The 144,179-nt window shown below is 34.2% G+C and overlaps 9 protein-coding genes across 9 annotated transcripts; 3 read left to right on the plus strand and 6 right to left on the minus strand.

Annotated features, from left to right (window-relative positions):
* Positions 1-17,161: 17,161 nt before the first annotated feature.
* LOC149910119 (uncharacterized) lies at positions 17,162-19,066 on the minus strand. Its single transcript, XM_090109032.1, has one exon. It carries the CDS (start codon positions 19,064-19,066, stop codon positions 17,162-17,164), a length of 1,905 nt encoding a protein of 634 aa, XP_089965158.1.
* A 23,868-nt stretch (positions 19,067-42,934) lies between these two features.
* On the plus strand, positions 42,935-96,124 carry chinmo (Chronologically inappropriate morphogenesis). Its single transcript, XM_090110631.1, has 7 exons — positions 42,935-43,033; positions 65,847-65,992; positions 87,348-87,571; positions 89,890-90,212; positions 90,576-90,781; positions 91,106-91,297; positions 91,798-96,124. The coding sequence occupies exons 2-7, from the start codon at positions 65,872-65,874 to the stop codon at positions 92,016-92,018; spliced, it is 1,287 nt and encodes a 428-aa protein (XP_089966757.1). The 5' UTR covers positions 42,935-43,033; positions 65,847-65,871; the 3' UTR covers positions 92,019-96,124.
* A 6,966-nt stretch (positions 96,125-103,090) lies between these two features.
* On the plus strand, positions 103,091-104,541 carry LOC149910121 (uncharacterized). Its single transcript, XM_090107259.1, has 2 exons — positions 103,091-103,489; positions 103,647-104,541. The coding sequence occupies exons 1-2, from the start codon at positions 103,222-103,224 to the stop codon at positions 104,039-104,041; spliced, it is 663 nt and encodes a 220-aa protein (XP_089963385.1). The 5' UTR covers positions 103,091-103,221; the 3' UTR covers positions 104,042-104,541.
* Positions 104,542-109,397: 4,856 nt separating this feature from the next.
* Positions 109,398-110,418, plus strand: LOC149910122 (uncharacterized). Its single transcript, XM_090107269.1, has 2 exons — positions 109,398-109,783; positions 109,973-110,418. The coding sequence occupies exons 1-2, from the start codon at positions 109,516-109,518 to the stop codon at positions 110,365-110,367; spliced, it is 663 nt and encodes a 220-aa protein (XP_089963395.1). The 5' UTR covers positions 109,398-109,515; the 3' UTR covers positions 110,368-110,418.
* A 1,097-nt stretch (positions 110,419-111,515) lies between these two features.
* On the minus strand, positions 111,516-112,579 carry LOC149910123 (uncharacterized). The gene is made up of 2 exons (XM_090107278.1): positions 112,539-112,579; positions 111,516-112,163 (listed from the first exon to the last, which is right to left on the minus strand). Exons 1-2 carry the CDS (start codon positions 112,548-112,550, stop codon positions 111,573-111,575), a joined length of 603 nt encoding a protein of 200 aa, XP_089963404.1. The 5' UTR covers positions 112,551-112,579; the 3' UTR covers positions 111,516-111,572.
* Positions 112,580-116,007: 3,428 nt separating this feature from the next.
* On the minus strand, positions 116,008-117,028 carry LOC149910124 (larval cuticle protein A2B-like). The gene is made up of 2 exons (XM_090107290.1): positions 116,999-117,028; positions 116,008-116,640 (listed from the first exon to the last, which is right to left on the minus strand). The coding sequence occupies exons 1-2, from the start codon at positions 117,008-117,010 to the stop codon at positions 116,095-116,097; spliced, it is 558 nt and encodes a 185-aa protein (XP_089963416.1). The 5' UTR covers positions 117,011-117,028; the 3' UTR covers positions 116,008-116,094.
* Positions 117,029-119,910: 2,882 nt separating this feature from the next.
* Positions 119,911-120,801, minus strand: LOC149910125 (uncharacterized). The gene is made up of 2 exons (XM_090107300.1): positions 120,776-120,801; positions 119,911-120,582 (listed from the first exon to the last, which is right to left on the minus strand). The coding sequence occupies exons 1-2, from the start codon at positions 120,785-120,787 to the stop codon at positions 119,995-119,997; spliced, it is 600 nt and encodes a 199-aa protein (XP_089963426.1). The 5' UTR covers positions 120,788-120,801; the 3' UTR covers positions 119,911-119,994.
* Positions 120,802-126,273: 5,472 nt separating this feature from the next.
* On the minus strand, positions 126,274-127,434 carry LOC149910126 (uncharacterized). The gene is made up of 2 exons (XM_090110644.1): positions 127,325-127,434; positions 126,274-127,163 (listed from the first exon to the last, which is right to left on the minus strand). Exons 1-2 carry the CDS (start codon positions 127,334-127,336, stop codon positions 126,378-126,380), a joined length of 798 nt encoding a protein of 265 aa, XP_089966770.1. The 5' UTR covers positions 127,337-127,434; the 3' UTR covers positions 126,274-126,377.
* A 4,312-nt stretch (positions 127,435-131,746) lies between these two features.
* On the minus strand, positions 131,747-132,723 carry LOC149910127 (uncharacterized). Its single transcript, XM_090110654.1, has 2 exons — positions 132,647-132,723; positions 131,747-132,476 (listed from the first exon to the last, which is right to left on the minus strand). The coding sequence occupies exons 1-2, from the start codon at positions 132,656-132,658 to the stop codon at positions 131,919-131,921; spliced, it is 570 nt and encodes a 189-aa protein (XP_089966780.1). The 5' UTR covers positions 132,659-132,723; the 3' UTR covers positions 131,747-131,918.
* Between the last annotated feature and the right edge of the window lie 11,456 nt (positions 132,724-144,179).

A 144,179-nucleotide genomic window follows, 5' to 3' on the forward strand; every position in this document is an offset into this window, starting at 1 on the left:
GACTAATAGCTATTAGACATTAGTCCATGGTGTAGATTAGTGTAGAAAAATATTATAATCATTGTGCGTGCTTGCACACATCCACTTTGTTATTATCACGCATGTGTGCTATTATGGTTATTATCAACATTAAATCACGCGCGTCCCAACAGATGGCGCTAGTAGTCGTCGATCGTAGCTGCGTGCGTTTCTAAGATGCGTTTTAGAAGCGAATATTACTGTATAGATAATAGGCGATGCGCGCGGGGCGCTCTTGGGAGGGACGGCCCAATTTAAAACGTTGCTGCTGCTTTGCCCATTACACAATGAATTTATTGCCGCATACGGCTGACACTGCATGCCCAAGGCCTGGAATATTTGTGTTATTAATTGCTGTTCAAGGTACTTCGGTACATGATTTTTAAGTAGGTAGGTAGTTATAATTTGTAAGAAATTATACATTTACAAAATATTTCAAATTACTTAAAAGTTAAAACATTATAATTTCAACAAAGACGCAAGCGTTCACCATAAATAAATTAGTAGATCGCTATCGACATTACCTGCAATTTATATGAAAACTTATTTTTGGAATATATTTTTTTTAACAAATAGGTATCTTTGCAAGAGACACGTGGTGTTCAAGGCTAAGGAAGAATTTTCTTTGTTAACGGGTGTAAAATAATAACATTCTACATAATATAAGAGCCCGTTGTTTGACTTCTAGTGATCTAGTCCATTGTTTTTGGGTCAGGGCTATGTTGCTTTATGCGCTGGGACTTGGGAGGCCTGAGACACCCACATCAGGGACACTTAATTAAAAATGCCTCTGTTTCATATTCACGTTATTTAATTAACTGAACAAACTTGAACATAGATTATATTTTAGTGCAGACAGCGTTTCGTAAATAGGAAGTTGTTATACAATCACAAAAAATGCATAATATAATTTTAAAGAATTCCCGTTGGATTTTCACTTGGACTGTTTCCAAATTGAATGGTGATTTTGTGTAATTTGGCAAAGGTTTCCGCTTCACCGCCACCTGTCGTCATCAGGTTGTCTGCAAAGTTCAATAGTATTCACGTGGTTGATTATTTTTAAACAAATTTTACAAGAAACGTATATATGGATACAAAACTGTTTTGTAACATATTCTATAATATCTATAATATATCTGTGATCACTCATCACCTCTTTGATTTTCGAATTAGCGTGTTGTTAAACCCAGAAATTTTGGACTCGATGTTGTAAAAGTGCAATCACCTTAGGTATCACCCTAATGACTAAAGGAAATCTAATGCATCTGACAATTCCATATTATTATGAGTAAAAAATTCATCCAATGTTTTATTAACAATCAAAAGATAAAAGCCTGACACTATATTTTCTGAAAGTATCTAGTAAAATGCCCTATTTTATATTAAAATGAACCAAATAAACGCAACTATTAAGAATTCATTGGTATTTTGTTCTTTTATTTAAGCAAAAACAGGTCGCAGCTGATAATAACTCACTGGGAGGGTAGTAAAGAAAGGAATGCTCGTTTTAAATAGCAATGGCCCTTTTGTGCGACTTTTTTCTATGAATATGGCTCAATTAATGGAACGATGTGCCCTTCGATGCAAATACTTTATGATGTCTTGCCTTGGAAAGTCAATGTTATATTTAGATCACCACAATGTTAAAATTAACTGAGAACTTTATTTATATATCAGTAGTTATTGATTTAATTGTAGTTAAAATAATGTTAGAATGTAATAAGAAGCCGTACGATGTTCCTTTTTTTGCAAATTAAATGTTACAGGGATATTTGCAAGTTTCCAACGACTCATTGTTTATATGGACGCTTCATTCGTCACTGAAATCATGATTTTTTTCATACTACATAGAAAATTATAGGTAGATTGTTGTCTGGAAAATAAATAATCTGGGTATAATGAAGCTTCACATTTAACAGTAGGTACCATAAATATAATAGTAAGTGAAGTCCCATGTCCCCTAGTGGGGTAAGGGGCAGATGCATTATACATCTGTTTCACTGATCGATTTTCTCTGGGACAAGTAGGTGATCAACCTTCTGTGTCCTACCAGACCGAGACATTTTTTTTCTTTGTCTCCACCGGGAATCGAACCCAGGACCCCTCGGTGCTACGCTCACGCGTCAACCACTGTACCAAGGAGGCGGTCAAAAAAAAAATATAATAGGATTATACATAATTCAAAAACTAGAATTAAACATAATAATTCTGAATGTCACTGCAATGTACATTATACATTTATTCTTCATTTATTAAATTCTTATATGCGGATTTTATATAAATACTTTTTATATGCATAAATTATGTGTGAGAAAAACTTAAGGTAACATGCGGAAGCCCTGTGTACTTTCCAAGGACAAATAACGAGTTTTATCCATCGTAACACTACGCTTGTGCGTCCAAAATATATTTAAATTTTATAAAATATCTTACGCGGTAAGATTTTCTTTGTAGAAGATTGAAATGTTTCTAAAACTGTGGTTAAAACTCTAAACTTTTAAAGGCTTGCAAAAATTCTAATACTAGACTTTTGCTAGGTTTGGATATTTGTAAATCTCTTATATATAAAAATGAATCGCAAAATGTGTTGGTAAGCGCATAACTCGAGAACGGCTGAACCGATTTCGATAATTCTTTTTTTATTATATTCCTTGAAGTACGAGGATGGTTCTTATGTAGAGAAAACGTAAATATGTACCACGGGCGAAGCCGGGGCGGACCGCTATAAAATTAGGGACTTCAGTTTATATGTTTTTGCACTCTTTAAATTTAAATAAATGATTTTATATAATTTACACTCGGGTACTTCTTTAATTACATTTGAATATATTATATAATGTATATTATAATGTAGGTAAGTTGTTTACGAAACCATGAAATAATTTTTAACATCTCAACAAAGAGGATGCTAGTTAACATTAAAATGGTTTAAGTCGATGATAAATATATTTAATAAATAAATTAATGTTGTTTCAAATTATTTTTATTTACCTACCTAATCTTCGAAACTATCTTATAACAATGACATTCCTAATTGGATATTAACAAGCTCACTAAAGGGATAGTAACTATTGTATTGAGTAATATACCTACTTTCGTATCGTAATAAAGGATATTACATTTATTGATATATCACAATGCAATGAAAAAATCGTATAAACATAAAGGCCCTTTTACATTAATTGTCTGTGTAAATGGGTCAAGGTACCCTATGACTAAAGTTAGTTAGAAATACCTACTATTTAAAATGAGTACTCATCTTAACATATTAATATGGTGTTTTAAATTGATTTTATCTAAAAGTACTTTCATGTCTGTTAGTAATTTAATTTGAATAAGAATAAAATAATTTTAAGGGACTTTTACATTAATTGCATAATAATTAACAAGTAACAAGTTGATTGTAGTTTGTATTAAATCTAAATATAGTTTCAAGGATATGTCCAGTTTTTAATAATTGATCGATACGGTATAATTATAGTTATTAAATATAACTGTACGATAAAAAATCTACGTAAAAAACTTGGCATGGAACAGCTAATACTTAGCTTTATCAGCTGTATAAAAATTACGAATTTTTCTTTATATCAAATAATCAAATAAACTGCATATACAATTAAAAATATACACACAAAAATCGTATAAAATAGATTAAAATACCTACTAGGATTAAAATGGACTAGTTTAAAAAACGCCTTGGGCGACATTTCGGCTAATTAAAGAGTCAATGACATTGACACATCTGCCGTGCATATTTGAGCCTCTTACAAAATTAAAAGTTTTTAACTCATATGTATTTGATATTTAAATATTCTTCAATAGAGAAATCAATTCAATGTTTATTCACTTCCTTTATTTTATGTTATACTGCGCATTCGCATTTTTTAAACAAGGATTATACATTATAACAGAAATTAGTACTTAAATATTACAATATTTTATAGCAGATTTATTTAATTTAATATGGTATGGTATGGTATGTCCACATTTCACAGTGAAGAATGCTAAAAGCGGAAGGGTTTAGCAGTGAATATTTGTGCATTTAGTTCTCTTCAATATAACAATTAGAATAACATCTAAAGGAAAAAACTTACTTACTTCCAATATTTACTTAGAATATTGATAAACCAATTATTGTGTAATAAAACACCCTGTGTACGAACATAATATTATGTAAATGCTCTATTCAAGATTAAAAAAAACATGTAGAGAATTTATTAAATTCAATATAATTTATCAATAATTGATAACAAGTGTGCGAAATATTTGCACATGCAGTTTCGTAGCACTGCTACATTCGTAGATGTTGTAGCTGCATTTGCTACGGTGCATGTGCAACGTAACAACTCGTAGCTCCGATGCGTTTGTTCCTTGACGCGTAGCACTGTAGAAGTAATTTGTATTCGGTTGTTATTATTGAAAATAAATAATAATGCAGTAATTATAATTATTTTTAGAATAGATAGAAGAAAATAAGCATCCTTTTAAAGTTATAGTATTAAGTATTCTGTGCTTATAGCATACGTCGCCACAAGCATAATGTTATCATTGAAGAAATGGTGCAAACTTAAATTATATTTAAATCAAAATACGATTATAGGCTAGAATTTCACTTAAAGTTAAATTCTTTAATTTTATTTATTAGTGAGTCAAAATAAATGATAACAAAATAATGGTTGAGGTATCGCCAGTAACGACAAAGACTTTATTTATAAATAACGACACCTCAATATAGAATCCATTATTCAAAACACATAATATAACATATTACATCTTAAACTCGTGAGGAAGATCAAAAATACAACTCCCGGGTAACGAACTTACAGTCAGTGTTTATTTTCATTTCTGTGTTTTAGCCAGCATAGAATTAGAAATGAATATCAAATGCAATATGCTAGTGCGAGTGTTATAATTTAGCTTTTTTAATATAACAAAATCACTTTTCGCATCTATCCGTCCATACGATTTTGATGTGTTTTTTTTTTTAATAGATAGAGTGGATCAAGAGGAAGGTATAATTTGTTAAATTTTAGACAACGCGGGTGAAAACGCCGAAAATTACTAGGAAATAATTTCCTGGAAATTCATTACATAAATTAGATACCTATAAAAATCAATACTTTATTTAGTAATTTTATACTTTAAGGGTGCACTCACACACATCAGTCACCGTCAAGTCACCGATGACTGATCGGTGACGGTTTGTGTACGTATCCACAAACACCAGTCACCGTCATGTTGTCCGTCAGTCACGTCGCCGGTTTGACTGAATCATTGAACACATACATCAGGTTAGTCAGTGATTAGACGTGTGTCACGCTAGAGAACATGTAGCAATTATTGACGGTAGCACGACGCTGACTGAACTGAGACGTGACGGCACCGGGTGAGTGGGGATAAAAGTATGATACATGTATGGAAAGATTATTTGACGTGCCTGACCGGTGACGTCACTGATAGATTTCGTGCCGGCGACTGTCGTGTGGGAACAGAGTCATACTAGAACTATTGATACATATTTTTTTTTAATCCTGTCCGGTGACGTGCCGTGACGGTGACTGATGTGTGTGAGTGCACCCTTAATAGTGTTTTTAAGTACTGTAATATTCGTCGCAATTCTTCATTAAAAATTAAAAAAATAATGTTGTGTCGGCTTGAAATAAGATTTGGCAGATGCCTAAAACATGTACACATAATTAATAAATTAAGTATGTTTGTTTAATTCCATGCGAATTAATATTTTTGAGTATCTACCCAACTATTTTTAAACTTGCAAATTGACTTTAAATTTGAATAAAAATAATCATTAAGATTACGAACAAGTCAAACATCATTTATACGCATATTCTTAAAATATTTATTTATTTTTTCCCATTTAATTGATACAAGATACATAAAAATGTCATTCGAGTATTTAAATATTTTTTTTCTTGATAAGAAATTTTTTATCAGAGTATCATTTTTTTCGGCTTAACCATTTGATATATTTCTGCACGTGTATTTACATTATCGTTAAAAAAGAGTTCTCCAATATCGAGACGATTGACCGACCATCGTATAGTTTTTTTGTATGTAGTAGTGAGATCATTGAATCATAGACCAGAAATAATGGACAAAGAATGCAATGTATATTCTGAATACGCTTGCCTTTGTTTGTTTTGACGTGTTTTAAATTATAGTTGTATGAATGCTCGAATAGAAATGACGCTGAGATAATTCGTGAAGGTAAACAACTAACAAGGGAGCATTACTTATATCATAACAGCTTTCCGCCCGCGCCTTTACCCGCTTTGTCTAAAACCTAATTAATTATATACTAAAACCTTCCGCGCAATCTATTAAAAAAGGCGCATCAAAATCCGCTGCGTAGTTTTAAAGATTTAAGCATACATGGACATTGGACATAGGGACAGAAAAGCGACCTTGTTTTTTTACTATGTAGTGATTATGTTGTTGAATAATGTTGTTGCTGTTGTTAATAATAATTAATCAATCAAATGTGAAAATGTAGCCATCTAGATTCTAGATCAGTAGAATTTATTTAAATGGTATATGTGGGATTGGTAGGATAGAGATAGGGTTGTTGAACCCCAAATTCGAATACGATAAACTGAAAATTTACTACTGTTATAGGTATTTGTATATTAATTTGAGAACGCATGTTGATAATATGAGTGTGTGAATGTTCAAGTCTATATATTAGATACGGACAGATATTTCAGCATATTTTGTTCACTTCTTTTATAAGTTAGCTGTCAATTACGGTAATAAAGTATTTTATAGTAGTATTTTCAATAAAATAATTCGACTATCAAGAAACATTTAAAATTTAAAACATTAATTATTACATAATGCATCATAGAAAAAGGGCCTCTCACTTATCGCTTCTTGATTAGAACATTTATGTATCAAAACATTGCAAATTAAGTCAATTTAACAAAACAATAACGATTGAAGATAATGCGTCGGTAGGTAATTGTTTATGTTGATAATAATATAATAAAGCCAGAAGCGGTTTATTATTCGATTTAGGTGGCTTGGCTATATTATATCATGCAAAAATTTAGATGTGGTTTTTTCTATTCGTTCAAGACTAGATATATGTTCTGTTCTTATGTATAGCTATCTAGACTTCCAAATAATGCTTTATTAAATTAGTATGAACTGTGAAAAAATCAACCGTTTGAAAAATAATGTATTTTCTACTGAATTACTGAACTAAAAACACTTATTTCAGTCAGTTTTTATGAGTTATTTATATTTTAATATTTTTATCTTAACAATAGCTGAGGGCTATCATAGAGGCGGATTGAGTTTTATCTACTTTTATAGCCTTGATAAATATATTTACGTTGCTAAGAAGTAATAGAAGATAGTTTAACATTACTATTTATAATTTATTCCACGTTTTATGCAGGGGCCGTATTATGACCTCTTCTCTAAACTACTGCCCCAGGACGTATTCGGGGCTCTAGATCTTCTATTTCAATAAAGTCTTCGATTTCACATAATTTTCTGTTGAATAAGCATACGTTTACAGTAGTAATACCTACTATAAAAATTAAAATCGTACGCACCGCTGCTGCATGTGTGAGTGATACCTTTATCTTACTCACCACTCGTGTCGACGACGCGGACACGACGCGCTTTGATTTTCTATGTGTGCGTAATAGAGGAATGTCAGCAAATTGTTGATCATTCGACCCCTTAAGAAATTTAGAATCTAGGATTTGTTTCAATAGGAAATGTCATTCTATCCTATCTGAGGCTCTACAGCCGCGAGTGGGCCCTGGCCTGGTCCAGTACTTTCATCCAGACCCCGCGATCCCTTGCCTGGGATCTCCAATTCTTTACACCGATCGCTTCCAAGTCCTGTTCCACACCATCTAGCCAACGGAGCTTTGGTCTTCCTCGATTTCTACGTCCATCTGGTTTTCCATCGAGCAGACGCAGAGGAGCCCTGTTGTCGTCCATACGTGCAACGTGTCCGGCCCAGCGTAAACGGCCGAGTTTTATGGTCTTTATGACATTCGGCTCCTCGTACATTCCATAAAGCTCATGATTATACCTTGTTCTCCAACGTCCATTTTCCAGCACAGCACCGAATATTCGTCTGAGGATTTTTCGTTCGAAGACCAGCAGGCAATCCTCATCTTTTTTGCTCAAGACCCAGCTTTCGGACCCATATGTTAGTACCGGTCTTAGTAGGGTCTTGTATAGCAGTACCTTTATGTTTCGGGATAGCAGTTTCGATCGAAAATATCTCAGAAGGCCGAAGTAGCACTTGTTCGCAGCCATGATTCGTTTGCATATTTCTGCAGATATTTCGTTCTGGTCTGTTATTAATGATCCCAGGTACACAAAGTCATGTACAACCGCGAATGTCTTGTCGCCGATGACAATATCCTGCCGAGTTTCGCTCGGGGTCCTAGTAGCTTTCAGGTATTTTGTTTTGGAAATGTCATTGCAATCACAATATTATAAGGGTCATATTAGCATGTTTCTAGTACTGGATTTTGCAAAATTAGCTCCGTTTAGAAAATTTTGAATTTCTCACTTCTCAGTTCCTACTTCGAGTATGGAATGCTTAACGGAAATTGGAATCGTTACCTGATTATATCCCGCCCCGTTATTATATGTGAATAAATGATAACTGGGTAAAGGTTGGTAAGGGAACCTGCAAACGCTTATTTGGTTTATTTTTGCAAAATTTAATAACAAAATGTATTCGCATTGTATTTTTTTATTTAGTAAATAATAAATAGTAAATAAGTCTTACTTAAAAACTTGTCCGATGCGAGATAAAGAGAACTTCTGAAGCTTAAAATTGATTAGTAATTGAAATTAAACATTGCAACGATTAATAGAAAGTTCATCAATGAATCGCGATTTCAAAAATGACGTGTTCTATGCTAATTTACTCCGGAAATATAAAAAAGACTAGCATTACATTTCTATTCTCGTATAACAAGTTAATTCAAAGAAATAGGCATACTAAGAAATTCTTAGTAGCATTTTAAAACTGAAAATTGATCGCCGCAAATTTGAATCGAACTGGGCTTTCGAGTTTCGACTTTCTATAAGTTATTTGATCTGTAGTCATATCATATGGCCGTGTTAAGGTAGTGTATACAATATTGGTGAATTTATTTATTTACATTACTTAAGATATTTTTGGTGTATTTATTTATTTAAATAAAGATAATTTTTAATTAATATTCCTTTGTTAGAGCCTTAGAGCTGTTGTAAATAAATTAGTCCTGAAATACAAACAGATATTTTTTTGACCCAGATGTAAATTTTGGAGCTAAAAAAATTTTGTAGACCTATATTACTGTTTTTTTTTTCTTCCTCTATGTTTATGTTTTTGTTTTGTTGAGCCTGTTATATCATGATTGCATTTTTTTCTGCTATAAAGTGATTGTGTTTAGAAAGTTTAAGAGTAAGTGTTGATTAAAACTTAAAAGGTCGAGTAAAATAATTTATTTATTTGTTTAATTTTTTTTAATAATATAACAACTCAATTCTGGTATATAATATGCAAATTGCCATCATAATCTAATTCATAATTGCCCACTATAACGGATTCCTTCACAAAAACAACATAAATGATAACGATAGTCTTAACAAAAAACACTTACCAACAATGTACGCATAATTAAATTATATACCAGCATTATTTAAGTGATATTAGACATGTATTAGAGAAATAAAAAGGCTACCATCGTGTGTACTCAGCTTAACCCAAACGCACTTTGTTGCTAGGCGGCAAACGCACATTTTGGCCTCCGCTCGGTCGCAATCTTACGTCACCGCATGCTATCGGAATGTAGACATTAACATCGAATTCAATGAACCCTAGGGCCTCTATTTATTGATAAGAATTGTATAAATTTAAAAATAGAATGTGCGTGTGTAACTGGCCTTTGTTTCAAATTTCTATCTAACATAGATTTAATTTGATATAGACAGAACAATTCATCGGATTTTATAGTGTTTTATAATTTAATTTATATTGATATATTTTTCGAGCCAAATTATACAAGTGCTCTTAAAATCAGGAGCTCCTTTATAAACAAACTTATCGGAGTATAATTTTCCCTGTTACACGTGTAGGTATTTACTGAACAGATTATTAATTTCCAATTATAGTATAATTGTATTGCGGTTAGAAAACCCATTATTCATATTTGCAAAATTTCGTACCTATATATGAAAATACTTTAGGTAGGTACTTATTTCCCACAGAGATTAGTTAGTCAACAGATACTACAATTTTTTTTATACTAGAACTATACTATTAAACCACACATTACTAAATAGTTACTGAACATTCCATTACATAACTAGTACCTCAACCCGGTACCGTCCTAGTTCAGTGGGTTAGAAACTAATTAAAACATAGCCTATTGTAGCTTTCTACTAGTGAAAGGATTTTCAAAATCGGTCCAGTAGTTCCACATTATAAGCATTTCAAACTTCATTATTGACATTGAGTTATAATAATACTAGCTTTCCACTCGCGGCATCGCCCGCTCAGTCAAAGAAAAACCCGCATAGTTCCCGTTCCCGTGGGATTTCCGGAAAAAACCTATCCTATGTCCCGGCGTAAAAAGTAGCCTATGTCCTTTCTCGTGTATCAAAATATCTCTATATACCAAATTTCATGCAGCAAATTGGTTCAGTAGTAAAGGCGTGATTGAGTAACAGACAGACAGACAGAGTTACTTTCGCATTTATAATATTAGTATGGATCATAGATATTTTTATCCTAATGTAAGTAATATAATATGTAACTAGCTGCGCCCCACGATTTCAGCCGCGTGGCTCCGCTCTTGTTGATCTTAGCGTGATGATATACGCCTTATAGCCTTCCTCGATAAATGGGCTCTAGCCTCTAACACCGAAATAATTTTTCAAATCGGACCAGTAGGTAGTTCCTGAGGTTAGCGCGATCAAACAAACAAACAAGCTTTATAATATTAGTATAGATTAATATTAAATAAATCAATATTACAATTTACATGATATAGTTCATTTTCCGCTTCAGAATAATAATATTTAGTGGAATAAATTAACATAAAATACAATATTAGTGCATTGACGATTCAGGGGTTAAAAACCTACTTCAGTTAAAGGCCAAGGCTTCTAACGCAATTTAATATTAAATGTTTCAATTCATTTGCACACTATTCACATATCTGATTCAGTCTTTGATATTAAATATCGACATATTATTTATGTAGTTAAGTACTTTTTAGTATTTATGTGTGATATTTTTATTATGACAGCCACGCATCTGCCCTACGCAAGCTTTTGAATTGAATCTTCCTTATTTAAAAAAAAAAACTAGCGTATAAGATAATAAAACTATATGAAAAAAAAGCATATCAATTAATTCACTGTGCCTATAAATCACGCATTCCTTTGTTTTATTGTTTTCCAATGTCTGTATCTTGTAAGTAAACAAATAAAGCGATTTAATAATTGTGCCCATTATTACTTGATCTGAGGTTTATAGATATTGTACTCTATAAAGAAATATCTTTAATTTAGTACCAAATAACTACATTCGATCGTAAAAACATAAATACGCAATTTTTTATTATGCGTCAGCAACACTGTCAGGTGATTCTCATCAAACTTTTTTTTTATAATTATAGTGTATTGCCTTAGTCAAAAGCAGGTGTAAGCTGTTATTGATGTTCAAACATATATTATATAAGTACAAACTGTTACTAAGCACATTTATTAAAAATAGCCGTATCGTAATAATATCTCTTTTAATAACAGTAAATATTAAGTAAACTGAAATGGTTTATTGAGTCTCCTAACTATTAAATCTAACACAGGTTTTATTTATCGATATCCAATCCGAGTGCGAACTCGAAAATCATACAGCAATTTAATTAGATTTCTAATTGACAGCTAACGGGAGATGTCCTCAATATTATGGCCGGGTATCGAAGGTCCCAACGGAGATGCTTCGGCTGGATTAGGCCAGCTCCCGACTTACCTTGGAGAGTAATTATAATGATCGGCGCCGGAACCCAAGTCTGGGAGTTCTTCCTATAGAGGCGTGCCAAGGGTGGCGCAACGGTCCGCCCACACGCGTTCCCTCCTTCTCCAACCTTCGATAAAAGCCCTCAGAGATATATTGCTCGCAGCTCGCACGGCCCGTCTCGTCACCCGCGCCTCCACACACCGTAATAACCCAATTTGTAAGAACCCCCCTTTTTCAAGGACGGCCGTCGGTCTTTATGGCGGCGACGGCGTTGATTCCCCGACCTTGTTTATTTCAGTTTCTTTTTGTTTAGGAACTGACTAAACTTATTTCAATACCGCCAGGTTGCTTGTTTGCGTCTTGATGAAGTTTTGCGGAGTCGATCGAAGTAGCTCGCTTCTTTGTTAATAGTTGGCGATCGCGGCCTTATTTGCGATCGTATTTGGGAAAAGTTCACTAGCTTACGTCTGATTAATTTTGTGTAATGATTATGCCCTATGTTGTGGTTAATTGCTTATAGGAACTGGGAAGTTTTAGGCATTTGTTTAAGAAGTTGTAAGTTCAAGGACGCGGACACCCTTATCAAATCCTCGTGGATCGTCTAGACGGTTCACACCTTCAACCCTTTAAGGGTCCAGTTCAATTACTATTTGTGTATTTTGTATAAAAGCGCGAGTCACTTTCCGCGGCTCGGTTTCTCAAACTTTTTAAAGGTCGTCCTACTTCGATACGATCCTGAAAAGTTTTTAATTAGTAATGTTTTGTATAGGTGCGGCTGGCAGTTTATGGAAGACTTGGTATATCTCCTATCGATTAGAGTGTAAAATTCAATTCATATCTAAATTTTCTTGAATTTTACACTCTAATATTCAAGAAAATTTAGATATAAAAAACCGGTAGGTTGAGAATTCGAGATAGGAAGAATCAGAATCATCTCGCTTCGAAGTACCTCACCTGATAACACGCTATGGACCTGCAACTTTACGAGTTGTCGACCTTGGCGTATGAGTTTTAACAAAAAAATATTATTACCTGTATAAAATTTACATATAATAACGATATCAGCGTGAACGGGATTGAGGCCCTTTGTGACGCGGATTGGGGCCATCTTTTGTGTACCCTATGTGTATGTTTCGTTGTTTGAAATAGGTTGGAAGGGTCGTATTTAGACACATTTTTATTTCATCTCACCTGTGTCAGCGAGCTTTAACGTTAAATAAACATTACGCCTACATAATGCTAGGTGGGTAGGTAGGTATAGACAGCGTCGGGAATTTGAATTTCGAAATTCGTTATTAAATTCGAATAATTCAGCAAATTTTGTAGCAGTTAACGTGAAACGACCTTCAACTTGCCAGGGTACACGTGTTTTGGTGCTCAATGGCCAGACGCTCCCGCCGGGGCACCTCCCGGAGTCCGAGGGAGGCTTTCCCGAGTATTTCAATTTGGAACAATGAAGGCCTCAGGAAAAAAATGCCACCTATCCGTCTGGAAGTAAAAAGCGGACTAAACAGACATCTATCATTCAATTTGCTCAGTGAGAGCGATTTAGTCGTAGCTTTCTGGAATGCCGACAATAGTAATTGTAGTACCTATGAAAAGAATGATTTACCGATTCATTTATGATGGCCCTCAAACGGAGATGATTTGATAATAAGCATGATGTTGTTAAAAAATTGAAAGCTGTCGATTTACTACAGGTGTGAGTGTCTAATCATAAAATTAGAGATTATAGATTAATTAATAATTTAATTGATTTAATGAAATACGTGTTTTCAGTTCGTGAGAAGTAAAAATAGCACTTGAAGTTACGATGTAATTTTTATAATTTTACTGTCTGCGTTTTGTATGCAGGGCGGAATAGCTTATAGCCTCATAAGTCCTGGGAATCGAGGCCACCTAGTCTGATATGGAGAAAACTAGCGAGGGGCACGCACGAAAACACACGCAAGTCCAGTTTTCATATTAAAATATCGCCATTCTTATCGATTACTCCATCATAGATTGAACCACTAACTAACCCCTCTATAGTTTCAGCTATGAACACGCAGCAATGTAAGTCATTCAACTAAAATCTGTCGCTGAAGGTGGGTTCCACTGCATGCAATCGTGTGTAATCTATCATAGAACTTTTGTGCATGCGATTTTTGCTTTTATCTTAAAGATCATAAGGACTATTTTAACTTATGGATAGGAAATTTTCGTAGTTATTTGTAGGGCTTCCCAGGGATATTGTAAAGGTTTCATTGTCACCTAGATATGGCCTAGAAGCATTGTCTGCACGCAAACGAATGTTATTAACAATATAATATGTATGTATAATTTTTCAAAAAACTTATATGTATTAAATATTAATAAAGGTGAAGGTAAAATGTTATTGTTTAGTTTTTCTAATAGCCTATTGATTCCTGTTATCTATATATATAAAACTCAAAGGTGACTGATATAGTGATCTATCAGCGCACAGCCCAAACCACTGGACGTATCGGGCTGAAATTTGGCATGCAGGTAGATGTCATAACGTAGGCGTCCCCTAAGAAAGGATTTTAGAAAATTCATCCCCTAAAGTGGTACCTAAAATAGGGGATGAAAACTTTTACCATGAAAATTTATCTTTTCCACGCGAGCGAAGCTGCGGGCAACAGCTAGTTATATATAAATTGTGAGCACGCGAATAATAATAATTTTAGAAAACGTGATTTAATTACTAAATCAGATATTTTTGATATAATATTAATTATCCAGATGATCAGATTTTTTTATTACAATAATTAATAAGCCCTCTAATTGCTACGAAATGATTTGTCTATTGTTCATTGTTAACATTTATTTGAATGAAAAATTCCACTATCCCTTTACATTTTCGTTGCTAGCCTTCGACATAAAAAAGTATTAAATTAATATTTAATATTACGAGAAGCTTTATAATATACTAGGTTTCCGCCCGCGGCTTCGCCCGCGCAGTCAAAGAAAAACCCGCATAGTTCCCGTTCCCGTTGGATATCCGGGATTACATCATTTTCCCGGGATAAAAAGTAGCCTATGTCCTTTCTCGGGTATCAAAATATCTCCATACCAAATTTCATGAAAATTGGTTCAGTAGTTTAGGCGTGATTGAGTAACAGACAGACAGACAGAGTTACTTTCGCATTTATAATATTAGTATGGATCTAAGGTATGGATTTATAAATCTATTATTCTCTATGGTTGTTAAGGTACGCTATCTTCGGATTATTTTGCTATTGTAAATATATATTTTGTTATTTGTGTTTTATGTTTTCCTTGTAATAAAAAAAACTGATCACCATCAAAATTGTATCAAAGTATTTGCATTCCCATTTAATTTATAGACAACTATACAAATTATTCTTTGTTTCATTTCCCCTAATTATCTACGTGTTTGTCATTTAAACTTCAGCTGCCAAATTAGTAGAGACGAAGACTTTTTCAAGGTCTTCTTACAAACCCGAAACTACAAGGTATTTTAAATGTTAAATGCAATCGATTTTTTTAATTACTGAAGTGATCATTTTCATCACATTTTTTAATTATTAATTATTTAAGTCGCAACATACTTGATATATTTATTTAAAAGTGTTAGTTTCCTATGTTCACTGTACATTTTCACAATTTAGAATACCTACACAATTGCTCTACGTTAATTTTTATTTACCGTGCCACATTGTTTGCGCATTAGCATTACGCAAAATAACATATTTATATTCAAACAAAGCGTCATATTCTACAAAAACTGAAGTGAGATAACCGACTAAATGCAGTCCGCGCAAATAATAATCAGCGGCCTTGAAAGCGCTGACACATGCTGTTGATTTCAGATATTATGGTCTTACAGCGATTGAAGCGCTCTATTCAAGCCTTTATTCGATGGATAGTTTTTAGGGACGAAAATAATCCTTAGAAGAATAATTTAGTATTAAAAGTTGAATATTTCGTTGAGCTTTCAGCCAAAATTTACTCGTATTAAAAATATTGTTGGGTATGTGTTTTGTAAAACAAAAAAAATAGTTCTCCAAGAAAATAGCGCGCACTTCATAATTAAAAGCGAACCGCTGAAATGGGTTAAAACATTAGCGCGGAAAACGTCGAAAATGTTGGCAACTGGCAACAGATAGCTTGCAAGTAGACGGGGGTAATGCCCTCCCCACTCCATTGCAAGGCCACCCAGGGCCGCATTTGGTCCGTAGCCATGGTAATTGCGTGGGTGCGTTGCGATAGCTACGCCACCCCACCCTCCTGACCCTGCAGTGTTGTCGCTTATTTTCAAGCTCTTTTCAATCCGTCCGTGATCGCAGCGACTAAGTCTTCAAAGCCTATAGGTAGTTTGTTTTGGTTTTATCCGTTTTTAGCTATGATTTTTTAACAAGGTTCTTACTCCGGCTCGGTACATATTTCAAAATCTCACTCACTTTCGATTATAAGTGTGTAATGTTAATCTAGTAATTTTTCCTCGATAAAAAGAGAAACGTGGTTCGTATTATCAACGACACAATTTAAAATATCTCGAATTTATCTCTTGAAAGTGACGTAGACAAATGTGTATTAAGATCCCATTTCTAGGAAATATATCGACATTTCGTCGTAACAATTCTAAGAGAATGAGATGACTTACGTATATAATATATACGTAGTATGTAGTTAGGATTACGCAAGGAAAATTCCGCTGTAATTATTGTTGTGACTACGTCGGATTTATATATACTTGTATATTTTATTGAAATCGCTCATTAAATTATTAATAACAGGATGCATTACAAACTTTTTAAAACATATTTATTGCAATACATAGTGTTGATGGTGAAGTAGAAAATAAAAGGCCAGTCGCGTCGATGAATAAAAATGGAGGCTTTAATGCAGATTTGGCTATATAAAGTACAGAGAGAAAACTTTAGTTACATACGTGCGCTCAGGAGAGAGGAGGCCGAAGAACTGGACGAGTCACTGCCGCAGCAGTGGCTCGCCGCAGCTTTCACAGATAATGTTAAATTACAAAACAATCGCACATATTAAAAACAATGATCTAACATAGACAATATTGACTAATGTACATTAAAATAATTATTAAAAAAAATTAATCTTTTTGAATGGCGCGTCGCCAACACTCCCCACCCCAGTGCTGACTCAGCACTCCAACATAGGAATGGGAGCGACGCGCGACGCACATCTGCGCCACGTCCCTGTGCTCGTTCGCACTTCAACCAGTCTCACTCGCCCATCCTGGCCAGGAAGGATTCGGGTTACGCGGCCTTTCGGCCACGAATTTCTTGAAGAGTTCGGATCGACAACCAAAACCATATCTCCCACCTGCAACGGTTTGTCGCCGTCCTCCCACCACTTGGTTCTGGGGATGAGTGTAGGAAGGATCTCCTTCACCCATCGCCGCCAGAACATGTCTGTGAGCCGTTGTGCTACGCGCCACTGCTTACGCGAGTAACCATCTGAAGCTTGAAACTCACCTATGATTGGTAGATTGGACGACGAACCTAATAGAAAGTGATTTGGAGTCAGGCTTTCTACATCCTCAGCGTCAGTAGCAACGTACTTCAGCGGTCGACTATTAACTATGTTTTCAACTTCAGCCAGCAGCGTACTTAAAACCTCCTCCCGTGGTGCACGTTCACGCAAGACCACCTTTAAGGCGGTCTTGACACTTCGTATCAGCCTCTCCCATGCCCCACCCCAATGGGGGCTACCGGGAGGTATAAACGACCATTCGAACCCGTTATTGATACCTTCATTTTTCAGAGCTTCCGTATCCATGGACTGTATAGATCGTTGCAGCTCGGCATCAGCACCTCGCAGGTTAGTACCATTATCAGAGTACAGGTAGCGCGGCCAACCGCGTCTAGCAGCCATTCGTCTTAAAGCCATGATTAGTGAATCTGCAGTGAGAGATGGAACTATCTCTAGATGAACAGCGCGCACCGTCATACAGGTAAATAAAACCCCATACCTTTTCTCCCTTCGACGTCCCACTGTCACCTCCATTGGACCGAACAAGTCCAGTCCGCAATGAGTAAAAGGGCGCTGGTGATGCGCCACACGCGCCTCTGGTAAATCTCCCATACGTGGTGTAGACGGCTTGCACCTCCTTATCCTACACAGCATACATCTTGATGCTACAGATTTAACTGTTGACCTGAGTTTGAGTAGCCAATACCGTTGCCTTAACTCGTTCACCACGGTCTCTTGATTACCATGAGCTGCCTTAACATGGTAATGCCGAACAATTAATTTTGATATGGGATGCCGCCCGTCCAAAATAATAGGTCTTTTAACACTATGACTTACGTTAATCGCAGCGTCGATCCGTCCGCTGGCACGTAACAAATCATGTTCGTCTAAGTACGGTGATAACGTTAAAAGTCGGCTTGAGCGGCTAAGTGGCTTACTATTATTTAATGCGGCTATGTCCTCACCGAAGGATTCCAGTTGTGCGTGTCTTAAAAGTAAACGCTCCGCTCGCTCCATAATACTGCAATTTATTTCCCCGGGCAGCCCCTTGCATTTATCAATAAACAATAATACCATTGCAGTAGCCCGCTTCAACCGCAACCATGAAGAAAATCTTGATGGGTCAGGTACCGGTAAATTAAGTTGATCCCGTTCTAAAACATTTACACAAACGGACATCACATCCGCTGTGCTCATGTTTGACCTAATAATATCTTTCGGCCAATCACATTTGTTATCATATAAAAATGATGGCCCCGTATACCATTCATATTGTAACGACGCGTCGAATGACTCACGAGTCGCCAAGTCCGCAATGTTCATCTTAGTAGGTATATAATTCCATTCACTGACCTGTGATAACTCGTCGATCTCGCCCAAGCGATTCGCTTCAAACGTTTTATAAGAACGTGTGTTATTGCGAATCCAGTGAAGCACCGTGGTCGAGTCGCACCAAAAATACCTGCGCACAGGTTTCATCCTATGCTCTTTTAAAATAGTATTTGCTAGCCGTGCACCTAGCAATGCCGCTTGCAGTTCGGCCCTGGGTATTGTTAAGGGCTTTACAGGCATAACCTTACACTTACTTGCAATAAATGCTACATGAATTGAATTATTATATTCCCATCGCCAATAACCTACCGTACACATCGCCTTCGAGCTAGCATCACAAAACACATGCAACTGTAGGTTGCTATAGCCCGTAGCGTATGCAGTATGCGCTACGTCGTCGTAGCAATCCGTAGTACATTGCGTAGACGCACGCGATACGCTACGTGTTGGAAGTGAAGGGGATTGTGACGTCACCCCGGCCGATGACGAGGTGTCTTGCATCTCGCTTGCACTCGTAGGCGCCCTGTCTTTGTCGCACGTAGCTCGTACGACTCGCTTGTAGCACCTAGGTATACGTATGTCTTTAATTACCTTAAGTAGATGAAGCCATTGTTTCCATCGATGATAAATATCGTCGGGAATATTATCATCCCATCCGATATTTAATCGCCACGTATCTTGCAATATAATTCGCCCTTGTATTGTAAAAGGCATTAAAAAACCTAAGACATCGAAAATAGACATAATTACCTTTAACATTAAACGCTTCGTAGGCCTTTCTACACCTGAGATAATATTCTCAGGAATGCGTTTTAATGATATATCAAACCCTAATACATCCTTTTCGGGATACCAAATTAAACCCAAAGTCCGCTCGGAATCGGCTCCATATGTTTCACCGATTTTGAACCTTACTGCCGAGGGACCCAAGGTTTCTTTTGGTATGCTGTTTAAAACCGCGACGCTGTTGCTTGTGAAGTTTCTTATCTCGAAACCGCCTGACTTATGTATTTGTGTAATATTTCTTACCATTTCGATGGCCGTCGCTTCATCCGATAAACTATCTATGTAGTCGTCCATGTAGTGAGAGTTTCGGATGGCGTCTACTGCTGCTGGATACGTGGAAGAATACCGCTCAGCATTTTTATTTTTAATAAATTGAGCGATAAACGGCGAGCAGTTAGCTCCAAAAATAAGTGATGTCATTACATACGTTTTAACCCTTAAAGCTTTTCTGTCACTTTTTTAGTACATGTACTTATTGCCGTATAAATCTTGAACGTTCCAAAAAATCTAGAAAATTGACTACGTTGGAGAAAGTACGATAACAATCCTTTATTTTTCTCCTACATGCCAATTATAGAGAACATTTGATTCGTGTGCTAGGTGACTGTTGAATTTAGGGATTCCCGAAATATGTGATGGTTTGTGTTTCTGGTCAATAATAGCTTTAATGAAATAGTTTCCATGTTTTATTTCTATTGATTTGACTTTCAGGTGAGATAAACTGTTGTTTTTGCTCTAAAGATTATGAAATATTCAAATAATTCTATGACAAAATATTCGAAATATAGCTGGTCCGTTTTTTGGGACAGTACCGTAGATACAGGTAACTAAGAACCCATTGGCATGTCCCAAGAAACGGACGTTGCCATGATTCGTGCTTTAATAAAATATCACTTTTATGGGATTTTCTTGCTTAAGAGTCTTTAATTATAATATGTAGAATTATTTTTAATTAAGTTCAAAATGACGAATACAATTAAGATCAGTTAAATCTGTTGGGTCTACAATAGAACCGGGAGTTCCTCGACCTCCACATGCATTTCGTCTAAATGTCCTAATCATCGGCCAAATATCACTTCACATTTTAGAAAAACCATTATTATTTGTATTAAATGTATCCAAAGGTTGCTTGACACGAAATAATAAATGTTATTTAACATTCCACACAACTAAATAGTGTGATTGAGCTCGAGAGGGCTCAATTATCATTTGTTAGGTATTTAGTTAAAATTGAAGAATTTTTTGTTATAATAGATAGTGAAAATACTGTGTTACAATAAAACAATAAAATGCTACTTGAAATTGTTTACAATTGTGTTATATTAAGTGAATTTTATTTTTTTTCATTCTTATTTTATAAGCTGTATGACAGCGTTGTCCGTTTTTTGAGACAGCAATGAAGACGGGGTTCTTGGCAAAGGCCGTTTTAACGGACATCCTGAAAAACCTACTTACATAAAATTTGTTTTATTTTTTTCTTTACTATAGTATTTTTTAATCAATAACTATCACTAAAACCAATTCAGGTCATATCTGGGTACATTATTTCAGGGCTTGCCGTGTTAAGGGTTAATTTCTTCAGTCGGGTCGTTTCTCCATAAAAACTTCAAAGCCTGCTGATCTTCCTGTTTAATTTTAATTCTTAAAAACATATCTTTAATGTCACCTGTTACTGCAATATTATTTTCCCTAAAGCGCAGCATAATACCAAATAGTGATGACAAAAGATCCGGTCCTGTTAATAAATAATCATTTAAACAATTACCATTTACCTTACTAGCAGCATCGAATACCAAACGAAGTTTCTTCTTGTTGGGGTTATCAACCCCGAAGTGAGACAAATACCATGACCTTGGGGACGGCTGAATGACATCTGTTAATTCTTTTGCATAAGAATTATCTAATAAATGATTAACCCTTTCCCTGTACCTTACCGCGAAACCCAAATCTTTACACATTTTCTTTTCAATACCTTTATATCTCACAAGCGCTCCAGCGTAGGAGTCAGGTAAGTTGGTGATGTCGCTGCGCCATGGAAGACTCACGTGCCACCGGCCGTCCACCAGCTCAGCTGATTCCTCGAGTAGGGCGACCGCGCGAGCCTCGTCCGCGTGCTGACGCGGCTTAGTCATCACACCTAAGGAATCTAAAATAAAAGACCGTCGAACCTCCTCGTGAATCTCCCTCAGCAGGTATGCATCTTCACCAGCGCAGCCAGCATCAGCAGCAACAGAAATATGCAAGCTGGTTTCGGCGCTGGATGGCAAGCAGTTACGGGCCCCATATGGCCCCCTAGGAATAGAAGATTTCCCATGGACGCACCAGCCTAGAGGGGTAAGTGTAGCAGACGGCTCATTCAAATTTCCTATCTTAACCGCTAAAGGTAATAACAAATGATGGTTATCTTGACCAATTAAAATTTCGGGTTTCGAATCTACATTATATAAATATTTTTTTATTTCACATAAATGCGAACAACTTAGATCGTTTATAATAGATAATGACTGTAACGGTAAACATAAATTACTAACGCACCTCATCTTTACATTATGCACCTTATCGTCTAAACCCTTAAGGTCTACGTTTACATGTGTGTATTTGCAAACAATTTCATTATTGAACGCGCCTCGCACGCGCATTGTTTCCCGCCGGCCGTGTAGCCCGACGCGGGCCGCTAGATTAGAGTCTATAAGTGACACCGACGAACCGTCGTCTAATAACGCCGTGGTTTGCACTATACCGTTGGGACCGTGTACAGTTATGGGGACCACTTTTAGGAAAACTTTTGGGGAATCACTTGCTTTTATGTGTGTTATACTTTCGGTAACAGGCCTTATCTCGGGCTCACGCGGCACTTGCCCGAGACTAATCACTTCACTTGCACTCGCGACACTGTTGAGCGGATAATGAAGTAAGCGGTGATGCTCCCGGCCGCACCCGTCCTCGTCGCACACCGGCGCTGGGCATGTGTTCCTCTCGTGCTTGGATATGAGACATTTGTAACAGAGCCCATTGTTCTTTACATGCTGCCATCTAACTTTTTTCAGCGCCTTTTGAAATAATCTGCACTCTGTTAATATATGCGTATTTTTCTTGCAAAAACGACATATTTTATTATGTTTGTCGGACTGTATTAAAACTGTATGCGTTCTACTGTGCGCTTCTTGGCTTTTGTTTCTATTGGAATAATTACTGTCATTACGATAATTCAATAAATTACTTGAGGTGGTTGTTGTCTTTAACGCTTCACAGTGTAAAAATTCTGACAATACAACTAACCTTGCCTCACGCCCTTCCTTGATGCGGTTGTAGCTGTAGTCCGTCCATTTTCCAATTAGAACGGAAGGGAGCTTTGAAAGGATGCTGGAGACGATACTGAAGCCCTGAAGATGCTCCTGTCGCCCCACTGCTCGTACAGCTTCGACATAATTTTGAATTTTGATTGAAAATGCGACGATATAATTATAATAATCGTTTGGCAACGGTTGTAACTTCTGTATATCTCGTTGAATTCTTAAAATAATAACATCTGGGTTACCAAACTGTAACTCTAAAGTGGCCATTATCTTCGACGGTGACGTGGCACTTATGAACAATGATGCCACCGACTCTTTGGCGGCACCACGTAGGCATTTTCGCAGCCTCCATATGTTTTCTTTATCGGTGAATTTACATAAATTTGTTGATTCCTGATAAGCCTGCTTGAACAACAACCATTCCATTGGGTCACCTGAGAATTCTGGAAGATCCCGAGGCGTGCTCATCCGGCTGAGTAGGTTGCTGTTCGCCATGTTGCTGCAGCTTGCGGTGGTGAGGTCCCTAATTGCAGAAGCCAACTGGTGAATCGAATCAGGTGCCGCGGCCGGCAATGGCGGCGGCGCGGCTTGTTGCAGTGGGCCCGTAGTTATACCTTCGTTGGGGGCTCCCTGCCCGTCAGGTGCTTCGATGTGCTGGCTTTCCACCCATTCCTCCACGTGGCTGCGAACAGGCTCCCTGTTGAGTGAACTGCAGTATACCCTTTGTTCCTCCTCTTCGTCACTAAGTGCGGCCAAATCTGCTTCCAACGTTTTATTTATTAAATCTATTTCAATTGCCGCTTTCTTTTTTGCGGCATCTAATAATAGTTGTTTGCGCCGAGCTGACTTCGATGTGCTCGAAGCTTGAGAACCCCGGCTACTTTTTGCCGCCATTGCCACGTGCGACTCGACTGGTATTTTCTTATCTAAATTTATTGCTGGTTCAGATTTTATGCTCCCCACATGTAACCGCAGCAGAGAAGATTTTGCGGCAACCACGTGCCCTTCTTGGCTTGCCGCACCACGTGCTCTCGAACTGCGTGTCCCCTTTGGTGTGCGGAACATGATCCGGCTCGAAGGACCACTAATGTTGATGGTGAAGTAGAAAATAAAAGGCCAGTCGCGTCGATGAATAAAAATGGAGGCTTTAATGCAGATTTGGCTATATAAAGTACAGAGAGAAAACTTTAGTTACATACGTGCGCTCAGGAGAGAGGAGGCCGAAGAACTGGACGAGTCACTGCCGCAGCAGTGGCTCGCCGCAGCTTTCACAGATAATGTTAAATTACAAAACAATCGCACAGATTAAAAACAATGATCTAACATAGACAATATTGACTAATGTACATTAAAATAATTATTAAAAAAATTAATCTTTTTGAATGGCGCGTCGCCAACACATAGTTTAAATTTATTTTCAATAATATTTATTGGCAGATATCAATTTATTTTTACGGATATTATATCTTATTAATAAATTAAATATTTCCACCAAATTAAAGTGCTATTAGTCATAAGCCATAACTATTACTGACAGTAGTTCATATTTAACATCAGAAATAAATAAAAGCACGGTATCAAAAAATTTACCAACATTGTAAAGGACGTTCTGATTCAATATCATAACCATCGAAAATTCATTACTTAAAAAATCTCACAATTTAAAACATTTTACATTTTACGTATTGATTATCACAATTTTATATATTTACAATTTAATAGACAACTATAATTTAAATGGATAATAATAAATTAGAAATTAATTTACACACAAAATATATTTTCAAATCCGGCCCTGGCCGGGTGGAAATGTAAACGCCAAGTCGCAGCCCGGTATTTGTGATCGCGGGCCTCCACCCCCCGGCCCTCCCTTCCCAACAACTATTCAATCTGCTCCGATAATTCATATATTCGACATTTCGCTACCTACTCTTTGATCAGAGTACCTCCTACGGGTAAATTTAGAAAATCTGGGGCTGGACGGTGAGTACAATGGGTCTGACCGTAACTAGACTGGGTTTGATTAATTTTGAAAATTGAAATGAAAAAAATGTATATGATATGCTGATCACACGACTGATCAGATCAGTCTAGATTCTTAGAAAATATTATGTACCTACTAAGTACAACTTCTGAAAAATCGAAAAGATTCGGAACTAACCCTAGATTCTTAGGAAGTAGTTATGTACTAAGTAGGTACAAAAAAAAACAAAAAGTGTAAAAATAAGAAATTCTTTTGTCCAATATCCAGCAAGATTCGGGACAAATAATATGTCATGTGTCATGATTAGGGTTGCCAGGCCATAAAATGCAAAGGCCGGACTGCGCACTATATAAGGCCGGACATTTTAGCCTAAAAGCCGAACATGTTTTTTTTATTGCCAAACATAATGTTTTTACAGCTGGGCTGTTGAAAAAAGTATTTATACGTGGTGAAAAGTGAGGATATTCGATATTTATTAAAAGATGGACATAATATTTATAATAAAAAAACTCGTTTACGAATTTGAAATGTTTATTAAGTTACACTATTACAGTTTTACTTACAAATGGATCATCAGTCTTTTGTAGATAATTAAATATTATTAAAACTAAAAAACAAATGAATATAGCTCTCTTTTGGCATTCTTAATACTATAAACTAAAAAATATAATAAAACAAATAAAAATAATCATTCTTCTGGAAAGTAACAAAAAGATAATATTAATTTTACGGCTAGGTAAGAATTTACTTTATAGTAGGTATTTATAGAACAATTTAAAATCTTTAAAAAATAACAAAATCTAGTTATACTTATATTTGGCACTTGCACCTACTTTGTCAAGAATTTCGTTTTCCTTAGAAATCATATCGTAATCGCGAATCGCGGGCCGGAAGATAGTTTGCTCTCCGCTCGCCCTTGTCCGTTCAGGTCGGGCGCTCGTCCGCCCATCGTCGTACGAATCGCCACTCTGACAAAAAGCCTGACAAAAGCCGGACAGGCCAAACACGTACATATTTGGCCGGACGCGACTGCAAAAAGCCTAACATGTCCGGCTAAAGCCGGACACCTGGCAAGCCTAGTCATGATATATTAATTTTCGATATTTTAATTTTCTGAAAACACCTGCTATAAAAGTTTTATGGAGTCAAAATGTTATTTTTAATATGGTATACCTGGTTATTAATTAAGTGTTATTTAGATTTAAGATTAAACATTTTGCAGCTTTACTTTCTGGCATGTTACCACGCTAAAAAAGTCATACTAAATTTTATTGGACTGGTTTTTTGAAAGAAATGGTTTAACCGTAAAAGTGTATAAAAGAATTTCTCATTTATCATATTATTAATGTGGATAATCCGAATTTTCCGTATGACTTCACTTCACTCAGTGTTTAATAAAAATACCTAAATAGATCTTAAAAGTTCCAACAAACAAAACACCACAAAGAGTCAAGAAAGCCCTCTAGCAATGTACTAAAAGTTTCTAAACTTGTAGATTATTGTTAGGTCCCTAATTTGGTAAAGCCCTTATATTATTTAGTACATTTTTTCGCGAAATGAATATTTTTTTCATACAAGGGTTTCACAGGTACAAATTACAGCCACTTGTAATTTTATATTGATTGGTAGTAAAATACGTACCTAGTTAATTGTGCTACAGGCAAAAACCTTATAATTATGCTGCCTTAAACCATTTATATCCTTTTTATGTTTTTATGTTTATGTATTATCTACTCGTTCTATATTCTTTTAGCAGTACCAGAAAGTATAAATACAGGGTGTCCCACTATTGGTATACTAAGCGCGAAGGGACTAGTAGTTTTGCATACACTGATAACGTAAAAAATACTTAACAAAATTACGTCAAAAATTTTTTGCTTAATTTTTCCTGAAACTCCATGTTTTCTTCTCTAGCTTCGCGCAGCCCGCATATACCACTTCGCTAATGTGAGCATTTTGTCTATGAAAACATAATCTTAAACGATAGCTCATGTGCTGGTGGCAAAGTTGGGCGGGTTGCTTGTTAGGGGTGTACAGTGTACACATAGAGTTTTAAGAATTCATCTATTTGAAAAAAATGCCTCTGGAATTTTGTAAGTATTTTTTACAAACTCAGCGTATGCAAAACTATAACTTGCTATGCGCTTATTATACCAACAGTGGGACACCCTGTATTTATACTTTCTGGTACTGCTAAAATAATATAGAAGACGACTTAATTAATATGTTTGCTTATATCAACTGAGCATCTGTAGGATTGATAAGATTTTAAGAATATATTAAAATAGTTCAATACGTTACAACTATAGCAAATATGTATTGAATTCTGAGTAGATTTCCATAAGCGGAGGTGAAGAGTAGACGTAATCAGGGCTCGGTAAAGGGATGGTTGCTATGGCAACGTTTAGCGCTCAATTAAGCCTATTGATTATAGGATGTTTAAAACTGATTATAATTCCAGCATTTGTGTTATCTCTATGATTAATAATTGATATTATTAACCTAGTAAGACGAATGATATGTAGCAATGATATAAGCGAGAAAAAGAATACTAATTGTGTTCTGAATTGAGAAATACAAATTCAAAAGGGGTGTACGTACTTGATAAAATGAATAATTGAAATTTTTAATATAAAAGAAATAACAACGAATTTCCACCCTTCTACGTCTCTATACAACACTTCTAAAGAAGTTTTGATACAATTTTCGTTGCAAATTAATTATACTTTTTATGGGTTGTTCTAACGTCGCGGTAGTAATGAGCATACCTAACATTTTGTATGGGTTCCCTTCATTTTGTGAAAGAAAATGTTCTGCCCAAAATTATTTGTTGCGAACTTTTAAATCGTCGGGATTGTGTGGAAGTAAGAAAGACGTTTTGTTACGAATTTCGACACATACCTTCAATCTAACTTGTTAAGTTCCTTCGGGATCTAGAACTGACAAAAGTGTCTGTACTGAAATGTAAGTTATTCCTTTGTTTTTCCATTGTCAACTTTTTGGGGCAATTTAGTTGTGGAATAGAGAGGATTTTCCGTAAAGGAAATATAGGAGCCAATAGGAGAGCAACAGGCGATGAAGGCATGATTAAAAACAACAGTAACTTTATTGCAATTATTTCCTAAATGTTAATTGATGATGATGTATGAAGATATAGCGACATGTACGATTGAATTTTCCTTACAGTAAACGTTGCAGAAAATGTACCAAATAAAACAAGGAAAGATTTTTTATAAAACTCGAAACACGAGCAAATTTTTTGAGTCAATTAACAATTACGTAACATATGAAAATATAAATTTCGTACACCATTATTGTTGCTGATTTATTCAAATCGAGTAATTTACCTAAACATATTTCCTGATTCACAAAAGAGTATGTTATCAAAATTCATATCAACGATAAGACGTGCTGTCATTACTTCCTCGTTGCTTTACTTCTATGGGATTTGTTTCTATGCCAGATAAATCAGTACCTGACCTTTAAGAACCATGACCGTCACGATGGTATCGAGTTTGTTATGTAACAAATTCATCTTTTCTGTGACATTGACTAATAAGGCACGCGCTCCATTATGCTAGGAAATATATGGTAGTTTTCCGACTATTTGAAAAACTGATATGTGTGATGATTTCATTTGGTGTCTTGATCAGTGGTATTTAATTTTTTAATGTTTAAAAAATAAAAAATATACCGAATACCAAAGTTAGGTCTAAAGCATGATAGCATCGTAGACAGTAAATTTACAAAAAATAGCTTTTGAGAAGATTTTCTTATAAATGGTTTTAATCCTGGCTTTATTTATTACTATTAAGGCTTTTACATGCGCTAATAACCTTGACCATACTTGACGGATCTCAAACCTCTCCCGCTGCACCTTCTTTTTTCCTCGCATTTTGTATTTAAAAAGATACTAATCAGTGAAATAAAATATCCTCGTCAGGGACTGTTGTGTAACTGATAATTTATTAAACATAAAATTTTCAGAGCTCTAAGTCAGCAGGTTACGAAGTTTATAGAGTATTTGCGGAAAAATCGATGACCACGGCACATTTTTTTTCTAGAAATCTATTAACTTTGGAAAAAATTCCTCGCGAGCAATTAAAGATCAAAGACCATCCTATTTTATATATTTTTTTCGGTATTGTGCTTTATTTTGTACCAGACTTTATAGAGGTTGAACATAGTCGAAATTGCCGGGTAGCGCCTTAATCAAACTGCAATCAAAACTGAAGTATCAGATGATCTGTAATAATCACTATACTAGAGTTAAGAAAGAGTTAAGAAAGAGTTAAGAATTGATAACTTTATTATGGAAGTATTTTGTAATAACGTGCGTGAACCTAGTCTGAAAATTGACGATCTCACCATATGCAGCGTCATCCTATATTATTGCATTTGCGCTGACAAAGTATTTTTCACCAGTGACTTGTTCCTTATTTTCTTCGTTGTTGTTTTTTGCGAATTGCGTACATAATATTTTATGTGTTATTTACTTGTTAACCTTCCTGATACAGTACCTCAGTAAGTGTTTTTATTGTTTCATTTGTACTATCCAGGAAAAGTTAAGGGAGCAATTGCATTTTATTTACTGGATATTTTGCAAATAACAAAAGAGTATTTGAAAATCTTTTCTCAATTCAATCCCAACATATTAGAAAGATTGCTATATCTTTCGATTCTAATAAGAAAAAAAAAACTTGTGGCACTCGAGAACTGCCGCGGTAAAGCTATTGCATGTAACATCGCTGTGCCGGTTGGAGTGGGGGGCGTTAGGTTTTTTCGTTACGGAATTTTTACATTCGGTGGCCGCGCTCAAGGCCCGCGATAGAAACTATGCAATAGCTTAATAAAGACGTTTTGTCAACAATTTTGTAGCAGGTGCAGATAGATTTAGTTTACCCTTAAAAATCAAAGCTATTTTTCCGTCACCACCATCAAAGCTACACTAAAGTCTTATTCATTAGATATACTGTATTACATATATCGCTTTATAGCCTGTCTCATCATAGTGCTACAGGCCTATAAGTTATAAAAAAAGAATTCGTGTTTTACGAGCCAGTCATCATGCAGGGTATAGAAGTTTTGATTACGAATTGTTCGAGTACATACTATCGTCATCAATGAATACAGAAATTGTTATGCCTTAATTTGCACTTTGTTACATGGCGTGTGAAAAAATCTATTGCAAATTAAATTTCAGTCTACGGACGCCTGTTGAAGACTGAAGTAGGTACCTATTTTATAGGCAGTGTACAATAATTATAGTGTTTTGAATTTCACAAATTAAAAGCTAGATATATCTTGATACACTATCATCAAGTCGATTATAGAATAATAGGGTAGTGAAACTTTTCGATTTCAATTTTACCATCGATCTATAAAAACGACCTGCAATACTATGACGTCACTCCACTATATCTAAACTATTTAATAATATTGTTTTGAACACGCGTTAGTAATTAAAGACTCGATCATAAGTAGGTGTTTATAGGAAGCGTTGTTAATATTATGCAATTGGTCGGTTAGCGATGACGTCAGCTTCTCAGGAGGTGGTGGGTTCACGGACACATTCCAAGTTCATTTTATATCGTTTAGTTGTAGGCATATATATCTCCATTCATTGCTACTTGCGCGATGTTGTCGTTTTTTCTGCGTTCTAGCTTTTTTAGAGCCATCTGCATTTAAATTTTGTGTAATAAACACAGTTTTTTCTAGGTTCTTTTAAAATGTCCATATCTGCATTTAACAATAAATCTACTTATTTTGTATAGTTTCAAATAAAGTTTTGCTCTGTTTGGTTTTTGATGTGTTTTAAGCATCGGCGGTATGTAGGCGTTGTCTCTGTAAGCCCTTCTCAAGGGCCTAGTGGAAATATTTTAGTTATCGATTTTATCTGAATTGTTGTGAACTGTCTCACTGGAGTTAAATTACTTTTTTGTTTTAATTTTATTGAATTGTAGAATATTTAAGTTCTCATCATAATTATTTTCGACGAATTTAAAAGAAATATTTTATGTTATGCTTTTGTTTAGAATATTAAATAATTTTAATTTAAACGAGATATTGGATTAGAACTAAACATGCATGCTATTGAAAATAATCATATTTACGAGTGTAACGATAACACTTGAGTTCAAAAATTGTTTACATGAATTAGATAAGATTTGAATAATTATTAGCATTCAATTGGTATAGTTACTTAGAAAAAACACAATTTATATAAACCCGCCTAATGTTTTATGTATGTAGGTACATGTATGTATACAAAATACATACGTGTGCTGCATGAGGTTTTATTTTTATGTTCTTTGTAAGTTTTTTAGCGTAAATAAAAGAGGTTTGTAAACCATTAGGTAATAAATCAGGTGATTCGTAATTCGTATCTATGTTGTATATAAATAAGTTCTCCCAGAAAGTTCTTAGCTACTAGTTTCAGTAACTCAGATGTTACTTTAATCGTAGCATCCTTATTTCTAATCATTTCAATTAAAATATATTTTTTTAATTTTACGTTTTCTTTTCCTTACCCAATTCTCACTTCCCCTTTTCCCTTTGTCAATCCTTTCCTGATCCCTTAGTCTTTAAAAGGAGGTAACGCATTTTCAGAAGCCCTGAATATGGGCGCAAATCTGTATGGACGTTGGTGATCGCTTATTTTTAATAATTTTGTTTTTAAAATAAATATTATCTATATTAATTTTTATTTTATTATCAAAACAACGGGTAGTAAAATAATAATTAGATTTACAAAAATGATTAGATTTTATTTATTTTAAAGTAGGTATAGTATTATGTGGTGTTATGATCTCATAGTAAAATTTTTGTCTCATACCAACTACAACAATGTGACAACAATTGCCTACCAAATCTTTGTATTTTGACGAGATTTTTACAGCGTTTAAACTTTTAGTGCATTTTTGTTCTGAATAAATCACGAAGTATCATATGCAATTCATTAAATACATGTGATACTTTTCAAGACAAAAAGCTACTCACTAAAACCATACTGTACGTCTTAATTTGTTTGAGTTACGATAAATTATTGGATGCTCAAATGAATTTGCTTGTAAAGACCTGACGGAATGACTAATAGATTGGTCAAACCCAAAGCTAGATAATTTCAAATTTGCAACTGGAATTCCTACCATATCTATACATATATAATAAATCTGTAGAAGGGTCAATTCTGTACATTGAAAATATTGAAGAAATAAATAGCAGGGGGTGTTACTGGATCGATACCAAACCCAAATATGTGATTAAAAAAATTTTTGTCTGTCTGTCTGTCTGTCTGTATGTGAAGACATCACGTGAAAACTACCGGTTCGATTTCGATGAAACTTGGTATAATTATACCTTATTATCCTGGGCGTAAAATAGGATACTTTTTATCCTGAAAAAATACGTAGAAAAAAATTAGTCTTAATTTTTCAGTTTTATCCATAGACGTTGTTCTGTAGAACCGCGAACACACGTTGCGTATTATTATAGGCCTAGCCGTATTTGGGTCCAATAGATATTTATAAGATGTCATTGTCAGAGTTACTCAAAATGGAGAAATAAACCATCCACGCGAAGACCGACATCCGCGCGGACGGAGTCGCGGGCGGAAGCTAGTCTAAAATATTAGTAGATACCTATTTGAAGTAGACGATTTCTTAAACTTAAATAAACATTGTTATTCAGAGTAAATAATATCTTTTGTATGTTCGATATTATCTAGAACTTACCTGTTAATGAAATACTGATTTGCCTTATTTCCCAGGGAGATATGTGATTTCCTCCTTCATCCGAAAAAGGATCAGTTTATCTATTCTAGTTACCTACCTATGAGAAAATTAACTATTTTCGGTTGGCAAAAATTTAAAATACTTAATATATGAAAATGAAATAAATACCACCTATTCACTTTTCTTATAACAGTCCTCATATGAAATCCAAAAGACGTTATTTCCTCTACGTATGTCCATTGTCCATGCCAAATTTAATCTATCCCACTTTTTACACATGAACACATTTAGCAAGCAAATTAAATACTACCTCCCGTGAAGAAACCAACCAATAACATCAACTATAAAGTACAGTTCTATATATTATGTACCTTATTTGTTAATTTTATACATAGGCAGCGCGGATGGCACAAATTGATATTCATATGCCGTCCTGAAGCCGGTGGTTTTGACGTTACGTTGTGGTTTATAAAATCAGCAATGCTTCTATGAACGCCATGCGATTTGTGACTTGAAAATGTGCTGCATAGCTTTATGTGGCTTTAAACAAACTGACCTGAACGTAATATCACAGTATTACAATACATATAATATTGTAATACTGTGGTAATATGAAGTTCTACAAACGTAATAATATAATGACGTTCTGCAAATGTCTTGGGCGAGGTATTTATTGATGCTTTATTTTCATCTTAGATGACTGTTATTTAAATAATAAACAAAGTATGTAATAACAACTAATTTTGAAGTTTACGGCTTAGATGTAAATTTTCATTTTATAAAAAAAAATTAACAAAAAATTAATCAAGGTGGCTTTTATTTTTTAATACTTTAATAACAGAATTAATTCTAATAATTGGCATTCGAATAACGTGATGTTAACAAATGTCCTGATACTCATACTTACGTGTATGTTTCTAATAAAAGGGAGATAGCAAGAAGAATTTTACTACAAATATTGCGTCACTATTTCCTTTATTAGTAATTTAAATTACATTTATTATCGCTGTAGGCGCTGTAGGCTGTAGCTAAGGGACAAGGTTAAGTATCACACATAGGTAGGTAAGTAGGTACACTTTACCTATGTGTTTATAATAATATAGTTATATGGTACAAAATCAATAAAAATATGTACATATATTCAAGTGTTTAAAGATATTTTACATGGTTATCAATGTAAAATGTGAATCGTGTTATTTAAGGTTAACATCTTGTTTATATTTTTCACAATTATAAATGTAAATAAAATGTACTCTTACACGTACCTATTTGTAGTACGAATTGTTTATATAATTTTCAGCAACTACTTCTTGTTTTATGGACCTATATTTGTAATAACATCACAAAATAATCTATGTAGTTTAATCTTTTTAACGGTTTAATTCATCGAAATGGATATAACTAATATGTAATTTTATAAAATAACACATCTAAGTTCTGCATAAGTAGGTATATTCATATTTGCTAAATGCTAGGACAAGAACAAAACATTTGAAATATGCGATCCAATTTCCTTGTAATAAATATTACACGTGTTGCTATGTTGTATAATATTATTATGTTTATGTAAAAAAATATTATTTTCGTAAGTGTTTAACAATCGTGTGGGCCGAATAAAATAACGTAAGTATCAGTGTTGCCGGATACCAATTTTTCAATATAATTCTTTATTTTACTGAAAACAGGCTGTAAATCTACACAAAATGAAGTATGAAGTAAACATACTAGCAACGTACACACCGAAGGTCGAGGCCATGATGTCATAATAGATTTCTTCGCACATTTGTTTTTCAAGAGCTGCAAGTTTTAGCTGTGGTAGGTATATCGCGGAAGCCGAGAATTTTCCTACATGCATGTGTGAGTAGACTCGTGCAACTAGCTAGCCGAGGTCGCCCACATTTGATCTGCAAATTCGTGCGCTAAGGTCACTGTCCGCTTCCAGGGTCGCACGCCCAATTTTTGCTTGTTAATTATAAAAATAATGCGTTGTATAATGCTATTTATATCTCCCTCGCACTACTCGCAATCCAATAAGTCCGTCGCTACGATACCAGCGCTGCGAACGCACACATAGGCAACGACTAGAAAAATACATCCACGAATTTCGGCTATCGTGTGCGTGTGTGCGTGAATGACGTTATCGTACAATGCGATTACAGGGACGAATCAGAATATTTCCTATTACGTTTTCGATGTTGCGGGAAATTGGTTAAATAGTTTATTTTGGCACGGTTGATTAATTAAATGTTGGGCGTGACGTATTGTTGAATACAGTAGCTATTAAATAAGATGCAAAAAGTTTTGGAAAAGGTTGTTTTTTGGGTGTGGGAGGTGTTTGTAAATTGGAAGTGCATTAGATATAGTGGAGGTTAGGATTCGTGCCTGCGCTTACACGTGCCGCGATCGCGAGGTCCCTGGATGCGATCTTTGGCAGTCATTGTATGCAGGCATGTATTTGCGCACCGGCCCCCGGCGCCCGCGCCCCGCCCGCGCTCCGCCAAATGTTTTGTACTGCACGCATAGCTGATACATTTCGTAGGCCGATTACAACCTTCAATCTTTATGTATATTTACAGTAACGATATTGGTAGTTAGTAGATTAAATGCGTTTTATTTTTTGTTTGTTGGACGTTTTTAATGTAATGTAATGTAAATACTAAATAAATATCGCAGTTTGTGAAAATTGTAGTATTATTCAAATATGAATATACGATGTACTGTGTACATTATGTTCTTTACATATTGGTTATCTATATCCTTAGATTACAATCTAAGTATATCATAGAAAATATTAAAATATCCTGGTTGCTACTAATGATTATTAGAAACATGGAAACGTCATGGTTTTATAGAGTGGATGGATGGATGGATGTTTGTATGTGTAACTCTTTCTCGCAAAAGCCACCTTGATACTTGACAGGGCTGTTCCTCAAGTACCTACAAGGAAAGCATTTTTAAGATAAACTATTAATAGAAAGACATACCTTTGTCCGTGGTTTCGTTCGTGGGTACAACCGCGCGGCAAGGCTAGTTCTTGTTACACATATGACATAATATATTTAAATTTTTTTGAATAATTTGTAAACTTGTGATAAGTAGGTATAATAGATATTAATTTAGTTTTATATGGGATTAAATCCAAAATTTTCCTTAATTAATATTCAATTACATGGCCGTGTAGGCCGCCAACGCATTTAAAAGACAAATTGGCGAATTCGGTTATTTGCATAGCGAGTAGGTACTCTACGATAATGCTATTGCAAACACGCGGTTTCACTTGCAGTTTCTGTTTTTATACCTATACCTAAAGAAAAATATTACGATAATTATTATATTCGGATTTCGGTAATTGTAAGGATATCTCAATCAAAAATTGATTGATTGATTGAAAAATGGAAATTATCAACCGACTTCCAAAAAGGAGGAATTTCTTAATTTGACTGTATTCTTTTATTTTTGATACCTCAAAACTTTCGACGCCACGTCTGCCTTTCGGTTGCTCTCATAAAAATTGTTTCCAGTTCTATTATTTTTAAATGCGGTTTAGTTTTAAAAATAAATATTACAGAAACTTATTTGTACTTATATTTTATTATTTTACGATAAGTGGCGTTATTCAGAACCTTATCTATGCTTAATGATGTCTTCCTCAAAAATAAAAATAATAGGAGGTAGTTAGAAATATATTTTTTTGAAATACCGTCCGCGCGTCGCTGAGATGTATCAACAGTTTACTGATTACTCGCGACTACATACCTACTCACTATTTAGTGCTCGTTGAGTTAAAATATAATGAATAAATCGCGTTTTAAACCCGTCAAAAGTTTAGTATGTTCATTCGAAAATACTAACGTGAAGTTTTGTAATTATTTAGTAATCTGAGGTTTTAGTATCAACTTCGATCAGTGAAAAATTTTAAGGTAAGTAGTTATAATAACTTTTTTATTACGTTTTAAAACAAAAAAACGATATAGCATTTTGTATAATAAATATATTATAATATATTATACAAAATGCAATATTGATCACTAAACTTAATTATTTTTCATAGAATAATTAATTAATAATTTGATTAAAAAGTTACACTACTGTATGAACAATCTATAGATTTCAAAATACAGGGAAATACTACTACATTTTGTTGCATATAAATTATTTATATTCATGCTTAAGCTTAACCAATTTACTGACTTACTGACTTCTTACAAACTTCAACTTCAAAAAATATTACGAAAAGTTAAATGGTAGAATCAACACAAAGGAAAATTTCAAATCAAATGTGTTTTCTCGACCTATTCTCTGAATGTTCCAAAAATGCATTCTTCGTCAGTACCTTTTGATTTACTGCGCAGTAATAAAATTGTTCTTGGAGCAAGAAAAACTGCGAAAATTTCCATGAATTCTGTTTTCTTGTATGTTGGTCGAAATGTTAGACATTGGTTGCAGTAATAATACCTTATTAATCTGCTAATATTATAAATGCGATGAGTTTATGAGGATGGATGTGTGTGTTACAGTGTGTATGTTTGTTAATCTTTCACGCAAATACTACTGAACCTATTACAATGAAATTAGCACATTTAGAGGGTAACTTGGATTAACACATAGGATAAGTTTTATCCCGGAAATCCCACGGGAACGGGAACTATGCAGGATATTCTTTAAAACGCGGGCGAAGCCGCGGGCGGAAAGCTAGTACATAAACCAAAAACTTATCTGAATAGATTTAAAAGTAGCTGAAAATAAAGCCACTATGGTATAAAATAGTAAACACTTCATGAACTTAGCAGTCCTGGGTTCTATTTCTGATTGAAATTTAAAATCATGTTCTCGCAAACCAAAAAGCTATGGTCTATAAGAACGCAGATGATCATCCTCAGGTTGACACAGAACTTCATATTAAAAAAATGTATCGAATAAAATATATATTTTACTAGCTGCTCCGCGCGGTTTCACCCCCGTGGCTCCACCCCTGTTGGTCGTAGCGTGATGATATATAGCCTATAACCTTCCTCGATAAATGGGCTATCTAACACCGAAAGAATTTTTCAAATCGGACCAGTAGTTCCCGAGATTAGCGCGTTCAAACAAACAAACAAACAAACTCTTCAGCTTTGTGCGGCTCTAGCTTCAAGGGCTCAAGGCCAAATCGGCTCGAAAGTGAAAAGTCTCTATATAATACGATGGATATGATATGGGTTGGCTCTTTTAGAATCCCCTGCGTCCCAAGAAGGTAAACAATATACTTCCAATATATAAAAAGTATACCTTCAAATACTATCAAAGGAATATAAGGACTTAAACCTATAAGTACTTACGTAACTTGAACTTAAATTGGTTCGCATATCGTCTAAAAAATAATCAACATACACAGTTATAGCAAATCCTACTATAATATTTGAAACTAATAGATCACTAGATGGTGAATTGGTGACGGACAGGATGATCATTTGTTACTCTTTCAACGAATAAATTGCTCGACGGATTTGGATAACATTAATGTAAGGTTATAGGTACATAAGAATAACACATGAGCTATAGAGCTACTAGCGGTCCGCCCCGGCTTCGCCCATGGTACCTGGTACATGTTTAAATTATCCTATCTCTCAAGTTGGATCGAACTACACATGGTGTGCGAATTTTATTATAATCGGTTAAGTGGTTTAGGAGTCCATTGAGGACAAACATTGTGACACGAGATTTATATATATTAAGATTTACGTATTCTTAAATTGCAATACCCCTCCCTCGCCCCCCCGAAATCTTGCTTAAATCAAGATCATGACAAAGCACATTTAATTCTCTCAATCTACGAATAGGCTTCATGCACACCAATTTAGTAGCGTAAATAAATCTTTAAATTATGTCTGTGTTAATTATAACATTTGATAGACCAAGCAATTTTAAACATTGGGAAGTGGTGAATAATTTGAAGTCGTGACAATCTGGTTACTCTCCTAGATCTGTAAAATGTAAAGATAGCAGATTTTATTTTTACTGTATTTTATTTATATAAACCACAAGAATTTTAACGAATTCTAGTGACTCTATTGACATGAGAACATTTTTAAAGGCGTTATTATACTTGGCGTTATATTATCTTAAACTTAGTTATAATATTAATGCGTTTTTAATTTATCACAGACATTATCACTATTAAATTAGTTATCTTTAGATAAATGTTATTGTTTATAACAATTGCTTGAAAATACGAATGTCTTCCTATTTCCTATATAGAAATGTATTTAGATAAAAATGTTACTAAATATTATTTAATTTGCAAATTAATATATTTCTAACAGTACTTGTACTGATATTTTTTGTACGTAATAATTGGATTGGACTTGGAATTGTTTAAATTTGTAGAAAATTAGGAATGTTTCAATATTTTGACGTTTATACTAGCTCTAGTCCGCGGTTTTAACCCTTAACTAGAGTCGTGGGTCCAATGGACCCAGGTTGAGTTTTTAAAGTCTCGTTTACTCCACGGCACTTACCGCAGAACCTCCCACTGCTCAGTACCTTCCTATAGTACGCCGGAGCGTATCCTGTGAGACAGACGTGTTCGGCTCGGTACTCCTTAGGTAGGTACTGACCTTTACAGGGGTCCACTGGACCCACGACTATAGATACGTATCTTTTTTATTTTCGTTATTAAATTTATTATTGTATTTTTATTTAGTTTATCGCTATGTAGAATCCCAGAAGTATATGTGTTGATAACGAAGAGATGTTAGAACAATGGTTAAATGAAGAATTGTTAAGAAATGATGAAGACTCCGATGAAAACTCAACACCTACCCGTATTGCAGAAACTAAATCAGATAATGAGTTTTCCGATGATGATGTAGATTTTGTTGTTAGATAAAAATAAAAGGAAGCGATGTTCATTCAGTTTGCCTGGCAAAAGAGCAAAAACTGTACATTTATGCACTAAATGCAGGGAGCCCATATGCATATATCTTGCACGTAATTAGGGATTGCTATTTTTTTATATATAAGAGTTTTTAGTTTGTTTTTGTTTTTTCTAGGAAGCAACATACTTTTTTTAGTTAGATAAAAAAAATGATTTAAAAAAAATAAAAATTTCGTTGAGATTTTTAATTTTTGTAAGACGCCTTTTTGTTGTATAAGAAAACAACGACTGATTTTATAAGTGAAATTATGTTAAGTAAATCAAAGTTCTAATTGTTGATTTTTATAATATATATTCTTCATAAACTAAAATATCATATTTTATTTAAATTTACATAAATAAATGCATAAATAAGTAATTATGACCATTTAAAAATACATGGGTCTAATGGACCCACGACTATACACACGTAACAATTGTTCACGACTCTAGTTAAGGGTTAACGCAATTACCAAGCTTCCTATTAGTCTTAGCGTGATGATATGCGTTCTTTTGCCTTCCTCAGTAAATAGAAATATATATAACACTGAAATATTTTTTTATATCAGACCCATGTTTCCTGAGATTAGCATGTTCAAACAAACAAACTCTTCAGCTTTGTAATATAAGCATAGCTTAACAAAATAACACGACTATCACAACGACCTAACCTATTAAAACCTATAAAGCCGTTTTAAATCCTTTCGTACGTCATGCAAAAAACATCTCAACTATGAATGCAAATAAATAAAGTTAAAAGAAACGCATCGTTTGACCCATTTATCGAGTTTCTATTTCAGAAAGGAGCACAACAGCTGCAGTAGTTTTCAGACAATATTATGACCTGGTTTCTAAACGGGCCTCTTTTGTGATCGATAGGCGGTTTAATAAAACATTCATGCGGTTTGGAATACCTAAGACACTATACTGTGGTACAAATACTAAGTATCTAGTATCTACTCTTAACTACATAGTATAAAACAAAGTCGCTTTCTTTGTCCCTATGTCCTATGTATCCTTAAATCTTTGAAACTACGCAATGGATTTTGATGCGGTTTTTTTAATAGATAGAGTGATTCAAGGGGAGGTTCTAGTATACGGGGTGTCCCACTGTTGGTATACTAAGCTCAAAGGAGGTTATAGTTTTGCATACGCTGAGTACGTAAAAAATACTTAACTTAATAAAATTCCAGACGCATTTTTTTATAGATGAATTCTTAAAACTCTATATATACATCCTTAACAAGCAACCCGCCCAACTTTGCCACCAGCACGTGAGCTATCGTTTAAGATTATGTTTTCATAGACAAAATGCTCACATTAGCGAAGCTTTATATGCTGGCTGAGCGAAGCTTGAGAAGAGAACATGGATTTTCAAGAAAAATTTGGCAAAATTTTTTTGATGTAATTTTGTTGTTTAAGTATTTTTTTTCATGATCAGTGCATGCAAAACTACAAGTCTCTTCGCGCTTAGTATACCGATAGTGGGCTGTGGGACACCCTGTATAATTTATTAGGTTTTACCCGTTTTAGACAAAGCAGGCAAAGCCGCGGGCGGAAAGCTAGTTAAAAATAAAATAATCTCTTCTAAATAAGCAATTTGCGTGATAAATCATCGCTATAGCAAACATCAATGTTCTTAAATTTTATTGTGATTTGTGATGTAACGACCTTCTTTATTATGTTGTTTGTGTCAACGAAAAACGGCACCTTACAAAATAAGCCTTATTCTGATATTGATTCCAATTAAAATATGACCTCTAAACTAATATTAAAAAAGAGGGTAGATAATATTTATTTATTGTGTCAAATCGTAACAACTTGTAGCATTTAAAAAATATTTTACCATGCGATTGGCAAGTATACTACTCAAAGAAAATCAATATGATAAATCTTATTTTTAGTTATTTATTTAATGAATGAGTGGCATTTAGCGATTAATTAGCGAAGTCCTTAATTAGGTGTTTTAAATTTTAAAAGGTTTTTAGCTAATTTCATAACTTCTGGATATGTTCTGTTTAACTTATCTGTCAGTTAAATGAAAAAAAATGATGTGTGGTTTTATGAAACCACGGTAAAAGTGAAACTGTTCGAACGGTTCCGAACACTGCTTTGTGTAGCGCATGTCGCGTGACGGTCGGCTGCCGAGTAGGTATACCTACTCGGCAGCCGCGATACACGCGACATGCGCTACACAGACCAAAAAGTTTGAGACGATGTAATAAAAGTTTCATTTTAAAAAAAACGTATCAGCAAGTAAAAGGGATTTCAGGATTAGGTGTTAAAATATAAAAACATAGTACGAGTTAAGTAGAGGAGAGGCAAACGATTGTTTTATTCTGAAATAATATACCTATATATATATATATATATATATCACATAATAAACATTACTTTTTCTGTAAGGGTGTGGTATCTTTCCAAATTCCCAGGTAAGAGGCCGACCTAAATCGGGAGCCTACCTTGAATTAAGGAATTCTATACATAGACGTATTTTGATTTAATCATTGCGTATTGAACAAATATCGATTACAAGCCGCCATTTTGCAATGCAAATAATAATAATTTATTATGTGTACATTTCAATTACGCAGTTGCATAATAAGGATTGATTTTTACGTTAGTTTATGAATATTCCTATAAATCGACTATACGTGGAAATTTTTGCATAAAACATAAATTCAAAATTGTTTTGTGGTTTTATCTTGCATATTGATTGTTCGAAGTGTATTTTATGTTCAATATTGTCGTATTATGTAAATTTACGCAGCTTTTTGTATCGATTTATTAAATGTCATAGTCATTATTTGTTATACATTTCAATGCCATATCCATTACCTCTATTACATATTTTAACAAATGCTTTAGATGTAATCCTTATGAAAGGAAAACTAAACTGTTCGATGATGAGACGAGATAGGTACTTACATCAATAAATTGTTGAGCGATAAAAAATGGGAACAATGGCTTGTCTCTTATCAATTAGAGTGTCCCCTCGAACTATTCCGAACACGGGTGGCATCAGATAAGTAAAAATATCAGACGGTCCCTAGCTATTCCCGTGTAGATCTGGGCTTGACCTAGTAAGCATTCAACAGCCTCGCATTAGTAGTTGACACATTATCGAGCCGAATTCTAAACGAGTATCGGCTTAGCGACGCAGGTGTATAATTGATCGAGCCTGAATTCAGTGGGAGCGTTACGCAATGCATTTTTTAGGGTCTGCGGGGTGGCTTCAGGAGCGGGTAGGGGGTAGCGGGATATGACGTTCGATTTAAAGGGTGGGCCCGGGCTGCAGGGGTTTGCAGGGCTGTTAACGGGCGCCACGCGCCTGCGCGCCGCGCTCGCCGCCGCCGCCGCCGCCCGATTTCCGTGCGAACGATGACAGTTCGCTGGGACTTACTTCCTCGATACCGCGCGTCCGCGGTTGATCAAGGGCCCCTTACGCCCCGCGTCTGGCGGCCGGCCAAACTACCGTTCGATCGAGACGCCGATGGCGATCTGAACATTCACGTAAGTATCGGACATTTTACAGCGGCCTTCTGTCTAAATTGAAAACTAAATGAGGCCGATCACGCTTGAGTGCTTTATGTCTATGTGCAGTGGTTCCGTGTATTTTTATGTTTGTGTAATTCGTGTATGCGTTGCTGTGTTTTTGTGGACGCGGTTTAATGGTTCTTCATTCTGATACTAAAGCTTTTTTGTACTTCTTTTTATGTCAAATAAATTGTTTCATTGTGATATTTATTTTTTTATTAAATTTATACTGACCTGGTTCTTTGTTGTTCTCGTATTGAATAAAATATGACATTACAGTTTAAATCTCAGCATAATTTTGCTTGGTACTTTTGATATTGGCCAAATCTCATTTATCTTTATTGAATCTGTCCGGCTTTCTTTATTTTCAATTAATGCATCTTGCATTGCGTTACGTTTACCCTAATTTAATACTATAGTTTGATTTATTAAGATTCTATGCGTTTGATTAATATTTTACGCTAATTCATTATATTTTAAAAAGTATTTTATCTATAAAAGTATCGATCTAAGGAAAATGTTATATAGGTACTACGGTAATAAATGAATTGTTCTTTGTTTTTTATCAATCGGCGAAAATTCTTCAAATACCTATTAATTATGATAATGAAATCACGACAAAAGAAAGGCAACAGTTGCGTGATAACAATAAACTATTGACAAGTAAAAACGCTCGTCAGTAAATAGCCTAAGCCATGCTACAGCTTACTGATGCGATTTTATGACTGCAAAATTTAATTATTGGGTATTCAAGTTCTATTGTATTTAAAATGATAATCCGACGAGATCCCTAATTAGCAGACTATATTTGCATTACATTGCTTTATTAGCAAAATTTTTGTAGAAGTTCAACCTTCTTAGGTCTTCCGTATCCTTACTAATATTATAAATGCGAAAGTAACTCTGTCTGTCTGTCTGTTACTCAATCACGCCTAAACTACTGAACCAATTTGCATGAAATTTGTTATGGAGATATTTTGATACCCGAGAAAGGACATAGGCTACCTTTTATTGCGAAATATGTACCACGGGCGAAGCCGGGGCGGACCACTAGTTTCTAATAAACAATTCTAAAATATTGACGATAATAGCTAAACCTACTTAGTAGTTAGTACGCAATAGTGTAATGTAAAATAGCAATAGCTTATTTATTTCATTTAATTTCTATAATCATTTCTACGACAAAAGAAAGTATAATAGAGCATTTTACATATTAAACTATTTGGATAAAACTATGTATAGGAAATTATTATAATAATGACAATTAACTACAATGTCAGGAACTAAATAACAGTTAAATTACCTAACTCAAGGATATATATATTAAATTGTTTAGTATGCATACTACGGAAAGATGTGTTTTAAGAAATTTTAATAGATTAAAAAATAAATATATGTACTTTATTTGTATGTAAACAAAATACAGTCCAGACAGACAAACTACCATGATGACGTAACAATTATTACTTTCATAATCAACGGAGAATCTACAGGTTGAATAAAAATCTGGATAACCGTATTCTCTATACTTATCTATACTAATATTGTAAAGCTGAAGAGTTTGTTTGTTTGAACGCGGTAATCTCAGGAACTACTGGTCCGATTTGAAAAATTCTTTCGATGTAAGATAGCCCATTTTTCGAAGAAGGCTTAATAGGCTATATAGTATATATCACGCTAAGACGTGGGTGAAACTGCGGGGCACAGCTAGTTAGGAAATTAAAGCGAACTAGGATTAAAAAGTACGAATTAGCCCAAAGCATTATTAGTAGACATCAATTGTTATAAATATAATTGCATTAATTATAACATAAGTACATAGCGTGAAAACAAAACTTATACTAATAAATTCACTAAAATACATAGGATTTTCGAAGGCTTAATGACGTCTAGTGTATGATAAAAGGGTTGGCATTGAATGCTGTTTGACGATTCATTTAAATATGTAATCAGCTGTTAAAGAGAGGTAATTTATTGTTGTATGAATGTATGAATAGAAACTGAACACTGTAACCAAAGTCATTGGTACAGTTTTATTATTATTACTATTGATTTTAAAGATGAAGGTTCGTGTTTTCCTTATGATAGGCAAAGAAAAAGGGCTTTTCTTCGGTTTTTTGTCTTTGGTCTGTGTCAGGTCGAGAATTTATTTATTTAAACCGGGTTTAATTTCGATACTTGTGTCACTCAAGTAACAAGTTCCTATACCTAGAATAAATTATACGGATTGTGTATGAAAACTCATAACCATATCATTTTTTATCTGGGATAATAATTCAGAAATTTTTCAATTCAATTCATAATTCAAAAAAAAAAATAGTAACTAGGTACTAGATTTCCGCCCGCTGCTTCACCCGCGTTTTCGTTCCCGTGGGATTTCCGGGATAAAACCTATCCTATGTGTTACTCCAAGACCCAAGTTACCTTCTATATGACGTGTGCTAAATTTCATTGTGATCGGTTCTGTTATCTGTAGAATTTGCGTGAAACAGTAACAAACACACACACATCCACACAAACTTTCGCATTTATAATATTAGTAGGATAGTAGGATAGGATAGAATAGGATAATAATTATAATCAGAAATAGTTCAAAATATGTACTTATATAAAAGTCTAAAACGATTTAATAAAGATTTTTGAACAACATTTAAATTCTTTGTTCGTTAAATTTGTAGAACCATATAAGGTATGATGTATTATGATGATGCAATTTTATTCGTCATAAAGTACTTAAGCGTGTTTAGTTAAAAGTCGATATTTGACATAAATTAAACGCCCAAAATTTAGTTTAGTATGCGAAGGCCGTAACACGGTACCAAATATAGGCTACAGTTGGCGCCACTTGCAGCGTTTAAATTCTATAACAGTTATGTATTTTCCGGTAGTATACTAGATGATTCCCGCGACTTTTATAATAAAAATCTAGCAAATTCCCGTGACTGCAGTTCTGAAAGCAGATTAATAAAGTTCGTGTATAAAATGTGCAAAAAAATTTTCGGAAACCTTATCTGAAATAAATAAAGATATTTTAACTCCAATCGTCAGTAGCTTAAGGGAAATATGCTAGTTTACAAGAAAAAAGACATACGATGGCACCTTTATATTTTTTATGTAGAGTCACAGAATAATAACTAGTAGCTGTAGAGTGTAGACGTAAGAATTTGAGACGTAAAGATTGTTAGGTCCGTTTCAGGCTATATCTGTTTTTTTTGCTTTAGTTGTTTTTTTCAAGCGAACTGTCTTAACCAATTCCAGTTAGGTAAATACCAAAACAAAAATCACCCTGTGAATAAACATTTTAAATGCGGGTAGTTTTGAAACTTACAGTCTGATCCGTAATTTTATGATTCAATGGGCTATTTTACACCAAAATATCAAAGCATTTCATTTCATATAAGACCAGGCATAATATAAATATATAAAATCTGAATAAACAAAGATAGTCGTATATGTTTACTTACTACCAATGCAAGTAAAATATAAAAGCGAGATATGAACGGAGTGCTATTTTTTGTACGGCCCAACGTTAAAAATTGATATGCCTATGCAGTAGACTGATAAAATAGATTAGATTACCCTACAAGAATTTAGTAAGCCCTGCGATGTACAGGCGGATTCTTTTTCAAGGCTAAAAAAATATAGGAAACATTTGAAATATACTAAATACTTATTGTAGAAGTTTGTGTCCGATTATGAACAGTATGACTTTTAATTCTACATTGGAGTGGGATGTTTATAATTTAAAGCGATAAATGACTGGTCGTTAGTTAAAAATTTCTGTACTGCGCAGTTTCAGACAACGCGCACATATACGTAGGGCGTAGATTAGCAAGCATCTTTATCTTGTGTTATTCTGGTGCATAAGCTACTTAACTGGCAAGTATAATCAAAATTCGTTAAGTGGTTTTCAAGTGAAAAAGTACCAAATATATACACAAAGTACACAAACTTTTGCGTTTATAATATGTATTAGGACTTATTTCTCTGAACATATTTCCGTACTTATGAAAAATTAAAATGCAAAACTCATTTTTTTTGCTATTGTAAGTATGAATCGTTGTTTTTGTCAATCATCGTGACTATTACATCGCGTCATTTAATATTTATTCATTCAGTTAACATTAAGTTAGCAATACAGTAGCGAAAATAGAGAATACTAGAAAAATATACCGTTGCACCGTCTTATAACCATTTATATTTCTTTTTAATGTTAATTAATATCATTTAACTTCAGAAATTCTCAAACCTACGAGTATTCCAGTTTCAAAATGTGCATAAGGAAAAATATAATTTAAAATCTAAAAAAAAAACAAAACTAAATCGCGCGATGTGACTTGAAATATGTACATAATAATAATGCTTTCCTATTTTTTTTCAATATGAATTATTGAAATCTTGCCATTTGCCATAATTTGTTCTGGGCTGAAATACAGAATGGAAAACGATCAATGTTGGAAATAGTAATGTTTTCTGTAAGAAAAAAATGTGTGCGTGTACTAGTGTATACGCGTAAGAAGTGAAACTTCTATATGACTTTATTTTTAAAAAAATAATTTACTATATGCAACTTTAACTATATACGTAACGAAAAAATGTTACACTAATTTTTTTTCCAACCCCGATAAAGAAGTTTCACTTCAAAAAATATTACCTAATCGATGTAAAAATTCCTTTACTGAAATATTACCTGCTATTAAACATAATAAGAAAAAAAAACTAAAGAAAATAGCGCACCCACGGGGGCCTCGATGAAAATCGAAAGAGCATATTATTATTTATCAAAACCTCATGAAAAAATCTTTGCCCAATCTACTCTATCAAAGGAAACCGGTATACAACTAGTTATGGATAAATTTGTTAGAGCTAAAATTGTAACATCATTCTGAAAATAAAGGAACTATGTACGTATTTCTGTATCAGTTTTTTAATTGAGCAAAGATAAATAGAAACATCGAGTTATTTTGAGAAACTCAATTAATACGATTATAGGTACCTACTACAGTTTGATTAGCAAATTTTATTTAGAACTTTGATGTGCCTAATATTAATATATGTACAGTGTACACTACACTAAGTTCAATATGGCGCCCAATATGGCGCCCGCGCCGATGAGATGTATATATATATGATATATACCTAGATATTTTTTTTCAAATTCAATTAAATATCCAAATCACATCTGATTACGAAAATGATTACAATATTGTGAGGTATAGGTAAATAACTGAAATAATTTAATGACCTGCTTATTTCACGTGTAAGACAATTTGGCTCCAAAATTAATGTTTTAAATTTTAATGAATTTCATTTCAAATGACATAAATAATGTCAATTACTTTTTTTTGCTGTCATAACTTAGTAAAAAAAATATCGGAAAATAAATTAGAACACCCTGTGTTCTAATTCTGAGGCTGTTATCATAGCTCACGTGGCCTTGCCAAAATAATGATAAGGATATTGAAACATTAGATACCTATTGTTCATGTTTTATGCACATGCTATGAATTATGATATATTCTATATACACTATTATAATTTATAATATTACGAACTAAACAAATATTTCCCAAGGGCTCAAGATCGAGTTTCCTAGACGATTTTAGATTTTTTCTAGTCTTAACTACGCCCAAAATTTTTGCAAGAAAAATAAATTCAAATTATCTACTTCCTTATCATATCAAATAAAATATATCGCATTTTGTTTCGAACTAAATATTTCTAATTTTTTATCGATAAACTAGTGACTGTTTTAGAATATTGTTGAACTATTTTTAAAGAAACCTTATTATTATGAATTTGCTCTAAAACAGCTAATGAATTAGTCTTCTAACTTCCATTCTTTTTAAAAACTAACATTCTTTACATCATAGGCACCCTACAAAAACACAAAATGTAACAGAAAATACAAAAAGAAACAACCAATTACTTACTAACATAACGATGTCTTATGCGTGCACTCATTTTCCGGAGGTATCGCCATAGAAAATAATATAGGTGTGACTACCACAGAATAAATATACTTTAGAATATTACATACTCTGTGGTACGTTGTGAAACGCTCAGTATAGTCAAGGTCACGTCGATTTTATGGTCATACAATTGTGAGCTGCATCATTGTTATTTGAGGCGAACGACATAGCATTACATCATTGTACAGTGTAATACCTGCTTAAGATTTGAAAATTGTTAGGTATATCATTGCTGTTGTAGGCTTGTAGCTCTATTGTCCGTAGAAACGATCGTGGATGTTTTTTATATGGATTACAATAACTTTAAATACTGTGATTTTATAACATCGATGAATACATGCATCTATTCATTTATTCACAACTAAAATATTCAAACAAACAAAGAAATTTATTTCATACTAGGTAGGTAGTTACTTCATGAAAGAAATTAATAATTTTCGTAGAGATATTATATAAATCCAAATAACAAAAATTTGGGCGTCCGCGTCGATTTATTCATTGAAAAAACTAATCGAGGCTAATTTTTCCGTGTGCATTAGAGCCTACGAAAAATGTTTAGAGTATTTATCTAGTTTTCCACAAAGCTTAGGTCACGAGTTAGATCTGACGAATGCGGTAGCGTGTGCAGAGCTGCACCACGGCCCGCGAGAGGCGCCGATCTAGCCGTTTTTTACATTTTGCGTGCGTCTTTTTTTGGCAGCGCGTTAACCTTGGATTTTTTCATAGCGAAGCGCTGCACGTACACGCTTAGATTCGGATAGTCGTACTCGTAGAGCGTCCCCCACCCGCCGCGTCCGAATTTTCTGCATTCGAACAGAGTGAGGAGTTTTCGGCGGTCGCATTAGCGAGCCACGCTTTCGGCAGTTACGCGGTCGCTCTATCGCGCTCGGCGACACAAGCGCGTTGCAATATGCGGAAGTGAGCACGGACATCGCCCGGGGCTAGTGCTAGTGATTCAAGTGATACGAAGTGTACGCACATTCAGTGACGAACTATGTTATTTGTGCACGGCTCGGCAGAGCATTGACGGTCTTAACGCATTCGAGGACTGCAATTTTGGACTTTATGGACGCAAGGAAAGTATTGTTTTGAAAATATTAACGTAACCCGGCCTCCGGAAAATTTAGCAGCCTCATCTGAGAGTCAATCTAGGCTCAAAATACGATGTCATTGATAAATGCGTGTTGACACCCCGTAGCATGCGATAAATGTTAAACGCGCGAAGTAGTAGCGCAGATTGCGCCTTAAAATCTTCCATCGAGAGGATATTTTTGCATAGATATCGATCGTTTCCCAGTTTTTGCATACACGTGCTGTCGTTTCGGGGCTATTGAACTTGATAATGAGACAACCGTATCTTTTTTTATACACCTAAGTATATTGCATCACAATTTTTTGCTCGATATCGCCTAGCTGGTTCCGTATCGGCGATTTTGATGTTTGATTGAAAAGAATCCCACACAACCGTCGATTTGTCGTGCGCCTAATGAATTCATGGAGATACCAGTTTACGAGCATACGTTCAGAGATAATTATGGGCGTGAATAGAGCGGCCAAGAGTATGTAGGCCCGGAACCGCTTTGAGGCGAAACTGGTCTCGTCGCATTACCATTTGCATAGAGACTGTCAACGCGGCCCCGCACTCACCTATTAGCGCCTACCGCTTCAGAGCCGGCCTGCCTTGGACGTCGACCGTTTTTTGACAGTTTGCACATTTGAACGACATCGACTATTTATTTGTTTACTGTATCTATGTTTCAGTCATGCAACATGGACACTCCAATGCTTCATGCATTACTTTTTACGTTTGATACTATCTTTATAGGCACTTTTATAGCATGTAGGTACTCATAGCTAAGTAGTAAGTATATCTGTTTCCTGCATTATGTATATTTCAAATTTTCAATAAGGTCATTATACTGGTATATATTTCATAGCTACATTCAAACCGCGTAATAAGCTACACATTGGCTATAACTACATCTTAAAACACTAACAAACAACCAATACAATGTTGAATGTACACAAACATTAAAAACAAAAGTCCTTTTGTAACACTTTCTTCAAAAGCACGCGACGCTTTGCGAACTACTGAAGAGAACGTAGGTAATTAAAATTTTACGTTCCGTACCTAAATAACTGCCATGAATATTTAAAAACGATTAGATTCAGCGAGTAAAGCCACGTGGTATCTGCAATTGGATAACCTTTATTTCATAGACTTGAAATGATAACAATTGATTAGACGACAAATAGCTAAACATATGCGGAAATATTCAGTTCTTGATAAATTCATAAGTACATACTACATATCTAGGTACTTGCTATCGAAATCTTGCGAATTAGAAATATGATTTAGGCAATAATAGCATTTGCATCAATGGTTTTAATTGATCGAATGTTTTAGCTTGTCGTATCAAGTATGGATCCAATTGCACGCCTCATAAGCGAAGCGTTTTTATAGTTTACTGAGCATTTTAATAATAATAACAGACTCAAACACGTTTTCAAAGCACGTGAGTTTTAAGAAACTGCTACGACAAAACTATGGATAGGGTTGTAAGTAATGACTTATTTTACATTAAGGTATACGACTATACGGACGTTATTTTATTTTTTTAAATAATATCTACATAATTAATTATATAAATACAAAGATATTAAACACTCACTAAATTAGGTAGTTTATAGAAATATTTTATTATGGAAATTCCATACAATTCAAGTGTAAAGTACAAACTACGTTAACTAGGTATTTAAGTATAATATAATATTCATGCCAATATTAAAGAACAAACGTATTATTTTACATTCCTTTCACATCACAAATGATAAAAATGCTAGTAACTGAGACAATAAAAAGAAAACGGTTGGCAGCCCTATTTCCTACCAATTTTCTATTCTCGTGACACACGTATTTAATTGATAAACATCTGTTAAAAATGTATTACACAAGGCAACGGGGATTACATATAATCTGATGCGCTAACCCGTTTGCTTCTTATTTGATAAATCTTAGAAACAATTTGCTGGCAAACTTTCATAAAAAATCTTGAACTTATAAATCGAGATTCATACTCAGTGGAAAACTGTCATTAAATCACTGTCTAAATTTCTTCGAATCGTACCTAATTAAATTTTAATATTCAATCGTAAGAAAATCCTGAAATACAAAATGCAAGTTCTGTTACTTAATCTAACTAGGTCCATTAGTTATCCCCTTAAAAGAATATCAGATTTTTTTTTCATAGAAACGAGAATTTCTAATCAAAAAGCAAAGTGAATGAGTTCTACAAAATAGTTTGCAATTTATATAATACTAGTGGTCCGCCCCGGCTTCGCCCGTGGTACATATTTCGCAATAAAAGGTAGCCTATGTCCTTTCTCGGGTATCAAAATATCTCCATACCAAATTTCATGCAAATTGGTTCAGTAGTTTAGGCGTGATTGAGTAACAGACAGACAGAGTTACTTTCGCATTTATAATATTAGTATGGATTTCTATCACGTGGAAATTAATATGCATTGAATTGAATGATATATCAAAAAACCAGTTCTCACTTGGAGATAAAATGTAATTTAATTTAACGTATTCTATATGTATTAGGCAATTTTCAGATTATGACGAAATTATAGCCTATAAGATAATAACTCGTACCCTCGTACCTATTTACTAAAATTTTGCTTTTTGAATATTAAATTTTTTAATATACCTGGATATCGAAATTGTAAGAAAATATATATGTAATAGATAATGAATGAACTGAAATTATGATCGATCCTTTATAATAATTAAATATTTTTGAATTATATTACATAGTACTGGACCTTATTAATTATGATTTGTATCTGTATTTACTTCTTTAGTTTTTCACAAAAAACCAACAAATGGGCTACAGACGCTTGAATAAATAAGCGAGGGAACTTATAAATACTACAAAATTCGAGACCTAGGTATACCTATTATTATAATTTATTACTATCATTTTCGCTCTACATTTGTACAAGCTACGAACTAAAACCTCAAAGATTCCTTTGACGACAATAATTAATCATTATTTATACATTAGGTAATTACATTGCACGTTTCCTCTCGCTCGCTGCGTCTAGGCGAAATCCCAGGCAAGGGGGAGGGCCGGGAGGGCCAAGGACAGAGGACCTCCGAGGCGCGACGCTTACGTAACTCCCAAGGCCACGGTGTGTGTGCAGTGTACCTGTGTTTGTGTGCGTGCGGAATTTAGACTTTTTTTCTGACAAATGAACTAATTTAGAACTAGAATTATAGCAAATTTTAAATTTTGTCGTGTCTCATCTACAAGTACTACTTTTTACTAAAAAGTTTTTAGTTAGCTTCAATCGATCGATTTTCAGAACTACAAACTTCCAAAGTGAGGATTATCTATTTGAGATCATGACGTGTGATTATCTCTGAATACGAGACTGTTTCTAGAAGTACCTAAGTTACCTAATTCGTAATCTTATATATAAAAATGAATCGCAAAATGTGTTGGTAAGCGCATAACTCGAGAACGGCTGAACCGATTTCGATAATTTTTCCTTGAAGTACGAGGATGGTTTTTATGTAGAGAAAACGTAAATATGTACCACGGGCGAAGCCGGGGCGGACCGCTAGTTACTTATAGAAAATACTAGCTGTGCTCCGCAGATTTACCTGCAGTGCTCCGTTCCTGTTGGTCTCAGCGAGATGATTATAATATATAGCCTTCCTCGATAAATTGGCTATCTAACACCGAAAGAATTTTTCAAATCGGACCAGTATTTCCCGAGATTAGCGCGTTCAAACAAACAAACTATTTAGCTTTATAATATTAGTATAGATGTAGCTCTACCTTTTTACCTTTACGAGTAAAGATTCCTTACCTTTTTACCTTTACGAGTAAAGATTCCTTACCTTACCTTTTTATGTTTTTAGTATTTTTTACCGTTTTTTCAAATAAAATAGCCTCTGTTGATTGAACTATTCCTCATAAATATGTATAAGAATATACACTGGGTATCCCTTAAAAGTACCATTAAAATATAGAGAAGGGAAGTTTCCGCGTGGGGACAAAATAATGTGGTTAATCCTTGACCCAAATGTAACCAGTTTTGGGACGAACACTGTCCCACACAGGTTCAATTACGTATTGTAAAAACATGATTTTATTCGGCCTATTGTTATTTTTGTTATGCTATTTTGGCATCTACTTAATAGCAATAAGGATGAGAATGGTGTGAGGGTAATAAGCGAATTTTAAGGTGTAAATGATAATGCGATGTGATAATGAGATTTTTATGCGTGTGATGAGTAAGATGGTTTACATGTAATTGCATGTATTATACCTACATATTTTCACTGAATTAAATTTTTATGTAGTGAATACACATTAGTTATGCAGTCATAATAATACAGTATTGAAAATAAAGTGTGAACATGGAGTGCATGCATTTGTAAAAGAACCTACTTTTGCACGCCTCATAAGCGAAGCGTTGAGGTGGGTACTACTGTCACTTCGCGCAAAACATCTGATTTTTCAAACTTAAAATGTCTTTATGTATCATACATTGCACTTGTAAGATAATACATACACACACATATTAAGAAAAAACACTATTTTTAACGTTCATGATATTTTTGATGTCATTTTTGTTATTTAAACTAGTTAAAAAACAGTTTAAAAAAGTTCTGTCTTGGACGTCCGTGTGTCTGTATGTGCGGATCCTTTTTCTTGTTAACACGATAGCGACCGAAATACTTTACTAATCGAGTCTTTTTTTTTCTCTTACGCTTGAGTATACTCAGGAATAGAACCCTTTCATTTTTCAGGGTCTGATTCGATGTGGTTTAATTGTTATTAAATAAACAAAAATAATAATTAATAAATATTTATTAAAAAAAAATTATGAGGCGTGCACTTTTGGATTTTCCAAATTATTTTATATTTTACTTAATAAAATTTTAAATGAATGACTGAATCAAGTTTTAAGTAATATTGAGCGAACTCGTACGTGTAGGCACATATGAACTATACAAATTCTATTATGATTTCACCTGTATATATGTCACGGCTAAAGGTAGGTGAGAACATAAACTTAAGATTAGCCGGCTAAACTTAGGTTTATTTTCGACGAGGTGTTAATGTTAGTTTGTTCTATCTTTAGCCGGCTAAACTTAAGTGTAACCACAGGCCCGTGGCTAAAAATGTCGGGGTGGGTAGATTTGGTTAGCGCCGGGCCGGTGGAGGGCTTGAGGGGCCCGCACAGTGCCAGAAAACACTCGCCCTGTTCCTTACATGTATTATAGTAACCAAATCTACCCACCCCGACTCAGGGCAGAAAGCTGGTGGCTAGGTTAGGTTAGGTTAGAACTCTTAAGACCCGCACGAGCCGAGCGAGCGCAGCGAGCGTGCTGCGGCAGCAGCCGGCGAAGTGCCAGAAAACACTCGCCCTGTTCCTTACATGTATTATAGTAACCAAATCTACCCACCCCGACATTTTTAGCCACGGGCCTGCGGTTACACTTAAGTTTAGCCGGCTAAAGATAGAACAAACTAACATTAACACCTCGTCGAAAATAAACCTAAGTTTAGCCGGCTAATCTTAAGTTTATGTTCTCACCTACCTTTAGCCGTAACATATACATATATTTAAACGCGATTGAATAAAAGTTATAAATTACCATAAAGCCGCATCCAAAATGTTAATTTGAGCTCATCATAGTTCGGCTTATTGTTAGTAGGTGCATGTACTTGCATGGCCACGCCTCTACCGTTATATAAGATATCGCTTTCGAGTTGCAACCATGGTGAAAGGTATAGTGCACGCATAGAAAAATTTTGTAGTCGCTAGTTTGCAGCTGCCTCGCCTCTTCCCGGGCCGCAGGTTACTAAATAGTTACTATCCGGGTTCAGATAACTAAATAGTTCAATACTAAATTACTACCTATGTACGCACGCCCGGGCTGGGTAATTAGTAATAACCGTGGTCAACAAAAAAAAGAAAACAAAATAAAATATAGCATAATTATTATGACCGAGAAAAATAAAAATTGGTCAGTTTCTTTATTAGAAAATATTTTTTTAGCTATTAAGAATAAGGCGAGTGTTATAAGTTGGCGATTAGTTAGTGTTAGACGTTAATCTTAAACAAATTAACACTTATTAAAGATATTAGGATCTTAGTAAGTCTGTATTAATAGTTACTTTCATTTTTTTTAAGTTCGGAGTTAGAAAACTGATAACTAATTCTAATACATATTAGAATATTTGATGAATATTTGATGATTATGATTTACCGGAAAGCTTAACACTTAAGGACGCTGTCACAAATCTGCGTTACTCAAATTTAGGTATCTAACGACGTAACTTTGTTCGCGGCAATATCACGCTCACGTAAACATAGCGCATTCCATTTTATAGACCATCTTCATACTTGATATTATTTTTAATTTTTGATATTATGTATTTTTATTGAAATTGATTCCAGAAGATTACTAGGAACTTTAAAAATTCATTTTGTTACTTTTATTAGTAGGTACGATCCTAATAAGTATGTTTGTATATTCAAACAACTTAAAAAAGTGTGACTATTTTACATCATTATTTCATTGAATAATAATCTATGAATTGTATACAATATCAAAGCTTTTTAAGAAATGTAGAATTATTATCATACATATGATGTTACCGGCACTGTATTAAATCCGGCATTGTATACAATTCTTAGTAAATGTATGTTATTCCGAAAAATAGTCGGAATGAAATAAATTATAGGTATTCGTCACATAACACATTACCTAGGATACTCTTAAATCTGAACTTTTCCTACGTAGAAAACACATTTGCAAGTGTGGGTGGTTTTTGGGGTATCTATTAACCAATATGAGGTCAAAACTAAAATCCAAGATGGCGCCGACGAAAATTTTACATCTTTTCGTCATGGGTGTCATTTTCAAGGTTTTAGAGTAGCTCTTAACAAATATGAGGTCAAAACTAAAATCCAAGATGGCGCCGACGAAAATTTGACTTTTTTCGTGATGGGTGTCATTTTCATGGTTTTTGGGGTAGCTATTAACGAATATGAGGTTAAAACCAAAATCCAAGATGGCGCCGACGAAAATTTGACTTTTTTCGTGATGGGTGTCATTTTCATGGTTTTTGGGGTAGCTATTAACGAATATGAGGTTAAAACCGAAATCCAAGATGGCGCCGACGAAAATTTGACATCTTTTCGTCATAGGTGTAATTTTCTTAATAATAAAGAAGTAAACTAAAATAAAATAACAAAGATGTTAACGTTTTTGTTATTCTATTTAAGCATGCTGTTTCTTTTTCCGTACAAAAAACTAAGAGATATTGCAAAAAAATTGATCATCCATCCAATTTAAGACCGCGCCAACCGATGCTTAACCTCGATATTTTTATTTGTTGCTATTGGTAGCGGTAAAGGAAATAACCTCATCTCTCAAAATTTTAACTGTTTACCTATCACGTTTCATGAGATACCTGGTGACAGATAAAAACACGAAATCTTAGTAATGAGGTCCTGTCATTTTACATTTACAAATTTATATTTATTCTATGCTAATACTTATATTATGAAGCTGAAGTATCTATTTTAAAAAAATAATTTTCAGTTTGTATTAGTAAGTAGGTACAATAAAACAAACAAAACATTTTCTAATTATGTAATTTCCGATATTATTAATAATTACAATAAATCTTGGCTCCACAGTGAGCTATGAGAATATGGGGTGGGTTCAGTATTTTAGATGAAAGTAAGTAAAATAAAAATTAAATCATAAAAATCTCTGTATATCATTTTTATATAAGAAATTATGCAAAAATACACCAACAGTTGTACTGCTATTGAACTTTTGCTTAATTTTTGTCAGTCAACGGTCTATTGCATTTATGTGAGTTATGGTCCCTTAAATCCATTGATCTCGAGTATCGAGGGTCCACAAGTTCTGGTAGTAAACAGGTATTGTAGAATTTAACTAAATGTCCTTGCATATTTTCGAAGAGAATAAAATAATAAAGAGTGTGTGTGACGAGATAACGTGTCAGAAGTGAAACTTCTTTGGCGAGATTCATAGATACCAAAATCGCCGCCTTACTCCATAACGTGACGGTATTATAATGACGCGACCTTGAAATTTTACTCTCAACGCGTCTAAAGAAGTTTCACTTCAAAAGGCTATTAGCTGTATACAGTTCCAAATTCTGCTCGAAAAATATGTAAACGGTTGTAAAAAAAATATATCAAATTATCGATGGTAACATTGGGTATTTGTTAGTAGCTGTCTCAAAAAACTTATAAATGACACCCATGACGAAAAGATGTCAAATATTCACCGGCGCCATCTTGGATTTTAGTTCTGACCTCATATTGCGTAATATCCACCCCAAAAACCATGAAAATGACACCCATCACGGAAAGATGTAAAATTTTCGTCGGCGCCATCTTGGATTATATTTTTGACCTCATATTGGTAATAGCTACCCCAAAAACCATGAAAATGACACCCATGACGAAAAGATGTAAAATTTTCGTCGGCGCCATCTTGGATTTTAGTTTTGACCTCATATTAGTTAATAGCTACCCCAAAAACCATGAAAATGACACCCATGACGAAAAGATGTAAAATTTTCGTCGGCGCCATCTTGGATTTTAGTTTTGACCTCATATTAGTTAATAGCTACCCCAAAAACCATGAAAATGACACCCATGACGAAAAGATGTAAAATTTTCGTCGGCGCCATCTTGGATTTTTAGTTTTGACCTCATATTGGTTAATATCCACCCCAAAAACCATGAAAATGACACCCATCACGGAAAGATGTAAAATTTTCGTCGGCGCCATCTTGGATTTTATTTTTGACCTCATATTGGTTAATAGCTACCCCAAAAACCATGAAAATGACACCCATGACGAAAAGATGGCAAATTTTCGTCGGCGCCATTTTGGATTTAAGTTTTGTCAAATTGCTTTACCCCACCAATCCGTTCAACAACCCATAAAAAAAGAGGATCTCAGTCAACATAATTTTTAAAACATAATTTTAAATTACAAATAATTGGAATATGAAACTTATACAGTTTACTCTTATAAAGTATCAAATATTTCAAATCACGAAAACGACAGTATACGCACAATAATCTTTTTCTAATTCGTTTTTATTTTTGGGACGAGGAGCGATACACCCGTCCTTCCAAGAGCGCTTCTGAGCGCGGTCTGACGACCCGCGAGAGCAAAATGTATGAAGAAATCGACAAGTATTTTTAATTTAGCTTATAATTGAAATAAAATTTTGATTTAGATACAAAAAAATTATCACAATCTATAAAGGACTATATATCCCTCAATAATTTATAGGTAAGAAGATAGATTTGGCTTTTAATTTTCTTAAAAGTGTACCGGTTTAGACCCCATTTTTTGCATTTTATGCCATCATTGTGCTGGGAAAATCGTATTTCAGCGACAATTTTGTATGACGTCGTACAATTTTTATTAGATGATCGTAGAACTGAATATATTATCTTTAAATTAAGATATTACTTTGTTCTCTCGTGTAAGTGCTTTGAGTTAAAATTGTACCGTAAAATAGCGGTTTTTGTTAAAAATCTGTTATAGCACCCTTAACAGTTACTTTTTGATGTAGTTTAACATATTCAAATGCAAGGTGTGATTTAATACCATTAAATTGACGTTCTCTATAATTGCGCTGCATCATGCATGTACGGTACTATGAAGTATCTTCATGTTTTATGTAAGTACTATGTATTAGTACAACAAGGCTAAAACAATAAAAGTAAAGTTAATCTTGGATAAAGACAGTTTTGAGTGCATCAAGCCCTTTTTAGCATTATCAGGAGGGAAGTATTTCGACACAACGCAATAGATATAACACAATCACACTTAATAAACATAGTATATTTACAATAACAAACGACAAACAAAAACTCACACACATGCAAATCGCTGATTCTATACAAAAAACGCACACACCTAAGCTCTTTGTTCAAAACGCAGTCCCAAAGTGGGTCATCGGACCGAAACTTCTTACATAGTTCAAATTTCAACCGATGCGTATACGCAATGCAACGTACTTGCAACTTTCTATTCGTTTGTCGTGCCGCGTTCAAAACGCAGTAGAAAGTTGGTACAAACTACAAACGTACCTTTGTACCTTTGTAGGGAGTTTTGGATCCATGAAAATATGTATTGTTTTAATATGAATATGGAATTAGTTCGAATGGAGCTAGAGAATTTGTAAAAAAAAATAGTTATCGAATATCGATAGCTACCTAGAATAACCAATAATGTGGTGAAAATTAAAAGCTTTCAGTAACGATTATGATTGTAATGATTTTCCCACCGATTTTTTTTCTAATTGGAACTAAGTACTGTAAAAAAAAGTTTGGAAATCTATTCAATTATTCATTAGAATTGTGTTCATTTGCTTGGTTTAAAAAGAGAACATTAAATATTTGTCAATACTTGAAAACAATTAATAATTTATATTTGAATGATTTTCATCCGTTAAATTATACTTTAATACTGTTTTATTATTGTTACATAACTAAACGCTTTCTTCGATTTGCGCGACGAAGTTCATCAAAATACCAAACACAAATTCTCGACAATTACTAATTTGATGGCGCCTTTAAATCGGTTATTATAAAAGTAATCTAATCTTATCAATGCATTAAATGGTAACAAAAGGTAAATATTGTTATACGCGAATTTATAAGAAACGATAGATTTCTTAAAAATATAACAAAATATTGGTGTAACTGATATAAGTATGATAAATAAAACCTTGTTAAATAAAGAATGAATGGATAAGAGAATCTAACAGTCCATTTGCATTGGGACGAAAATCATCAATCACTAGTCTTGTACTCTTGTATAGGCATTTGCAATGTTTTGCATTAACACGCTTTTATTAGCTTTATATATTATGTAACCAACTCCTTTAGACTCGATTTAAGAGCAAACAAAAGAGCCGTTTTTTCCATACAAACGTAGTCCCCTGTTTCCTCCCTGGATTGTGCCACTAGAGCAATATATTTTTTACTATTAATCTATGGTAACTTTAGCCATGTTTCTACGTTTTCCTTTTTGTCAAATCTTAATTATTAAAAAAGATATGAATCTTTCAAAACGTAAGAAATAGGACAGATTTTCCGTTATGTTCCGTCTTCCTTATTTTTGAACATTATATAAAAAAAGCAAAACGTAGGAACATAGCCTATACTTTTCTGTACTAAATTATGAAAAAACTAATTAAATCGGTCCAGTATTGGAGGAGGAAACGGGGGACTACGGAACGTCGAATTTGCGTATTTTTCCTAGGTGTTTTCGGCTCGAGCTGCAGTTGTCCCTATCGCGCTCTACGGGGGAAGCTAGAGGCATAGCACAACAGCAATAGATAATAGGAAAACCTAATTTTGAACTCTCTCACTCATTTTGTTGGCTCTTAAACCCACTTTAAACGGACAGATGTAATTTTTACTTTGTACACTTACCAAGGATCGGTGACAATACAATAATTTCATCTTATTATATGTATAGCGTTTTCAGTTTTAAAAACTATATTTTATCGAGATGTTTATGTCATACCGTATTTATTTATAAACATCTGTTAAAAGATTGCATATAATTAAATGCATCCGACACGTTTGAAATTTAGAAAACTCGCTTGTGCATGAGTTTCGACACGTCTTGCGTAACAAAACGCACCAAAGAGACAAAGAATTGCTTTAAAATTCTTCTAAGAACATGATACATAGTTGTGTGAATGATTCAAAGATAAAGTCATATTTAGTGTTGTTGGAGGAAGGAAATTATCGCATTTTTGTGTAAGAGTAATAGAAAATGAACAAAAAACACGAAAATGTAGTTAAAATAATTTATTGCATATTTTGTCACATAAAGGAGAGCCAAAGAAAATTAAAGCGTGCGTAATTAAAATAATTTATTTTAAAAATGACTAATAGCTATAGCCATACACGCACAGATCTGCCGGCCGGATCTGTCCTTTTTTTGCCTTGATTAACGCGTTGATTGCAATTCCAATATTAAACATAAAAACAAATACAAAGAGGTATTATCATACCACAGACTATATTAACTAGGTATTACTAAAAAATAAAAATATATTTTGGTAGCTCAAGTTCCCACGAAGCAAGATAACATACGCAATGCATTTGACCCATTTACCTATTTACAAACGAGCGATAACTCGGATCTGTGTCACACATGCAGCGTGTTTGTTCATTTCATTCATATTTGAGAGAAAAACGTATAAAAATATACGTATTTGTAGTAAAAAGGCTTTAAAGTAACATCAAATCATTAAGGTTTAAAGTATGTATTCTAAACTAATATTATAAAGCTGAAGAGTTTGTTTGTTTGTTTGAACGCGCTAATCTCAGGAACTACTGGTCCGATTTAAAAAATTGTTTCGGTGTTAGATAGCCCATTTATTCCATTTATCACCAATAGGAACCGAGCAATGCGGGTGAAACCGCGTGGCACAGCTAGTGTTGTTATACTTTCACAACACGTTATTTGTACTAACTACATATTTTAAGAATGAATGAATGAATGAATTAGAGTTTTAAATACCCGGCGTCAAACTGTAATATCTATTTAGTAATCTGTGGTCAAACGTTTTTTCTTTTATCATTCATACATTCTTGATAATTGGTAATCACGATTTACGAGAGGAAATTAATTGTCTGACTCAGCCACCCGAAGAAATTTAAATTTGTTTATATTTTTTTGAAGTGAAACTTCTTTATCGGGGTTGGAAAAAAATTTAGTGTAACATTTTTTCGTTACTCGTGACATTTTTCCGTTACGCGCCATCTTTTTCTTATCCCTACCACGCGTGATTCGACGTATTACTGTAAAGTTGCATATAGTAAATTATTTTTTGAAAAATAAGGTCATAAAGAAGTTTCACTTCTTACGTGTGTACACTAGTAAGTACATGCACAATTTTTTATTATTATTAGGTACCTATGTTACTAATAATATGTAAACTGAATTGAATAAGTACATAAATCATTAATAATAAAATAAAACAATAAAAACTAGAATAACTAAAATAAAGTCGAATAATACATGTTTCTAAATTTATAGACTGAGTGCAATCTATAAAATCATAAACGAAATATAGAAAGTTTGTAATAAATTAATACGCAGTAGGTCGCCTCCTTCTTTTCAGTCCCTTCACGTATCACTATGATATATTATGCTCATTATTTTCATATCAAAATGTAGATTTGTAGAACGTATGTTTTCATCGCGATACGTGCAGTGGAACTCGGGCTTCGTCATCATTCTATACTATTTTAATCCATCAGTCCTCGGAATCACAGACACAATAGAAAATCTATTGTGTCGCGCCCCGATCGGGGCTTACGGTGGTCAATGGGTTAATATTGTAAAACTGAAGAGTTTGTTTGAACGTGCTAATCTCAGGAACTACTGGTCCGATTTGAAAAATTCTTTCGGTGTTAGATAGCCCATTTATCGAGGAAGGCTATATGGTATGTATCATCACGCTAAGACCAACAGGAGCGGAGCAATGCGGGTAAAACCGCGGGGTACAGCTAGTAAATGTAATAAGAAGGTCGATTTACTACGGCGATCCCAGTTAAAACAAAAGCATATAATAAAACAGAATATAGGCACAAATGAAGCAAAAAAGGGGGAAAATATTTGCGGTTAGATGCGGCACATCCGGTCTTTATTCGGGTTAACATGCTCTGCGGAGCAAAAACCATCGGAATCTATTCAAATGTTATAGCAGTGCAAACGGGAAAACTTTGCCTATATTACGATTTCAATTGAGCCGTATATTTGTGCCCAATGTTTTGCTTCAGCTTATTCTGATAAGAGAAAATTGAATTGAATCTATGCTTCAAATAATATGTTTGTAAGAACAGAGGATCTCGTAGGTATCGGTGAATTATTGATTCGAAATTACTACTATAAACTTTAAAGTTTTTTGTTTATAGGATAATCTTTATTCTTTATCATAAAAATATGTTGTCTGCAGAAATACACAAACCATAACAAAACATAAACCCTGCAGCGAACAATCAAATACCCATAACTCAATTGCGATACCAATACAAAAGTACCGTTAAAATGTTCACTTAACGAGCGTCGAATTCTAAAACAATTCTATCATTATGACCTGCAAGTGACCGTGCGCTTTGCGCAACTCGATGCACCCCCCCTCCCCCTCACCGGTCCCCCTTTTCTACGCGTGCGCGCGCTGCATTCCGGAATCAGGTCGCAGCCGAAATTTACGACCAGCCTCACTTGAGCTCCCCCCTAACGTTTGACGCTTTTGATCCGCGCAACCTACTAGGCTCAACTTACACTGGTGGAATACGTGCACGCATGCAAATATACAGTTAGCCTATAACGGAGTTGGGATTTGAATCGATACCGATCGGCCCTGCAGGCCCTTTGTCTATTGAGTGAACGCTGACTGAAACATTTTGTAAAATCTTGTGCAGCTTCTAAATTGTGATCTCTTCGTACTTTGATAATTGAATCGTTTTGAGTGACTTTCAGATCTTTGTTTAGATTGGTATCTACCTATAAGTTGGCAGAGTTAAGACAATTAAATTCAATAGGTGAATTACTTAATTTACTTGTATGAAAGCGATCTTGTACCTGTATTCCTATAATATTCTATTCAAACATTGTGTAAAGTCGCTAGAAACAATTTCAATTTTTAAACTTTGATAATAACAAAATTACACCTGCCATAATTGGTATAGAATAAAGATCAATATAGAATCGTGGGAATAGCCCGGGCTGCATATTACGTATTCATTGCACGGCATTTATGAAATCGATTGATAATTTGAGAAACTTTATAGGTCATCTAGTTAGAAATATGATAAATGAATAATATCTAGAAGTTTTCGAAATTGTAAGGGAAACAACTAATTTTGTCACAAAACAAGGTTCCCATGCGCCATGTCATAATATTGTTTCCTCTCCTATTCCGTAAAGGAAATCTGACAGCACCTAATAAATTAAAATCGTCGTCATTCTTTTCTTGTAAATGCTAATGTGCCAAATTCAAATTGACTTTAAAATCTAAATAAATACGAAAAAAAAGTCAGATCACTACTAATAATAAATCAAGATAATTCCAAGCTTGTTTATAATCACAGGATAACATGATATATTTTCGATAGTTCTGCGAGTTAATTGTTCCCAAGAAACGGAACAAAATCAGCATAAAAACAAAAACTAACTTAATCAAAGTCACTTTATAATCGCGCATTTTATTAAGGAGGAAAAAATAATGTCATTGATGAAGGAACTAGTTTTTAAATATTTTTGTTGAACTATAAAACCTGATGCGGATTTTTTACGATGCCAATAGCATTTATTTGAACAGGTATTTGAATTATGCAAACGGTTTTATTTTAATAAATATTTTTTGGTATTATATAGGCCTAAAATTGTGGAAGTTTTTTTTACTAATTGATTTTTTATTCTCATGGACGTCATTCGTGAACCAGTTGCTAAGTTAATTTTAATTATTTACTTAAGTCAGAATAAGCGTTTTGAAGGAAATCTTGTTAATTTCTTGGACAAACACATTTTTTCGAGATCTTTGGGTAATGTTACAAACATTTTCATAATCAGGGCACAGCACCAATAGTTAACGCACTATTTTAATTTACAATATAACCTACGTGATAACTACTATGTTATACTTCTATAAATATAAAGGCTATTTTTATTTTGACCATACTTTCATCAACAGGGCAGGAATCCGAGGCGGCCCGGGCATGGACACCCAGCAGCAGCAGTACTGCTTGAAATGGAACAGCTTCGGCTCGAACCTGGCCACCTCGTTCGCAAATCTATGGAACTCGGAGAGCCTTGCCGATGTCACGCTGTATTGCGAAGGTAAGTCTAAAGTTACAGCTAAGTATATTTCTTTGTTACTATCTACAGTAAAAAATAAAAAAATGTTGTGTGGTTTTATGAAACCACGGTAAAAGTGAAACTGTTCGAACGGTTCCGAACACTGCTTTGTGTAGCGCATGTCGCGTGACGGTCGGCTGCCGAGTAGGTATACCTACTCGGCAGCCGCGATACACGCGACATGCGCTACACAGACCAAACAGTTTGAGACGATGTAATAAAAGTTTCACTTTAAAAATGGGTTTTCAAGATTTAGTTCTGTGAGAAATAACAAGACTATGATCTGATATCGCTGATGAGATTGCTGAAGTAAGTATTTTATTAAGTACAAAAAAATGCTTTGCAAACTTTGTAATAATTATGTTATTTGATGTTTGATTTTAAAACATCACAACTGGATTAAAAAGATTGAAGAAGTTTTAAAATATTTTACACAATGAGAAAAAGAGGCTTTGATAATATTTTAACGAATGTTTTCTATTGAATCAAACTTCTACGGAAGTTATCAACTAACGTCATTCGATTGCCGCGTTATTTATGCAGATAATATAATATGTATTTATATTCTGTGGCATTGCTGAAGCCAAAGGCGCTAATTGGACGCGAACTCAATAAGATGTTAGGTGTAAGTTTTTGATTTATTTTCATGTATTGTTTGTTTTTTGTTTTACCATAACAGTTCAATAGCTTTATCTGTGTTTTATTGGTTCCCATAAACGGCAAATGCAAGCCAAATGTTAAAAAAATATATAATAATTGGTACGACATATTATGTATTTAATATTTATTTATAATTTATATTGCGCAGAATTTATATTATGAAAAAAAAATCCATTCATGGATTTAACTAGTTACACCGTATTAAATTATTTTGTATAATAATTAGTCTAGAAAATACCTACAGATAATAATATTGTAAGCAAAGGCAAATCGTAAAATTATTAAAATCCATCTCAAACGAAGTTGAGATTCGCAAGTGACATGAAAATCCTCTGATCTTATTAATCAGACGTTTATATTAATTTTATTATCACCGTTCAAGGCAAAATATTGGCTATTTTACGCAAATAATAAAGAGTTTATTGACATCATCTTACGATAATATGTTTTTTTGTTTATCGGTGCATTTTATTTGATAAGCTACACGTGTAATGATATTTTGGTTGCGGAGGTTATCATCATGCATAATACCAAGGACATGTATGAATTCGATTGAAGGTTTTTCATTATCTGTTTATTTTATTTTTATAATATTTTCCATGATGGAAGCTAAATCCGACGAAATTACAAAAAAAAACAGGTTAAAAAAATCCATTTAGTTTTCTTATTGTATTCCGTAGTGCTTAAAAATACCTATCATTTTTATAAGTAGTATAAAGTTGTCTATTTTCTAGTATTTTTCTGTAAGTTATAAAAATAAAACGTTTTTACCATCGCATCGTACTATGAAAGTGAAGGAAAAAAAGGGTGCACCTGTGTTTGCACTCATTTTGACATCGGCTGACCGACATTCGATCAAGGAACATTATTATAATTAAATTTCTGTGTTATTGGGTAATAAGTGTCTTTTTACATCTAAAAATAGTTTATGTAGAAGGTTGCAAAATGAAGATACATTATATAAAATAGCATTACATATTCCATTAAAACGCAAATTATTTAAATTCCTTCAATAAGTTTTCAAAAAGTGATTGAAGTTTTAAAATATGATACTTTTTAATATCTGTCTATTTCGTAGCATATAATTTCTCAATTGTTATGTTAAAAACTATAGTTATGGCAATACAATTGACCATAATTATTCCTACATTTTGTAAATACATAAATTAAATGCGTATTTCATATTTAAAATAAACATGCATTTCCAAGAAGTATCTATATAAACATTAATTCTTGTTTGGGTTTTTAAGAATTAAAAATGAAGCGTGTCGCAAATATCTACGCATTCTACTTATCTTATCTGTAGGAAAATGTTCCAAAACAAATGACGAATGCATCCAATTATCAAGGCCTGTCTGTGATGCAACATTTTAAGTACCTACACTTGGAAATAGTATGTATAAATAGTAAGCTTTGATTGTATTACGTGTAATAATGATCCCATCAAAAACATCCTGTAAAAAACCCAAGTCTCGCAGCTCAGTCTTTCTACCGTCAAAAGTTGTGAGATCCATGTAATACCAAGTCGGTTAATCTATTTAGTGTCTACTTGAAGGACCTTCTGTCTTAAGTTATTACATAAGTTATTATCATGCCAATATTAAAAATATTTAACGTTTTAAACAAATAGATCGACTTGGACATCGCTTGATTTGATTATTAGTATGTATCACACTACACAGCACGACGGGCCAGCGACCAACAGGAACGAGAGTTTCAATCGCGTGAGGCGCGAGAGACTAAAGAATCTAATATAATATTGTAATATTCATTTTGTTTTCATGCGATGTCCAAGTCGATCTATTTGTTTAAAACGTTAAATATTTTTAATATTGGCATGATAATAACTTATGTAATAACTTAAGACAGAAGGTCCTTCAAGTAGACACTAAATAGATTAACCGACTTGGTATTACATGGATCTCACAACTTTTGACGGTAGAAAGACTGAGCTGCGAGACTTGGGTTTTTTACAGGATGTTTTTGATGGGATCTCACTTCTTTTTGTAGAGCCTTTCTTTTTGTTACCACCACCAACCACCAACTGCATAAATAACTTTGTAATCCCATATATTTATATGGGATTACAAAGTTATTGATGCAGTTGGTGTATTTGGAAAACTGGACCGAAATTACAAAATATTTAAGTTTTCCCATGATTAAGACACTAAACTCTATATGTATTCCAAATATGAAGCTTCTAAGTCTGCTAGAAGTGCCTTGGACTTTTGATGATCGGTGTTCAAATTGACTGAAATTTTAAATATTCCGTGTTTATACAATGCCGGATTAGTTACTGAAGATTCAGGTTTCTTGCTTTATCCACAACCGAATTATAGGGGGTCGAAAAAGGCCCGAATTGCTTCGAGAAAAGGATGGTACGGCCGTGCCGCTTTTTTTTTTGCTCGACTTGGCGGGGGCACTGCCGTGCCCCCAGATTGCTGCGTCATTTTTACAGCGTAGTTATTTTAAACAAAATTCATAGGGTACATAATATGTTGTTTTTTTTTAACAAAATGAATAGTTATTAAGCATAAAACATGTTTATAGACAGTTAGGATGCTGTTGTATTTTCTCTTAATAAATTTATTTAATCAATCTTGAAAGTACCTAGTATCCGAATTTTGATACGGATTTTGTCCCATCTGAGTGCAAATGCACAAAAAAAAGACGTGTGGCACTCGGGGACTGCCGCGGTAAAGCTATTGCATGCTATGCCTTCAAGCCACACCTCCGCGCCCGTCGGAGTGGGGAGCGTGAGGTTTTTCGTTACTAAAGTTCTGGATTCGGTCCCCGCGCTCAAGGCCCGCGATAGAAGCTATGCAATAGCTTAAAAAATATTGCAATAAATTTTATGGCTCGATTTAAGTTATCGTGCAAATGTTTTTGTTTTTGTTCATATTTTTCTGAGACCGTTTGAATTTTTATTTACATAATAATTAATATCTATCTATAAATTACAGTTTTTCATAATTTTTATACAGAACAAGCTTTAATATTATGACTAGTGCCCTAAGATGGCACGTTTTTGTAAAATATATTACATAACAATAACAATGGGGCATAAAATAGAATCGAAAAAATCTAAACTTTGTGATGATAAGGAGACAATTAATTTTTTCTTATATTTTAGTAGGTACTAGTGTTGCGAATTAATATTACTTAATTGAATAATTAACAAGAGGATATAAGTTTTTATAAAACAAAGGTACTTAAAGCGTGTAATGTTGAAAAAAATAATGATATGTTAAAGAAGTATTTATTCTATTGTAGACTAGCTTTCCGCCCGCGGCTTCGCCCGCTTTGTCTAAAACATAATAAATTATATACTAAAACTTTCATCTTGAATCACTCTATCTATTAAAAAAACCGCATCAAAATCCGTTGCGTATTTTTAAAGATTTAAGCATACATAGGGACTGAGAAAGCGGCTTTGTTACCTAGTGATAATAAACGATTCATAGTACGCGACGAGATACTAAAAAATTTCGATGATATACAATAGTCAATATACCTACGTATGTCACTGCAACCAGCAAAGATTTGATTACTTTACAATAATTGTAAAATATACCACAGTTAATATTCTATCCAATTTATTATTTCTATTTTCTACATTTAAAAATCCCTTCAATAATATCGCTCGTGAACTCTCCCATCTTTACCATGTCTTTACCCAGCATGATTTTATAGTTTTTGTTTATCCGTCTATTAACTTGAAGAACTAACTAACCGCAAACAGTCTTGACTAATTGCTGTACCTGTAAGCTTTCGCTGACTGAAGTTTTCGAGGTCGGGGGGATGGGGTGAGGGAGGACCCCTGCGTGGGAACCGGGGCTCGTTGGGGTATATGCTGTTTTGACATAGGTATAATCTTATATTACGTTAGCTGGTATAATAGTAATTGTTCAAATTATCGATCGTGATGATGGGTAGACCATGTTATAGCTGTTTTGACATAGGATTAAATATAGAGGTATATAATGTATTTGTTTAGAGCTGATATAATAATAGCAATTGCTGTATTGATTTCAAATATGAAGGATAGACTACTAGCTATGTCTATTTAGTAATTGGGTTCTCCAGAGTATCCCTTAGTTCTATAATATTTCTTTGTCGTTCAGTTTGTGATCAACCGAGTAATGTATCAAAGTTAATGAAGGCCTTTGAAATGGGTTGTCAAAGGCTGACCATTGTCCGGATTGAATCCAACGTTCAGAAACTAAGATGTTTGCGTCTAAAGGTTCTATATCACTTTAAATTAAATACACAGAGAGCTAAGAATAATCTTCTTCGAATGGAACAATAAACCGTTTCATAGTCGATACCGATTTGAACTTCACAGGTACTTACGGATATCAAAACAGCCGATACTCATAAATATTATGTACCACTCGAGTGTCATTGACCTCAAGTACCTACTCTATATCGGCTAACGAATCCAATCGACCATGCGTGAATAAAATCCCTGGAGATGATTTATGGGTTTACATATTTATCTTTAGATTTCGATATACCTCTTTTAAAGGGCTGGCAAGTAAGGTTATATGAATTAACAACTAAAAGTTTCTAGTATACATTAGTGTAACTACCCGCTTATTATACAAAATTGAAACAGCTCATATGGTTAATGTGATGGCGTAGACATTTGATGAATTCTCTAATGTACGAATATGTGGCTTCCTTTATACAAATACGTCGAAAATGTGATACTATTCTGAATTCTTAAAGCACGATGTCGGAATTAATGAGTACCTAGTATTTCTGCGTACCTAGTATTTTTAGAGAGATTTTTTACTTGATTCTATGAAGATGCCTTTTCTATAATTTGATATTAATAAATTCAGATCATAATACATTTTCTAAGTCTAAAATCCCCTTATACCTTTTATTTAACGACTCATCATTTCAAAAACTACTCAGCTTACAAAATTCATCTCAAATGTCCACAGCAAAAGCACCCTCATTAACTTGACCATTAGGGATCATTTCGCCTGTAAATCATTTCACAAGTGCACTGTGTCAATTTGGGAGGTGAATTAAAAGTCAAGAGTGATCGTCAGCTGTTGGGAGGGGTGTGGGGGCGACACACATACCGCGGGTCGATACGACTCGATGCGTTTTCCGTAGGCTGTAGTGAATTTGGTTCATTTTAAGGTATATTTTTTGGGAAAAACGTAGAAAAAGGTACGTTTTATAAAGCAATAGGTTGGTAGGAGAAGTGTCTTGTCGATTGTAATTTTATGCAAGTATTGTGCTAATATTAATATGGAAATAAGTACGATGAAGATATTTAATTTTAAGATAATTTGCGATCAAAAATGCCCCCTAGCTATCCATGCTTTTCAGTCCAATAATTTTCCTCACAACATGTTGAATGTTGAACGTTGTACAAGGAAATGCCAAATATTTGAACAGATGCTTTAATTATAAGTAGCGTTTCTTTAATTTTCCTCTATTGACTTTTGAGGCAATATTTACGACACAATTAACAAACAAGATTCTCGCTATACTTTTTAATTTTTATCTCCTGTTTTCCGTTCTCAAATTTAATTACACGTCACTGAATTCACCGTATAACGTTTAAATTGAGGTGTTTGTTGCGCAGAGGTAGTTTATGGGGTGTGGGGAGACCCCCTTCTACATGTAGGAGTGCATTGAAACAAAACCACCCTATGGTTATAGCTGGTGTTAGTTGGTATTGATTGTAAAGGGTTGTTTGATGCGCCCAACCTATGCGCTAATTTATGTAGGCGTTGTTAGCGAAGCTAAGGCAGTATTGCTATTATTGGATCACTTTTATGCGACATTTTTAATGGACGTCATAATTTTAGCTAGACTCCAGGGATAGAAATTTATAGGTATTTTGACGTAATACAATGTGTAACTAGACTTATTGTGTAACGTCACAAAATGGATAAGACACAGGATAAGATAATAGGATAGGTAATAGAGCAACTTTTGCATAGGTATATTAAGGTGGTTTTCCTTTGTTTGACCGTGCTTAAAAATAGTATCACAATGATTGTTTATCATATTGTGTGCATGTGTGCATGTGTAACTTTTTTCAATAACAAATTATTATGTGTCATTACGTGTTATTACAAAATGATTACAGTATCAGTGATCTAACTTCAAAATTCCAGTATCATATAGATAATCATTGCTTCTAATTATAAAATAGACTCTATGAACGAATCACAATCAATTTACAACCATTATAATATCTAACAGCATATTGATCTAACGATCGACGGAGCGCAAATACATAAGTACAATCTACGTACAAAATGTCAGGGTTCACAAGGAAAGTGAAGTACCGTCGCTTTTCCGTTGGAAGGGCATGCTTCACCTAGTTTCAGGAGCTGGGCTCGTGCAAGATCGATTTTCCTGCACTTCGGGATCTGCTGTCTCACTCGGCGCCACCCACGCCGACCTTGAAATTGGGCGGCACACAGACGCCTGTAAATAGGGCTGTCGATACTTTAGTTTTGAGCTTACATGTTCAATTTTAGGGCGCGATAGTACTACATATTTTTTATTTTTGTGATTTTGGCTTAAATAAAAATACCTGTGTTGCATTAAAGTATGATATCCATCACTACATAGTTTAGAATAGTCGCTATTCGCCGTCTGCGTGTCTGTTCGCTTAGATCTTTAAAATTACGCGACTGATTTTGATGGGTCTGTTTAATAGATTGAGCGGTTCTTGAGAAAGTTTTTTGTATATAATTTGTAAAGTTTTCTGCAAAGCGGGAAAAGCTGTGCGCGAAAATCTAGTTTTAGTTATAATATTCTTCAAGCAACGGTGAACTGTGCTAACATCTGTTGAGTACACTAATTATTTTTGCTCAGGTAAATAACCTGGCTAAAGCCTGTGGATTTCATGAATTTGTTTTATCACTTTACGTAAATTAGACGTAGCATATACAGTTACATGTAGGTGTATATGTAGTAACAAAGCAGTGCCAACCCTACAGGGATTTGTTCACGTTTGTCAAGGTGTGAGTGCGCTGAAAACGGGGTTAGACCCCCCTCCCCTCGCCTACACTTGCATCCTGTTCAATGTTGAGATCTATATATACATTGTACAGCCTATGTGATCAATAACTTACATAAACTAGATTTTGCTTGCGACTGCGCCCCGCATTTCAGGGTGGGTGAGGATTTTAGGGCAAATTCGAGTTTTAACTTCGTTGGAAAGGGGACTACTATAAATATACCTATGCCGGTATGCAGGTGGTTGTTTGGTTTGTAGTTTATCTAGGATTCGAGTTTAGTACTTATTTCTTTTAGACGTTGTATTATGTTTTGATACGGTTCAAACAGAGGATCCCTTTGTTCCCTTTTCGTTTAATTACGTAATATTATTACTTGAAATGCGTTTATTCTTGAATGATGATCCTAATTGGATTAGTTACTTTGATCTCTAATTATTACTGTTTTTCAATGTTTCTGACATTTTGCCATCAAAATCTTGTTCATCATCATCATCATCAGCCCATATATGTTCCCACTGCTGGGACACGGGCCTCCTATGAGGGTACAGGCCATAATCCACCACGCTGGCCAAGTGCGGGTTGGCGGATGACACATGTCGTCGAACTTTTTAATTCTTCGACATGTCGGTTTCCTCACGAATTTATCGATTCGAAGTCCGAGGTCTCACCACTGAGCTACCACTGCTCTCTTGCAGAATCTCAATCTTGTTACTAAGTATATAAACATTTAATAAATTCTCTGTCCTAAATACACGGCTTGTTGGTTTTGAATTTAATGTCATTTATATATGCGTGAAGGACACAGTTTTGATACAATGCGGTTAAAGGATTGCATTAGTTCGGCTAAATTATTATTAAAGGTCATGAATAGTTAAATATTAGGTTACAAATGCGAAAATTATGCATTTAGAAATAAGAAAATTATTCATGTGAAACATCTATTTTTGTTTAAAAAAATGGTTAAGTGCGTATCGTGTTAGGTGATGTTTTTTTTTCCTTGTGTAACCATCTAAAATGTTCTATAGCTTTAAAAAACATTAAAAATAGCATACGTTTCATATTCGTTGAGCAAACAATAAGTATTAGACCGATACTTAACTGAAACATCGATACCATATTAACTATTACGACGTAGTAACTATGACGACGCGGTTGGCGCAGTGGTAAAGTAACTGCCTACTGCCTACTGAGTTCGATCCCCGGTCAGGTCACTCAGGGCAAATATTTGTGTGATGAACTCAATTATTTGTTCTTGGGTCTGGGTGTTATTATCTATATATATATGTATTTATTAAATATTATATTTATCGTCGCCTAGTACCCACAACACAAGCCTTAAATTGAGCTTACTGTGGGACTAGGTCGATTTGTGTAATAATGTCTGTCTCTATAATATTTATTTATTTATTAAGACTAACAGTACACAATATGACAAATGAAGGTCTACAAAACGGTCCTCATCTAACGTTTTGAAACGTTGTGTTTTGAAGACAATAAATGGGTAATACTCATATAACATAAATAACTGTTAGATAAAAGTTAGTAGGTCTCTAAATGGGGTCAATGTCGATGTTGCAAGCTGTGACCAATGTCATACCATTTCCTCATTGGTGTTGCAATGTTAGAAGATGCGTTTAAGTAAAAAGGCGCATAACGCAAGGACATCTTCTGAATTATGCGTATTTTTTATATTTAAAATGTTTTTTTTTGGTTATAAACTAGAGGGCAAGATAAGGCACGTGAGATTTTGTGACATGTATTATTTTGTAAGTCTTTGATAATACTCGAATATTTATGAGATATGCAATTATAATAAATTAAATTTATTACTATATCGATGTATGTAGTTGACTAAAATTATATAATAGTTAATCTAATGGATAAACTTAATAGTGAATTGTAATTGTTACATTTTTTATTACAGAGATGAATTGCTAAAAGTTTAATGTTCATCTTAAAAAAATATTTAGCTAGATAAAAAAAATGGTAGGTACTTAATTAATTATAATATTATTTAATATTTATTATTTATGCACAAAAAAGTAAGTTATGAATAAATTAACGAAATAATGAAATTGATAAAAAATTAATATAAGTAACTTAATAGGCATAAAATATATTGTGCAAAAAAATAATTATTATTATGAGGAAATAGAATAAATTTAGTATACAATACTACACACGTGATTCTAAGCGCCAATTAAAAATAACTGTGAAACTATTCTAGGTCAAGCCGAAGCCTTGAATAAGACCTTTGGATTTTATATTTGAATTTTATTATTTTTTTAATCGTTTATTAGGTCGTTATATGCACGTTTCTAACCTGTAATTGTTGTATGTAAGCTTAATACGATTGTCACTTGCGTAAACTTAAGTCAGTCTAGACTTTTTTGTGATTTAGAAAATCTATGGTGCATAAACTGATAAATTTTCTTATTTTAATAGGCTTCTCTTTTAAGCAGTTATATTGTGGATTTTTTTAAGTTCATTAATATTCGTACTATATAAAAATGAAACAATACTTTAAATTGGAATTAGAAAACGCAGTTGTAAATAAACATAATTATCAGCAAATAAATAGGTACAATAAACGTGTTTCTTAGTTGTTGTTTACAGTAATTTTTTTTATTGCTCATTTTATCGGTATTAATAACTTGTGTTTTGTATTTTTCCCGTCAAATATATTTAATTTATTGTATTGCATTATGATTTATGATATAATCTATTTTTTTGTGAATGAATAAGAATATAAATACCTAAGTAATTTTACTTATAATTTACGGCTAATGATACATAAATATTATATATTTTACCTAGTTTCAAATATACTTAATATAAGTTATATTTTAAGAATGTATTGCCATGGACGTATAAAAAAAGACGGACGGTATATCGCCTAAACATTGAGTGAAGCCTAGTAATGGCGGCGAAACATCCATGTGTGTGTGCCATGTTGCCATGGCAACAGCTGTCCTGATGACAATGGCGGCTGTATTTTTTTCTATAAATTTTGTCGTAATAATTTTGTAATTAAAACATAAAAGAAATAACTTGCTTCCCTGTGGAATGTAATCCCTTGTGTTTAGTTATTTAAAATTGTACTGTTGCGACACCATTTAACCACGCAAGACGGCATTTTAAATATTTTTTGTGAAACAGTGACGCAGTTAATCAGTCGGTAGTTCACGACGTAATGGCGGCCGACTAGCTTACTATGGTGAGAGTGTGTGCGTGTTTATTGTCTTTACACGATCGCTAGCTTACTATGGTGGCTTCACGTTGTTTGTTCGTAATACGGCGTCCGTCTTTTTTTATACGTCCATGTGTATTGCCATACAAAAATACTGAGCCAGAAAGATATGCTTACGTTGTCACTAACCTATTACCTATCTACACTTGGCTTTAAATTAACGCAAGTATCAAGACTTGGTGTCCTCGCAACACTATTCACGTTTTCCTACACGTGATTGTTAAATACATATAATACTTTGTATTGATATTTCGTTACTTTCAATGTAGTTTTTATGTAAATTACTGTAGTTATGGAGTTTTTATAGCTTTTTGCTATGAAAAAAAAAGTGAATCCCATGTCCCCTAGTGGGGTAAGGAGCAGATGCATTATACATCTGTTTCACTGATCGATTGTCTTTAGGGACAAGTAGGTGATCAGCGTGTCCTACCAGTAACTGTGTCCTACCAGACCGAGACATTTTTTTTTCTTCTTCTCCACCGGGAATCGAACCCAGGACCCTTCGGTGTTACGCTCACGCGTCAACCACTGTACCGAGGAGGCGGTCTTTGCTATGATTAAAACAAAATGATCTGCTGAATTCTGCCATAAAATGATCTGCTGAATTCTGCCATACTAATATTAGGATGAAGTAAACTGTAAACGATTGGATATTTGTATGTTTGTTACTCATATTAGCAATGTTTTTACAATCATTTACAACCTTATTTATTTCGAAAAGTGACTGTTTAACTAGAGTAAACCCGTGTAAAGATTATACATGAATTTTATAAGCGTATATAGATTAAAAAATAGATATACAATTTTTGCAAGTTTAAAAATAAGTTCGAGCATTCAACCTTTACGTTCAAAACTCATGTAACTAAAAGTGTTCAATACATAACGTTTCTATCTATTTATTCACTGCGATGCTTAGAATCTAAATATATAACTCAATACACAGAAATTAAGCACATTCGCATAGCAAATTGGCAATAAATAAAGATTTGCATCATGAATGAACTTTGATTGGCGGAGAATAATACGCTAAAATATTTATTTGATAAACTCTAACTTCCGTCTGAATGAAAGGTCCAAAGGTTATTGACATTTACAAAAGGTGCTATAAAACAAGGTCGGGAAGTAAAAAATATATCAATAGCTTTCGTTTCCTGCATAAAAACACGGCCATTATTCTAATTTCTGCAATAAATAAGAAATTCTATTAAGGATTACATGCAAAATTATTTATGTTGGTATACGTCGTTTTGTGGAGCGAATTCATTGATTTGAATCGAATATAATTGTTGTTGGAATAAATTTAAGTTATTGGAAATACATATTTGTGTAAATATAGTTTATGATTTTTATTAAAGATATATTTATTATATACAAAAGAATATGTGAAAATTTTATTTTAGTTTTACGAATTTCGATAAGTTTTGGACGCAATTTATAATAACATTCTACGAATTTTGAGTTTTATCCTTATTCTTGATGATTAATTACCAAAGCAAAAGCTCATCGTATTATGATTGCAGCATGCAGCCAATTAGTTCAATCATCCATTTAATTGCATAGCTTCTGTATTACAAGACCCTGATCAACTAACGGCCTGTATGATGTTCAGATCGAAGTTAGAACAGCTACGCAATATTTTGGATCATTAAGTAATTTAACTACATGGGTATTTATCTTAATGTTCATCAGTTCATCATTCTTTAATTCCAGTCTCTGCCTTGCATTATATTGTAGTACCTAAATTGCATTGTACTATACGATAAATAAAAGTAATGCCTCAAGAGTTTTCAGTCATGATACGTTTGAAACCGTATCATGACTCAAAACATGACGCATGTAGGTACTAACAACTCGATTTTAATATCGGATAAGTCATAAGGGGTTATAATCTAAGAACAGGAATCGGGATTGACTGTCTGTTTTAAATGTGTGCACTTCTTACATTTGTTTTAATTTATTTGCATTTAACATGGTTATTATTTGTTGTAATTTAATCTGTAATTGGGGAAAAGTATACAAGTTAGAAATTAATAAATTATTATTAAATTATCTTTGAAGGGTTTAATAAGGAATATGTAGTTTAATTGTTATTTAACAATTATTGCTATTTTGGATGACGTATAACAATAGGTATTCACTAATTAGAGATTAAAATGTTTCTACATCCTCATGCGTTAAAGAAAATTTGACCATAAATCGTATGATAAATACTTAGATCATTAAGTAATGGATGGAGCACGCTGGCAAATGTTCTAACTAAACTTTCTGCCGGTTTTGGTGCGGGGAGGGTAACTCACACTTTGAAACACAATCACACATTCACAAAAATAATTTGTGTCTTTACAAACTCAAACTATTACAAAATGGACAGACTAGCATGTTTTTGCACACATACATCGATTACACAGTAAAATCTCTATACATATACGTAATAATACAATCGCTCTAAAGGGATATAACCATATCGATATTACAAAAATAATAATTTTGTTGAAATTAGAAATAACATTAATATTATATTCATAAAAAATACTACACAGGTCATTTGTAACGTTTTCATCATTATTATATGCATACGAAAAAACAATAAAACGCCATTTTATTTGTATTTGAATATGTATTTATTCAACACATCACATATTATATTCAATAAAATAAATATCGGTTAAGAAATTTTTATTATTTCTGTACCGAGGTGTCCATTCTGATTTTCTCCCACAGCATTCAATCCACCTTAGCCTTAAAGCAGGATTTTTTGTAAATCTGAAATATACGCAATATTCGTACATACATATAAACAAAGTAGCTGCTCCGCGCGGTTTCACCCCCGTGGCTCCACTCTTGTTGGTCGTAGCGTGATGATATATACCTTCCTCGATAAATGGGCTATCTAACACCGAAAGAATTTTTCAAATCGGACCAGTAGTTCCCGAGAATAGCGCGTTCAAACAAACAAACAAACAAACAAACTCTTCAGCTTTATAATATTAGTATAGATTACATAATAGAAAGGTTACAAGATTAACATTACAAAAAAAAAAACGGCTAAATGCGAGTCGGACTCGCGCACGAAGGGTTCCGTACCATTAAAATGTTCTGCCAGTTAAAAGTAACCGAGCGTAAATTTTAATAAATATATACAAGACTTACAAAATAAACATTATACTCCTTTTTATGCAGTTGTGTAAAATTTTAATATAATAAAGTTTAATTATCATCTCATTTCAAATTATACTTAGAAAAATATTTTTTTATCGACGTTCAAGTTAAAAGCATTCCGTCACTAAGAAAGTCGTAAAAATTTACGACCTTTTAAGCGACGAGTTTTTAAATTCAACTCTATCACTAAGTTCATAAAGATTAAATTTGAATTTCTCTTCAAGATAGTCTCGCTACATCACTTTATAGTCTCGTGGGGAGTGCGGTTCAATATCGCGTTCTAAATTCAACTTTATCGCTTAGTTCATAAAGATTAAATTTGTATATTTTCTCTTCAAGATAGTCTCGCTACATCACTTTATAGTCTCGTGGGGAGTGCGGTTCAATATCGCGTTCTAAATTCAACTTTATCTCTTAGTTCATAAAGATTAAATTTGTATATTTTCTTTCCATGATAGTCTCGTGAGGCCGCATCAATGATCGAGTACACACATGACTCGATTATTTGTCTTGATCATATCGCTAAACGATACATCGACGATTATTAGAAATTGCATTTAATTAGAAATGTACGTTAAAAAAATAAAAAAATATACACAAATGAAAGGTTATTCCATCTTTTTTAATATTCGACATGTTTGAATTGCTTCTGCAAGACTTGACAGTGCAAAACGGCATTTTTAGCGGAGCACTCGCAGACGTCCTTTCGATGTTTTACGAATACGCAGAGTGTTCGTAATCGATTACGCAAGTAGTTTTTATGAAAGCATAAGATTTTTCGATTCGAATAATCTTATACCTCGGCAAAAGGGGAAACGCCTGCGTGTGTTATCCATTAGTTAATGATCTAAGGATAAATATATGTATTAACTGTAGAAGGAAATAGGTATTTGTCCTTAACAGCCCGTGTATTGAATACAAGTACGTAGCTAGAAGCGGAATACTTGCATATCGCTCGTTTAGGCCGTTTACACACTAGAGTCTATAGCCATTTATTTATTTGTAAAATTTATAAATATTTAATTTAATGCAAAACTTAAACCAATATTCTATCTAAAAGTTATATTGATATAATGGAATGAAGGTAAACGTATGTTTTAAATTCATTAACTTTTATTTAACTAGTTTACTTCAAGTACCATCAAGCCACCCACCTTTGATCTTTTAAATAAGTGACCCGGATAAAACAACAGAAAAATATAGCTAACGTCTCGCAGGAATAATTTAGTTTTCTGAATTTCTTTCAATAGTTTTTCAGATAGTTAATCCATTAGAAAGCAAAAAGAACAAATAACATGTATTCTAAACGACTTATACCAAATGCCTTAATTCGTCTCAACAGTATATCAATAATTAGATTAAAATGGTTACTACATAATACATCGTCTCCTTAATAGTAAGTCCAGTAATAGTAAAATAAAACTCCCCTTTTGCAGACATCATCAGGCTGATTCACCAATCGTTCATCTGAAAATCATCGATCTGTAAAATTTGTCAAATTCACCCTACAACCTAAGAGGAAATTTCCTTGATTCACTTCATTAGAAACGATTTGTTTATCAGTAATAAATTATTATCGCCACAACTGACTTCCTCACATAAATATTTATTTCACATCAAAACAATTATGTAAAGATAAATAATCTTAACCTATAAGATAATATTATGTAAATCGAAACATCAACAACATGTGTATGAATAATTAATTTATCAAGGACTCTTCTAACCCTTTCCTGTCTTTACTTTCGTTCCAAAACAATGGTTTTACCTAAGTTTGTCTACCTATATGCATTACCTTTGGCTTTATACTTATACTACTACTACTATTACTTTGGCCTATTATAAGAGTTCCATATTTTATTGAGATACCACGTAAAGTATGCTCTATTTAGGGCTAATTTTTCAATCCTAAGTTAAAACTTATTCATCGAATAACGTATTAAACTACCATTTCAAAAATGTATTCTAGTTGTCGGTATGTGACATTTTAAAATGTTCGTGTAATACTTTATTGGACAGATAAATTTTAACCAAGAATTGAAAAATCGGCCCTTAATAATATTATTACTGTGTTTTCTACCTATTCAGGTAAAGATAAGTATGATATGTATTATGCGTATCCACATATTTTCGATTTATGCGTTCGAAAAGTCGCCTTCAACCGTCAAATCGCATTAGTATAGTCGGCTTAACACTCCGTAGGTCCAAGGTTACACTGTGTTCCGCGCTATTCGGCAGGTATGACGTCACGAACAGATGTACCAGTGTTATCATTGCATGTATTATTGTTAGTCCGTTTTCTTATGGGCATGCTTGTATGGAAAGGTATACATTTTTGAGTAAAGCAATGCCATTTGGTACGAATGTTGTACTCGTCCACCTAAGCCCAAATCGCCTGGTAGCCAGTGTCTACTCCCCGGCAGAAGGGAGGGAGGGGGGGTTATAGAACAGAGCGCCCGGCGGTCGGAAAAAAAATTCTGGCGGATTCATTTGGCCTTTTGAGTCGAGTTTGGTGTCGTTATCAGGTAACTAGATGATGCCCGATTCATTCCCCATACCAGTTTTTAGGGTTCCCTAGCAAAATATGTCACAATCTTTAAAATAATTAACTTTTGGCAGTGGCAAAATCCAAACAAACCAGTATATTTTTATATTTTTGTATCAAACTTGGTTTATAAAAAAATACTGTCTGAAAGGCCATTTCATGCAGATTACAAAAACATTAACATGTAACATATATCTTACCATTTTCAATGTGAAATAAATTATAGAAAGTACAGGAACGTTCGTCAGCGCAGCGTAGGGGACGGCTAATAGACCCGAAAAATAAGCAATAACATAAAACAAAGACCAGTCAAGTGCGAGTCTGACTCGCCCATCGAGTGTTTCGTACTTATTTGTCCTATACCATGTTATCTTGTCTGGTAGGACCTGGTTAACTGATACACACACACTTTCGTCTTTATAATATTAGTGTGATTTTTAATCATCTTTAAATTATAAACGAAGTCAGGTAACATTGTTAAAAATAAAGATATATAATAATAGAACGTTTTTGTATTAATAATAATGACAACCACCTCCACAATTACATAATTCGGTACATTTGAGCTGGCGTATAAAACACTTCAATCTGGAATTGCAAGATTTCACGCACCGACATCTTATCAATTCAAAGCTTCTCTTTTCTTTGTATTTCAGATGGGCAAGGAACATTTTGATTATTTTAGGTCCCTAAATATATACAGCCTGTAAAACTGCCCTTAAGGTGTGTTGTTTAAGGGCAGCTTCTGTGGGAGGCAAATTTTCGATTTGCCTGTCCGTTTTTGTTAAAATTTGTTTGCGACCCTCATTTACTGTCACAGCGGGGTACAATGTGAAAAACAAACATGTACTTATAATAATTATAAAAAAAATATAAGTTCTGGATAAGAGTATCCTTAAAATACCGTGACCGTCCTTACCTATCATGCATTGTAATCACAAACTTTTCAATTTCACTGTCTGCATATTTTCCACTGTAAAGTGCTTCTAATCCTCGTGTGACATTCGGATATGCCTTCCATACCTCAAATGCAGGTGTACCTATAGTTCTTTTAGACCTTCTAGCTTGGAATACATGATATTCTGTACTAGCCATATCTGTCGACTGTTCTTAACATTATTTTGGCTACTACTACTATATCGTGTGTTCCAAAGCTAGAAGGTCTAAAAGAACTATAGGTACACCTGCATTTGAGGTATGGAAGGCATATCCGAATGTCACACGAGGATTTGAAGCACTTTACAGTGGCAAATATGCAGACAGTGAAATTGAAAAGTTTGTGATTACAATGCATGATAGGTAAGGACGGTCACGGTATTTTAAGGATACTCTTATCCAGAACTTATATTTTTTTTATAATTATTATAAGTACATGTTTGTTTTTCACATTGTACCCCGCTGTGACAGTAAATGAGGGTCGCAAACAAATTTTAACAAAAACGGACAAGCAAAACGAAAATTTGCCTCCCACAGAAGCTGCCCTTAAACAACACACCTTAAGGGCAGTTTTACAGGCTGTATATATTTAGGGACCTAAAATAATCAAAATGTTCCTTGCCCATCTGAAATACAAAGAAAAGAGAAGCTTTGAATTGATAAGATGTCGGTGCTTGAAATCTTGCAATTCCAGATTGAAGTGTTTTATACGCCAGCTCAAATGTACCGAATTATGTAATTGTGGAGGTGGTTGCCATTATTATTAATACAAAAACGTTCTATTATTATATATATTTATTTTTAACAATGTTACCTGACTTCGTTTATAATTTAAAGATGATTAAAAATCACACTAATATTATAAAGACGAAAGTGTGTGTGTATCAGTTAACCAGGTCCTACCAGACAAGATAACATGGTATAGGACAAATAAGTACGAAACACTCGATGGGCGAGTCAGACTCGCACTTGACTGGTCTTTGTTTTATGTTATTGCTTATTTTTCGGGTCTATTAGCCGTCCCCTACGCTGCGCTGACGAACGTTCCTGTACTTTCTATAATTTATTTCACATTGAAAATGGTAAGATATATGTTACATGTTAATGTTTTTATAATCTGCATGAAATGGCCTTTAAGACAGTATTTTTTTATAAACCAAGTTTGATACAAAAATATAAAAATATACTGGTTTGTTTGGATTTTGCCACTGCCAAAAGTTAATTATTTTAAAGATTGTGACATATTTTGCTACGGAACCCTAAAAAACTGGTATGGGGAATGAATCGGGCATCATCTAGTTACCTGATAACGACACCAAACTCGACTCAAAAGGCCAAATGAATCCGCCAGAATTTTTTTTCCGACCGCCAGGCGCTCTGTTCTATAACCCCCCCTCCCTCCCTTCTGCCGGGGAGTAGACACTGGCTACCAGGCGATTTGGGCTTAGGTGGACGAGTACAACATTCGTACCAAATGGCATTGCTTTACTCAAAAATGTATACCTTTTCCCATAAGAAAACGGACTATGTGTGACGATTGGTAAGGTTATTAAGACGTAAGAATTCAGGGTTTCATACTGTTTAAATGAGTGTTGCTTCACCCGATTCGTTTTAAGTTTGAGTTACCTCCTTGTCTTTCTTTCATGAACCGTTATCCATTTCTAACTTAGTTCTTAATGATCATTTAATTTTCAGTTAATTTTACTTCTTTTCAATTAGTGTTTAAACTGTTACCTACCTATCAAACGAATGTTTTTCTCGTAAGAAGAGTACAATAATCACCATTTTTATGGAGTCCCTTAATATTTATCAATGATCGCACTTTTAAATAGGGAAAAGTTACGATACGTTATGCATCATCTTGTAAAACGGAGGGTACATGCTAAAATACAATGCGTATTAATATAATACATGTAGATTATACGCAGTTCTCGTGCTTTGGACGTACTACTAGCGGTCCGCCCCGGCTTCGCCCGTGGTACCTACATGCTTACGTTTTTTTTCATAAGAACCATCCTCGTACTTCAAGGAATAGATTCCGCAGCGCACGCGATGACAGAATTTGTATTAAGGAATGTTTTACGCCTTGGGTTACATTATTGCATTTTTTGGTAAGTAAGTATCTCTATTTTTTTTGAAAATGCAATATAGCCTATGTTGCTCAGTGAAGATGCAGCTTTCTAATGGTGAAAGAATTTTTGAAATCGGTCCAGTAGTTTATGCGTGAAAACCATACATACATAACAAACCTTTCCTCTTTATAATATTAGTATAGATAAGAACATCCTTGCAGCATAATATATTAATTATTAAGGAGTTACATGACGAGGGGACGAGGGTAATCCCTAACCCTTTCTTCCGATGCTGTATCTCTGGAGGGACAACTATACATCCGTAACATTAGCGTACCGACTATCGGCGGATGATTTTTCGGACTTGGTACCAAAATAAATCCATACTAATTAGTGAAAAAGTGTGTTTGATTTTTCCTCTTAAACGTCGCGTCGCTAAGATTCATTTTACCTACGGCTACTTTTTCCGATTTATTGTCTACTTTTCTCATTGAATTAAAAAGAAATTTTATTTACATCCCCTTGTCAGGTGACCTGAGGGTAAAAAATACACTCTGTTAGTGTACCCAGTTTTTGAGTTAAATCATAATAAAAAAGTAAAATAAAACCAATTTATAATATTAGAGTAGATTTATTTTAGTTTATTGGATAAACTACAGTTCCTATAAAAGGGTAAAGGAACAAATAATTGATACCATAATCTTTTGGGGCGATATCTTTAGTTTTTAATACATTGCCTAATTTTTATTACCAATAATTTAAATGTAAATACGTAAACAGTGGTAATTAATGTTCAAGGTTTTATGCGTACTTACGTTGGGTAATGTGCAATTAAGTTATATTTATTACTAAATTTTACAAAATTATAATAATAGGACAATATAGTGATCTATCAACGCACAGCCCAAACCACTGGACGTATCGGGCTGAAATTTGGCATGCAGGTAGATGTTAAGCCGTAGGCACCCGCTAAGAAAGGATTTCCCGAAATTCTTGCGGGAACAGGGAAAAACAGGGAAGCACGTACAAGTTGTGGGCGGAAGCTAGTTTATTATATGGGTTTATTTATGTCGCCAAATTTTGACCTGGCATTTCCATATTTTTTAATATTGAACTGGAGTTTGATGTTATTCAAATTGAGATTTTCTATACATTAATTAGAATCGAAATACCTACATATACCTATTTGTAGACATTTTTGTTATTTATACGTTTTTTGGCTTCCAGTTTTAATAAACAAAATACTCTACGTATTCAACTAGTGGTTTATGTATGAAAAGAAGCCTTGTTGTTAATCCAGGCTATAATCTGATATCATTTGCCATATTTCACCCGAAACCGAGCCCCACCTTTTGTGTGAAAAATTTACAAACATCTATCCTATTAAATTTCGTGTTAATGATAGTATATTCGTAATTATTGGACAGGATTACAGGATAGTAGTAGGTGACGTTGTACTTAGGGCCGATTTTTCAATGCTTGGATAAAACTTATCCGTCCAATAAAGTATTACACGATAATATTAAAATGTCACGTAAACTGTCAAATACGGGCAATTAGAATACGTTTTTAAAATGGTAGTTTTATACATTATTCGACGAATAAATTTTATCCAAGCATTGAAAAATCGGCCCTAAAGTTAAACCAAAAAACAATACACTACTAACTGCGGCATCAAATAGTCTAGTTTTAACCAATTCATTCCTTGTTCCAGGACGCCAGTTCAAAGCACACAAGGTTATCCTGGCAGCTTGCAGTAAGCACTTCCAAGAGCTATTCGACACAGCCCCGCCTAGCCATGCGGGCGCCTGCTACGTCATTCTCGAAGCCACCACGGCGGACAACATGCAGGCCCTCTTGGAGTTCATGTATAAGGGCGAGGTGCATGTCAGCCAGGATGCCCTCTCCAGCTTTCTTAAGAGCGGCGAGAATTTACAGGTCAGCCACTAACTAATGCATAGTTTAGAGGTGCGTACGTATACAAAGATAAACCGATAGATTGTAGACTGCTAGATGTACCCAGTAGTTATAACAAGAACAGGTATGTGCCCTTAAAAATAAGGATGTTTATATTGTACCTATATTCTAGATAGATGACAAGAACGCATCCAACATACTTGTGATAAATAATGATAGTATAGCTAACAGTCCAATGATTAAAAAAAATGGATTAGGTTAGAGGAAGAAGTTAACAAATTTGCAATTGGAAGTATTAAATAATCGCTTTATGGGTATTGTTACAATAGCTTGATTAATATTCTTGAGCGTAATTTTGTTAATGTAGAACCTTTGTATTCAAGCAACAAACATCTCATATATTTAGAAATATTAGTAGGTCGAAGAATATTTAACTTAATCTTTAACTAAAAATAAACATTACGTATCAATGATGATGATGAACATGAACAATGCAGAAAATACACTTTAAAATCAAAAGTAATTGCCTAAGGCTTAATGATACGGAAAGTAGTCAGCTCATCACCTTTATTCTATCCGTGTCAGTTTTTAAAGATCTGAGAAATGTAAGGCCTAATTTTCCACCCCTATTTGCTCACATCCTTTACCTTATAAAGTAGTTTGGTTTAAAATTATTCCGATTATTCCAGCCTTATTCTAACCAATCGTTTAGGAATTAGGTGATACTACATTTTATTTTTTACTAGCTTTCCGCCCGCGGCTTCGCCCGCGTTTTCAGAGAAAAATCCGTTCCCGTAGGATTTCCGGAATAAAACCTATCCTATGTCCTTTTTCGGGTATCAAATATATCTATACCAAATTTCATGCAAATTGGTTCAGTAGTTCAGGCGTGATTGAGTAACAGACAGACAGACAGAGTTACTTTCGCATTTATAATATTAGTAGATATGGATTTAAAATTAATCGTTCTTAATCTTTAAGTAGACATACCAAACGATTTTTATCAGCATCACATTGTTTTCTAATATTAAGTTTTAAATAAATAGTTACCTAAATAGCTATTAACAATTACCATTATTAATTTCTTTATTATCGTCAGTAAAGCAGGACAGGTGAACATAGTAATAAAATTAGATACATAATAAAGACCTATGATATAATTACATGATCGCATAACCACTTAGAATAAATGTATATCTATAAACCTACCTACCCCAACCTGCTTTTAATTACCAGTAATTATAATTTCGAAACACTTTCCAAGGCCATTTTAACATTTTCAGCATATAAATCGCTTAATTCACAAAATACGTTACTGGCTAACAAAACCAGATATCGCATGAAATAACTTTTAACGAGAGCTTTTATTAAATAAAGTGAATAATAATCCATACTTAATATTATAAATGCGAAAGTAACTCTGTCTGTCTGTCTGTTACTCAATCACGCCTAAACTACTGAACCAATTTGCATGAAATTTGGTATGGATATATTTTGATACCCGAGAAAGGACATAGGCTACTTTTTATTGCGAAATATGTACCACGGGCGAAGCCGGGGCGGACCACTAGTATTAAATAATGACGTTATGAATATCTACACTAATATAGTAGATAATATTTACGTTTGTAATCGCTAGATAGTAAATAAAAGATTCATACAATTTAAACTAGAGCACCAAAGTGTTATTAATAACATAGTTTTGATTGAAGGTAAATACAAGATCCATTCAAATATTCAACCGCTTTCGAAACTAACATTTTAATTTTTAAACCGATATTTAAAAGCTTTTAAAAATAATAGTTTACACGATCTACATATATCCGACTGACCAATCAAAATAGAAAACAACAAAACGCATTTATAATATTAGTTGGATAATAAAGAATATCAAGTGGCTGAAATATTACACGTTATTAACGTTACCCTTATCTCGATAGAGTATCAAATGACCTAAAGGCAAAGAAAGGAAACTAGGTGGTCCAAAATCGACCATGAGTTTTATGATTTACATAATAGCAGGCTATGAAGGTTTTTGTTAAGTAAGTTTTTTAGGAAAACGTGACCTAAATATTAGCATAGATATTAGTAACGAATGCGGTTGACAATAAATGAAAATAGTAACATTTCGGGTTTTATTGTGATAATTATGGATTTTATATCATTAGCTCATATGTTTTGGACATTCTACGATCACGTCTTTAAAAATAACTGATTCATTAATTGCATTTTTTATAATATTTTTCATTATGCCTTAATTTTAATTTATAATCTATACTCTACGTACACTTTTTCAAACTTATCGTGCTATAGTCTTCAACCAAGTATAATTTTTGTAGGTCAAAGGCCTGTCCATGGAGATGTCCCAAGACGCTTGGGTGAAGCAACAGACCCAACAGTCCGGGGAGCGTCACCAGACCCGCGTGAAGACGAGCCCAGTAGCTGGTGTGAACTGTGAGGTCCAGGAGTCAGCGCCCCCGCAGCCTCATAGCGGATCCTTCGGACCGATCATGACTCAATACGGAATACCCATACATGGTGGCAGTGGCGGGATGGGGCGGTATGCACCACCTGCTCACGTGCCAATACATTCGTCGTCGCATCGAAGACCACCGCCTCCGAAACCGTCGCCATCCGCCAGCCCTGTTACAAGGAATTACAGGTAAGGAGACATTTCGTTTTATGGAAATCTTAAGTCAACAGAATTATCCCTTTGTAAACTATTCAGCCATATTCTACCGAATATACGCCGTATGCAGAAGTACAATACGAACCTCTTTCTTGGCCTTTTTTCCTAGACAAACGACAGTGTTTTACTTTGAGCAACTTTAGCAAAACATCCTTCGAATCAGCAATAAATTTATTCGCTTCATAGGGTGAGGCAAGGGGTTCAGTCCCTATAGCAATTCTATTCAGGAAATAAAAGAACATTGAATGTACGCATCATTGCCATTCAGATTCGAGCTACCTTCTTTATCCTATTTACATTTACATTGTCTTTTAAAATGTTAATCAATGTCTTCAGGCAAAGCTCATCTTCATCGCACTGTGGTAGTGTGGCGGACGAGCCGGATACTCGCTCGTCACCTGGCGCGGGTGCCAGATATGAAGAGAACCCCCCCGACTGTACCTCTAGTGTTAACAACCCGATCAAGAACAATGGCTATGAACGATCTGCTCCGGCTAAGGATGAAAATATGGAACGCTTGCCGACTGACCAGGGCGCTGAAGGTAAGGTCACAGGTAAAACTGGGCATTTATATTGAATTGGCAAGTCTTTCCCATATATGACAGTGCAATTATGTGTGCTGAATCTTCTGATAAGAATAATTACTTAAATTGTTATTTGTTTTATCTATGAGACTGCAAATAATTTCTTAAAAAGAAAAAATTCTTGCGAATTGTGTTGTTAGATTTCTTTATTACCTTTACAAAACCTTACCTTTAGAAAAACTGGTGCACTAAGTAACATCTAAAACAATATATTCACCTTTTCAAATTTATAAAAATACCATAATAAATCAATTATCTCAAAAAATCCCCTCTTATTTCCAGATTTACGGATAAAAAGCGAGAACGACTACGCAGCTGGCTACAACAACTCGCCGCCGCCCGTTGTGCCGATATCCACGACCAACTACCACGACAACCCGCATGAGACCTCGCCTGTTCCGCCCAAGCCCAGCCCCGACATTTGGCCTACGAAGATCATCACTAGCAAGTCTGGAGGAATCGCTACTGCCGACGGTAAACAATGCCTTAGGGCGTATTCAGAAAGAAAGCTTGAAACTTATAAGCGCTTATCGGCGCTTGTCATGTTCATATATATTCCTGTCAGTGCTGGTAACCCGCGCAGGAAAATATATGAACATGACAAGCGCCGATAAGCGCTTATAAGTTTCAAGCTTTCTTTCTGAATACGCCCTTACACAAGTTACACAAATTAACTTTGCTTGGAGAATGACAAATTGGATATGACAGTGACTCTATGCACATGTCAACATAATATCTCATCTTAGTGATATGATAGTTTTGAAATGATGAGTAAAATCTACTTTACTATACATTTTCAATTAGTTCTTTATTTTATTTTAACTTGTTTGGTGAAATAATTAGGACAGTATTGGGATTACGTGTTTTTTACGGATCATAATCAGTATTTATATCCATATTCTTGGCAAAACGCGAATGATATTCATATTAAAACTTCACATTGTTTTCTATACCACAACCGTATGCAATTCCAGGAAAGAAACTAAAGTGTCCATACTGCGAGAGACTGTACGGCTACGAGACGAACCTGCGCGCGCACATCCGGCAGCGGCACCAGGGCATCCGCGTGCCGTGCCCGCACTGCTCGCGCACCTTCACGCGCAACAACACCGTGCGCCGCCACATCGCGCGGGAACATCGCCACCAGGTCACCCCCCACCTCCCTCAAGGCCCCCTACCCAATCACACGCAGTAAACCCTTTGAGTTATTCCAAACTATCAACCGATCTACCTCTATTCTTTCCGACCGGTCCGGACGACCCCACTTCAGGGCGTCCGACCGCGTCCCTAACGCGTACAATAAATATACCTCGTTTAATGCATATTTATGTAACAGTAATCTACCTCAAAATTGATCTTAAGAATTTTTTAAGATGTTTTCAATATGTGCGATAATATTTACTTAATTTAATCTCCACGTGTAGCTGTGTGGTCGCTCAGTGTTCACCTTTTTATGGTACCGTGTTTTGAACATTTTGTACCTATTTCATCCCTACGCTACGTACCTTAATTTGACTGTGAATTGAAGTTACCTTTATAGACGTTTATTTTGAGCTCTCGGTCGTTATGATATAGCTTATTTTATATTAAACTGAGCTAGGGAATCTTAGAATCGATGTCGAGACTGACGGTCATAGGCTTAGTATGTAAATAATAGGAGAATGTATATCGCCGTGACCTCAGTCGACGTGTTGCTGTGGCAAATTATATCTCTATTTTATATTATTTTTCTTATTCTATAATTCATAACAATAGACTGCAAAACCGGGTTAAGTTTTATAATTTTAACACATCTGTGATACAATAGAACAGGCTCTATGATAATTTAGTTTTTGCCACACTGTCAAGTAATCCGAACGATGTCAGAACGCGGGAAATCAGATTTGTGCGGTACAGTGCATGGTTTTAGTTTGTACAAAGTACAATTCGCCCTAGGGACATAAGTAGTTAGGTAAAGACGTGTTAATTTGTTTGCATGTAAGTTAGGAGGCGTGAATGTATTACCTATATTTTGTTCGTTCTCAACTCGCCTATTCGGGTGTTACTATTGAGACCAAATATTATATGTTTTAACGCGATGGTGTCGATTTTATCATTCCGTTAAATGTTTTCGTAGTGCATTTAGAAGGCCACTTATTTTTTATATAGCTAGTCATTTCAAGTGCAACCAGTTGAGATTGAAATATTTAATATATGGTGGCCGGTGTCGCTAGTGTATTATAATTGAGAGGGCGACGCCGGCTCTCTACACCTTAGTATCTGCATTATCAAGCAAATGGGACAGTGCCAAATATCCTCAAATTTTAAGTTCACATTTATTTATTTTATATTTTTTCTTTGTTACGTGTGAATGTAGCAACTGTGTGTTGTTCCTGATATTTAGGAATGAGTTGCATTCATATTTATTATATTTATATTTTAGGTTACAATAAATATTTTTATGAAGAACGCTTTATGAAGGCTCAGTGATTTTATTATATGTTCCGTTGTCGTGTAGTTGGAATCTGAATGTTTACCTCGATTTCCTTAATGTATTAAGCATCTATTAACACTTAACTCAGTCCTGTTAGTGTCAGTATAGATAAGAAATTCTTATATAAATGTCCTTTAAATATTAAGAAGAAAATATTTTCGAATAGTTCTCTACAATCAAAGATAAATTAACATTCTTGTACCTTTTTGTTATTTCCTGTACAACATAAAGAAGCTATTTTACAAATTAGAGGTCTTTAAAGATTTATACTTCAATATTTTTAATTGATCTTGTATTTTATAGTCTTACTATTTTATCTGTATTTTTATCTCAGTGAATAATTGTTCCTTGGTCAAATAGTTTATTGAAAGGAAACGTATGAGCTACCGGTAGATTGAAATTGCGGAGAAGTGTCTAGTGTGGCCTAAATTCCTTGAGTACAATGGGAGGTCGCAGTATCTTTTATGTATTTGGATATGAAAACGTTAGTAGAACGTTATGTTGGCGTAGATATTGGAACGGACAAACTTTGAAATAAAACAATAAATAAAAATAAAAAATTATCATATGGATGTGAACCGAAGGAAGGTTTCATTTTGCGTGGTTCTGGTTTGGATTGAGAAATGAACTAGACATGAATCAACGCACTTTAAAAATGATAGTCTTCAACGTGAAGACTATTTGAATTGCCATATGTCTTTGTATACAACGGTCATAACCATAGGTCATTTATATGGGCCACCTCGCCGATTTTTCGATAGAAATTCTCGGTACTTGTGTACATATTTCAAGATGGTTTACACCTCAGAATCAATGGTCCATATAAAAGGCCTAAGTATACTTTAGGTTTTTGATAGTTGTAACATTTTTTCTTATAAATGTTCTTGTCTAGTTGGGCTAAATTGGGAATTAATTTGACCTTTTATTTTTTTTATCTTTGGATTATTATTGTAATAAATACATTTTAATATTTTTTTGGCATTTACGTTAGGCGTACTATTGTTAAGACATGTTTTCTATCAATCTTAAATTGTTAAATTTCCTTAATTATATTTGAAAAATATTATGTAGCAGGAGTAATTATTCTGTTTTTTTCGTTTGTTTCTTATGAATTTAAAATTCATAGATGTGATTTCTTTTGACATTTAATGTTTTGTGATATGTAAAAGATAATTGCATTAATGCATCACTTTTAATTCTTTTTATTTTGTTCTTAATTTGCGATAGATTTACATGTGGATTCGCTGGTTTGTGCAAGTACAAAAGATCAAAATATCAATTACGTAAATTTTTTATTGTTTACCATTTTGTGAAGTTTCATCCTTTGTTGTTGTGTACAAAGTTCGGTATACTACTAATGTTTGGATAGTTGAAATCACATTAAATTAAGTTTTCTCATTGTTATATCTAATGTAAGTAGACGTATGTCTGCGCTAGATGTAATATAATTGATGTGATAAGGTTTAAATAAGTCGATGTTTGCATCCTCCCCTCCCTCAGGCCGATCTCTAATGCAAGTGCGAGATAATAATATAGAAAATGAGTTATAAGTAAATTCGTATTGAGGTTTTGTTGAATATTGGCTAATGTTTGGTTTTGAAGTTTGAGCAAGAAGGTTAAGTCGTACAGTTGAAAAGAATTGCTTTGAGGATTCGTATTTATTGAAAATTGTTACAAAAACTTCATTGTATCATTATAATACACATTAGTAATTGATTTTAATGCAATTTTGACTAATGTGCATCGCGTAAGAATCAATTTAAAGAACACCTTTACCTAAGTGCAATTGATTGTATATAATTTTCAATAAATATTCCTCTATGTTCAGTTAAATTTGAAAAGAAATACCCTTATAACATCTACCTCTGTCATTCCTGTGCAATAGATAAAACTCGCTAGCTCAAAGCTGCATTTATTTTGCTTAAACTTTGTCTCCATTTTGGGTTATTAAGGTATAGTTTTAAGTTTATTTTAATTGTATATAAATCGCGATATGTCGTGATGGTAAAGCCAAAGATTGTTACGGGTATGGTGACCCTCTGCCGTCACATGGGTTGTCCTGCGATATGCATTCATACATTTGTATTAATACAAATATACAATACAACATTAGCTGAACGAATATCACAGTACAATCCAAATTAGTCTATAAGTTTATCTACCTCGAGGATTAAAATAATTTTAAGCTTTTAAATAGATTTTTATATGATGAAATACTTAGGTTTAGCGTAATGGGAATTTTATGAAAAGTACAAATTGCTACCTCAGGATTCAAAGTGAAATGCTCCCGTCACAGAAGTATTAATGTTACTAAATAAAGTGTAGAGATAACAGAATTTATGTGTCATTGATAGTTGGATAGCGTAGGACTGAACGTGTCTGAAACAAAATGTATATGTAAGGTGTCTAGGGCGTTCGGTTTGAGGATAATTGATGTAGATCGCAAATTGAATCTCTGAAAGGTAGTCAGTGCTTTCAACTCAGCGTGTGCCCCGGAAAACCTTGCGGATAATGTCAAAAACGCTGAGTTGATAGTTTTTAATTAGTTTAAGTGTTAATTAGGCTAGTTATTATAATCTCATCGATGTTCTACCTCATTTCGACGCAATACGTTACAGAGATCGGCCCTGAGACGACAGCGTAATCTAATCGTACCTACTTCACTCTACGGAGTATAAAACCTATTTTTTTTTTCGTAATTTTTATTTATTTTTTCCCCAGTTATTTCTTGTGTTGCATAGATGTTACTATGTTTTAAGGAAATGAGAATTGAGAAAAATTATTGTTTGTTAGGTTTCTGCGAATTAAAAAAAATGTAACAAAATTTATTATTTTTTGTTTTTGTTTTTTTTCTCCCTTTTATTCCTTTTTTATTTTACTCCACAAGTTACACCCGTCCATCGTGTTTAAAGTTTATTGTAATTTTAAGTAAATTAAGGAATTGACAGTCACACATTGGACAGATATTTAGAAATGATTTTGGTGTTTTATATTTTAAGATTGCACTAGTTTTAGCCGCGGTATCGTCTCGCGGATTATTGTAACGAATTTGACGATGAATATTTGACATTATCTTACATCTAACATTTATTAGATTATCATGTGAAGTGATTTATATGCTCACTTAGATCTTCGATTATAAAATCATCGTATCATTGATCCGGCATGTATATCAAGCGTTGGGAACTCGATACAAATTTTGTCGCGTGGTTTCAAATAACTATCGTAGTAAAATATAAATTAAATTGAAAATTTATAAACAGAGCAGATAACTAATTTTGAACCGATAATGGCATTTAAATAAAATTATAGTTCTACGTGACAAAATTTTGATATATATTTTTTAAAAAGTCTTTTATTTCAATATATTTTTTGGTTTTTCAAAGAAATACATATAATATGATAGATTTTTTTTAAGATACCTCATATTTTTATATGTTATTACACTATGAATGTTTTGGTAATACATTTCAGGCATTGATTGTAGTCATTAATGTATATAAAACATAATATTTCATTAATTATACATCTAAATTTTACATTACGTTAAGTTCGACGGTGTTTCGGTGTCATTTCATGTCTTGGTGTTAAGTGTGAGTAAAAAACTCCACAAAAAAAATAAAAAAATGTGTTGTCAAAAAAAAATTAAATTAAATTAAAATCGAGCACGGTTATTCTTCAAAAACTAAAGTACAAATTCAAGTCTTAAAAGTTACGGTCAGTACAAAGTAATTAAAAATTATTGGATTTTATGTAAATGTTGCCAAAATTCTATTTTTTGGAGCATCCGCAAAATTATTTAACGTAGATTTATTGAGATGAGTACAAATTGATTATTTCTTTAAAAATGTACGGCAGCCCGCAGCGGTGGTGTGAATGGATGAGTTTTACACACGTTTCTTGATTTCGAAGGTTCCATGCTATTTTAATAATTCTTGTATACGATATGAATATTGCAATCGGGTTTCGTTGACAATATTAGCTTTCGTTTTGAGGAACCTTCGCTGAAATTGATTTTTACTTTTCTTTGGTGCGATTTGGAGGAGCAAGGGTATACAAAATAGAACTGGCTTAGGGGATAGAGTAAGATTGTATGTAAACCATCATGGTTGTAAAACTAAGTAAGGTTTTGTACGTAATGCTTAGAAGGAATAATCGGTCGGTATCGTGTGTAAAGGAGAAGTGATTGTCTGTGATTTTTTTTAAGCGACTTTTTTATATGAAACCCTTAACAGTAAGAATAGCACTACGTGTGATTATACATAGGTATTTTATTAGTTGAACTTCATTTTTGTACTATATGATATAGAGATAGTGGCGGGCGTTCGGCGGGTTGATGTACATAATCTTTTACATGTGTACTTAATATTTGGCATTCGGTATGACCATGCGACGCTAAGTACCGGTTGCGTGCTCTTCACGACTTGCCGGTGAAATTCAAATTTCTAGGCTCATACGAATTTATTCCCGTTTGAAGACGCGCGGCTTAGTAAATTAATTTAATATAACATTAATTTAATGTTCTAGCGAATTTTTTAGTGTGGTAACATTCTTTTTGTTAGTCCAATAATAATTGTAGTAGGTTAACTGTTATGTTTGCTTCCCAAGATGGGCAAAACTGATACAAATAGACGGCAACTGGCAAAGGTAGTTTCTGATGGAGACTTGCCGGGTATATGTATCAACTACAGAGCTTTGTGTTAAATACTTGGTGGATATACGTGTCTCTCACTCAAATTTATTACTTTTATGAAGTCTTTCCTATCTAATCTACAATTATTATACCAAAGTCTCTCTCATATATTTTATATTAAGTATTGTACATTCAGATATTATGTTCAGACACACGTATATCCAAAATATTTGTACTATGATATGCGTAATCGGACTTAAATACAGGTATTTTAATAGTCCATAATATGCACTTAATGTATTAATAAAATGCCGTTGTAATCCACTACTTGTACCTACAATCTGAATAGGCATAGATATTATATGGAAAAATTTGTTCCATTGAGGAATTCTTAATAAAAATGTTGCTAAAATATATCAACTGTAGTTTTATTTTCTATGTTCCTTGTGCTGTATTCCACGTTACACGTTTTTGCTCGTCATTTTCCGTAAGGCGTTCAAAATTTGTAGTTTAATCGAAAACATTAATTGTTATTGAAGTTTGAATACTTTGCTTCCCCAGAGATCCTTAAACAATAATAACTTTAAGAAAAGATGATTCTTTATCCTTGGAACGTTCAATTCAAATAAGTGGGAGCCAGGAGCCCACCAAATTGTGATTTTAAAGCCGAATAAATTACCAATATTAAAAATTCAGTATTTAAATATTACGACATTTAATTTCCATAACATAAATGATTTAATTTTCTTTTTAAGGTTATCTAAATTATATGTCTTTTATTGGAAACCAGGAGTTGTTATATTTAGTAAAGCATGAAAATAAATAGACAAGCGAATAATGTAAAATATAAATTTTAAGGCTTTCCATATAAGGAGTACATCTATAATTTAGCACACCAATTATAAAACAAGGAAACGTTTATCTTCGTGAGTGATTACTTTAATTTGGCAGTTACATACTTGGTATAAGTTCAAATGTTGGTACCACTATAAAACTTGCCTTACTTATCTCCAGAAAGCGTGGGTAATGGGTTGAAGAAAAGGTTAACAATCCATAATTATTAATTGCGAGCGATTTTTTTTTTGAGAAATCCATTTTCGAGATATTGATTCGTTTATTGTAGATTCATTTATTGTAGACTGATCTAAGTTTTAGATTAATGCTTCTTCTTTATAAATAATTAAAGCTTCAAAATGAAATATTACCTAAAACCTGGAGCCTAGAGGAAGAGATCTGTACAACATAAATTTATTTGGCTCATATAACTTTTGCATGGAGGTAGATTCAGCAATTTTGTTAACGATTAGGATTAATTATTATTGTATTATTATTAGTTTGGTCACTTTTGTATATGAGGTCCAGATTAAATTATGTAGAACTTGAAAGGTACTACTGTGTACCTACTATTCACATTTTAGTTCCTGTTCATAGTCAAATAATAATTAATCGTAAAGATCAAAGTAACCTAAGAAAGTAACTAATTCAAGATCGTCTAGTGACCGAAACATTATTGTTTTGCATTCATATATTTATGTGGACCTGTGGGAAAGAAATGGTAATTCATTCAAGCTGTGAAGTTGATAACAAAAATGGCAGCTTACGGTCAGGATCCTTCTTGAAATTTTAAACGGTCAGATTTTATACAAACTTATGAATTATCAAGGACACTGGACAATACAAAAATTGCTTGATTTTATTTTGGTAAAGAGTGGTTTTTACTTTTTAAAGTGAAACTTTATTACATCGTCATAATTATTACATCGTCTCAAACTTTTTGGTCTGTGTAGCGCATGTCGCGTGTATCGCGGCTGCCGAGTACCTAGGTACCTATACCTACTCGGCAGCCGACCGTCACGCGACATGCGCTACACAAAGCAGTGTTCGGAACCGTTCGAACAGTTTCACTTTTACTGTGGTTTCATAAAACCACACAACATTTTTTTTTAAACTATGTTTATTTATATTATAAATTGGCATGTGGCTTGAAGCCTTGAAGCGTTCGCGACGTCCGCGTCGGTTCGAGCAGTCATATGTGTACGGCGGTGAATGAATGTCTATTAATTCACCGCGCGGTCAACTGCTTGAAGCGGTCTTTGTACGGCCGCCCCTATATTACTTTATTTTACATTTTAGCATGTTACACGGTGGATAAACTAACTCCAGATAAGTTATTCTTTGGCATAAAGGTTCTGGTTATCTGTGACAGCTGTTGACGTATATGAGTGAACGAAGCATGAGATCAGAGCTTAGATCAGAGATTATTATTGCATCGCGTATTGCATCGTGAATGCATCCGTTCAAAACTTGACATTGGCAGAATCCGTCCTCACTGGGGACGGACACGGGAGTTGCCATTTGAAAAAAAGAAGAAGAAGAAGAGAATATAAGAAGCTTATATAATACTAGCGGTCCGCCCCGGCTTCGCCCGTGGTACATATTTACGTTTTCTCTACATAAGAACCATCCTCGTACTTCAAGGAATATAATAAAAAAAGAATTATCGAAATCGGATCAGCCGTTCTCGAGTTATGCGCTTACCAACACATTTTGCGATTCATTTTTATATATAAGAAATTATAAGATAATACACTGGAGATTTCAGTATGAACATTAACCCTTAAATTGTCACCCCTAGATAACTTGTGTTTATAATGTCCAAATTTGGAGGATGTGTTGGAATTAGGATAGAAAAGAGGAAAATGAAAAAAAAATTTTAAATTTTAAATTTTTTCTATTGTTTTCACTATGTCACATAAAACGGACACTGCCAATTATATGTACATGTTCGAACCGTCACATATAACGGACATTGCACATTATTCCTGCAACCGTGGTACATGAATACAATGCACATTTTCAACTCTGTAATTCAAAATTATTATCAAATTATAATTATGGACGATCTAGAATAAGCTTTTCAAACATCTGTCTTAAAATGTTGGTTAAAACTTTAACGATATCGTTAAAAATAATGGATTTTAAAAAACGACACTACCAAAAATCACAGCCTAAGAATATGCTAAGAATTGGAATATAAATAATATTATATAGCCTGAGAACTTATCTAATACACCAAGAAAATCCTCTTCCCATTCCTTATATTGTACAGATTAAAATGTGTTTGCTTCATCGTATGCAAAGAAGTCGTATACCATGCCTGAAGTACCAAAACAAACAGGAAATTTAAATCGCTTTTTTTTGGATTCTTTGGCATAATATATTATATCCATTTTCTGCCAGTTTTTTAATTTGTAAGGTATTATTATTTTAATTTTTTAACATTGGGTGGTATTTCTGGTAAGTAACATCATGCTGTGGCTGAAGAACTACTGAGAAGTAGGGAAGATTCATCTCGCACCGCATGTAATGGCTGTAATTCTGCAGCAATAATATTTTGTTGATGGTAAAAATTCTGACTTTTTGGGTCTTCATTGTGTCTCAAATCAATATGTCGTATAATTCCGAAGGTATGGTGCTGGGGGTAAATGATTGACACTGTTATCATAGTAAAATCACTCCCATAGGTCTACATTTCCTTCAAAATCGTCATCTCAACTCAACGCCAGACACTTATCAGCTTCCGCCAGAGATAGGTAGGGAATTTTTTATTGATTGCCAAGTCATACTCCTCTAAAACATATTAAAAATAGAGAAAATATATATCAAAATGATGACGTTGAAAATGGATGGCCTTATTGGCAACGTCCGTTACATAGGACATGTGAAGAATACCCCAGTATATACTCCAAGTTGTCAACGTCCGTTTTATGGGACATCGTATATAAACTAAGATTTGTGTTCCAAATATTGTAAAATATGTAAAAATTATGTCAAAATACTATACTTACAATCGTATTCTAACTAATAATATAACATTATAAGCAAAATAGCCAAAATACTTACAGTTATTATCAATTTTATCAGGAGAGTCAAGAGATCCGTTTTTTTGCAATTTTCAAATGGTCACCATTCGCGACTGTACTCCGCTTTGGTAAAAAAACCTGCATGTACGCGAAGGACATAGCTAGTACCTTCCCAATATACCGATTAGCAAAGCTTAGGTCTGCTATAACAGCGCCAGCATGTGTGTAAATACTATGTCCTTTAAAACGGACGAAATCAATTTAAGGGTTAACTTGTAACAAGAAAATATGACCTTGAATGACGCCTGTATGTTTTTTTATCCCTTTCACACCTAACTTGGCAAGTTAGGTTTGAAAGGGATAAAAAAACTTACAGGCGTCATTCCATGTCATATTTTCTTGTTACAAGACAACTAAACAAATTTGATAATTATCATAAGGTTAGCTTTGCCAGAAAAAAAAAACATGAATAGTTCAACTAATAAGCTTTGCTACATACGTGGTAGAATTATTAAAAAAATAAATTTTCATGTGGCAGAAAAAAAAAAATTAAACTACTGTCACCTACAGGTGACACTGGGAATTGAAGGGTTAATGTTCATACTGAAATCTCCAGTGTATTAGATATAAGCTAGAGAACATTATGTGACAACGTGAAAGATTGAAAAAATCGTGAATGATGCAAATTTCCTCGATCGTATAGTGAATATTTAGTGTGTAACAATAATATAACATCAAATAAACACAACAATAACAATAAACACAACGTAACGAAACAATTAACGAAAAAATTAATAAAAACAATAACTAAACAGCGCGCAGCGTAACAATAAAAAAATGTGTGCCTGTACTAGTGTACACACACGTAAGAAGTGAAACTTCTTTATGACCTTATTTTTCAAATACTATAATATGCAACTTTACAGAAATACGTCAATCACACGTGGTAGGGATAAAAACAAGATGGCGCGTAGGTAACGAAAAAATGTTACACTCATTGGTTACACTAAATTTTTTTCCAACCCCGATAAAGAAGTTTCACTTCAAATAAAAAACTGATTGTAATTACATTCTACTAGTAATTTATATCTTATATTGTTATTTTATGTATTTATATATTGTTATAATGTTATTTTATAGATTGAAACGATTAAGTATTCACACTCATTGTTCATTCATCTGATTGAATGAGAACTGAATTCATCACTATTATTTTAAATATGGCAACATTATTTTACAAAGTGACATTAGCTGCTGTCAGATACAGATGTCAGATAGCTATGTTTTCAGAAGGTTTTCAGTTTTCACTTTTCATCTGTGCTTTTCATTTGTTTTGATCTCAGAGCAATAAACCTAGTTTTGATCGATTTGTGTTTGTTTGCGTGATTTGTTTGTAGTAATATTTTATTTGAGTTTTAAATATAATACAATGTCGGAAAGAAAACGTAGTCCGAACTGGTATATGTCAGAAAAGATGTTGCTAGTGGAGCTGGTAAATGATCATTATGACATAGTCAAAAATAAACGCACCGATACCGCATCAAATAGACAAAAAAACGAAGAGTGGGTTAAAATATCGGAAGAATATAATTCGCAAACCAATTTAGTCCATCGAACAGCTGAAAGTTTGAGATCTCAATGGGAGTGTTTGAAAAATTCGACCAAAAAGACTCTCCGTCTGAGCAAGACACATCCAGGTAATCAACTTCATTTAATATGTTAGTAAATAATTACTAACAAAAAGAACAATGTTTAGAAAGTGAGATTGATTAATTATACTTATACTGGAACAAATCTTACAATTTGTGCTAGTCCTGCAGTTAGTTGTAATAGTAAATATTTTTAATATTTTAGAGGATGGACCTGCAAAACCTGAAAGTAGCGACCCATTGTTTAACAGAATTATGGCCATAATATCGCCAGAGGAATTTGAACATGGCAATATAGATGACACGGACACCAACATGGCCAAGACATCAACAGAGGGATTTGAACATGCCAATGTAGATGACAAGGACACCAAAGGCGTTAACAATAATATTGTTCTAGAAGAGACACAAGAAGATTTACAAAGAAAAAAAATTGAAGCAATTGAAATGCAAATGAGATATAGAGCTGAGGAAAGAGAAGAAGCAAGAAAAATGTTTGATATACATTTTAAAATTAAGCAAGAGATGTTGAAACAAGAGAGAATTAAAACAAGTTTGTTGCTAAAACAAATGCGACTAGCTAAATTTAGAAGAAAATAAATGCACCATATAAAATGTATTTACTGTTTTATTTAAAAAACAAAATAAATTATATTAGATATCTAAAGCACTATTGATTAAAATTTGTCTAGACTGTTCTGCTGAGGTACTGTAGTAGAACTACACAAAATATGAATGACTACAAAGTCTTAGTTACAAGCTTCCGCCTGCAATGTAATTTGACTTTTTATTATGCACTGTTTGTTTTTATAATGACTGATTACATAATAGCTATGTGTATTATGTAGGTACCTACCCTAAGGCACCCTAAGTGTTAGAATGTTTAATAATTCTGTGCCCTAAGTAAATTATGTAAGTAAGTATTTAATTACAGTAGACCCGCATTATACCGGCCCGTGGCCTATCTGTCGCCCACTATAATCCGACTTCTCAAAAATTGCTGAATCTGTATTCCTTTTTAATTTTTTCAAATTTCTAGGCTCATACGAATTTACTACCGTTTGAAGACCGCGCGGCTTATTAAATTAATTTAATGTCCTAGCGAATTTTTTCGTGTGGTAACATAAAACATTATTTTGTTAGTCGAATAATAATTGTACTAGGTTTTAACTGTTATGTTTGCTTCCCAACATGGGCAAAACTGATACAAATAGACAGCAACTGGCAAAGGTAGTTTCGGATGGAGACTTGCCTGGTATATGCAACTACAGAGCTTTTTGAAATTGATATTTTTGGTTTTATGGCATTCAAATGACGTATAAATATAAATTTATAAAGAATATAAAAAAATCGATCACGAGGCGGGACTCGAACCCGCACTTTTTGCGCCATTCGGGGGCGGATGCTTGACCAATTCAGCCACTCGTGACCCACCAGAGCGATCGAATTTATTCTATTCTTTCAGTTTTATTTGTATACGTAGTATATTATTATTAGTCTGTGGGTGGTAGTGATGATAGTGATTGTACATTCAGATATGTTCAGACACGTATTACGTATATATCCAAAATATTTGTACCTACCTTCAGACTTATGATATGCGTAATCGGACTTAAATACAGGTATTTTAATAGTCCATATTATGAACTTATAAATGTATTAATTAAATGCCGTTGTAATCCAATGTACTTGTACCTACAATCTGAATAGGCATGGATATTATATGGAAAAATTTGTTCCATAGTGGAATTCTTAATAAAAATGTTGCTAAAATAATATATAATCTGTAGTTTTATTTTCTATGTTCCTTGTGCTGTATTCCACGTTACACGTTTTTGCTCGTCATTTTTCATAAGGCGTTCAAAATTTATAGTTTAATCGAAAACAATTCGTACCTATCGATAAAATAGAAGTTTGAATACTTCGCTTCTTTAACCAGAGATCCTTTAACAATAATAACTTTAAGAAAAGATGATTCTTTATCCATGGAACGTTCAATTCAAATAAATGGGAGCCAGGAGCCAACCAAATTGTGATTTTAACGCAAAATAAATTACCATTATTAAAGATTCAGTATAAATAAATATCATTTAATTTCCATAACTTATATGATATTTTAATTTTCTTTTTATGGTTATCTAAATTATATAATGTCTTTTACTGGAAACCAGGAGTCGTTATATTTAGTAAAGCATGAAATAAGTAGACAAGCAAATATGTGAAAATATAAATATTAAGGCTTTCCATATATGGAGTACATCTATTTAGCACACCAATGTCCAATCATGGACGTATAAAAAAAGACGGACGCCGTATTACGAACAAACAACGTGAAGCCACCATAGTAAGCTAGCGATCGTATAAAGACAATAAACACGCACACACTCTCACCATAGTAAGCTAGTCGGCCGCCATTACGTCGTGAACTACCGACTGATTAACTGCGTCACTGTTTCACAAAAAATATTTAAAATGCCGTCTGGCGTGGTTAAATGGTGTCGCAACAGTACAATTTTAAATAACAAAACACAAGGGATTACATTCCACAGGGAAGCAAGTTATTTCTTTTATGTTTTAATGACAAAATTATTACGGCAAAATTTATAGAAAAAAATACAGCCGCCGTTGTCATCAGGACAGCTGTTGCCATGGCAACATGGCACACACACATGGATGTTTCGCCGCCATTACTAGGCTTCACTCAATGTTTAGGCGATATACCGTCCGTCTTTTTTTATACGTCCATGTGTCCAATAATAATTATAAAACAAGGAAGCGTTTATCTTCGTGAGAGATTACTCTAATTCGGCAGTTACACATTTGGTATAAGTCCAAAATATTATGTTGGTACCAGTAAACTCGCCTAATGCCTTACTTATTTATCCCCAGAAATCGTGGATTGAAAAATGTTAACAAACCATAATTATAAATTATTAAGTGCAAGCGATTTTTATTTTTTGAGAAATCCATTAATCCTTAAGATTCATTATTTGTAGACCGATTTATGTTTTAGATTATTAATACATAATATAGTAATCTGGAATCCAGATATTATTCATCCATATTTGTGTTAGTACCTATAAATTAATCTTAGAAACTATGTTAGTAATAAGCATGGACGTATAAAAAAAGACAGATGGAGTATCGCCTAAACATTGAGTGAAGCATAGTAATGGCGGCTCGGAGCACTTATCAAGGCTTGTTAATTGCTCCGAGAATGGCGGCGACACATCCATGTGTGTGTGACATGTTGCCATGGCAACACTATGGCAACAGCTGTCCTAGATGACAATGGCGGCTGTATTTTTTTCTATAAATTTTGCCGTAATAATTTTGTCATTAAAACATTAAAGAAATAACTTGCTCCCCATGTTGAATGTAATCCCTTGTGTTTTGTTATTTAAAATTGTACTGTTGCGACACCATTTAACCACGCAAGACATCATTTTAAATATTTTTTGTGAAACAGTGACGCAGTTAATCAGTCGGTAGTTCACGACGTAATGGCGGCCGACTAGCTTACTATGGTGAGAGTGTGTGCGCGTTCATTGTCTTTACACGATCGCTAGCTTACTACGGTGGCTTCACGTTGTTTGTTCGTAAAATGGCGTCCGTCTTTTTTTATACGTCCATGGTAATAAGTATTATAAAATTACATCAATGCTTCAAAATGAAATATTATACCCCAGAGTCTAGAGGAAGAAAATGATTTGCTTCATTTACTCGATTATTTTATTCTACATTTTACCATGTTATACGTCCTTAGATCATTATCCTTAGATCATATGTCGGATAAACTAACTCCAATTTAGTTATTCCTTGGACTATCGTATACAGGGTGTCCCACTGTTGGTATACTAAGCTCAAAGGAGGTTATAGTTTTGCATACGCTGAGTACGTAAAAAATACTTATAAAATTCCAGACGCATTTTTTTTTCAAATAAATGAATTCTTAAAACTGTATGTGTACACCCATAACAAGCAACCCGCCCAACTTTGCTACCAGCACGTGAGCTATCGTTTAAGATTATGTTTTCATAGACAAAATGCTCACATTAGATAAGCGATATATGCCGGCTGCGCGAAGCTAGAAAAGAAAACATGAATTTTCAGGAAAAATTTAGCAAAAATTTTTTGACGTAATTTTGTTGTTTAAGTATTTTTTACGTGATCAGTGTATGCAAAACTACAAGACCCTTCGCGCTTAGTATACCAATAGTGGGACACCCTGTATAAACGTTTTGGTTAACTGTGACAGTTGACGTAGGTATATGAGTGAACCGAAATAAATAGGTATGGGTCTTGGTATAGGTATTTCCCATTTCCATGTAGTGAACGATGGATGAGAATAAGATGAGAATATTATACAAACAAAATAAATGTATTATTACTGCCTTCAAACTACAGTCTACACCAAGAAGCTTATATTTAATACACTGGAGATTTCAGTATGAATCTGTGGTATGAACATTAACTTGTAACAAGAAAATATGACGTTGAATGACGCCTGTATGTTTTTTTATCCCTTTCACACCTAGGTAGTGAGTTAGGTGTGAAAGGGATAAAAAAAATTGGTTGTTTGTAAAGTAGGTTTACGATCGAGATGTTTACGTGATAACTAGACATCGGATTATATGCACTAACAAAATGCCAAAATATGCATGCAAATATGCACTAAAAAAGGCCGAAATATGCACTAAAAACGACAAATATGCCTAAAATATGCACAATACAAAATAAAAAAACCTATATTATTTTTATTTATTATAATCAAATATTGTTCAAAAACAGCCAAATTCTCTTAAAATTAAATATAGTTTTTGTGGCAATATACAATTAAGCATTTTTCCAAATTTTCTAACGCAAATTTTTTATTATTGTCACCCAGTATCAATTTTTACGCCGAGAACGACTTCCATAGAGTAAAGTAATACTGTGGGACGACTTCTCAACATCAACCGATGTCATTGGACACTATTTAAAACGCCATTTCTTTCATTTTTCATAATCTGTACAGGCAGGGCCCGACCTGTGCCGTTGATGTAGGCATCAATGCTCTTGAGGTCTTGAGTCAGCCACTGCGCTCGCGCTTACACGTCATTGTCACACATGCCTCCCGCTCCCGCTACTAACGAAATATGCACGATTGGGGAAAAAGGCTAAAATATGCACTAACGCCGTAATTAGAGAGTTTTATGCATTTGCTTAAGCAAACATGCAAATGCATATAATCCGATGTCTAGTGATAACATAATGCAGTGGCAGCGCTCGAGATGAGACGGGAGATCGGTCCGTCTCTCTCTCGTTATACCTGCGATCGCGCTCGTGAGGTTTTGGTGTGACACAAGTTTCTGAACATGTCACCCGACTAAAACGATTTTAAAAACGTTATCACGTTAATAAACATACAGGCGTCATTCAAGGTCATATTTTCTTGTTACAAGTTAATGTTCATACTGAAATCTCCAGTGTATTAGATATAAAGCTTCTTGGTCTACACGAAGCATGAGCTGTGGCATGAGCGAACTTTTTACTTTAGTCGAATTATGCTAGGCGTCCATTAGAGACGGATCGGGGCGGGTCGCATCGCAACGGGCCGTCTCTAATGGACGCGCTGTTTGCTCCTGCGTCCACCTGTACGGGGCGCGGCGGACCGCCTAGGCGGATTTTATCTAACAGACGCTCGCCGCTCACATCCGCCTGCCTGCATCCACTAGACGGGTCGGGGCGGGCCGGGCCGCAGCCCACCGCCGGCAGAAATCCGCCTGCGAAGCGATATCCGCCAATGCGTTGCGGCCCGCCCCGACCCGATCCGTCGCTAATGGACGATGTTTCATACAAAACATAGGCCGGCGTATTTTTGGGTTGCGATGCGGCCCGGCCCGATCCGCCTAGTGGACGCCTAGCATTATACGTCAGTTCGTTCGTTCGTTCGTTCGTTCGTTTCAACGTCAACTGTTAACTGTCAACAATTCAAGAATATGTTTTCATTGTTTTCATCGATTTGTGTTGTGGACTTACGTGATTTGTTTGTAGTAATATTAATTTGAGTTTTAAATAATATAGGTAATACAATGTCGGAAAGAAAACGTTGTCCGAACTGGCATTTGTCAGAAAAGATGTTGCTAGTGGAGCTGGTAAATGATCATTATGACATAGTTGAAAGTAAACGCACCGATAGCGTGTCAATGAAACAAAAAAACGCAGAGTGGGTTAAAATATCGGAAGAATATAATTCGCAAACCGATTTAGTCTATCGAACAGCTGAAAATTTGAAATCTCAATGGGAGTGCTTAAAAAAATTCACCAAAAGGACTGTCCGGCTGAGCATGACACAAACAGGTAAACAACTTCATTTAATATGCTTATGTATTTACTAACAAAAAGAATAATGTTTAGAAAGTGAGATTGATTAATTATACTTATACTGAAACAATATTACTTGCTCTGTGATACTGGAACGAATCTTACAATTTGCGCTAGTCCGTCACGCAGTAAGTTTTAACAGTAAAAATTTTATTAATATTTTAGAGGATGGACCTGCAAAACCTGAATGTAGCGACCCATTGTTTAACAGAATTATGGCCATGGTATCACCAGAGGGATTTGAACATGTCAATGTAGATGACACAGACACCAACATGACCACAACATCATCAGAAGAATTTGAACATGTTAATGTAGATGACACGGACAACAAAGTCGCCAACAATATTAATATTATTCTAGAAGAGAAACAAGATTTACAAAGAAAAAAAATTAATGAAATTGAAATGCAAATGAGATTTAGTACTGAGGAAAGAGAAGAAGCAAGAAAAATGTTTGATATAAATTTTAAAATTAAGCAAGAGATGTTGAAACGAGAGAGAATTAAAACAAGTTTGTTGCTAAAACGAATGCGACTAGCTAAATTTAGAAGAAAATAAAAACATGTAAAATATATTTACTGTTTTATTTAAATACAAAATTTAATTGCCGCAATGTCTTTAATTTGACTTTTTATTATGCAGTATTTGTTTTTATAGGGACCGATTACATAATAGCCAACATAATAATTGTGTGCCCTAAATATTATGTAATGCATTTAATAAATATCAAATTTTGATTATTTTCAATATAATATTTTTTTTATTGCAAATAGGAAAGCGCTTGAACACAATTCCGTCTGGTGGAATGCTAAGATGTGGTCTAAGATCGTACGCACTTCCCTAGTAGGTACTGGTTCACTCTTCACTTGAGGTCCTCCATATTGTACTCATTGGGGAACACAGATTCAGGAAGTGCGTTCCAGTCCCTTGCGGTTCGAATGAAGAATGTGGAATCGAACTGCTTAGTCCGGGTAGATGGAACATCCACTGCGAGAACTTAAAGAACTCTTTCAACTTATTTTGTTTATATCCATAAAATAGAGATACTAATGGGTATTTTGCAGTGTTTAAGGAAATACTACAAAGTCGAAATAACAGTACCATGAACATTATAATAGCCAATATCTGCGCCAAAAGCACGATGCACGTGCGCACGTGAGCGTTGGTTGATAACATCAAGATAACATCATATTTTTATCTATACTATCTATACTAATATTATAAAGCTGAAGAGTTTGTCCCGTTCGACTAGGGCTCTTCCGGCTAATATTGAGAAACACCACACAAAAAAAAAAATGTTGTGTGGTTTTATGAAACCACGGTAAAAGTGAAACTGTTCGAACGGTTCCGAACACTGCTTTGTGTAGCGCATGTCGCGTGACGGTCGTATCGCGTGTATCGCGGCTGCCGAGTAGGTATACCTACTCGGCAGCCGCGATACACGCGACATGCGCTACACAGACCAAAAAGTTTGAGACGATGTAATAAAAGTTTCACTTTAAAAATGAAGAGTATGTTTAGTTTGTTTGAACGCACTGATCTCGGGAACTACTGGTCCGATTTGATATCGTAAGATTAATTTCTATCAAAACTATTTTTGTAAAAATAATAATATGAAGTGCATAGGTATTTTAATAAGTAAGTTCAAAACAAAACACATTTTGTGTGAAATTCAACTGTAATTGAATATAATATATTATTATACAACTTTTTATAAGAAATGTACACTATTTACATTTTATTTGCCTCTTTTTTTATAGAATTTAGTAGCTGTAGTTGACTGGGAATGTGCCGTAGGTGTTGTAGTAGGGAGAGTAAGCCTGAGAGTACACGCTGGGAGCCAAGTAGGATCTGCTGTATACAGTGGGGGCGGAGTATGAGCGGGCAGCGACCAGAGGAGCAGAGGTGGCGTACACGGGCGATGTGACGACGGTAGATGGAGTGTAGGAGCGGGAGTACGTCACGGGCGCGACCACGGAGGGAGCGGCGTAGGAGCGGGTGTACGTCACGGGCGCGACTACGGAGGGAGCGGCATAAGAGCGGGCTTCGACAACGGCGGGGGCGACCACGGCGGGAGCAGCGGCACCAACGACGCCGCCGACTGCTGGCTCTTTGCGTACAACAGCATTGAAGCCGTTGACATCGTCAGCGGTGTAGTCGACGATGCGCTTGGTGCCGTCGGGCTCGATAAGGGAGTACTGGCCGCGGACGACGCCGTTAACGCGGCTCTCCACTTGGTTCTTGTAGTCGCCGGTGTTTGGGTCAGCTACGCCGTATTCAAAGCTGGACGCTTCGTTGTCAGCAGGCACCACTGAGCCGTGGGCTACGGCGAAGGCGCAGAGAAGAGCGACGAACTAAGGAACAAAAAAGTGCACAAGTTTGTAAAAGGTATAATGATACTAGATTTATATTTTATATTCTATGATTAGTTGAAAATAATCAATCACAGAATATAAAATATATCTAGCTGAAGAAAAAAAATGTTGTGTGGTTTTATGAAACCACGGTAAAAGTGAAACTGTTCGAACGGTTCCGAACACTGCTTTGTGTAGCGCATGTCGCGTGACGGTCGGCTGCCGAGTAGGTATACCTACTCGGCAGCCGCGATACACGCGACATGCGCTACACAGACCAAAAAGTTTGAGACGATGTAATAAAAGTTTCACTTTAAAAATGTAGAGAATATATATTTCTTTTAAAATAAATTAAAGCTAAACTAAGTATTTTACCTTAGATGCCATGGTGACTTAGATGATTCAGTCCGTTTGACTAATACCAATTTGATGAAAACTTTAGTTTTTATAGTAAAACTAGGGTGTGGCGTCATATGTGGTTGATCTTTTAAAAAAATTAGTACTCGTTAATGTCCATTAAAATCCGGACGCACAAGGCCGGTAATCAGGGAAATAAATAGACCATAAAGATTTAGGTTAGCAATTTGCATACGTTTATAGCGTCTTTCCTTTCCCGAAATCAGAATTAGTGTAATTTATAGAACCTTTTATTTATTGATAACAGCGTCCTTTGCTAGCGTTTCTTCGCCCGCGTTCTACCGTTCCTATGGGAATTCTGGGATAAACAGTGGACTATGTCTTATTCTGGGTCTTCATCATACCAAATTTCATTTTAATCGGTTCAGTAGTATTTGCGTATTTCTTCGCCCGCGTTTTCCCGTTGCTATGGGATTTCTGGGATAAACAGTGGACTATGTCTTATTCTGGATCTTCATCATACCAAATTTCATTGTAATCTGTTCAGTAGTATTTGCGTGTTTCTTCGCCCGATCGATCCCATGTGTGCTTCGACACATATAAATACATAATTATTATTCGGATTTTTCTCGACAAAGGTTAGCAACCCAAGGACTACAAAAATTTGGCTCTAAGTACCTATAGGAATTGTGATTATTTCACATAAATTTCATTGTTTGAATTGACCGGACTGTTAAGATTCAAAAAGTATAAAACACACTTTAACACACATTCAGAACTAACAATATTATTTATAGTAGTCGATTTTCAACCCCTTTGTTCTAGTGTAACTATATAGGTATTGTAACTATACAGGTATCTAACTATACCTATCCTTAATCTGTATTAACTAAACTTTTTACTAACAACTTGGCATATAATTGTTAAAAGCAAGTTTGCAAGAACTATATGCGGTTATGCATGTTATTTATGCCATAAAAGCGTGGGAGGATGAAATTATCAGGAAAATGCAACTAGCCCGGAAAATTTCATAGAAAACTCTTAGTACCGTTTTAAGTCAGAATAAGAAAGAATTTATTAAATGGTTTGAATTGATTTTTAGATATTTTTAATAACTATTTTTTTGAACATTATTATTCTATCAGATGGGTAACTTATTTTTCATCATATTCATATTCAGAACCCTTTTTACCAAAAGTAACGACCTAGTCATTTTGGGCTTTGTTTTACTCATACGTCTAAAGATGCCTAATTAAAAAAATATAGTTAGTTAAGTTATTATGGTTTATTCTCAGATATATTCAAACATTTTAGAAGTAATGGGACATTTAATAGAATGTAACAAAATGCAATACTTGGCAAACATCTAGTAAAAAAATATTTACTTTCTGTAGGTATACTAGTTATTAAGAAAATTTTAAAAATAAATATTAACCCTTAATTTGGTATAGTCCGGTGTGACGGACACTTATTTAAAATAAATCCTGCCAAGTTTTTATTTCATGTTCATCGATTTCTAATCGATTAAATGTTTATTTATACCATAAACAAATAGTAAAAAATTAAGTAATGATTGTGACAACATTGCATATGTCAATTGGGACGTAAAATGTCTGCGAAAATGCAGCCACCTGTTTTGCTCAAGGTATTTATACCTATTTTTCTTATTTTTTGTGGAAAAATGAATTGAATTATATATTTATTTATTAGATAATAAACATTTCAATCATTATTTATAAAAACATACACACTTTATTACATTTTTATGGTGTTTATTTGTAACCAAAATGTTTTGTCCGTCACAGCGGACATTGCTAATTGTATAGAAAAATACCACTTTATTACTATGTCCGCTGCGGCGGACACCGCCAAAATGTGGGTGCTTCTGCTTGTTTGGTTATGGTTCTGAGTTTGGATTTTTTTTCTTTGCCAACAGCCTAACCGCGCAAGTAAAATTATTACTTTAGTGCCGAATGAACATGCACCTTCCGATGCTAGCGAAATATCAGATTCGGAAACTGAATGGCATGATGCAAGTACTAATTCTTCCACCCCTTGTTTTCTCCTGCACCATATTCCCTTGCTAACGTAACAATAGATACATCCGACGATGAAGAATTACACTCCGAAGATTTTGATAGACCTGCTGATGACCAGAGTCTTTCGTGCGTAAATTGGCGAGTCTTTTTATTAAAATGTTCTATCCCTATCTGCTATTCCTAGATTGCCTGCAACGCCTATAACACCAATAGCTTCTTGATTAGCACCCCGAAAAATAAGTACTAAGAAACCACCCACAGTCAAAGACAAAAGACCAAAAAAAAACAACTTTCAGCTGACTTACAATTATTATTGGAGAGTAACTCAATTCCGTCACCAAGCGACAATAGAAGAAGGTGAGGAGGATGATTACATAGACATGCCAGAAGATGATTCACCTTTGAGTTTCTTTCACCTTTTTTTCTCAAGATATTTTTACTAGTTTCGTAGAGCAGACAAACTTATATTCAGTTCAAAAAACCGGCAAGTTAATTCAACTAACAGAAGAAGAATTTAGACTACTTTTTTAATTTTCATACAAAATAAACATGAATTGTTTTTTTTTTAATTTCCATATAAAATAAACTGTACTTCGGTATCAAATAGTTCTAAAAGGTTCATTTCTGTATTTTTCTTTAGTAAAAAAAATAAAATTAACTGTGGTTTTTATTTTCCTTAATTTGGCAGTGTCCGCTGTGACGGACACCAGTTTTCCCAGCAGTGGGCAATGGTAGATTTTTTTTTTCATTTTTCGAGAACTTTATGACATACTCCTGAAACCACAAAATTGTCAAATTCATATATTTTGAATATTTTTATCGGTGCCAAATTAAGGGTTAATGTTCAACTAAACTCTTAGCATTTTTCACGTGAACATATTGCCATGATTATGCGCTGTTAGCGCATTTTGTTCGACTTTTTATTACTAGCTCTAACCATGCTCTAACCCGCTAGTAATATAACCTATTTTTTTTACTACCTGCATCGATCCGCTTCTTTTGGTCTTAGTGTGGTGATATAGCTTTCCTCGATAAATGGACTACCTTACAATGAAAACATTTTTCCAATCGGACCTGAGATTAGCGTGTTCAAGCAAGTTAACAAACAAACAAACTCTTCAGCTTTATAGTATTACTACCCATAGATACGAGCCGTAGCAGCGTTTTTACAGATTTGGGGTTCATATACAACCCGTCCATTCCGCGCATAATATTATGTATTGGGCGCGTTACGATACGTATTTTGAGAACGCGTCCTCGATTGGTAATATAATATTTGAGTTACTTAATAACTTTTATTTATTTTCAATACAGTTAACTTCATTATTTTCTAGAAAATATTTAGAATAAGTTACGATGTAATATGTATCTATAATATACAGTATCGCATTATTATCGATACTGGGTATTTTAATAAGTAGTTAAGTTCAAAACAAAACACATTTTTCTGTGAAATTCTGTAATTTTTTGAATATATACAACTTGTTATAAGAAATGTACACTATTTACATTTTATTTGCCTCTTTTTATAGAATTCAGTAGCTGTAATTGACTGGGAATGTGCCGTAGGTGTTGTAGTAGGGAGAGTAAGTCTGGGAGTACACGCTGGAAGCCAAGTAGGATCTGCTGTTTACAGTGGGGGCGGAGTATGAGCGGGCAGTGACCAGAGGTGCAGATGTGGCGTACACGGGCGACGCGACAACGGTAGATGGAGTGTAGGAGCGGGCGTACGTCACGGGCGCGACCACGGAGGGAGCGGCGTAGGAGCGGGCGGCGACAACCGCGGGTGCGACCACGGCGGGAGCAGCGGCACCAACGACGCCACCGACTGCTGGCTCCTTGCGTACGACAGCGTTGAAGCCGTTTACATCGTCAGCGGTGTAGTCGACGATGCGCTTGGTGCCGTCGGGCTCGATGAGGGAGTACTGGCCGCGGACGACGCCGTTTACGCGGCTCTCCACTTGGTTCTTGTAGTCGCCGGTGTTGGGGTCAGCCACGCCGTATTCGAAGCTGGACGCTTCGTTGTCAGCGGGCACCACTGAGCCGTGAGCTACGGCCAAAGCGCAGAGAAGGGCGACGAACTAAAGAAAATGTCGTAATTATTATTTGTTCTTTTCAAGTCCTTACCAATGTAAGCAGCTGTTCATAAGGCAATAATAAAATAAAACATACTATATATCTATAAGTACTAATATTATAAAGAGGAAAGGTTTGTAATTATGTATGTGTGTATGTATGGTTTTCACGCCTAAACTACAGGACCGATTTTGATGAAATTTAGCACAGACAATCTTTAGACCCTGAGAAAGAACATAGGCTACCTTTTATTGCGAAATATGTACCACGGGCGAAGCCGGGGCGGACCGCTAGTTCTTGATATTTTGTAATCAAAATTAATATATTTTTTTAATCTGTGCAATTCAGATCAATCTATCTCACCTTAGCTGCCATGTTTGATGTCTCAGATGATGTCTTTGACTGATACTAAATCGACCCAGTTTCGTAGTTTATATATCAAACTAAGATGTTCATTTGTGGGGTCTTTACAAAAATAGTACTCGTTAATGTCCATTAAAATCCGGACTTACAAGGCCGATAAATTTAATAAAATACTCTAAAATAATTTAGTGCAGCGAGTACCTTATTTAGTTATTTATGAAGGAATCGATGTAGTTATTTAAATGTATTAATCCTACTAATATTATAAATACGAAAGTTTGTGAGGATGTGTGTGTGTGTTTGTTACTCTTTCACGCAAATACTACTGAACCGATTACAATGAAATTTAGCACACATACAGAGGGTAACTTGGATTAACACATAGTATATATAGGTTTTATCCCGGAAATCCCACGGGAATGGGAACTATGCGGGTTTTCCTTTGCAAACGCGGGCGAAGCCGCAGGCGGAAATCTAGTAATATCTGTATGCAAAGTGTTGTAAGTGTGGACTAGGATGATAAATTATAAATAATTGTTATTCAATAGTCTTGGACTATTTTGCAAGGATGGCAACTTGAGTTCAATAACCTTTTTTAACAGATGCAATTTATGAGATTGATATGGACATAGGAGCAATTTAGAAATTCTCCTTAGATTATACACTATATTATATGTTGTGCTCCATCATGTATTTTTTATTGGGGGGGAGTGTCCTAATTAGAACATAGTTAACATGTCCTAAGAATAAATTAGTAATTAAAATGTGTGAATATTCATACTTAATACATACATAATGATGATGATGTAGCACGTCTTGGAAGCAAAAATAATCAACAATATACATTTAATTAATACAAATTAAATAACAATATAATACATTTACACATATTACAATTAAAACATTTGTACACACCTTTTTGAAAGAAAACCTCATACCTATAACTATAACTACCTACTTAATATTATTCTTGAAGAGTTTTAACAACCGGATCGTCATAAATTTTTATTGACGACTAGGTTTCATTAAAAGAGCATACGGAAATCGTCAATTATAATAAATAATTGATCTAACGTGCCATTACTTTGTATACGCCCATGTAATATATAATTTAAAACATGCTATATCGTCACATTACAGAATTATCATATAAATATGTCGATCATTACAAACTATTTGCAGCCTGCGGCTTTCCTTGAATAATTTAGGCTTAGATCTTTTTAATTTCGTTCATTGTTTTTGCTACTTCGACGTGGTTTATCATCTACTCTGCATGCAAAAATTCATGATTTATGAGTGGAATATTAGTAAGACGAACTTGATAAAGTATCTTCTTCATCCTGGTCAATTTCAAATCAATAGGACTACCTGTCATTTCAATGTGGACGCAAAGGCGCGTTTCATACGTTTGATATTTCGCGCCCGCCGTCGCAACCGCGCTAGGCTCGCAGTGTGGACCTACACTATGTCTTGTATTGTATTTTTTATGGTGTAATATTTTATTTAAATTATGAAGTCGTCTCGATATTACATTCATCAAAGGATAATCATACACAATTCGCAGTTTTTCAACACTCGTGGCTATCGTTAAATAGAGATTTTGAAATTAGGGGGTATTTCACCCTTTTTAATATTTTACGACAGAAGGAAAGTAGATATTGATTTTATAGGTGTATATTTTTGTCTAGATAGAAAAATTCAATCAAATCTGACCAAAGTTTCAGACATTTAACGAAAATTAATATTTATACGGTTTAAACACGATTTGAATCTTTGAAGATTGATCGTCATAGGATTACAATTTGCAGCAGACTCTTATTTTTACTTCAAGCGAAAAATATAGCGTTTCAGAGATACCCTCACAACTTGCACTTGCACATGTAGGTACTGAATGCTGAAGATTTGTCCATAAAAATACTTATATTACAAAGCGAATGATGTTAGATTGATATTTTTATTCGAAAATGATAAACCTACATTTTTCATAGATATATAGTTGTACTTATGTTTTTATAATAAAGGAAAATTTGAAAGTAAATTTCACTGAGATAATTTGGGGAGAGGTTTATTTTAAGATACTTAATATATTCTATTGAAAATTGAATAAATTCATTAAAAATAAAATCAGAAACCAGTACCCAAAAGTTTAGTAGAGAAGTTTTAAGATGTCACTTGGCGTCAATTTTTGTTTAAGTCATAAGGAAATAGTCAATTTAAAAAATAATTGATTCAAGGTGTCATTACTCTGTAAACGCCCATGTATCATAATATCATTAATTATAACATGTTTTACTTTTGCAAATTATTCGATCACAGTACCATTTTGTACCTTATCTGGTCTAAAACTGCTAGACTGCGTGAGCAGAAATCACAGATTTTATTATTAATTATTCAACTACAATTATTCATTTAGACGATCATTATCGATTTGGAAAGCAGTATCTCCAGAGAAGAATTGCCAAAGAACTCCTCAGTTGCTCAAAAAAGATTATAGGTATTAATATAACATTTTACATATTATACTGTTTTCTTTGTATTAATACCATGCATACTAATATTATAAATGCGAAAGTAACTCTGTCTGTCTGTTACTCAATCACGCCTGAACTACTGAACCAATTTGCATGAATTTTGGTATAGATATATTTTGATACCCGAGAAAGGACATAGGATAGGTTTTATCCCGGAAATCCTACGGGAACGGGTTTTTCTCTGAAAACGCGGGCGAAGCCGCGGGCGGAAAGCTAGTCTTCCATAAACTCAGTAGTTGTACAGTAGGCACACCCAAATAAAACATATTTTTCTAATTTAGCCCTACTAAACTTAATATAAAACCTACTAGCAGATTTTATTATACCTACGTAATATTGGTTTTATTTGTTTTCAAAATGATCGATGTGAAGTTTAAGACGTTTTAAGTTTAATTCAATTTTATTTACAGATCAGACATAAAAATATCGACATTATTTACAGTAAGTTCGTTTCTATTTTTAAATTTAGTAGTAAGTGACTGGAACTCCGTTGTAGGTGTTGTAATAGGGGGAGTAAGTCTGGGAGTACACGCTAGGGGCCAAGTAGGATCTGCTGTATACAGCGGGGGTGGCGTATGAGCGGGCAGCGACCAGAGGAGCAGAGGTGGCGTATACGGGCGACGCGACGACGGTAGATGGAGTGTAGGAGCGGGAGTACGTCACGGGCGCGACCACGGAGGGAGCGGCGTAGGAGCGGGTGTACGTCACGGGCGCGACTACGGAGGGAGCGGCATAAGAGCGGGCTTCGACAACGGCGGGAGCGACCACGGCTGGAGCAGCGGCACCAACGACGCCGCCGACTGCTGGCTCCTTGCGCACGACAGCGTTGAAGCCGTTGACATCGTCAGCTGTGTAGTCGACGATGCGCTTGGTGCCGTCGGGCTCGATGAGGGAGTACTGGCCGCGGACGACGCCGTTTACACGGCTCTCAACTTGGTTCTTGTAGTCACCAGTGTTGGGGTCAGCCACGCCGTATTCGAAGCTGGACGCTTCGTTGTCAGCTGGCACCACTGAGCCGTGGGCTACGGCCAAAGCGCAGAGAAGGGCGACGAACTAAAGAAAATGAAATTTTATCATAATCTGAGTCACAACAACAAGCACTGTATGTTTTAGCCGATATTATTTGAATAATGAAGAGTTTTTGCAAATAATTTCTATACTTGAATTAAAGTAACAATAGGCATTGTCTAACTGATATATTCCTTTAACTGAAATCCTTGCTGAATATTTGTATGAATTTTCTTACCTTAGCTGCCATGGTGAATAAGTCTATTTGACTGATACTAATTTTACATTCTGAGTAGCTTATATACTAAATTTAAAGTGGCGTCATATGGTTGATCTTTAAAAAAATCGTACTACTTATCTAATGTTCATAAAATACGGAAACACAAGGCCATGAATCTGGGAAATAATGTACCTACTCATCATCGAGATAGTATGTTACACTAGAGAGGCGATCGCTACTACACTCTCTTTAACACGAGCTAGAGGTAAGAATCACAAGTCTCTTTAGTCTGTGCCGGACTGTGCCCCCCGCTTGTCGTGTCAACACGTGTTATTGCTCTGTTCAAAATGCCTTCGTGTGTGCTAAGATATTGTTTTAACAGTTCCCATAATACAAACAAAGCCCGAGGAGTGACTTTTCACCAGTAAGTTTCCTTATTATGAGTAAGTCATGCATTTTACTAATATTGTTATCATTTTGCGAAAAATCACCACGCGTTCTGCGTTTCGCGCCATTTTTCATAGACTAACAGCACAGACGTGACACTGTCGATGAGTCTGTTAAACATGTAACTGGATTTTTTAACTATGTATATACAATATATATACTAGGAAAGATTATCGTGGTGTAGTACCTAAATATTTATACTTTTACCCGACTACGCAAAGTAAAACGGTAGGTTATATTAAGTAATATGTATTTATTTAAGTACCTATTTTTATTTATTAAAAAAAGGTTCATCAACAGTTGTTCCAATAGGATTTATAAATTATTATGCACAACAATTACAAATAAACACAACATTCACAGAAACTAATACAGTAAAAGTTCCTTAATCGCGCTTCCTTTATTCGCGTTTTCACTATTCGCGGATTAAAAAAATGCGACCCAATTTCTATATTCGCGACTAAAATTTTTTTTTATTCGCGGATTTAATAAGTACATACATAATAATAAAATTATTCCAATAGGTATCTTAACCAATATCCTTGTCAAATGGACTAATAAGAAAGTAAAATAGATCTTATTACAAGTTTGCCTAAAGTACATATTATGTTGTTAAATGATATCGCCGAGGCCTTTGACACAAGCCGCCTATGCCGCGATTGATGTTTTTGAGAATGTAAATAAACAGAATGGAAGCAACCTTATAACTCAATAAATAATATGATTACAATTATATAACGGCAAACACCCTGAAATATTTCATCGGGAAAGAAGTATTTTCAAATTTAACCCAACATTCACTGAATCAGCCATCAACATTGAATCATCGTATCCATTTAATTAGGGCTATTATAAACCAATACTCCAAAATTCGATTACATCATGAAGCAAAAACTGATAAAACTATTGATTACTACACAAAACGACAAAAGCTTACTAAATTGATATTATTTAAAGGAAATTAAAATACATAGTTTAATATAAAATCCTCTTTTTATTAATTCCCTAGTATCAGTACCACCAGATAGTACCGAGTAAACAGATTGCACAATGTGTCGCATCTGCACGCATTGCTAATCTTTGAACTTGAAGCCACGCCTCGCTCGTTCCACACGTACCCCACCACATCGGCCGCGCGCAATGTTTTTGTTTGGAATAACCTCTCTAGTGTAACATACTATCTCGATGCTACTCATAAAGAAAATATTATCATAAACATTTAATAATTATTGGATCAATGTTAGCAGACGTTATTTATGATTGATAGATCACACGCCTTTTTCATTCCGAGCCTTTAATAAAAAGCAATAATGTATGCAAAGTCGATGTAAATTTATGTGAATCTTATTATAATTTCTCTTAATAAAATGGATTATAAACAGTCACGTGCTAAAAATAGGTCTTTCATTTTAGGTGTATGTTTATTTTTGTAGTGTATTCTATAATTATTAGCACAACTTTTAGAATAACTCGTTTTTTACTATTCTATAGGAATGTAAGTAATGAAGGGTTAAGGGTTAAGGTTTTGGTATATGTTTTAATTAAAGGACAATTGTTTCGCTTAAAATAAAGTACCTACTTATTATGTATATAAAACTAATTTTTATAATTTAAAAATAATAATATTATGGTTGCACAACTTGGTTTTCCGAATGCAAAACGTGGTAGGAAGCTTTTCCATGATAGATAAAGGAAAAAAAAATACGATTTAAGTTGTTACAAACAGCAAAAGAAAATTTTAAGAGGCTTATTTATTGTAGGTACCTATTTTTACTATAGAGATATAGATTTAGTATATAAATACGGGAGAAATTTTTGAGGCTTTATAATTTGAATTTACATGTGCCTAGTACCAAAAATACAATCATAATAATATGTATCTTAGTTGATTAACATAAGTTTAATTAAAACAAAAAAACAGGCGGAGTCACGTGAAAACGCTACATTTCAAAAAGTATAAAAGGTTATAAGAGTTCATTATAATAAATGCTCCATTTATATGTAATGTAGGAGTGGATTATTGTTTTGATGTAATGCTATTCCGTATCTAGTCACCAATAATGAGTTAGCGTGTTAGATAGGACATTTCCCTTTACGGACAGTTAGTCATACTGTATGCTGTACCTACGCAAATGTGATACACGTGAAATGTATATAACTAGCTGCTCGGCTAAGCCTGTATCTGAGCCCTGTTTTTTCAGGTGTTCACTTACATTTTATAAATTACTAGTTTCCGCCCACGACTTTGTACGTGCAACCCCGTTTTTTCCCGTTCCCGCAAGAATTTCGGGAAATCCTTTCTTAGCGGATGCCTACGTCCTAACATCTACCTGCATGCCAAATTTCAGCCCGATCCGTCCAGTGGTTTGGGCTGTGCGTTGATAGATCACTATATCAGTCACCTTTGAGTTTTATAGGTATATATTATATAGATTTTGAATGCAATAAAGAAATTCCAATTTTAATTTTTTTATTATTAATTATATTAGTCTAATCGAAGGATATACTAACGTTCCTAGTCAAATAGAATTCTAATACGCCTAGTTTGGTTAATTGCTGTCAAATGTTTTTCAATTATACAGAATGGTGTATATGGGAAAAGAAGTATCGTTTTAAATATTTTTCAGGTATTTCTGTTTATTTTCTCTCTACTGGAACCTTCCTGGTGCTTTAAGAAAAATATGGAGAAGAGAAAATTGCGGGATTAGTCGAGACGTTCGCGAGTTTTTCACTGAAAACACATTTAGCGAATATTTTTTATAAATATTCATTATGTAATTGATATAACCATACCATAAAGGAATATATTAGCAAGTGTCGAAGGAAACGGTGAAGGTCTTAGGAAATGATTTTATGAATCATTATATTATAAACCAGTTGTCCTTTTAAATATCACTGTTGATACTTTTTGCGGGCGTTTTATATCTATTGCACGCCTCATAAGCGAAGCGTTGAGGTGGGTAGAACTGTCACTTCGCGCAAAACATCTGATTTTTCAAACTTAAAATGTCTTTATGTATCATACATTGCACTTGTAAGATAATACATACACATACATATTAAGAAAAAACACCATTTTTAACATTCATGATATTTTTGATGTCATTTTTGTTATTTAAACTAGTTAAAAAACAGTTTAAAAAAGTTCTGTCTTGGACGTCCGTGTGTCTGTATGTGCGGAGGATTTTCTTGTTAACACGATAGCGACCGAAATACTTTACTAATCGAGTCTTTTTTTTTTCTCTTACGCTTGAGTATGCTCAGGAATAGAACCCTTTCATTTTTCAGGGTCTGATTCGATGTGGTTTAATTGTTATTAAATAAACAAAAATAATAATTAATAAATAATTATTAAAAAAAAATTATGAGGCGTGCACTTTTGGATTTTCCAATCTATTTTATTTATATTATTGTCAGGTTACGCATTTTCGCATTCTTTATTTGTAAACATTGTATATCTAGTAATAGATACTTTGCCGCTAATTAATGAATTAAATGATCATAATATTTCATTATCCTATTGAAGTGAAACGTGAAATCATCAAGTACCTAGAGGAATTCGTCATTCTCACTATAAAGAATCTCGAGAACAAAATATATAATATTATTGTGTAGAGACAATGACGACCTGGTACTTAACACGAAAATAATTAATATAAATAGGTAACAAAAATGTCTGTTCATAAGTCTTAGAATTTACATAGTACCTATTCTAAACCAAACATTTCTAAATTATTGATTATCATCAGCTATCATTTAGCAGAATAAAATTTTATGCATTGAAAATACAAGGCCATAATATATTTTATCTGTTTATAGGTACGCCTAATGTATTTAATGCAAATCTAATGCATATTCCAGTAACAATATAAATTAGAAACATATTAAGCGAAATCATTAGATGAATATTGAATCAGTCTAAGATCCGAATATAGGTAAGTCGAAATGCAACGGCGCGCGGCGTGATAATAGAATGAGACCAATTTTATAATAAATTTAGTGTATTAAAAAATGTATTAAAAATGGGTTGACTGGGAAAATCCTGGACAGGATATTTTTTATTAATTATTAAAAAATCTTTTATTTTCATTTTTTATTAATTGCAATTTTGAGATAATAAAACAATTTTGTAATAAAACAGCGCTGACATTTTTTTTTTCATTATCCTATCAAGTGAAAGTAACTGGTACCGACATACCTGTTTATACCTGCCAACCTAGCCGTTTGTCCCGGTAAATATTAGAAAACGACTATGACTGCACATTCTGTAGGTTTCATACTTTAAGTCTATTATAATTTTTTTTTATTATTTTGATACTGCAATTAATTAAAAAAAAATGTTTTTTTTAAATTCATTAAAAATGTCCTGTCCAGGATTTTCCCAGTCAACCCATTTTAATACATTTTTTAATACACTAAATTTATTATAAAATTAGTCTCATTCTATTATCACGCCGTTGCATTTCGACTTATATTCGGATCTTAGACCATATGTATCCATAATATCTGTCAACTGTGATAATATGTATATAGGTAACTAAAAATCAATATTTTTTTTGTTTTATTTCACTTTATGCCGTTTATCTTATCGATTGTGTAGTTTTTTGAGATATTCTTGTATTCTTTTTGAAAGGCAATATTTCTAGATTTTTTATATCACAACATGTTTGTTGTCATTTACTATTTATTGATTGGTAGTATTGGTTTTCCTCATGCGACCAGTAATGACGTCGATGCGATTAAAAGTGACGTTGAATTGTTGTAAAAGTGCAGTTCTCTTCCTATAGGCTATTAGTTCGACATTATGGATAGATCTATATGTAAATATTACATTAACACACTTCTAGGTTTCTGCTACATTGTAAAACCACCAAAACTTATTTAATTATTCAAAGTACTTAGCCAATATTACAAGAACTTTATAATTACATATTATATTTGCATTCGAAATAGCTCAGAAAGATCTAGATTTAATAACGCTATAATTATTATTACTCTTTCCATAAATGCGAATGTGTATTGAATTATTATGTATATTTATTTTGTGGCAGTGGGTTCAAAAAACACAGTTTATCTTTAACATTTAAATTTATTCATATGCATATGTACAATAATCTATTTACATATAACACGTCGGTACATTTGGTTTATTAAATAGCCTTCAAGTTACAGTTTACCAGTAAGTTGAGTAGTATGGGGAAGCATAACGGGTGTACGCGCTAGGGGCAAAGACAGAGTGACCAGTGCTGTAAAGAGCGGGGGCTGCGTAGGAACGGGCAATCACAGGGGTACCGGCGTAAGAGGTGGTGAACACTGGGCCAGATGAAGAATAAGAAGAAGAATGAGAGACAGCTGGAACAGACGCAGCGTACGTACTGAATACTGGGGCAGATGCGGCGTACGTGCGAGCAACAACTGGACCAGATGAGGCATACGAGTATGCGGGAGCGGCAGCGTAATATGAAGGAGTGGCGAATGAGCTAGTTGCTACCAGAGACGGGGCTGATGCTGCGTAGAAAGTAGGGGCGGCAACAGCCTTGGTGGCAACAACGGCGGGAGCTGACGCAACTACGGCTGGGGCGGATGCTACTACGGGAGCGCTGGCAACGACAGGTGCAGCGTATGTGCGGGCGGCAACAACAGCGGGAGCAACGGCGGGAGCAACGACAGCGGGAGCAGCAGCAACAGACGCAATCACTGCGGGGTCCTTGCGTACAACCGCGTTGAAACCGTTCACATCATCAGCACTGTAGTCAACGGTGCGCTTGGTACCGTCAGCGTCGAGCAGGGAGTATTGGCCTTGAACAACGCCTCCAGAACGGGTCTCCACTTGGCTCTTGAAGTCACCAGTGTAGGGGTCCGCCACATCGTATGCGAAGCTTGTGTAGTCGGTGTCTACTTTCGCTACTGGTACCACTGAGGCATGGGCCAGAGCCACCAGAGCGGTAAGAACTACAACCTGAAAGCAAAATAAAGACTTACATTATTACCGAAATTCTGGAATAAATCCGAGGTTAGCACTGACACAAATAACGAGTTCACTTTATGCCGTTTAATGAATCGACTGTCAATGAGATGTAGAATAATTTGCGAGATATAATTTAAATAGTTGTCACACACCTTAGCTGCCATTGCTGCTTGTTCAAGAGAATCTTGTCAAGTGAATACTGATGATTCTAAGTTGGAGCTTTTATAAGTAGTCGCGGGCGTGGCTAGTGCGTGGTCTTTTGATATTTTAAACCACATGCACAAGTACATGGTAATGTACGATGTATCCGGAAACGCAAGGCCGTCCGCTGATCTGGAAAGTACAAAGAAATGAATAATTTGTATCAATTAACGTGCCTTTCCCGTGGAATTCACTCATGATTGATGTTTGCTATAGCACTCCAGCCGTTGACAATTTATGGGTTCAAGTTTTTGTTTGCGTTGGAAATAATTAAATTTTTGAGCTCAGATGTCCAATTTGAGTCAATGCTATGGGCTAATGGTGGCGATATTATATGTATACCATTTCAGCGTAATGTTTTTTATTATATGCAACAGATGAAATATAAAGGTCTTGTGAGTTGTGAGAAAGCATTTTTGCAATTCATTGGATTGTCCCTACTACAAATTTAGCAAATTTATGGACCATTTTGTGCAGGTTTTTATGAGTTTACAGGCGAGTTACCGCGAAATAAAGTGTGCTTAATGCTTGGGCGAGACACGACATTTTGTAAGAAAGATTTAGATACGATTGTAAACCAAAATTGTTATTGCTGTATAAGGATTAAGGATTTTTATTATTAGCTATCTATTTGCTACCATCTCACGTACGGTGTCGTGTGGAGACATAATAATGACCGCTGTTTGGTTAAATTATTAAGGCTTGTATGCTAATATTGTTTCGGTTACATTTGATATTGTATTCATATTTTATCCTATTATTTTGCTCCTATTTGTTCAAATAACGTTTTTGATTAAATTTCCTTTGATGTAACAGCTTTTAATATTTGATTCTTGTAGGGCTTAACAAAATAATAATAGTTTAAAAAAACTAAAAATCACGCTTTTTATAGAAAACCGAACTAAAAAATAGAAAATTTTATGAAATTAGTGTATTGTCATCGGTCCTCAATAAATCTACAAAGTTTGAACGAAATCTGGCCGTTTAAAGTGGGTCAAAATCGCGCCCAAAGAAGTCGGTTACAAACATACCTACAGGTGAAGCTAATATAAAGAGTGTAATTATAGAAAACCGAAATAAAAAATAGAAAATTGCATATTAATTTCTATTAATTTATCTTTCTATATTTTATCTTATCTATTATCTGCGTATAAGTACCATACGTAAAAAAATACTGGGACAAAATACGTCATACATTCCATATAGTAAAAAATCGAAGAAAACATTATTTTACAAAGTACATAAAATTTATACAGCAGCGTATTTACATAATTTAAAGCATAATATAAAGTATCGAAGAAAGAAGTTATCGATAAAGGGATTCGGCGCAAGGCCGCCAAGCTTTTATTATGCTGTGTACACACTAGTATCTTTTTATTTGTATTCATATTATAATATTTATGTATAACGTAAAATCATGTAAAATATAACTTGATAATACATAATTGTAACTATTGCATCTGTATTTTTTCTATCCGTTATTGAAAGTACAATGAGTTGCTACTTTTCAAAATAAAACACGAATATTCAATTAACAAACAATCAATAATTCGACCTAATTGATTTATTTTCATTCATAACTATTATTAATTCTTTAATTCGCTGTGTACAATAAAGCTTTCATTCATTAATTCATTCATTCTATTCCACTTTCAAGCATTAGGTAATCCTGCTACATCATAGTGCTTATTTAATTTTTTATCAATAAGAAATCTTATTCAATGTTACACCGCGAACGTTTATGTTAATAATGTTAATAATAACGCTAGTGCGTCCACAGCATAAACAAACTTCGCCTTACTTTAGGAAGTGTATAATTATGTCAACATGAAACAATCTTGACATGAGATGTTATGCTTCCGGAATTTACAAAGTAATTATTAAGCTTTTGCATAGCTTCTATCGCGGGCCTTGAGCGCGGGGACCGAATCGAGAAATTCCGTAACGAAAAAACCTCACGCTCCCACTCCGACGGACACGGAGGTGTGGCTTGAAGGCATGCTATGCAATAGCTTTACCGTGGCAGTCCCCGAGTGCCACACGTCTTTTTTTTCTTATGAAGACTTAATTAAGAATTAATAAAGATGCATCTATTGAGGTTGAAATGTATATTTTTGATTGTGTTAGATTATTCCACGAATGCGACTAGAATTCGAATCGTGTGATACTGAAAAATGTCAATCTTCCGGCCTGCGTGTTTCCTGATAATTATAATCTGGACTTATTCAAAAGAAAAGTGAATAGGCATCTATTATAGGTCAGCATGCTCCATCCTAGACCATGCTTATCGCTTTCCATCAGGCGAAGCGGTGGTAAAATGCTTGCCTAATCTTGAATAAAAAAAAAAATGTCGCACATGGGACGAAAAAAATATATTTCCTTATTGAATAGTATTTATATGAGCTTTCGGCCCGCAGATTCACCCGCTTTGTCTAAAACTAAGCAAATTATTATATACTAAAACCTTATTCAAAAGCATCTCTTATGCTTAATGGAGCTTATAGGTATTCTGATAAGTTAAAAATACTTAAGCAACTAAACAACTTTTTCAATGAAGTGTGTATTACCATGATCAATTAAAATAAAAAATACAGTACATTAGGTACTGGAGGTCATCAGGAAAGCTTTTAATTTTTTTTCTCAAATCAAAGAATGAATTCGAAAGCTGATAATCCATACTAATATCACAGACTAATAATAATATACTACGTATACAACTAATATTATATGTAAATGCGAAAGTAACTCTGTCTGTCTGTCTGTCTGTTACTCAATCACGCCTTAACTACTGAACCAATTTGCATGAAATTTGGTATAGAGATATTTTGATAACCGAGAAAGGACATAGGATAGGTTTTATCCCGGAAATCCTACAGGAACGGGTTTTTCTTTGAAAACGCGGGCGGAGCCGCGGGCGGAAAGCTAGTATAATATAAGATTATTAGGTTAGTTAAATACATCTACCATGTGATAAATTTAGATAAAGGGGTTTAATAATCTACAGCTATCAGCCAACCCATCGTTAATTTCGTAGGAGCTTAATCATAAGTTTGATTAGCATTTAGCAACATATGAGATATGAGATTTATCCTGAAACATAGACCGTATTAAGCTACAATAATAATCCATATTGTATACAGTCCTTATGATATTCAATATAGAAAATTATTTGCAAAAATCTCTCCATTGTGGAAAATGCCAAAGGTTTAATAAAAATTGTCGAATATTTTAGGAGGGATGGGAATATCCTCGTAAAATATGGACCTTCGAAATTTCACTATAAGTAGTTTGCTCTATCCTTGTGTGAGTAAGCTCACACAAGGATAGAGTAGGTACTCTATATAATTTTTTTTCTGAGGTGTTTAAAAGCAAATAGGTATAAGTGTCTATCTAAATTTAAGTTTTTTGCGAAGTCTATATATTTTTATTCGCCAGCATATTTCAGATATATAAATTATACTTTTAATAAAATGTTTTGACAATGTTTTTTTTATTTGAGTGGAAATTTTAAATGTTTTCAGTAGAAATGTCATTGAAATATTCCTGCAGATTAATTTGCTTTTTTTGGGGCTGATTTTTCAATCCTTGGTTAAAACTTATTCGTCGAATAATGTATAAAACAACGATTTTAAAAACGTATTCGAATTGTCCGTATTTGACAGTTAAGGTGACATTTCAATATTATCGTGTAATACTTTATTGGACGGATAAGTTTTAACCAAGCATTGAAAAATCGGCCCTGAGGGTCGATTTTTATTATATGTATAAGATTTACATTTTAACGGTGCAAGTTTTATAAAAACTGGTTTAGTTTCAATAATAAAATGTGTAACCCAATAAAACATAATCAATTACAAAAAAAAACTAGTTTAGTAATATCGCAAACAATCGCAACTATATCAAAGTAGATAATAGCATTTAAGAGCAATTAAAAAAAGGTTAAACAACTTCATCCTACGTCAAAATATAATCGATCGAATGTTTTTGTCGTCATAAATCCAATGGAGACATGGCGAGTATTGAAGGACGAATTTAAATAATAATTCGTAAGTGAACCGGTCAAGCAGGAAGTGAACCAAATTATTCAGTTCAAGTAGGCTAGGTTTCAAGTATTTATTACTCTATTCAAATTCATTACTTTGTAGTTTTAGTTATAAACTTCTTAGAGGATTTCGCAATAATCCTAACCTACGATAGGTTAGGATTATTATATAAAGCTTTTAAAGTTTCGAGAAACAATATCATTTAATCAGTCCATTAATAATCCGTAAATAGAGCAAATATATTCATAATAAATACACGCTAACCACATAAGGTGCATATGTGCACAAGAAAATTTATTTTTTATCTAAGGTTTTAAATGAAATGTTAGATTCAGTATAAATATTTATATTTATAAATTCTGCATATTTACAAAAATGACTCTGTGGGAACAACAATGTGTAACATTACAGTTTAATTAGTTAGCTAAAATCACAGATGGGTTTAATAATCACCAGGCTCCGTAACCATGGGCACCATCTTATCATTCTTTGGGTCAAAATTCTAATAGGCGAGTCCATGGGCGCCATAGCCGTAGCCATGACCAAGGGTGGAGTATGCGTTGTAGGCGACGGGAGCAGCGGCGTAAGAGTAAGAGTTGTAGGCCAAGGGGGAAGCGTGGGCGGAGTACGCTACGGGAGCAGCGTGAGCGTACGCTACGGGAGCAGCGCGGACGTAAGAAACGGGAGCGGCGTGGGCACCGTACGCGTAGGTGTTAGCGCCGTACGCGTAGGAGTTTGCGACAACGGGAGCGGAGTAGGTGAGGTGAGCGGCGGCAACGGGAGCGGCTACCACGGCAGAGTGGGCGACCAGAGCGGGGTCCTTGCGCACAACAGCGTTGAAGCCGTTGTGGGCGTCAGCAGCGTAGTCCACCGTCCGCCGGGTACCGTCAGACTCGAGCAGGGAATATTGACCGACCACGTTGTCACCGACGCGGGTCTCGTGCTGGCTCTTGACGTCACCGGTGTGGGGGTCAGAGACTCCATACGAGAAGCTGTTGTAGTTAGCTCCGTGGATGGCGCTGCCTTGGGCGGCAACCACCAAGAGGGCAAGGACGACAAACTGAAATTAAAAATAGTTGGGTTAATAGATGACAATTGTGACCCTATTACGAAATTGAATTTAAAAAGGCTTTAAAAGTATATTCTTAATATGGAAACAAAGTTGTGAGAAACTTTGACGCAATAGTTTTAACAAAGGTCGCGAATGTGTAATATAAATATAACAATTACCTTAGAGGCCATTGTACGTGTGTTTTGCTCGACTTCTGACTGCAACTGATTTGGCAGTCCAAGATATTACTATTTATATTATCGCGAAGGTTTAATTTGGGGAACAGAGCAGGAAGTTCATGCGTACTTTCCTTTGCCTCGCATGTGTAATTAGTTTATTTATGGTATGAATGGAATAGTTAGAGTAAATATTATTGTTATTCCACACTGTAACGCTATAAAAAACTTGTAGGATGCGGATTTGGTGATTTGTTACTATTAGTTACTTAAGATCTACTCATTATTATTTAGTTTTTAAACTATTGAAGTGTTAAATATCAATATTAAAACATGAAGTTACAGATTCACTAAGAAACACTTCTTGAGGTTATATCTGGGTATTCTACCTATCTATTTCTAGGTAATATACTAATATTGTTATTCCATAAGCTATAATTTTAGTTTTTCTAAACATGTATAATATTAAAAGATTGCTGGCAGAGACAAGAACAGAACTTTCGACTTACAACTTACGTGACTGAAATATAATGTTTTTGAAGACATTCAATTGTGCATGAAAATACGAAAATATGAATTAATTCAATTATTATCATAAGTTTATGATCATCTATTTACATCATTATAGTCATAACTGTTGTTACCATTGTACCAATGACTTATTAAAGCAATAATTATATTAATGTTAAAATCATAAAGCTTAGATAATATACTTCAATGCATTTTGATATTTTCTATTTCACAAAAGTTTAAAGTATTATGACATTGCTTCTTAGAATATCATTTATATTGAGATTTGGGCCGCGCGAACAATTTTCTTAAGTTCTATTTATAGTTTTACATTATTATAAATATTTTTATTATCGGCTTTATCATAAAATTCAAACTGTTGAAAAATATTCATGACAAAGCAAATATAATACACACAATTACTAAATTATGTAAATGGTCACTTCAAAGAGATACATACATTATTTTAACACTTGTTCAACTATCATTTATCATATTAGTTATATGTATGAATAAAAATAATAAATAATTTAATCTTTAATGCTCAGTCATAACAAAATTGAAACCAGAAAAATCTTTAAATGGACTAATAGGGACATAGGTAAACTAAAGAAATATTTAAAAGAAAATATTATCTTGTCTAAAGCGAAATTGTGCTCAAAAGATAATATAACTTATTAAAAGAATATAGTTATTAATTTCTAATTACAAAAAAATAAATTATAAATTATCTTCCTCTCACTAATTTAAAAAATTGCGATTGATTTTATTATTATGCCTTTGTATATTTTTGGTAAAAACCTCAATGTTCTGGAAGGACTACATGTGTAGTATTATGTATTTGTTTAACATAAATTAGAAAATATTCAATTTTACCTAAACCTTGATTTAATAATGTTTAAAGCGAAAATCATGAACAAATTAAGAAATTAAAAGAAAACACCGGTTTAAAAATGCAAGATCGTATCAGATCGAGTACCGGTTTTTAATTGGCTAGTTTGATTATTCGATAAAAATTATGCTTTACTTTGTTGTTTAACACTTAATACATATAATTTGTTTCTAGTTTAAAATTCATGATAATTTTCTTGATAATTTTGATGTTGATTTTCATGGTGCAAAATATTATAATATTATAATTAACTAGCTGTTGCCCGCGACTTCGTCCGCGATTACGTCGTTTTTCGTCATTCGTCGTTTAAAAAAAATACGTGACACTTTATTTTTGAATGTTCTTAATTGTCTCTTATAAAAATTAACTACATTAAAATTGAATACTCTGATAAGAAAATCTTAAAATCGGAGGACATCGAAAATCTGAGGAAAACATGAGTGAATTTGATTTAAATTCTACATTACTTAGTAATTCAAATAATAATCTAAATTAAATGTAGATTAACAGTTTGAGCGCATCATCTATACATATAATAAAATCGTAGGAAAGTCAAAACTGTACATTGAATATTTTTTTAAAAGAATACATAATCCATGATCTATAATCGATATAGAAGCCAAAAACATAGTTTTTAGAATTTTTGTCTGTTTGTCTGTTTGTCTGTTTGTCTGTATGTTTGTCCAGGCTAATCTCGAAAAGTACTGCATAGATTGACTTCAAATTTTGCATGAATATTACTAACAGGTCGAGTGAGGCTTTTTTAAACATATTATCATGCTATCACCTCCGGGGGAGGAGCTGTGAACCTTTTTTTTTCTTACGTATTCCGTATATTACGACAGCGTACAATCTAAAGACTCATGTTTAAATGTTGGTTTCGGGTAAGCCATGCTATTATCTAGCTTTACACAATAAAAACTATGTCATTTACGTAATTTGGGCAGAGAATCAGTTTAATGAATTTATTAGTATACAAATTTGAAACAGCGCCATCTATGAGATTTCGTAAAAATCAAATCAATTTACATGTTAACACTACTGGACACAATGTTAAAAATTAATAATTTAAATATAATTATGTTATTTATTTTATTTAACTCTTTAACCCATATCTTCCCTTCCCTATAAGGTGCGCTTATAATTCGTGTGAACTGTGAATATACTACATTTTTAAAAGTGAGGGTAGATGTTTATTATTTTAAGTCAAACTAGACACCATTACAGTTAATCTAATATTGATTGTGTTCATTGGTTACATTTTTAAAAATCTTCGTATTTTAAAAATTCGATAACGAGGCGGGACTCGAACCAGCATTCTTTAGTGGTCGAATTTTTTCTATTCTTTATAAATTTATTGTTTATGAATTTATATTTATAAACAATAATACAAAAAGGTTAGTTTGTTGATAATTATTATTCCTTCATCATTTACATGTTGTAAGTAAAAATATACTTTGACTGTTAATACTTTTGTTCAGTATTTACCTGTATGATTATTGCTTGGTAATTAATATATTTTCATGTCGTATACCTAATTAAAAACATAAGTTTGATGTGAAACTAGCTGGATTTATTTTTACACACTCACAGTCTTATATTTTGTGTTAATGTTAAAATAGTATTAATAGTGTACAAATCATAATATTTTTTCACAATTAAAAATATTTCCTTTTTTTTGATGGTGTTGGCATCGAATTAAACCGCGCTGTCGTTTCGTTCACGTAAAATGAAGTTATGAGGATGTAGCCGCCTCAACTTACGGAAACGAGAGTAACCTGAGTTGTCTGTTAGTTATTGTATAGTCGAATTTAACGTTACATGGAAATTGGAATCTAATTATATGTATACTTATATACTTATATTAAATCTGTAGAGGTCAATTCTGTACATGAAATATATTTCCTAAATAACTATCACGAGATGATTAGGGATCGACACTGACGCCAAAAATTTTTCCGTCTGTCTGTCTGTATAACCGTTATAGAACCAAAAACTACTCGACGGATTTAAACGAAACTTGGTACAATTATTTTTCATATTCGTGAGCAGAGCAGTAACTCCATTTTTAAGCTTTCGTCGCGTGTGCAACCTACGGGTTAAAGCTACACAGAAATCAAGTATGAAAGAAATGTTCTCCATATTATATAAAAAATATCTCCCGACATCATAAATGTCTATCTTTTATGGTTGAGCTTAGGAGTTCAGAGCTTTCTGATTATATTTGTCTACTAGCTGTGCCCGCGACTTCGTCCGCGTGGAATAGTGACTATGGGACCTATGACCATGGGCTCAGGGTGGGGCAAGAATAATTGTTTTTATTTTCATGCTTCCACTCCCACGCCCACTCCCAGGCCCACGCCAACGCCCACGCCCACTCTTCCTACACTTCACAATTGGTACCTACCAGATCAAAGCCAGGGTAAGCGCCCCACCCAGCCCCACCGTGGCTACGCCCATGCTGAATTACTACTTAACATACAATTATTGAGTAAATACGTACTACCATAAATAATTAAAAGAATTGTTATTAAAGTTTCTTACTAAACTGAGCTAAAAAACTTACGTACCAACTTATTAAAGAAAATCAAGAAATGAAATGCCTAACCTATACCAAATAGTTACTACATAATATTGTAATTAAAAATTATGATTAGTATATAATATCGAAAATCAAAAAAAAATGCCTAACTAATTCTACGTAAAATTTATTTTAAATTATGTCATATTATTTTTTAGGAACCAGGGGGGGAGAGGAGCAAATTCTATTTCCTTCCTTTCTTAAATGGATGTTTTTAATAATGTATGGTGTAGCCACTGATCAGCTTAATCGATACTCAATTTTTATCAAATCCAGCAACAAATCCAAATTAGATGTTTCCTGTCTCACGCACGTAACTAAAGGCTGAAGAGAGAGAGAGGGAGCACGTAACTAAACCGTTTAATCGAAGAAAAGTGTATAGAAAAAGGAATAAATAATTTCATAAACTTCCCGACGATCTTTAAAAATAAATTATTAACTATATCATTTTTTTCATTCCCACTTTTACCCCTATGTAGGTATAATAAGTGGATGAACCGATTTTGATACAATTTATCTAAGAACCAGCGTCTGAAAATATGCTGCCTAACAAAAAAAAAGCCGCATCTAATTCGGTTTACCTGTTAGCCAGCTACGGTGCCATAGACAGACACACACACACGCACACACAGAAATACATAGCAGTCAAACACATAACACCCGTCTTTTTGCGTCGGGGGTTAAAAATATAATACGACATAATTTAAAGGACATTTTATGTGGAAAATTTACCTATTAGAAGTAACCATAATGTTAATTTGACCCCGCCCCCCCCCCCTACTACCTCAGCTTACCCCCAAACCCTTGGGGAATTTTGATATGATCATCTGGACATGTAAAGGAATAACTGTAGCGTATAACAGATAAATTACGTTTTATCGTACACTGTACAGTGTACAATAGAATGCCTTAGCAAATGTTCGCCGTGATTACTTATAAATTGTCATAACTTTTTTATTTATGAACCGATTGACATGAATTAAACACTAAATGTTAAATGAAGATTACCACAATACATTAGTGAAAACCGCATCTAAATCGGATAAGCCGTTTCTGAGATTAGCGTGCACAAACATACATACAAACAGACAAAAAAAAATTTAACTAAAGTTTTGGGTTCAAGATCGATTTAATAATAACACCTGCTAATTTTTTTCTACATATTTTCATTGTACAGACATCGCTTTTCCACAATTTTATTATATGTATTGATGATGATGATGATTGATGATTATAACACTCTCAGTCCGTTTCAACTTAATTTTTATTCACTCGCATCAGTGCCACCTAAAAAATCTTTATATCGAAATTCGAGCAAAGATAAGAAAATGAGAAATAAGAGTTCTCAAGGATCGTTAGAGGTAAGAGGCTTACTATTGACCGAAAACAACATGTGTTATGCCGAGAACCTGAAACCGCTTCACAACGAGAATTGCGGCTCACAACTGACCGCGAACGGCATGTACTATCCTGTGAGACCGAAACCTTCACTGAGAGGGTATAACGTCTCACAGCTGACCGCAAATGACATATTTTATCTCGATAATCTGAAATTTTTACTCAATATGAAGACCGTTTGACAAATGATAGGGTGCACCATAATATTATTCGATCTCTTGAAGATGAACATGAGCATAAGCAATGACTAGAGTAGGGACGCGAATATTACCATTATTTGAGACAAGTACGATTAATAAGTTTGTTTAATGAAAGATTAAGAATTGAAACTATTTGGTCTCTTGAAACGGACGAATAGCGAGAGGCCCGTCTTACTGTAGACAGATTTCGAGTCTTAATGACTTAGAGGTAAACATAGAAGATCAATCTACGAATTCGGTGGTGTGGTCCGACAAATATAAAAGTGGGTTTGCTTATAACCTCACAATTGATTACAGATCATCTTCTGTATAGGCGATATTAACGTAGTATGTTCTTTTTGTAATGCTTTAAAGAGGAGTAAGGAGTCGGCTTTCGTTTGAAGATACACCAGAACCTTTGAAATCACTACTTTTAGAGGAACATGTGCAATCTAAACAGTTCTTAGACAATATTCGCTCTTATAGTAGTGCGTTTTAAATGATCCTTTGGTGCTCAACAATTATCAGAGGATCCTTTCATGCTTACTTTTAAGATACAAGGTCAAGTTTATCATTTGATAGGATCCCTTTTGCCTGAAGGCCAACCTAAGTTTCTTCAAATATATTTTGTATTCGACTACAACGAATAGTCGAATACAAGAAATCAATATTTCTCGAATTTAAAATATTACAATTTTTCCTACGGTAGGGCGACGAATGTATTTTCGCATAGTAACGGAGGGGAACTCACGGGGGGTCGAGTGACGCGGGCCACGTACCACAAACATCTACAAACATGCTTAGTTTGTTGTACCGAGCGCGAAAGAAAGTCATCGTGTTTTTAGTAAAATTACTATGTAAACTAACGTAATTTAATACTTAGGTACATATTATATAATGATGCGCTCAAACTGTTAATCTACATTTAATTTAGATTATTATTTGAATTACTAAGTAATGTAGAATTTAAATCAAATTCACTCATGTTTTCCTCAGATTTTCGATGTCCTCCGATTTTAAGATTTTCTTATCAGAGTATTCAATTTTAATGTAGTTAATTTTTATAAGAGACAATTAAGAACATTCAAAAATAAAGTGTCACGTATTTTTTTTAAACGACGAATGACGAAAAACGACGTAATCGCGGACGAAGTCGCGGGCAACAGCTAGTTATATAATATGTACCTAAGTATTAAATTACGTTAGTTTACATAGTAATTTTACTAAAAACACGATGACTTTCTTTCGCGCTCGGTACAACAAACTAAGCATGTTTGTAGATGTTTGTGGTACGTGGCCCGCGTCACTCGACCCCCCGTGAGTTCCCCTCCGTTACTATGCGAAAATACATTCGTCGCCCTACCGTAGGAAAAATTGTAATATTTTAAATTCGAGAAATATTGATTTCTTGTATTCGACTATTCGTTGTAGTCGAATACAAAATATATTTGAAGAAACTTAGGTTGGCCTTCAGGCAAAAGGGATCCTATCAAATGATAAACTTGACCTTGTATCTTAAAAGTAAGCATGAAAGGATCCTCTGATAATTGTTGAGCACCAAAGGATCATTTAAAACGCACTACTATAAGAGCGAATATTGTCTAAGAACTGTTTAGATTGCACATGTTCCTCTAAAAGTAGTGATTTCAAAGGTTCTGGTGTATCTTCAAACGAAAGCCGACTCCTTACTCCTCTTTAAAGCATTACAAAAAGAACATACTACGTTAATATCGCCTATACAGAAGATGATCTGTAATCAATTGTGAGGTTATAAGCAAACCCACTTTTATATTTGTCGGACCACACCACCGAATTCGTAGATTGATCTTCTATGTTTACCTCTAAGTCATTAAGACTCGAAATCTGTCTACAGTAAGACGGGCCTCTCGCTATTCGTCCGTTTCAAGAGACCAAATAGTTTCAATTCTTAATCTTTCATTAAACAAACTTATTAATCGTACTTGTCTCAAATAATGGTAATATTCGCGTCCCTACTCTAGTCATTGCTTATGCTCATGTTCATCTTCAAGAGATCGAATAATATTATGGTGCACCCTATCATTTGTCAAACGGTCTTCATATTGAGTAAAAATTTCAGATTATCGAGATAAAATATGTCATTTGCGGTCAGCTGTGAGACGTTATACCCTCTCAGTGAAGGTTTCGGTCTCACAGGATAGTACATGCCGTTCGCGGTCAGTTGTGAGCCGCAATTCTCGTTGTGAAGCGGTTTCAGGTTCTCGGCATAACACATGTTGTTTTCGGTCAATAGTAAGCCTCTTACCTCTAACGATCCTTGAGAACTCTTATTTCTCATTTTCTTATCTTTGCTCGAATTTCGATATAAAGATTTTTTAGGTGGCACTGATGCGAGTGAATAAAAATTAAGTTGAAACGGACTGAGAGTGTTATAATCATCAATCATCATCATCATCAATACATATAATAAAATTGTGGAAAAGCGATGTCTGTACAATGAAAATATGTAGAAAAAAATTAGCAGGTGTTATTATTAAATCGATCTTGAACCCAAAACTTTAGTTAAATTTTTTTTTGTCTGTTTGTATGTATGTTTGTGCACGCTAATCTCAGAAACGGCTTATCCGATTTAGATGCGGTTTTCACTAATGTATTGTGGTAATCTTCATTTAACATTTAGTGTTTAATTCATGTCAATCGGTTCATAAATAAAAAAGTTATGACAATTTATAAGTAATCACGGCGAACATTTGCTAAGGCATTCTATTGTACACTGTACAGTGTACGATAAAACGTAATTTATCTGTTATACGCTACAGTTATTCCTTTACATGTCCAGATGATCATATCAAAATTCCCCAAGGGTTTGGGGGTAAGCTGAGGTAGTAGGGGGGGGGGGCGGGGTCAAATTAACATTATGGTTACTTCTAATAGGTAAATTTTCCACATAAAATGTCCTTTAAATTATGTCGTATTATATTTTTAACCCCCGACGCAAAAAGACGGGTGTTATGTGTTTGACTGCTATGTATTTCTGTGTGTGCGTGTGTGTGTGTCTGTCTATGGCACCGTAGCTGGCTAACAGGTAAACCGAATTAGATGCGGCTTTTTTTTTGTTAGGCAGCATATTTTCAGACGCTGGTTCTTAGATAAATTGTATCAAAATCGGTTCATCCACTTATTATACCTACATAGGGGTAAAAGTGGGAATGAAAAAAATGATATAGTTAATAATTTATTTTTAAAGATCGTCGGGAAGTTTATGAAATTATTTATTCCTTTTTCTATACACTTTTCTTCGATTAAACGGTTTAGTTACGTGCTCCCTCTCTCTCTCTTCAGCCTTTAGTTACGTGCGTGAGACAGGAAACATCTAATTTGGATTTGTTGCTGGATTTGATAAAAATTGAGTATCGATTAAGCTGATCAGTGGCTACACCATACATTATTAAAAACATCCATTTAAGAAAGGAAGGAAATAGAATTTGCTCCTCTCCCCCCCTGGTTCCTAAAAAATAATATGACATAATTTAAAATAAATTTTACGTAGAATTAGTTAGGCATTTTTTTTTGATTTTCGATATTATATACTAATCATAATTTTTAATTACAATATTATGTAGTAACTATTTGGTATAGGTTAGGCATTTCATTTCTTGATTTTCTTTAATAAGTTGGTACGTAAGTTTTTTAGCTCAGTTTAGTAAGAAACTTTAATAACAATTCTTTTAATTATTTATGGTAGTACGTATTTACTCAATAATTGTATGTTAAGTAGTAATTCAGCATGGGCGTAGCCACGGTGGGGCTGGGTGGGGCGCTTACCCTGGCTTTGATCTGGTAGGTACCAATTGTGAAGTGTAGGAAGAGTGGGCGTGGGCGTTGGCGTGGGCCTGGGAGTGGGCGTGGGAGTGGAAGCATGAAAATAAAAACAATTATTCTTGCCCCACCCTGAGCCCATGGTCATAGGTCCCATAGTCACTATTCCACGCGGACGAAGTCGCGGGCACAGCTAGTAGACAAATATAATCAGAAAGCTCTGAACTCCTAAGCTCAACCATAAAAGATAGACATTTATGATGTCGGGAGATATTTTTTATATAATATGGAGAACATTTCTTTCATACTTGATTTCTGTGTAGCTTTAACCCGTAGGTTGCACACGCGACGAAAGCTTAAAAATGGAGTTACTGCTCTGCTCACGAATATGAAAAATAATTGTACCAAGTTTCGTTTAAATCCGTCGAGTAGTTTTTGGTTCTATAACGGTTATACAGACAGACAGACGGAAAAATTTTTGGCGTCAGTGTCGATCCCTAATCATCTCGTGATAGTTATTTAGGAAATATATTTCATGTACAGAATTGACCTCTACAGATTTAATATAAGTATATAAGTATACATATAATTAGATTCCAATTTCCATGTAACGTTAAATTCGACTATACAATAACTAACAGACAACTCAGGTTACTCTCGTTTCCGTAAGTTGAGGCGGCTACATCCTCATAACTTCATTTTACGTGAACGAAACGACAGCGCGGTTTAATTCGATGCCAACACCATCAAAAAAAAGGAAATATTTTTAATTGTGAAAAAATATTATGATTTGTACACTATTAATACTATTTTAACATTAACACAAAATATAAGACTGTGAGTGTGTAAAAATAAATCCAGCTAGTTTCACATCAAACTTATGTTTTTAATTAGGTATACGACATGAAAATATATTAATTACCAAGCAATAATCATACAGGTAAATACTGAACAAAAGTATTAACAGTCAAAGTATATTTTTACTTACAACATGTAAATGATGAAGGAATAATAATTATCAACAAACTAACCTTTTTGTATTATTGTTTATAAATATAAATTCATAAACAATAAATTTATAAAGAATAGAAAAAATTCGACCACTAAAGAATGCTGGTTCGAGTCCCGCCTCGTTATCGAATTTTTAAAATACGAAGATTTTTAAAAATGTAACCAATGAACACAATCAATATTAGATTAACTGTAATGGTGTCTAGTTTGACTTAAAATAATAAACATCTACCCTCACTTTTAAAAATGTAGTATATTCACAGTTCACACGAATTATAAGCGCACCTTATAGGGAAGGGAAGATATGGGTTAAAGAGTTAAATAAAATAAATAACATAATTATATTTAAATTATTAATTTTTAACATTGTGTCCAGTAGTGTTAACATGTAAATTGATTTGATTTTTACGAAATCTCATAGATGGCGCTGTTTCAAATTTGTATACTAATAAATTCATTAAACTGATTCTCTGCCCAAATTACGTAAATGACATAGTTTTTATTGTGTAAAGCTAGATAATAGCATGGCTTACCCGAAACCAACATTTAAACATGAGTCTTTAGATTGTACGCTGTCGTAATATACGGAATACGTAAGAAAAAAAAAGGTTCACAGCTCCTCCCCCGGAGGTGATAGCATGATAATATGTTTAAAAAAGCCTCACTCGACCTGTTAGTAATATTCATGCAAAATTTGAAGTCAATCTATGCAGTACTTTTCGAGATTAGCCTGGACAAACATACAGACAAACAGACAAACAGACAAACAGACAAACAGACAAAAATTCTAAAAACTATGTTTTTGGCTTCTATATCGATTATAGATCATGGATTATGTATTCTTTTAAAAAAATATTCAATGTACAGTTTTGACTTTCCTACGATTTTATTATATGTATAGATTAATGTAATATTTGCGTAGATATTTGTTAATCAATGACTGCTGAACTGATTTAGATGATGTTTCAATTACGACTGGAATGATTAAAATCTAAAAAGATTCTATATAAGTGTCGCCCTCCGCATATATTGTAAGCTAAGATAAAAACTGCAAAAGAAATCGTATGTTACTCAGGCACGCTTGAGCTTTCTATTGGTGCAAGAAAAAATCAGTTAAACTTTTTCTTGTTTATCCGTTATTAACAACAGCATACAACAATTAATCTT

This window comes from Colias eurytheme, chromosome 2 (assembly GCF_061535395.1).
Source record: "Colias eurytheme isolate Ceu_HAF_F1 chromosome 2, ilColEury1 Martin Lab GWU primary, whole genome shotgun sequence".
Lineage (NCBI taxonomy): Eukaryota > Metazoa > Arthropoda > Insecta > Lepidoptera > Pieridae > Colias > Colias eurytheme.

What these genes read in the sequence shown, in the direction of transcription:
- LOC149910119 (XM_090109032.1), bottom strand. Translation starts at nt 19,066, where the DNA reads ATGCCTGTAAAGCCCTTAACAATACCCAGGGCCGAACTGCAAGCGGCA.
- chinmo (XM_090110631.1), top strand. Translation starts at nt 65,872, where the DNA reads ATGGACACCCAGCAGCAGCAGTACTGCTTGAAATGGAACAGCTTCGGC. An exon ending in AGAGCGGCGAGAATTTACAG is followed by an intron (nt 87,572 to 89,889) that starts GTCAGCCACTAA and finishes TAATTTTTGTAG; the next exon opens with GTCAAAGGCCTGTCCATGGA. An exon ending in CCTGTTACAAGGAATTACAG is followed by an intron (nt 90,213 to 90,575) that starts GTAAGGAGACAT and finishes CAATGTCTTCAG; the next exon opens with GCAAAGCTCATCTTCATCGC.
- LOC149910121 (XM_090107259.1), top strand. Translation starts at nt 103,222, where the DNA reads ATGTCGGAAAGAAAACGTAGTCCGAACTGGTATATGTCAGAAAAGATG. An exon ending in TCTGAGCAAGACACATCCAG is followed by an intron (nt 103,490 to 103,646) that starts GTAATCAACTTC and finishes TTAATATTTTAG; the next exon opens with AGGATGGACCTGCAAAACCT.
- LOC149910122 (XM_090107269.1), top strand. Translation starts at nt 109,516, where the DNA reads ATGTCGGAAAGAAAACGTTGTCCGAACTGGCATTTGTCAGAAAAGATG. An exon ending in GCTGAGCATGACACAAACAG is followed by an intron (nt 109,784 to 109,972) that starts GTAAACAACTTC and finishes TTAATATTTTAG; the next exon opens with AGGATGGACCTGCAAAACCT.